This window comes from Mesoplodon bidens (assembly GCF_964165515.1).
Source record: "Mesoplodon bidens genome assembly, chromosome: 5".
In the NCBI taxonomy this organism is placed as follows: Eukaryota; Metazoa; Chordata; class Mammalia; order Artiodactyla; family Ziphiidae; genus Mesoplodon; species Mesoplodon bidens.
In genome coordinates this window covers 112,368,737-112,512,915 of record NC_138161.1, presented here as the reverse complement: position 1 = coordinate 112,512,915, position 144,179 = coordinate 112,368,737, and the positions used below count along the sequence as shown (strand labels likewise).

The 144,179-nt window shown below is 39.7% G+C and overlaps 2 protein-coding genes across 5 annotated transcripts in view; both read right to left on the bottom strand.

Moving 5' to 3' along the window:
• OSBPL11 (oxysterol binding protein like 11) overlaps nt 1–4,178 on the bottom strand; it is a 100,871-nt gene extending 96,693 nt beyond the window's left edge. Inside the window, exon 1 of the mRNA XM_081236089.1 lies at nt 3,277–4,178. Within this exon, the coding sequence (XP_081092215.1) occupies nt 3,277–3,467 (191 nt within the window). The 5' untranslated portion in view covers nt 3,468–4,178. The remainder of the gene's footprint in view (nt 1–3,276) is intronic.
• Nucleotides 4,179–64,319: 60,141 nt separating this feature from the next.
• LMLN (leishmanolysin like peptidase) lies at nt 64,320–143,617 on the bottom strand (the record flags this gene model as incomplete). Of its 4 annotated transcripts, XM_081236094.1 has the most annotated exons (19): nt 64,320–68,723; nt 73,037–73,247; nt 79,229–79,359; nt 81,807–81,966; nt 83,901–84,033; nt 93,858–93,968; nt 100,255–100,331; nt 103,299–103,406; nt 104,648–104,765; nt 108,795–108,889; nt 112,453–112,558; nt 116,889–117,067; nt 119,764–119,887; nt 120,384–120,466; nt 121,352–121,382; nt 122,015–122,112; nt 129,316–129,384; nt 129,488–129,532; nt 143,399–143,474. In XM_081236094.1, 17 exons carry the CDS (start codon nt 129,361–129,363, stop codon nt 68,623–68,625), a joined length of 1,914 nt encoding a protein of 637 aa, XP_081092220.1. In that variant the 3' UTR covers nt 64,320–68,622. The 4 variants fall into 4 exon arrangements, with proteins under 4 accessions (XP_081092220.1, XP_081092217.1, XP_081092219.1 ...); XM_081236091.1 differs by lacking the exons at nt 129,316–129,384; nt 129,488–129,532 and having other exon boundaries at nt 143,399–143,617; XM_081236093.1 differs by lacking the exons at nt 129,488–129,532; nt 143,399–143,474 and having other exon boundaries at nt 129,316–129,434.
• Nucleotides 143,618–144,179: the final 562 nt, after the last annotated feature.

Here is a 144,179-nt window from a genome sequence, read left to right as displayed (position 1 = left end):
GAAAAGAGCCAACAAAAGAAATGAAAAAGGAACAATTACATGACAGTTAGAGCAATAAAGGAGAAACCAAAAGAAAGTAATGTCAAAAAAGTCATGAAAAGAATAATAACGGATACAGAGATATCAACTGGAATAGGAATCTAAAAACATTCATCATTTTTTACTCATATCCTTGGTAAGGACAGAGCCAACTGTCATGGGTTGAGCAGTAAATGAGGGTTAAGGAAATGGAGGCAGTTTGAATGTAAACTGTTTTTAAGGGGAAAGGATTTAGGTTAGTTTTCATTATTGTTGCTGTTTTTAAAGTCTAGAGCTTTGGGCCTCACAGGAAGAAGCCAGGGAAGAAGGAGCAATGCAGGACAATGGATAAAATTGTTTGATCAGTGTCGTAGAGGACAAGGGGACAAATTCGATTGAGAGGTAGGCTGAAGGATTAGCTTCGAACAAGCCTCATTTAAGTAAAGAGATATGTCAGTATGTAAATGCAGTAATGTGTTATCTATCTGCATCCTTGGGGAAGATTTCCACATAACTGAATTTTCCAGATACTTAAGTATTTTTAAAAAGTTTTAGCTACTTTCCTTGAAATTGTTCACCACTGTATCTTACAGCTCTTTGCTTAAACAGACTGTGCTTTTCTGGATGACTTAAGGTCATTGTAACTATGACTGCATTACTAGGAAGTAATACAGCTTAGTCTGCATGTTAACTTTTCAAATCTTTGACTGTCCTATGCTGTCAGTTGCCATTTCCTGTTACACTTCCCCTGATAACTTTTTTCATTTGTGCTTCCAACAGATTCTAGTTTGAAAATTATATAACCAGTAAATAATACCCTAAGTAAGGGATAATAGGGTCCTGAATCAAAGTATAGGAGTAAAGTATATGGCTTTATGACAGTGTTAAGAAACCTGTTTCACTTTTTAATTCAATTAAGACTGGGTTTCAAAGAGTTGAGGATGTCAGAAGACTCACCTCTGGCTACATGAAATATTATTTTATCTTGCTTCCTTAAGTCATATCAAAATAACCCTGCCAAGTTATTGATAATTTTATATGGTTAGTCTTAAACCACAAAGAAAAAGCATCATGCATTCCAAAAGTGAACCTAGACATCTCACAGTAACAAATATACTTTCCTGTCATATAATCACTTATCAATAAAAAGTTATAATCTTCTACACTTTGTTTCTGTGTGTTAATACAGTCCTGCATATTTCACATGTATGGATATTATTCATGATAAATGTATATCCTTCATGAAATCTTGACTTTAATCCCTTTCAAATTTCACAACTACAAACAGCACAAAAGCTAAAAAGAACCGAGAGCTAAGCACACAGGCAGTCAGTTAACCAAAATTTAAGAATTCATTCCTATAGTTCCAATACCATGAGATATTCCAATTTCATTCATTCTTAAGATTCTGAATAATCCAGCAATTCCAGTTCCAGGTATTTATCTGAAGGAAAGGAAAACACTAACTCAAAAAGATATCTGGACCCCCATGTTCATTGCAGTGTTATTTACAATAGCCAAAACATGGAAGCAACCTAAGTGTCCATCAGATGGACAATGATGATTGGACAAAGAAAATGTGGTATATATACACAATGGAATATTATCCAGCCATAAAAAAGAAGGAAATCTAGCCATGTGCACCAACATGGATGAACTTTGAGGGCATTATGCTAAGTGAAATAAGTCACAGAGAAAAGACAACTACTGTGTTATCTCTCTTATATATGGGATATAAAAAACAAAACTCATAAATGTAGAGAACAGATTGAGGGTAGCCAGAGGGAGGGGTGGGTGAAATGGGTGAAGGTGATGAAAAGGTACAAACTTCCAGTTATAAAATAAATAAGTCCTGGAAATGTAATGTACAGCATGGTGACTATAGATACCATATAGATACCGTATACTGTATCAAACATTTGAAAGTTGTTGGGACTTCCTAGTGGTCCAGTGGTAAAGAATCCACCTTACAATGCAGGGGACGCGGGTTCAACTCCTGGTCAGGGAACTAAGATCCCACATGCCGTGGGGCAACTAAGCCCACGTGCCACAACTACTGAGCTGGTGTGCCTCAACTAGAGAGCCTGAGTGCTGCAAACTACAGAGCCCACGCACTCTGGAACCTACGCACCACAACTACAGAGCCCATGTGCACCCTGGAGCCTGCGCGTCACAACTAGAGAAGAGGAAGCCCCACACACCACAACTAGAGAGAAGCCTGTGTGCTGCAATGAAGAGCCCGCACGCCTCAACGAAGGTCCCGCGCGCTGCAACTAAGACCCGACGCAGACAAAAATAAATAAAATAATAAATAAATAATAAATAAATATTTTTTAAAAATGAGAAAGTTGCTAAGAGAATTCTCATTTAAAAAAATTAACTCTGTGTGGTGACATATGTTAACTAGATCTATTGGGGTGATCATTCCACAATACAAACAAATATCAAATCTTTATGTTGTACACCTGAACCTAATATAATGTTACCTGTCAAATATTTCTCAATTTGGAAAAAAAGATTCTGGATGGTTATACCCACCTATCCTTTACATATCAAAAACAAAAAATAAAACTATCATTGCTTCTCCAGTACTCACTTCCTGTTCCTTCAGTTTTTCATTCATATCGATGAAAATTAATAAATGTAGAATCTCTCAAAGACAGAGAGAGGTGTGAGTGGCCTGATCGAGTCAAACTGAAACACCTCACTAGTTTAGAGTTTCGGAGGCACTAGCAGTTGTACTTTTGCCTCTGTATTCAGGTTATTTATGTACATCTCTCCTTCTAAATCGCAAACACCATGAGGGCAAGAATCTTTTCTGATTGAATGATTCCATCCATCACTGGATAAACATGTTTTGAGCACCTAGCATTTGCTAGCCTCTGGAGAGAGCTGAGTTCAACAGTCCCTACCCTCAACAAGCAAGCAAGGGAGGCAGACTTATTGTAAACAAATTACAATATAGGAAAAACAAAAGTGAGTATAGAATCAAATCAGAGAAAAAATTAGCTCTAGAGTCGTAGAGGAAGTTCAGGGATACATTTATGTGTTCTCCAAAAGGCCTTCAATAAATACCTGTTGAATGAATGGACAAATGAATGAATTAAATCTTGCTAATAAAGATGAGACCCCAGGTCCAAATGAAATGTTTTAGTTACTTCTGAAGTTAATGAAAAAACATCATCCTTCAGCACCTGCAGGAATGCAGACTCCAGCACACCCCGACCTCAGGCTATCACCGTGGAGAAAGGGCCGTACCTGTACTGCCAGCCTTTGGCACTGCCGCCTCGGCTGCTGCCGCTGCTGCTGCTTCCACCCCCACAGCTGCTGTTAATGCTGTTCTTGTTCGGGGTCACCGCGGTGGCCAGGCCCTCCAGCCTTCCTTCGCTCTCGGAGACTTTCATTGTTGACACTGGTTCACCCCCCTGCATCTTAACTCCAAAGTCCATTTGCCCTTCTTGGGCGGGAGAGAACTATGTAATTTTGTAAATGATAAGATTTAAGACCTGATCTGAAGGTGATCCCAGTTGCTAAATCAGACGACGGCTGCAGTAGTAATCATCAAATGGTCCAGGGGAGGAATACAAGCATTCCCCCTGAAGGAAAACTTTTAAGAGGAGAGGGGTAGCGATGAGGACAGATGTCCTTTCAATATATATCTCCTTCCGGGCAAAAGTAAGGAGAAAAAAAATCACCCTGCCAGAGGATTTGGTGGCATGCTCAAAGGGGAAGCAGGAGCAGCGTGGGGAGGTCGCGGACACTAGCCAGGAGTGCTGGGCGAAGGACGGACCACGGATGGGAACCCGCGGCCTGACCTCTGCGCTGACGGACTGACCTGCCGCGCTCCCTCTGCTCCTCCGGCCGGTCCTCAGCGGGAGGGTCCGGTCCAGCCCGCTCGGCGGTTCCCGCCGCAGCCCTCGAGAAAGAGCTGGAGCCGCCCGCGGGCAGCCCGGGAGGAGGGTCGGAGAAGGAGGCCGCCGAGGGCGGGACCCCGGCTCCCAGGGTCGCCTCGCCTCCAGGTAGAGGCGAGCCGCTCGGGGCGACTTCCTCCAACGCCCCCGGCCCTGGGCCCTCGACTGGGTTCCCAGGGGCGGGACAAGTCCCTGGCCCTCTCTCCAGCCCAAATGTGAAAGCCACAGCTGCGGCCGCCACCCCACCCACAGCCCCCGGGCTGGTCACCCGCCCGCCTGCACTCTCCCCCCCACTTCCCTTCCGGAGTAGCGTGAGCTCACTTCCCCCAGAGCAGAAGCTCCTGGCGCCATCTTGGAGCAGGGCACGGGGCCCTGAAGGGGGCGGAGCCTCGGCGATGGTTGTGCTGGGGCGGCGGACTCCGAAGAAAGGGAGGCGGTGGGCAGCAGACGGAGGAGGCGGTGGGACAACCAAGGAGGGGGAAACAAAGGAGTTAGTGCCCTACTGGAGGGTGACTTCCGGCCTTCCTAACCCGGGCCAGGCCTTCCATTTGAGGGCCCATTTCAGTCATTGTAGCAAAAAAGCTTAGAAAAATAATATCATTTCTATAAGGAATTACAAAACCATTTCTTCATTTTAGTTATTTTGAAAAAAAAAAGCATGATATTGGCGTAAGGCAAATCAGTGTTATAAATGAAAAAGAAACTGTCCTGGAAATTAGAGCTCTCGGTATCAAAGTATCAAAGTATTCCTTCTGACCTCAGACAACTCGTTCACCCTCCTTAGACCTAGATTTTTGCATTTGTAAAATAAGAGTGTTTAGGTGATTTCTAAAGTCCCTTCTAATTGTAAACAATAGTTTCTAACAATTGAATGAATGTACACCATATGCGAAACGCTATGGCAGAGGCAAAGAAGTATTACTCAAAGAAAGTAAATAACATAATAAAGTAGATACAGATATACAGGTAATTAAGGCCATGAGGAAAATAAAAGATGATACAGAAAATAAGCTAGATGGAATAGAGAACTTACTTTAGAAAGAACAGTTAAGGAAAGTCATCTGTGAGGAGATGGCATTTAAAGTGAGAGAATAAAGAAACGTGAGGAAGCTAAGGGAATAGCAAGCTTTACTTATTTGGGGAGATGAGAGACCTGGGACCTGGAGCATGGTGAATAAGAGGGTGGTGTGAAATGAAAGTGAAGAGATAGGCAGAGAAATTTGGATTTTATTGTAAGTGCAATGGAAAATCATTGAAAATTTTAATAAAGGAGGATTGTGATCTGACCTATGTTTTTAAAAGATCTCTCTATTCTTTCCAGCAGATGGTGCTGGGACACTGGCTGTTCACATACAGAGAATAAAATTGGACCCCTACCTCACACCATACACAAAAGTTAACTCCAAGTGTATGAAAGACATAAATGTAAGAGCTAAAACAATAAAACCCTTAAAAGAAAAACATAGGCGTAAATGTCCACAACCTGGGGTCAGGCAAAGCCTTTTGGATACAACATCAAAGCATAAGTGACAAAAGGAAAAATAGATTGGGTCTCATGAAAATTAAAAACATTTGTTCTGTAAACCATACCATAAAGGAAGCAAAAAGGCAATCCATAAAATGGGAGAAAAATATTTGCAAAGCATATATTTGACAAGGGACTTATATCCAGAATATGTAAAGAGCTCTTACAACTCATTAATAAAAAGATAAATAACCAAATTTTAAAATGGACAATGGAACTGAATAAATATTTCTCCAAAGAAGATATAGCAAAGGTCAATAACTACATTAAGAAGTTCTCAACATAGTTACTAACCAAGGAAACAGAGGTCAAAACCACAATGAGGGCTTCCCTGGTGGCGCAGTGGTTGAGAATCTGCCTGCCAATGCAGGGGACACGGGTTCGAGCCCTGGTCTGGGAAGATCCCACATGCCGCGGAGCAACTAGCCCCGTGAGCCACAATTACTGAGCCTGCGCGTCTGGAGCCTGTGCTCCACAACAAGAGAGGCCGCGATAGTGAGAGGCCCGTGCACCGCGATGAGGAGTGGCCCCCACTTGCCACAACTAGAGAAAGCCCTCGCACAGAAACGAAGACCCAACACAGTCAAAAATAAATAAATAAATAAATAAATATTTAAAAAACAAAACAAAACAAAAAAAAAACCACAGTGAAAGAGCGCTTCACACCCACTAGGATGGCTACAATCACAAAGGTAGAGAAGGGAATTCCCTGGCAGTCCCATGGTTAGGACTCCGCGCTTTCACTGCCAAGGGTGTGGGTTCAATCCCTGGTCGGGGAATTAAGATCTTGTAAGCCATGTGGTGTGGCAATATATATATATATATATATATATATATATATATATATATATATATATATATATAAAATATGTGTGTGTGTATATATATTTCTTTTACATATATAAATATATAATATATATATATATATATATATATATATATATATATATATATATAATAAAAGGTAGAGAACAACCAAACCAATGTTCATGAGGGATGTGGAGAAATTGGAACCCTCATACACTGCTAGTGGAAATGTAAAATGTGGTTATATCCACACAATGGAATATTAGTTGGCTATAAAAAGAATGGAGTGCTAATATATGCTACAACAAAAATTGACTTCAAAAGCATTATGCTAAGTGAGAGAAGCAAGAAAGCAAAAGCCACATATTGTATGATTCCATTTATATGAAATGTCCAGAATAGGCATATCTATAGAGGCAGAAGGTAGATTAGTGGTTGCCAGGCCTGGGAGGAAGGAGGAATGGGGAGTGACTGCTAATGGGTATGAGGTTTTTGAGGGGTAATAAAAATGTTTTAAAATTAGATTAGTGGTGATGGTTGCACAATCTTGTGAATATACTAAGACCCATTTAACTGTACACTTTATTTTTTTTAATATTTATTTATTTATTTGGCTGCACTGGGTCTTAGTTGTGGCATGCGGGATCTTTAGTTGCAGCATGCGGACTCTTAGTTGCAGCATGTGGGATCTAGTTCCCTGACCAGGGATTGAACCCGGGCCCCCTGCATTGGGAGTCTTAGCCACTGGACCACCAGGGAAGTCCCTAGCTGTACACTTTAAACGGGTGAATTCATGGTAGGTGAATTAAATCAAAATAAAGGTATGTTTTAAAAAACAAACTCTCTACCTGCCACATAAAGAATTAATTTTAGTGGGAGAAAAAGAGGAAGTAGGGAGACTAGTCAGGAGGCTATTACAAGAAATGAAGTGAGAAGCGATGCTAGTGATAAGACTAGGGTGATGGCAGTCAGGATAGAAAAAAGTAAGTCCATCTAAACTGTATGGAGGTAAGAGTGGCTATGGTGCTGTAAATAGATTGGATTTGCAACAGTGCAGTAATATTCTTACAGGCCTTTCCAATTCTGGTCTTTTCTACACTTTTCACAGATCACAGCTCTGATCATGCCCCTTTGAAACTCAGAATCTTCCAAAGACTTTTCATTATTTATGGAATAAATTCCAAACTCCTCTATCCAAGAAAAAAATAGCATGAAGGTTGTTGTAATAGCTATAGGATTTAAAGTTATCCTTTTATAGTCCAATACTGACTGAGATAAAGATCTCTAAATAACCAATGAGTTCAGCCAGCTATAGAAGTAAGCCACACTTGTACTTCCCTGGTGGCACAGTGGTTAAGAATCCACCTGCCAACGAAGGGGACACGGGTTCAATCCCTGGTCCGGGAAGAAACCACATGCTGCGGAGCAACTAAGCCCGTGCACCACAGCTACTAAGCCTGCGCCCTAGAGCTCGCGTGCCGCAACTACTGAGCCTGCGTGCTGCAACTACTGAGGCCCGTGTGCCACAACTACTGAAGCCCACGTGCCTAGAGCCAGTGCTCTGCAACAAGAGAAGCTACCGCAATGAGAAGCCTGTGCACCGCAACAAAGAGGAGTCCCCCCTCGCCGCAACTAGAGAAAGCCCACGTGCAGCAACAAAGACCCAATGCAGCCAAAATTAAAAAAAATAAAAAAGAATTAACTAATTCCACTACTGATGAAATAAACAAATCCTGAAAGAATTAATAAAAAAAAAAAAAGTAAGCCACCCTCGACCAAGATCATCCAGGCTCCAATTAAGGAAAAGAAGCCTTGTGAGTGTACACCTTCACTGGAGAAATGGCAGGTGTGAAGGATGAACATGCCAACCCAAGGGTAAGAGACAACATAGAGTCTGGAAAAGGCCTCAGCTTTAGAGACCCAGAAACTATTTTGTCATTGCTCCCGGTGGTGATGAGACTTGGGGACTAGCCCATGCTAACCAAATGCACAACAGACTGATGTGTAGCAACTGCAAAGATAAGTGTTAGTTAATAATGAAAAATACAGTACAGAGTACTCAAGTTTGGTGTCAGCACTTTCCATGCAAGAAACTCAACAGGATAAGCTAAATTATTACCAGAAGTTTACATGACGGTCATGCAATCAGAGCCAGGAGTGTTGATTGATAGATTTTTTGTTTTGTTTTGTTTTGGGTTTTTTTGCGGTACGCAGGCCTCTCACTGTTGTGGCCTCTCCCGTTGCGGAGCACAGGCTCCGGACGCGCAGGCTCAGCGGCCATGGCTCACGGGCCCAGCCGCTCCGTGGCATGTGGGATCTTCCCAGACCAGGGCACGAACCCGTGTCCCCTGCATCGGCAGGCAGACTCTCAACCACTGCGCCACCAGGGAAGCCCCCGTTTAAAAAAATTTTTTTTTAAGTAAAAACTTTTTGTTGTTGTACAGTGGGGTCTGAGTCTGACTTTCATTCAATGTCTAAGGAGAAAAGAGGGCATACAATTTGAACAAGGGAAATAAGGAAAGGCACATTTTTTTAATGCCTTCAAAGAAGGATATGTTCATCTTTTTGAAGAGTTTAAGGTGCATTCCCCAGTCTTCCAGCTGGATGCTGCATCAATGCATCCTTCCACATGGAAAGAAGCTGCATAGCATAGTGGTCAAGAACATGGGCTTATGTGTCCATGCACATGGATACTGATTGCATGCATGTGACCTTAGGCAAGTTACCTAAACTCTTTGTACTTGTTTCCTTGCCTGAAAATGGGAGTAATAACATTTCTGCTATGGATTGAATTGTGTCTCCCGAAAATTCATCTAATCTCTAATCAATGTGATGCTATTCAGAGATGGGACCTTAGGAGATAATTAGGTTTTGATGGGATCATGAGCTTGGGGCCCCCATGATGAGATTAGTACCCTTGTAAGAAGAGACACCACAGTGCTCTCTCTCTCTCTCTGACACATGGCCCCCTGCCATGTGAGGACATAGGGAGAAAGAGCCATCTGCAAGCCTAGAAGACAGTTCTCACCAGAAACTGGTGAGTTTGATCTTGGACTTCTAGCTTTCAGAACTGAGAAAATCAATGTCTGTTGTTTAAGCCATCCAGTCTATGGTATTTTGTTATGACAGCTGAAGGTAAGACAACCTCCCTTTTGAGTGATTATCAGCATTAAATGAAATGGCACATGTAAAGCCTTACACATGACATGCTACGTGCTTAGCAAGTGTTAGCCATGGTTACTAGAAGAATAGGGTTTACCAAGTAAAATGAATGGTTGTGTTTGGTGAAAGCACCTTTCCCCTGGACATCTCTGAAGACATCCGACATATTTCTATGGTAGAATACCAACTTTGCCTCCCACATGAAATGGAGTTTTCCAGAGGTAACAAAAGAGATCTGTCAGGGTCAGGATGCGTAAATGAAGAGTCCTAAGAACATTGCCTGGAATCACCAGCCTGTGGGTGTCTGGGTGAAAACGCAGGTGCACGGGGTGATCCCTGCTTCAGTGTCACCCCCTCACAGAGGCCTTCCCTGACCACTCACTCTGTACAGAGTAGCAGCCCTCCCCATTTCTCCTCCCTTTTACCCTGCTTTAGTTTTCTTAAAAGCACCTGACATTATATGCTTTGTTGTGTATTTTTTGTCTGCTCACTAGAATGTAAGCTGCACAAGGAAAGAGTCAATTCTTTTTTTTTTTTTTTTTTTTGAAAGTGTCGATTCTTTTTTCCCCACCTCTGTCTCCCCAGTACTCAAACATTACCTGGTACATGTGTTGAATGAATGAATGAATTTATGATAGTGGTTAAGGACACAAAATTTGGCATCAGTCTTCAAATCTTGGCTCTGTCACTTAGGACATGTGATCTTGGGCAAGTTACTTACCTTGGTGAACCTGAGTTTTCTCATCTGTAAAATGGAAATACGATGAAATAAGAAAATACATAGAAAGTGCTTAGCACAGTGCCTGGCATCTAGTTAGCACTGAACCAATGCTGGCCGCATTTTCTCTTTCTCACCCTGATGGGAAGAGGAGGGAAGAGTAATTTATTTCCCTGAAGCACAGGAGACCTGCTTTCTCTATGAGCCTGCAGCTGTGGCAGCTGGAATGAAGAGGTGGACAGGCTGCAGAGAAACTGGAGACAGGAGGGGAGTGGGGAGTAGTACTTAATCCCATGAGAGCTGCTGTGAGAATAAGGCTGTGGACCCGCAATTTCTATTTTTTTAAAAATGAAGGAAGGAAAAGAGAAAAACAGAAATTCTGAGAAGACAAAATGTTCACGTTCACAGCAGATGTTACTACTACTGTGGTGAAACAGAATTTCAATGAACCAGGAGCCCCATCCTCCCTGCTTCCAGCTTAGACTGAAATCCTTAGCCATTTCCCAGTCCAATGGGGTGATTCAGCTGAAGGGCTCTAAGCTAGCGAGTGTTTCACTGTAAACACTCCCCTCCCAAGCTCAAGGCTCCTTGTGGGAGTAAAAGAAGCAGACACTCTCAGGGCTTTTGTTTGAGAGGAGGAAGGAACCTTGACGAAGAGAGACTGGAGCTGTGCTCAGAGTTTGATAAAATGATTTTTTTCCTCCCTTTCTTTGCCTCCCCCAGCACCTCTCCCCTGAATCCCTCTTGAACCTGTAAGTATTTTGCTTAAATAAACAGTAGACAGTGACATTAGCTCTTCAAACTGTTATAAAATGAGAACACGTGTTCCTTCAATGTGATGTGCTCAGCCTGTCTGTTTTTAGACTCATTTGGCTAGTGCAGGTAGTGTTTTGCTGACACAAGCCCATAAAAATGCAAAGTCAATGGGAGCCACATGACCTTTCCATCATCAACTGGTGAATACCCTCGGAAAGGAGAGAAAGAAAAGCCAGCTAATGCTTTATCATGAAACCACATGGGTGTGAATTCTGGGGGTCAGCATGCGAATTTACTGTTCCCATCAAGAAAGTCAGTTGAAAAGAGAACATTGATTTACTTGACAGGATATGTGCCAACGTCTCTTTTGAAAACACTGCACCGCAAACCAAAACAACAACAACAACAAAAAAGTAAATACTAGGGTAGCATTTTTCAATATGTGCTCCACACAATATTGCAGGATATTAATAGGTGTTACTTGATTTAAATTTTTTCTTGCTGTGATTAGATACATTTGAAAAACATTGATCTTTTTTTTTTTTTACATCGGTTCCTTTATTGCAGGACTTCTTGGAGGATTTAATATGCTGATGTACATCATGTATCTTTCTAAGAGAGATAGGAGGTGCAATATTTCCCAAAATTATTTGACCACAGAACTCCTTTTACATAGAACATCTCCCAGGAAGAGTATCCACAAAGTTTATAGGTTGGGATATCCCTAGAAAGCAAGTAGAATCTTATGAGGAAAGCCATCCAGATTAAATTTACCTTATTCTGCAAGTTTTAGCATCATTTCTCTCCACAACCTCCCCTGATTCTGCATGGCTTAGAATTCTTAGCATGAGAATAGTTCCCCTGGGTGGTGATTTTAGGATCAAGGTCTCAGATGTGGCCATAAAGCCCCTGGCAGGGAAGGAGTTGCAACTTCAACACCCTAAGCATTGAAAAGATGGTGTTTCTCATATATAATTCCGAATAAAAATAATACCAACCTGTGAAACAAATGAAAAAGAGCCCAACAAAGTTTGGATTTCCCCTATCAAACTCTGGAAATACTTGGAAGGGGGGGGCTTTACAGTGTGCCAAGCAGCTACCTAGTCTGCTCATTGGGTGGCTCAGCACTGCCCTGGAGAGACGCCCTCCCACCTGGGAGAAGGGAGATCCTAAGGACCCTCTTACTGGTCTACCCTTGTACAAATGGACTTAATTCAATCTCTTTCCCATCTGTGAAAGGAGACTCAGGAAGGTGAAGTGGTAGAAAGCTTGCAACAGGAAGGGAGCTAGAGATATCAGCCCACTGACAGGCCTGGGGCAACAGGGAATTGGTCCTAGTTTAGCTAAGTGGATAGTGGATTGCGTATTTGATGGTTTTGGCTTGGGCCCTCATTTTTTGTCTTTTTAAAATTTTTTCCAGTCTTTTTTAGTCTTTTGGTCTGAATAACTATCATGGATTCTACACTTAAGGTCTCTGTGGGGCTATGTTCACATTTACATGAAGTCTTTAATGTAAATCTTTGATAAGCAAGAACAGGCATAATCTCTTTCATATAAGAACTCCTCCATTCCCACCCCCCCCCAGACTGTGAGCACCTCAAGGGCAGATTGCTAGATCCTGAGCACTTATGGTATATTAACGAATATATGTGGAATCCAGAAAAATGGTACAGATGAACTGGTTTGCAAAGGCAGAAATAGAGACACAGATGTAGGGAACAAACGTATGTATGCCAAGGGGGGAAAGCGGGGGTGTGGGATGGTGGTGGGATGAATTGGGAGATTGGGATTGACATATATACACTAATATGTATAAAATAGATAACTAATAAGAACCTGCTGTATTAAAAAAAATAAAATTCAAAAAAAAAAATAGCGATGGTTTCTCCTTTTCCTCATCTTTTATTTTTCTGGCCTCTCACTGTTGTGACCTCTCCCATTGCGGAGCACAGGCTCCGGACGCGCAGGCTCAGTGGCCATGGCTCACGGGCCCAGCTGCTCCGCGGCATGTGGGATCCTCCCGGACCGGAGCACGAACCTGTGTCCCCTGCATCGGCAGGTGGACTCTCAAACTGTGCCACCAGGGAAGCCCCCTCATCTTCTTGACCTAAAATGAGGTCTGCCTAGAGAAAAGGAGATTAAATGGTCTCAGATTTTCAAAGCCAATGAATATTGTTTCTTATTTCTTCTCTGAAAGCCTTCCTTATAGTCATTAATTGAACAAATATTCATTGCACATGAATTATATGCCAGGTACTCTGCTAATTGCAAAGGTAACAACCATAAATAAGACATAGCTTCTGCCCCCAAAGTCTATGTATAGAGCTGGGAAGGCAGATCTTAAACAAGAAATTTAAAATAAGTGAGAAGTGTCAAGATAGATGTATCGGGACTTCCCTGGTGGCACAGTGGTTAAGAATCCGCCTGCCAATGCAGGGGACACAGGTTCAAGCCCTGGTCCGGGAAGATCCCACATGCTGTGGAGCAACTAAGCCTGTGCACCACAAATACTAAGCCTGTGCTCTAGAGCCTGCGAGCCACAACTACTGAGCCTGCGTGCCACAACTACTGAAGCCTGTGTGCCTAGAGCCCGTGCTCCACAACAAAAGAAACCACTGCAATGAGAAGCCCACGCACTGCAACGAAGAGTAGTCCCCACTCACCGTAACTAGAGAAATCCCGTGTGCAGCAATGAAGACCCACAGCAGCCAAAAAATAAACTAAAAAAAAAAAAAAAAAAACCTCACTTACTTAACAACAACAACAAAAAAAGATAGATGTATCAATAGTATGGAGCCTGAGAAGAAATAGATTGGTGGGTGGGTGTTGTTTTTTTTTTTTTAACCTAATGTAGCAATCAGAGAAGTGCTTCTTTTTTTTTTTTAATACATATATTTATTTATTTATTTTTGGCTGTGTTGGGTCTTCGTTGCTGCGTGCAGGCTTTCTCTACCTGTGGCGATCAGGGGCTACTCTTTGTTGCAGTGCGTGGGCTTCTCATTGTGGTGGCTTCTCCTGTTGCAGAGCATGGGCTCTAGGTGCATGGGCTTCAGTAGTTGTGGCACATGGGATTAGTTGCTCTGTGGCCTGTGGGATCTTCCCAGACCAGGGCTTGAACCTGTGTCCCCTGCACTGGTAGGTGGATTCTTAACCACTGTGCCACCAGGGAAGTCCCAGAGAAGGCTTTCTTGAGAAAAGTGATATGTAAGCTTATAAGTGGAAGGATGAATTGAAGACAGAGTGAAGCAATATTCCAGGTAGAGGGAAGAACACGTTCAAAGATGAGAGGGAAGAGATATAAGAGGAACTTAAAGGCCAGGATGGCCAGGTATCAACAGGAATATAGCAGAAGATGAGTCTAGGGAGGTAGTGAAGGATCAGATGCTAGGCCAAGGAGAAATTTGGACTTTTTCTAAAACACAAGAGGAGCCATTGAATGATTCCAAGCAAAAGAATTAATTACATGATGAGATTTAGATTGTTTAATATAGAATAACATTCTTTCTAGACCTATCTTCTACTTGGACCTAAGTACACCCTTGCCCTGAATTAGGTTCTTAGGAAGGCTTCTGTTCCCATTCATTGCTGAATTTTAAGTAGAAAAATGACACCTGGCTCCACTGCCAGGTCTTGCAAGCCATAAGATACAAAAAGAAACTTCCAGCAAGGACGTCTTCTTCCCCAGATGACTGTGAGAGAGGTAAGTGATGGATCTTTACCACCTGTTTGCATTTCTCTATTTTTCTGACTCTCATTTGGCCAGAAAAAAGACATGAGAATTCTCTCCTAATTGTTCCTTTCTTTTCCTCCTACCATCATTATAGATTTTCAAGTGGTATTGGGCAACCATACAACCTCGTGAAAAGTTGCTCAACAGCATCAAGGGACATTCTGCTCCCTCTTTCCATCTTTCAAAACAACTCTGGCTTTGTTATAAGCCGTACTTTTTATGGCAATTATAGTTGTTCATGACACTTTCACCTGCAACAAAACCTATTTTAGCTCTTCTGAACCATTCCAAATGTTTTAGAATTTAACTGATCAGATCTTAAACCAAGTTCTCATCTGTTCTCAGAACAGAACAGGTTGAAGGCATTTCACACAGACCGCAGCCCAGTAGTATCAATTCATCTCAAAGAAGCATAGCAGAGAGACAGTGTCCTCAGCCATGCAAGATGTCTGATTCAGTGTGCTTTCAATCCTGGAGAGCTTGTGGCAACAATTTCCTTGTTGTTCTTGGCAATTTAAGTTACCCTTTGTGAAATCAGTAGTGTTGGTAGGCCACACTGCTAATTATTTGGAGTGCCTGGTCAGGCTTCCAGAGGCCAAGATCAGCTAGTGCTCTAATCTGTCTCCAGTCCTCCCTAAGCCTGAGCTCTTCAGGCTTCTATGATCCTTTCTCACTGCACCGTGTTATTTCATGCTCAGCTTTTTTCTTTTCCTTTTTTCTGTTTTTTTTTTTTTTGTGTGTGTGTGTGTGGTACGCGGGCCTCTCACTGTTGTGGCCTCTCCCGTTGCAGAGCACAGGCTCTGGACCCGCAGGCTCAGTGGCCATGGCTCACAGGCCCAGCCGCTCCGCGGCATGTGGGATCTTCCCGGACCGGGACACGAACTCGTGTCCGCTGCATTGGCAGGCGGACTCTCAACTACTGCGCCACCACGGAAGCCCTCATGCTCAGCTTTTAATCAAGATCCAAAGAGCCAAACATGATATAGGCTTTGCTAGTTGAACAAAAGGCAAAGAAAATATCGCACTTGGAATTGTATGTATCTGGCTATTGAGGGCAAATTCTGTGATGACTGTCTACAGGGTAGAGAGTAACAGATTTTTTTTTTTTGGCCTTTTTGGTTAACAAGAGTCACAGACACAGATGCTGAACAGGGTCAGATAAATGAATGCAGTAGGCCAGGTGGAGACTGCAGTAAGTGGAGAGTGTGTGCCCCACCTAAGGAGAGGAGCACTACTTCATTCCAACAGACTGTTGCCAGAAAGTCCCAGGGAAGCAAAATCTTCTGATTTTCTCAGAGAAGCCAGAAATATGAGCTTTCATGTGAAAGCCCCTCAAGTTTTACATGTTCACCACTATTTCAAAAAATTGTTTAATATGTAGGAATCAAAACAAAAAGTGTTTGTGACCAGATTCGACCCATAGGCCACCAATTTGGCTTCATGTCCTTTGCAGATTCATCAGGTTGTCACCTGTATTCATTCAAGTCATGGGCAAAATTTTGACCAGGACAAAGCCTGGTAGAGTCTTCCCTCTGGATTCACATGTATCCAATCAATCAGAACCGTTTGGTGTGGTGGAGTGTCTCCATTCTCACCCAGCTTATATTTCTCCACCTAATTTGAAAGGCTGTTATAAGAGATTTGGCTGAAATACTGTGGCTACAGCATTTCTCTATCCTATGTTCTAGCAGCCTTAATCTTAAAGAATTACCCAAATTAAAAAAGAAAAAAAGGGCTTCCCTGGTGGCGCAGTGGTTGAGAGTCCACCTGCCGATGCAGGGGACACGGGTTCGTGCCCCGGTCCGGGAAGATCCCACATGCCGTGGAGCGGCCGGGCCCGTGAGCCATGGCCGCTGAGCCTGCGTGTCTGGAGCCTTTGCTCCACAACGGGAGAGACCACAACAGTGAGAGGGCTGCGTACCGCAAAAAAAAAAAAAAAAAAAAAAGAATTACCCAACAAGTTAGTGGCTGAGCTGAAACAGTGTGGTCTCTGCTATCCCAAATCTCCCAATCTATTTGGAGACATGAGGACAGACACCTGAAACACAGTCAAGAGGACTGGGCTCTTCTCTTCTCCATCAGTAGAGAGAAAATGGGCTACGACAAGGGAGGGCCTTAGAGGGACCCATCCATGATCCAAACTTAGTAACAGAGCTGCATGTAGGTAAAAACCTCTTTGACTGAATCTACTTTGACAATGCCACGCCCTTTCCTGTGATTTTTCCCTTCTGCAAATTGGAGGACATGAAATTTTCTTTACGTAGGGGCTGTTAGTCATTTGAAACAGTTTTCCTCAGCGTCTGTGGAATCTCCTTCTTGAAAGGTCGTTATAGTTGGCACAGACTGGCTGTAAGGAAGATCTGGCAGGAGATCTGGGCCAGATGGTAATTAGAGTCCTTATAGCCATAGTTCTTTAGCAATGAGGACCGAGCAGGAAGGCATGTGTGTCAAGCATCCGTGATGAGGACGATTTCATACTTGGGTGTTGCTTGGCCCCGGGTCAGAGAGGTCCTATAGCCACATCTCCCCACCTTATGCCTGTTTCGTGCTTTCACATCACTGGTGTGGAGCCTAAGAAGGGAGGAAAGGGACTCCCCTGGCAGTCCGGTGGCTGGGACTTCACCTTCCAGTGTCGGGGGGTGAGGGTTGGATGCCTGGTTGGGGAGCTGGGAGCCTCAGGGTCAAGGAACCAAGGCATAGAACAGGAGCAATATTGTGACACATTCAATAAAGACTTTGAAGATGGTCCACCACAAAAACATCTCTAAAAAAAAAAAGGGGGCTTCCCTGGTGGCGCAGTGGTTGAGAGTCCGCCTGCCGATGCAGGGGACGCGGGTTCGTGCCCCGGTCCGGGAGGATCCCGCGTGCCGCGGAGCGGCTGGGCCCGTGAGCCATGGCCGCTGAGCCTGCGCGTCCGGAGCCTGTGCTCCGCAACGGAAGAGGCCACAACAGTGAGAGGCCCACGTGCCGTAAAAAAAAAAAAAAAAAAAAAAAAAGGGCAGAAAAGAGAATTCAAAAATGGATCCACCACTACAGTTTTAAGATACTTCTTAGGAATCCTTTGTTCTCTCGAGTGAAAGAATTTTTTTACTATATGACTAAAGAACTAACCAGTATTAAATCTGCACATACTCAGAGCTTCAGACAGTTTAGCCTAGAGCAGTGCTCAAAAGCTTCTCTGCCCATCTTGAGTTCCAGCCTCCTGTGATGCCGTAACTCTAATATGACAACTGACCTCCTGTCCTCAACCTTGTTTCTAAAATCTGAACAAAGAGCCCTGAGCTCGGCTTTAGGTGGGAGACATGGGGTGTCTCCCTGACTGTGAAAGTATGGGAGACCCTGAGATGAGTCTACAGGGAAGATACTGGGAAATCTTGACCCCTGAAGGGCTTTCAGCAAAGAATTAACACCAATCTGTTAGGTAGAGAAACTGAGGAAGATGTGACCCCAAACAAACCTGACCCAGACCTTGGAAGGGTTTCAGTTGTTTCGAGTGTTAACAAGAAGCCACTAGGAAGAGAGTTGCCACAGAGAGGGAAAAGTGGAGAGTACTTGTTTTAAGCCTCAAATGTCCAAATGACCTTCCAGGACCCAGTGGGACACTACCTCCTGGGTGCTGCGTGGTCCATCAGCTTCATGTGTGAGCTCTGAAAAGGCTCTTCCATTCAGCCCAATTTCTCCCCTTTGTCACCAGCTTCTTCTTTAGGTCCAGGCTCAGAGGAAAAATAAATCACATTTTCATCCTATTCACCTTTGCTTCCCAAGCATGTCCACGAGAGCTGTCTTAGTCTGTCTGGACTGCTATAACAAAAATACCATAGACTGGGTGGCTTAAACAACAAACATTTATTTCTCACAGTTCTAGAGGCTAGAAGTCCAAGATTCAGTGTCTGGTGAGAGCTCTCTTCCTGGTTCATAGACACCAGCTTCTTCCTTGCTGTGCCCTCACACGGTGGAAAGGGCAAGAGAGCTCTGCAGTCCCTTTTATAAGGACACTAATCCCATTCATGAGGGCTCCATCCTCAAGACCTAATCACCTCCCCAAAGCCCAGCCTCCTAATATCATCACATTGGGGGTCAGGATTTAAACATATGAATTTGAGGAAGACACAAACATTCAGACCAGAAGCAGAGCTGTGAGAGTTCTTCCCTACATCAAACTGGATTCTGATGGACTGAGTATTGTTCTCCATAATCCTGGTCTCAGTCCTGAAGTAATCTTAAAGAGTTACCTTACCATCTTATACATCCCTTAACTCCTGGAAAAATCAATTTAGCCATGACAAGATGATGGTTATCTAGCTTTTTAAAGACAGTGTTTTTCATAAGCAATTTATTGAACAACTATCTGTACAAGCATGTTCAGAGTTTATAATAAGAAAATTAGTAACAGCCTAACTATCCATTAGTAGGATAATGTGTTGTTCCTGGAAGAGCTTCTGTAACATTTAAATTTTTGAGAATGAAAATGCTTTCATATTACTTGTGTCAAGTCATTGCTGTAGCCTTCTAAGTGGTCCCCTACCTTTGTTCTCACCCTTTGTAATTGTTCTCACTGCTTCTTCGGTGATCTATTAAAATGCAAATGTGACTGTGGCACTCCCTGACACTCTTTGTCTACCCATCACGTTCTGAGCTCCTCAGTGTAAGAGCCCTCATGATCTGTCCCTGCTCTCCTCTGCAGCCTCGGCTCCTGTGCCTGTGCTCTGCTTTTCCTACCACACGTGACTTGTCGCCATCCCTGAACCCATCAGTTTCTTTCACAGCTACATGGCTTTGCACTTACTCTTGCTCTTTTTTCAAAAATAAATTTATTTATCTTATTATTTTTTTTTTTTGGCTGCATTGGGTCTTCGTTGCTGCGCATGGGCTTTCTCTAGTTGCCGCGAGCGGGTGCCACTCTTCGTTGCGGTGCGTGTGCTTCTCATCGCGGTGGCTTCTCTTGTTGCGGGAGCACGGGCTCTAGGCGCGCAGACTTCAGTAGTGGTGGTGCACGGGCTTAGTTGCTCCGTGGCATGTGGGATCTTCCCGGACCAGGGGTCTAACCCATGTCCCCTGCCTTGGCAGGCAGATTCTCAACCACTGTGCCACCAGGGAAGTCCCTCTGCTCTCTGCTTTTAGTACCTTCCTCCTCCTTCTCCAAAATCAAATCCTAACATAACGTCCTGCTCTACTCTCAGAAAAAGAAGCCCACCTGGTCCAACAGCCACTATGGGCTCTTAGCTCGCTCTGCACAAAGTGTCTGTGTTCACGATTCGCCTGCCCCTCTAGAGTGCGCGCTCTTGGGAGCTGAGAGGTGTGTTCATCTCATATTCCCCACTGAAGCACAGGCCCTGTTGGACGCTAAATATTGAATGAATGAATACATTAATGAATGAACAAGTGTATGATTCTTCTAGTGCTTATATCTATTAATTCCTGGTGTTTGTTTTAGGCTATACCCAATTATTTAAATCATGTTCACATATATAAAAGTATTGGGCTGGGGAAAGAGAGGTCCCATGCAAAGTGTTCATTCTCAGCCTCAAACCCTCTGACAGATGGCCCTGCTCACAATAAGAAAGCTCATCTGTGATCCTTAGCTACCCAAAATCTTCTGTGACACTTGGAACACATCTGGGGACTTAGCTGGGATACACTATGTCTTTGGGAGGATCAGAATCATCTTAGGATTTGAGCCAAACTTAGCCTACACCACTCGTTTTGTTTTTTGTGTCAGGACAGCACAGGTATGAGGGTTCTTTTTTTTTTTTTGGCCACGCCTTGAGGCTTGCAGGATCTTAGTTCCCAGACTAGGATTGAACCTGTACCCTCAGCAGTGAAAGTGCGGAGTCCTAACCATTGGACCTCCAGGGAATTCCCTAGGGGTCTTTATTGTCTAAACCTGTTGCCAAAACAATTTTGAAGTCTGAAAGTATTCCAAACATGGTTAAAATGAATTCCCCAAGATGGCTTATTTGCATATGTGTGTGAATTTGCCTTAGGAATAATTGCTGACACTGTGGAAAGCACTGACTTCTCAAAATGCCCCATGCTTGTAGTACAGCACTTATAGTGCACTTAACGATTGGTCCTCTACAGCCTCACTGGAAAGGAAGTTCCACAAGGCAAGTAGGTTCATTTTTTCCATAATTATTGATACACAGAAAAGAATATATATAACATACATGTAAGTTATGCAGCATAGCACTATTTCTTATCTTTCTATCCCTACTGCCTAGAAAAATGCTTGGTACAATAAATGTATGTTGAATAAACAAATGATTCTTCTATGAATAAGTGAACCAGATAGAACAGCATCTCCCAGATTAAATACCCATCAGTTGTCAGATAGCTAAAGGCATTATTCCAAGGTGGACTGAACTCCCTACCATATGTATGAGAACCAAATTTTACTTTCCAGACTGATCCTCTTCCTGTCTACCGTTTGCAAGTTCGGTAGTGTGAGATCTCTATCATAGGGCTACACGTGGAGACAACATGGTGTGATTGAAAGACCACTGACTAAAGGCAGACAATTCTTTAGCCAGAGCTCTACCATTTTATAGTTGCATGACCTTGGGCAAACTATACACCATCCCTAGGAATCAGTTCTCTAACCTATTAAAAGTGGGTTATTAATACTTACCTGCTGGAGTTTCAGGGAGTGTAAATGAATTAACATCTGATGTTAATTACCTTCTCACATTATTTCAGGTAAAGAAACCTGTCTAAATATTTCTAGACAGAAATCATTGATCTCTGCTATAGATGGCATACTGGAAAGTAGCTTAAAAGCTGTATTTACAGAGTTGCCATCAACCTGGGGGTTTCTGCTTCCCTCTTAAATTCATGGGCCATATAAGACTTCCTCCCTATTACCTTGCAGTTGCATCTTTCCTTGGTGGCTTTATATTGCTTTTTGTCCTTCGTGGTAGCTAAATCCTACACATGGCATCCATGGAGTTTTTGTCTTTCACATATTCCTGAGGAGTCACTTTGGTTTTTCCCCTTGATTTAACCTTAGAGACAAATCAATAGGTAACTATGGTTCTCTCCTGAACAGTAAAAGAAAATGGAAAAAAAAAAGAGAGCGAGAGAGAAAGAAAGGGAATTTTCTGTGCGGTAATTCTCACAGTTTATGGTAATGCCATGGCTTTGTACTTTTTTCTGATGGACACACAATAGTTCAAGCAGTTCGATTTAGTTCTGCATAAGCAGTCCCCTCTTCTGGAATAGGTAATGTATTGTGAAGTGTAATTACAAAGCCAGTCATTTGAAACTCACAATGCCAGTGCCCACAGGAATGAGGTTACCCTGGGTCACTGGGTTCTCAAGGCAGTCCACAAAAGTCTATCTAACCCTGAATGTTGCTGACCTGGCACACAAGATGCAGCTCCTCCCAATAACTCTGTACATCCTTGGCTCTGCAAGAGGAGAGAGGGCACTCCGTGTTCCAGCCCCGGGTGCCAGGGACACAGCTCTCCCCTACTCCCTACTTGGCTGGGCCCTCAGCTAGGGGTTGGGCTGTGCCAGGGAGGGGGCTGGGGAGAAGGGCAGAAAATCCTGGGCACCAGCGCCAGAAATTTGACTCTCTTAGAACCTCATTCTAGTCCTTCAATAATAGTAATAATAATGATATTTGTATGGTGCTTTATGATTTACAAATGACATATTTTCATCCTTATATCTCACTGGTCTCATTTGGTTCTTACAAGTCTGTTGAATTTTTAATTGTTATAATTTCATTTAACAAGGAAGAAAACTGAGGTTCAGAAGTGAAAGATTTTTTCTAAGGTCAGTGGGGAAGGGTGTGAAAAAAAGATCAATTGCCATCCAAGCATGGGTGCTTTTGACTAGGTCTTCCTCCATGCCCACATGTTTGTATTTCATTTATTTACAAAACACTTCATGTTTACTAGGTGCCAGACACTGTTCTAGAGTTCTACAAATATCAGCCCACTTAATATGGCTCAGTCCTGAGTTAAGTTTTGCCTTATTTTCTTTTTTACTTTTAAACTTGTGCCTTGATCACCGTGGATTTGTCTTAGAAATGGGTGGTGACTTTAACAATGTTCCCCAGAGGCACATGTTTTAGTCAGATGGGCTTGAACTACTGTGTCAAGTGATCTCTGACTCTCATATTTCTGTTATCAGTTGAGTTGTTTTCAAGAGTCAGACTCTGCCACATAGTTTAAATATGACGTGAGCCTTTATATTCGCAAATCCAGCAGGCCTCTCCACCATAGCCTTTTTTATTTGAAGACAAAAGAAACTGTCTCCAACCAGAGCTAATGTCTCAGCCAATGGAATATTGCCCTTAATAAACCCTCTACTGAATATTTCATCCGAGTCTGGCAGTTCTGTGCTTCTTGGCACCTAGAGAGTATTTGACCAGCCTAAGAGGAGAGTAGCCCAGCAGCTACCAGAAAAGGATCTGAAATAGACCTCTGGCTTTAAATTCTGGCTCTCCTTCTTTCTATTTTTGATCTTTGGCAAGTTATTTACCCTATCTGTGCCCCAGTTTTCTCATCTTTAAAATGGGGACAGTAATAGTGCCAACCTGACAGTGTTGTTGTGAAGCCTGTCCCATTCTACAGATGATAAAATTGAAGCTCAAGGAACGGTAAGGAATTTTCCCAAGACCACACAATTAGTATGTGCTGGAGCTGGGGTTTGAATTTAGAGTTGCCTGTTTCCAAAGCACATACTTTACCAGCTGTAGGATAGATTCAACTCCTGGCCAGGTGGTCAATCAGATGTGCTATGTTGAGAACAATTCTGAGACTGCATTGGAGCTGAATGGGCATGAGTGTAGGCACAGGAGGGGAGATGGCATACGTCATTCCCACTCGGCACATCCACTGATAGACCTGGACATCATTTAGGAAGGGGGACCCAGCCTGGGAGCTCCTTTAGGGCAGGTGCCACATCTTATTGGTATCTGTCTCCCAGCTCTTAGCACAGTGCCTGGCCCAAAGTAGGCAGTAAATATGCATTGAACTAGATTGAATCAAGCTGTCCAAAGACTTGCACCCTGAGGATAGGTCCTCTGCATTCTGGATTTGGGCAGCTTCCTTCTGTTTGCCTTAAAAAAGGCAAACTTCTAGTCCTAAATGAGACTTGGGGAGGCTCATACGTCCATATGTTAAGACCTTCTATAGCTTCCACCCTTATTTCAAGGGCAAATTTAAGTGTAAAAATGATACAAACAAGATATGTTGATTTTATTTTACTTCAGTCACTACAATGAAACAACAGCCACTTTATCTTCCTCTCCACTACGCCTACTCACTCTTCCTCCACTCCCAATTACAAAGGCAAATGGATGTTATCTTAAGTGTGGGAAGTAAGAAGGACTGATGGGTTAGAGTTTAGAAGTAACGTCCTATCTTTGGAACATAGTCAGCCTGGGACCATTGATTCTGTTTCATTTTTCCTTCCTGATTTAAAGAGTAGTGGAAGTCTGGAATGTTTATTGTTTCATGAGAGTCTGGGTAAAAGGAGTATTTGACTTGGTTACATATGCAAACCCTGCTCATCTACTTAGGTGTGACCCAGGCAGAGTGCACTCTGGAAAACTTGCCCTTCAGAGTGTTGTTCTTTGAAACCCAATCTAGTGTGTATCCCTAGAAGGAGGCATGTGGTTACCATCTTCTTCCTTTAAACTAAAATGGTATTTAGATCCTGCAGCATGAGGAGACTGGCTTAATGAAAGCAAGAAGCTAGAACAGATGACTTCCTCAATCATCTTTTAGCTTAAAAAATATTATTGGTCACTTCCTCTTAGCCAGGTGCCATGCTAAATGCTTTTATGTACATTATCTCACTTAATTCTCATAACAGCTTTAGGGGGGAGGTATCATTACCTTACTGTACAGATAAAATCTTAGACTCCAGAAGGTTAAGTGATTTGCTAAGACTGCATACTTCCCTAGTGGTTAAACCTCATTTATTCAGTAAATGTTTGTTGAGCCCCTGCTTGTTGCCAGGCACTGGAATAAACTCTAGGAATACTGAAATGAATAAGAAGTAGCCCTGCACTCAAGAGCTCCCAGTCCAAAGACAAAGATGGATCTCCAAATGGATTATATAATCAAATGTAGTAAAGGAGTGATAACTGTATGGAAAGGGCATCACGGGAGCACAGATAGAGGAACTCAACCAGCCTGGTAGTCAGGAGGGTCTTAGATGATGAAAGAGTAAGCACTGAACTGGTGAAGGAGGGTTAAAAAGGGACAGACTGCATCCCAGGCATTGGGAGCGGGCAGCACAAGCAAAAGCATGGAGATGAGAAACAGCATTAAGTGTGAGATCCACAAATGTGGGGATTGCTGGACTAGTGTAGGTGGAGATGGGGCTGGCATGGTAAGCAGGGGCCAGGTCAAGGCTGTCCTTGTAGTTTTGCTTTTCCAATGACCTAAGTTTCCCCTTGAAACTTATGCTCTGTGAAGAAGCCTGTCCCCTGCTGAGAATCCAGAAATGGCCCCAGGAACCTCCCTGGTGGTCCAGTGGTTAAAACTCCACACTTCCACTGCAGGGGGCACGGGTTCGATCCCTGGTTGGGGAACTAAGATCCTGCATGCCGTGCGGTGCAGCCAAAATAAATAAATAAATAAATAAATAAATTAAATTAAATTAAATTAAATTAAATTAAAATGGCCCCAAACAGTTACTCTTAGGTGAAAGTTTAAATCAGATAGTCTACTGGGAGGGAGGGTGTTGCTGCAACCCAGAGAATCATTTCTCCTCTAAGAGGCTCCTGGGCCATCTCTTAGCAGGTCAAGTATCTAGCCAGATAAGCAATTGAAGAGCTAGGGACAGAGATTAGAGTCACTGTGTAACAGTGGGTGACTCCTCTGAAGCCCACACCCTCAGTGAGTGTTGTGATGCAGCAGTTAACTTCGACCTCTCCCCTACCACCCTGGCTTTCTCTCTGTCTCCATCCTCCTACAAACTATCTATACACCTCTGGCCTTTTCCTGTGTTTGTCTTTGCTGTTCCTTCTTTGAGCTTGCATGGGATGCTTGTCATCACTGACATGAACTGAATGTATAAGGCTTGGCCTCCACAACAGCATTTCCTAACTGAACTGTAGTACAGTTAAATCAGCAGCATGAATCCACTGGGACCCAAGATTAAGAGGATGAGATGAAAGCTTCTAAGTGGGAAACACAACAGCTAGATCAGGGTTTCCCAAAGTGTGGTCTGTGGACCACCGGCATCAGAAGTGTTTCTGTTGAGTGGAGATTAAAGGGTCCCAACCCAGGCCTATTGATTCCAAATACCTTGGAATATAGCCAAGAATTCTGTATTTTTAACAAGCCCACTGGAATATCCTTTATATATATGTGTGTGTGTGTGTGTGTGTGTGTATGTATATATATGTGTGTGTGTGTGTGTGTGTGTGTATATATATATATATATATATATATATATATATGTATATATATATATATATAAAATGATTGCCTAGAACAGGAATCACAAAATGGCAGCCATAGATCAAACTCACTTGTAGATCTATCTTGTTTGGCCCTTACCGTGTTTTAAAAATCAGAACATTTTACTCAAAAACCTAGATTTCTGGCTTCTCTCTATAGAGGCAACCTGGAGCCTATATTCACACAATGATCGTCTGAAGCTAGCTACGGAAGGACCATCCTATTTCACTCAGCATACTGTCAGTCCCCAGAGCCACCAGGGCCTCCCATGGTCTAATATCCTCACCTTTGACTTGGGCTCCTCCAGGACAGGTACCAGGTCTTTGTCATCCATGAATCCTCAGTCTCTAAAACCAAATTTACAGAAGAGAGTGAATAAATGATGTTGACTAAATCAATGGGCACAAGCTTGATGATAAACTCCTCTTGGTTTGGATAACTTAACTGCAAGTTAAAAAAAAAAGCCCTGGTCTTGGGTACAGGATACACAGGTTCTCATCCTGGTTCCACTGCTGATATCTTTGGCTATATCACCTCACTTCTCAGAGTCTAAGTTATCTTAATCATAAAAAGACCTATAAGGATAGATTTGACTCTAAATTCTTCAGTCTCGAACAGTGTAGTGTCTCTAAGTTGTGGGTAGCTTCCATTTTAAAACTGTATGTGGGGCTTCCCTGGTGGCGCAGTGGTTGAGAGTCCGCCTGCTGATGCAGGGGACACGGGTTCGTGCCCCGGTCTGGGGGGATCCCACATGCCACGGAGCGGCTGGGCCCGTGAGCCATGGCCCCTGAGCCTGTGCGTCCGGAGCCTGTGCTCCGCAATGGGAGAGGCCACAACAGTGAGAGGCCCGCGTACCGCAAAAAAAAAAAAACTGTATGTGGTAGAAGAGGATATTGTGAAACTCAGCCCCAGCCAGCGTCTCTCGCTGAAGCTCCACACTCACAATGCCATCTGCTCACAAGGCAGTTTGGAATCTTAATCTGACCTGAGGAGGTAGCTGACTCTCCGCATAGTCACAGAATGGTTGGTATTTATGGAGAGAGACTGGGCTAACGCCTTCAGTTATGCACAGATGAAGTCCAAACACCTCAGCACAGTGCAGAAGGCTCTTCATACTCAGCTCCCTGCCAGATATCCCTGTGATGCCCCTCCTTTCACCAGCAATACTCAGCTACCTAGCTGCCCCCAAACCCATATTGTTTCTCCCCTCTCTGCCTTTGTACATAGTCTTTTCCTCACCCCATTCAGCCATCTAGTGAATTCTACTTGGCCTTTAACACCCGGTGGAAAGACCCCTCTGGGAAGTTTTCTAGCCACTGCCCCTGAACCCCTTCTCCAGGCTTAACTTTTCACTCCCTCTCCTCAGTACCTTTAACTTTGCCTGGTACATGTCCCTGTCATTACATCATCACAGTTCTCCTTTATGTGCTGGCTCCCCTACTAGACTGTGATCTCCTTGAGGGCAAGGATGTAGGACACGTCTCAGAAGCACAACCAATGCATGTTGAATGGAGGCTCACCAGCCCTAAATCCCATATGCTGGAAGGACTGCACCTTGGTGACCATTAGCCCTGGTCTTGCCCACATTCCCCCTCCCCCAACACATACACTTATGCATTTTCAGATGCACAGCTCATGGCTGAGCTTTAGAATGACAGGTGATGTTTGCCACGGGTTGATTATCCTGTGTTTCAGCATCAGTGCTGCATAATGTTAATTGTAAGGATTATGTGTGAATAATTACTTTCTGTAGTACTTAGCAATAACGGCATGGCATAGGTAGCATTTCCTAAATTGTTATGAGGAATCCTCTAATCCTCTTTTGGAGAATGTAAATAGACACTGTATTAAAACAGTAATCCAGTCAAAAAAGTTTGGGAAAGTCTGAAGACTTTATTAGCATATTAAAGGCTCAGATGTCTGGCCTGTCTGTTTCACCCAGTGTTTCCAAAGCTCAGTGTTGAGGAATGAATACTGAATTAGAAGTCAGAAGACTTGAGTTCTCATTTCCCCTCTGCCAATAATGCAAACATGTGACCTTGAACCAGACACTTCCCCTTCTGGAGCCTCAAATTCCTCATTTGTAAATTGAATGGACTGAAAAATAAATCTAAAATGACATGTCTGGATTAGATTATTTCTAGCAGCCCTTCTAATCCCCATTTTCTATCCTGCTCAGAAGGGATGAACAACTCTGGTTTTGATACCTTTGCTGGGCTAAAAGGCTGACACAATGAGTACTTAGCTACATGCTTTCAGTTCTGCTCTGCCCCACCCTCCGGAACAGCTGGGCAAGAGCTAGGATGTTCCTTTCATGCAGCTGTTTCCTGTGGAAGGCCAGATCTGATGGGAAATTATCTGGCAATTCTGAGCTGGCTGTGCCAACTCTGGGATGACCTCTTTATTTATTTTTTTTCTGGGACAATCTTTAACATTGTAAGAATCAGCCATCCACTTTTCTTCTCCTTTGCAAGGAATTCCCCATTGCAGGAATCATTGCCCCGAATATCCAAAAAACAATAAATTTGATAGTAAAGTGAAACTCTGGGTTAAGGAGGAGCTGGTGGGTCGGAGAGATTTGATAGCAATCATCAACCAGGACCCTAAAAACCCTAAGTACCTGCCAGGAGACCAGATCCCTGAGAATGTAGTGAGGAGAGTAAGGCCCAAAGTTCTCCTGGTCTTGAGAGAAAATATAGCCAAACTGGTTCCGTTTAAAAGTACATCTGGCTGGGCTTCCCTGGTGGTGCAGTAGTTAAGAATCCACCTGTCAATGCAGGGGACATGGGTTCAAGCCCTGGTCTGGGAAGATCCCACATGCCGCGGAGCAACTAAGCCTGTGTACCACAACTACTGAGCCTGTGCTCTAGAGCCCACGAGCCACAACTACTGAGCCCATGTGCAACAACTACTGAAGCCCACGTGCCTAGAGCCCGTGCTCCGCAACAAAGAGTAGCCCCCACTCGCCACAACTAGAGAAAGCCCACATGCAGCAGCGAAGACCCAACGCGGCTAAAAATAAATTAATTAAATAAATTTAAAAATAAATAAATAAAAGTACATCTGGCTGAAGTCAGATTTTGGAATCACGGAGTTCGTGTGGACAGGGGTCATTGGTATTTCCTGCTGATGGAGGCCCTATTAGCGTGACGTCATGTTCAGAACAGAAAGCCCGCACTTGCTGCTCTGAAGGGTAGCCCCCAAATGGCCATTGTTTAAGACTCACATTACACATAAGCAGAATGGTGGTTCCCTCTGGATATCATCTCAGCAAAGTCAGAAATACCATTACTCAGAATAATCTGTAGCCAGGATTTTCTTCTTTCGTAAGGTACCACCACTCCAAGATTGTTCCTTCTTTCCTTTCCTCTGTCCTAAAAAATTACAGAGCATTCATCCTAGAGTCAAATGACAAAACTAAAACAATTTAGTGTGATGCCCTTTATTCAAGGAAAAGCAGTCCATGGACTGGGGAAGTACAGGGCCTCACCAGCAGTGGACTGCTCTTCCCAGGGATTTTGGGCAAGAGCAAGTTTTGCATTAGAAGTGGCAACACGAAACAGGGCATGACTGGCTAGGAGGCCCTATTTTCTAGGGTCAGGTAACCCAGCTAAAGCTGAGCCGGAGGACTGAGATTAGTGTTAGGCTTCCTTGACAGTGAGGCATTTCCCGTAAGTGCTGCTGACTTAGGTTTAGGGGAGGTTTAGGGGTGTGTGTGTGTGTGTGTGTGTGTGTGTGTGTGTGTGGCACTGGGCTGCCTCCATTTTGTGGGTCCCGATAGAGGAATTAACTTTATGGCTGTATTTCAGATCTTGCACTGGGCATCATGGTATGTCACGGAGCCCGAGTGGGTGTATGTAGTACAACTCTTATAGGGATTGGGTCCAAAAGTTAATGTCTAAGGCAAAAATCAAGTATTATCAGAAATACCCTGGAAAATATTTAAAATCATCCCCAAGGGTGGTGAAATGGTCACACTATGAGAAGCACCAGGACAGCTGGGGGACCTGAGTTTAACTGAGGGATTCTGTCATTCATCCTACACTTCTCCAGGCCATTGACTCAGTAGTGTGTGGAATGGTACTAGTTAAATTACAATGTCTCTCTCAGAGTTTTATTTGTTTTGTTCCCTTTTGGCTGAAATTGAACTTGTGTAAGCTACATATGTGTATGACACTCATTTGGTGAAATACATAGAAAAATACCTACACTCATCCTGCTAAGTAAGGTTACTCCCCAGGAGAGGGCTGGGATTGGGGATGCTAAACAGAAAGAGGGTCAAAGAGGACCCCAGGCTTCTCTATAATGTTTTTATTTTTATTTAACACAGAAAATGTATTCATATTTTTCTTAGGTAACATGAAAAGATCCCTGACTACAAGTTGCTCACTATCAGAGGGAGACAGGCATGAAAATAAACAATAAGATAGATAGTTATAAGTGCTGTAATAGCATTTATGGGAGGCCATAGGGGAGGGGAGCAATTAATTTTTCCCTGCTACTTAATCTCATCCCTGTCCTTTTATTCTGTGTTCAAGGAAATACAGTTGAAGCCCTGCTTATCTTGCTTCAAGGTGACCTAGATAAGGCTTGGACAGTTTGGCTTGCCTTGCTGGGTCTCTCCCCTGCCCCAGGGAAGGGCAGCTCTTATAGTATGTAGGGCTAGGAGAAGCATATAGACATTAAGAGAAGGCATCTGCTTGAGTTTTCTAATCTGCCACGTTTTTTTCTGCCATCACAGGGATCTTGCTAAGGGTGAGAGGGGACCTTGGACATTGGACCTCAGTGTGTTGGCCCACTGGTGGACTCACTCTTGGCAGTGACTTCTCCTCCTCTTTGTCCTTTGTGAGGTAGAACGGACAAGAATTATTATTTCCTTGTTATGGACTTGGAATCAAAGGCACAGGAATCAGAAGCAGAGATGAGAACCCCACACTGGGTTGCTCCCCAGCCCAAGGCCTTGTCCATCTAACCCTTCACGCTCTCACTGACCACTTCAGAAGGCAGTTATAATAAGCTCTGAAAGTAGAACCCTTGTGAAAATTAATAAAGGGGAACCTCACTAAAATGGAGTTGGGAAGCCAGAAAGGGGAGCTCTCATGCATGTTCCATTTGACATCAACAGAGATTCTAACAGGAAGAGACATACCTTTCATCTCGGGCAGGAAGTTACACTACTTTAGTACCACCATTAGGAGGAAGATTTTCTCCTTGCATGGCAACAGGTCAGCCAATGAAAAGCCACTATACTTAGAACACCAAGTTTCTTCCAATGGACTTTTTGTTTTTAATAGTCCCTCTCAACTTCCCTTCTCCTCTATAAAAGAGTTTCCTCTCCTTTGCTTTACGGGACTTACATGTGGTTCACCATAGTTGTATGTCCCAAACTGCAATTCTTTGCTGTTCCTGAATAAACTTGTTTTGCTGGTAAAATAACCAGCAGTTTTATTGTTTTAGGTTAACACCTAGAATCCATAGCAACAGAACCATAGGAAGTCCACTGGATAAATGTTCAGAGTATTTTCCTGATACAGGCTATAGCGTGAGCTCTGTTCCAGACCTAGTGGGAAAACTCTACAACTCTTTTCCGGGGAATGAGGTCCTTCTCAACTGAAGGTTGTGCTTAGTATACTAAAAATTGCAGACCTGCCACAACTAGGACCTGATGCAACCAAATAAATAAATAAATATATATATATTAAAAAAATTTTTTTGCAGGCCCTAGACTGAGATGGAATTCATCACATTTTATCTGTGAGATCCTGAACAGATTACTTGACCACCCTGAACCTCAGCTCTTTACCTGTCATATGGGAAAAACACCACCCTCCTCACTGGATAACTGTGAGGAATGAATAGAAGTCAGATGCCTGGCCCAAGGCAGGCATTCAGCATATTCCCACTCAATCTTTGGATCTTTCCTACAGGGGGTATTGGCTGCACAAACACATGGTAGGACTTGCCTGGTTTGGTGAGTTAGCTTAGTGTGAACAATCAAACCTACAAGGTATTCGAAACATTAATGTCTGCACCCATGGAGAGGATCTTCATTCAAAAGTGCCTCTTTTCATACTAACTTGGGCCTGGAAGAATAGAGAAAGAAAGAAAGAAGGAAAGAAGGAAGGGAGGAAGGGAAAGAAAGAAAGAAGGAAACTTTGAGTGCATCATTTTTATTGCTTCTTTTTTTTCCACACACAGAGAAATTGAGATCAGTTGGCCGGGGCTGTGGACATCCTGAACTCATCTTATCTTTTTATACATTTCAAGAAGCGATATAATGCTTTTATCAGTGTTCGATGTTGGTAATGACTGCATTGTGTGGTTTTCCAAAGACTTTCTCTTGGATGAAGGCATTTGATGATGGAGAACATTGGCCATTAAAGTTCTTAGGCCTCTGTCTCAGCAATAAAATGAGATGAGGATGTATGGCAGCATTTATATTACATGGTTTCCTCTAGGGTTAATTCTTGAGCTTGCTGTCCCCAAAGATCTTTACTTTTAAATTAGCTGAAACACTTTGGTTGCCATAACAGAATTCATTTAAAGTTGGCTGAAGGGAAAAGTGAGAAATGTATACTAAAAATGATTAAAGAAGACAATTTAGGTGATACAAACAAACCTTATTTAACACTTCATGAAGCAGGCAGCCTCCATTCCCAAGGGTCCAGAGAACTGCAAAACGGGGCAGAAGACAGAGAACTTTCATAGGATAAAGAATAAAGAACAAAGAAGAGAAAAATAGAAAATATTTGATGAACTGGGGCCACACAGTCAACCTTGTTTGGGGTGAGAAGGAAGAAGAAAATAAGTATAGAGCCCAGAGCTGGATTGGCATTTGGGGGTTGGCTGACTGGATATGCTGCATTTCTGATCACATGGAGCACTTACAGGGCCATGAAAGTTATCTACATTTCCATTTGCTGACATGGTACCCTGGGAAGGAGTGGCCTGGAAATTTTATTTCAATATGTATTTGTATATGCTATATACATGTTCATGTACATGGATATGCATATTTATGTATATGTATATTCTATGTATGTACACTATGTATAATGTATAAGGATATGTATAGTCCTTTCTTATGGAATCTGAAGACAGAAATACAGTAAAGCTGTAGAAGAGGAAACTGCGGAGGCATTGGGCCATCTTGCATGTCTGTTGAGCTCTTCTCTCCTCCCCTCCCTCTCCCCTGGTGTTATATAGCTGTTACCACTCTCCTGAGAGAGTGATTGATGGATATGGTTCCAATTAGCTCTGAGTCAGGGCTGATTAGATCACAAATTCTAATTCCGGGCTTGGGTAAGGTGTCCATCTTGGCCAATGAGCTACTACAGGCAGAGAAAATGAGATATCCAGTGCAGAACTGGCTGCTGGAGCCTGTCCTTTATGAGAAGGAAGACACACTCATTACAATTTATGACCAACGACTGGAGATCGATCTGGACTGTGTATCAACATAGCATAAAGAAAGCAAACATGACCAAATATGAACAAATATAACCAAAATGACCTGAATCATGACTGAGAAAGATAAACAAAACAAGGGCCTGTCTTGTGGGTGGGTTTAGATGGAGAAAAGGAAGCAGGGCTTGATGGCAGTAAAAAAAAAATGGGATGAAGAGAATCCTTGTGTATGATACCTGGAGGCGGAGCAGTAGGATAGTGTCACTAAGAGAGAGGAAAAGGGAGCAAGAAGGGCAGCTGGGGCCACTGCCTTGCTCCCTAGAAGAGAATCTCCCCTAATTACTCCCACGTAAGCATTTTGTAATCCCTTCCCCTTCCAAAATCCTAATTCTAAATAAGGTCCATGTCTTTGATTTCCCATCTTCTTCCCTAATTAAAGGAAAGCATTTAAAAGAAAATAAACAGTGATGGCAAAAATAATAGCTTCCGCTTACTAAGAGCCTACTAAATGCCCACTGTTTTACATACCTTATCTCTACTTCTTACAACAACTTTGTGAGGCAGACATTGCTATCCCCATTTTATAGACATGGAAAATGAGTCTCAGTGTGATAAAGGAACTTTCCCCCAAGTCACACAGCTACTAGACACTGACATGAGTCAGACCCAGGTGTGCTGATTGCTGCCCACCACACCTCAGTGCCCTGTATGGGGGGATGAGGAACTGTGTCAGCTTCCTACTGCTGCTATAACAAATGATCAAAAACTTAGTGCCTAGAAAAAGGCAAATCTATTATCTTACAGTTCTAGAAGTCAGAAGTCCTAAAGTCAAGGGGTTGGCAGGACTGCATTCCTTCCAGAGGCTCTGGGGAGAATGTGCTTCCTTGCCTTTTCCAGCTTTGATAAGCTACCTTGCATTCCTTGGCTCATGGCCTCTTCTTCCATCTTCAAAGCCAGCAGCATTGTGTCTTCGAATCTCTAACTCTGCTTCCATCTTCTCTCACTCTGATCCTCCTGCCTCCCTCTTCTAAGGACACTTATAATTACACTGGGCCCACCAAGATAATTCAGAATAATCTCTCCACCTCAAAATCCTTAACTTAATCGCATCTGCAAAGTCCCTTTTGCCATGTAAGGTGACATATTTCACAGGTTCCAGGATTAGGATGTGGACATCTTTGGGGACCATTATCCTGCCTCGCACATGACCCACATCTGTGTCATTGACCACTGTACCCCCAGTACCTAGCACAGTGCTTGTTGCTTATAAAGTGCTCAAGAAATATTTGTTAAAGTGATGAATGAGGAACAGTAAACTAGACTAACTTCAAATCTTATCCTCTGTTTCTGTCTGTTTTTATTTTTTACTTATTTTTATTTATTTATTTTTTTGCCATGCCACGCTGCTTGCAGGATCTTAGTTCCCCGACCAGGGATTGAACCCAGGCCCCTGGCAGTGTAAGCAGAGTCCTAATCACTGGACCGCCAGAGAATTCCCTGTTTGTTTTTATTTTAATTTTAGTTTTTGGTTCATCTATCTTATGATATGATAGGACCAGAGGGACAAACTCTATGGCTGAGCGATCAGTTCCTCCAGTGAGCCCCGAATTTAAAAATGGATAAACCTTGATACCAGAGTCTATCTTCTTAGGTTGAGAGTAACTCTAGGTTGTAAATAAACTCTTCAAAGTGCAGGCTGACTGCCTGTGACCTACAGCGGTGAGGCCTTCAAAACCCTTAAGTTCAAAATAAACCACAAACAGACAACCCAATTTTAAAATGATCAAAGGACTTGAATAGACATTTCTCCAAAGAAGATAGACAAATGACCAATAAACATATGAAAAGATGCTCAACATCATTAGCCATCAAGAAATACAAATCAAAATGTCAGTGAGATATCACTTTACACCCATTAGAAGAGCTACAATAAAATTAAAAAAAATAAATGTCAGGGAAGATGTGGAGAAAGTGGAAACCTCATGTATTGCTGGGAATGTAAAATGGTACAGCTGCTGTGGAAAACAGTTTGGCGATTCCTTGAAAAGTTAAACATAGAAATATCATATGGCCCAGTAATTCCATTCCTAAGTATAAACCCAAAAGAATTGAAATCAGGGACTCAGTGCCAATGTTCATAGCAGCATTATTCACAATAGTCAAAATGTAGAAACAATCCAAATGTTCATTAACAAATGAATGGATTAACAAAATGTAATATATAAATTTAATGTGATATACAATTAAATATCTTACAGCCATAAAAACGAATGAACTTCTGACACATGCCACAGTATTGGTGAACCTTGAAAACATTATACTAAGTAAAATAAGCCAGACACAAAAGAACATACATTGTATGATTTCACTTATATGAAATAACTAGAATAGGCAAATTCATAGAGACAGAAAGTAGATTAGAAGTTACCAGGGGCTGGGGGAGTAGGGAAAGGGAATTACTGTTTAGTGGGTACAGAATTTCTTTTTGGGGAGATGAAAAATTTTGGAAACAGATAGTGGTGATGGTTGCACAACATTGTGAATACACTTAATGCCACTGAACTGTACACATAAAAATATTTAAAATGACAAAACTGAGGATATACATATTTTACCATAATTAAAAAAAAAATAGTAAAAAGGGCTTCCCAGGTGGCGCAGTGGTTGAGAGTCTGCCTGCCAATGCAGGGGACGCGGGTTCGTGCCGCAGTTCAGGAAGATCCCACATGCCACGGAGTGGCTAGGCCCATGAGCCATGGCCACTGAGCCTGAGCATCCGGAGCCTGTGCTCCGCAACGGGAGAGGCCACAACAGTGAGAGGCCCGCGTACCGCAAAAAAAAAAAAAAAAAAACAGTAAAAAGTAAATACATGTTGCAGCTCTATTCACAATAGCCTGGAGATGGAAACAACCTAAGTGTCCCTCATCAGATGAATGGATAAAGAAGATGTGGCACATATATACAATGGAATATTACTCAGCCATAAAAAGAAACGAAACTGAGCTGTTTGTAATGAGGTGGATAGACCTAGAGTCTGTCATACAGAGTGAAGTAACTCAGAAAGAGAAAGACAAATACCGTATGCTAATACATATATATGAAATTTAAGAAAAAAAAAATGTCATGAAGAACCTAGGGGTAAAACAGGAATAAAGACACAGACCTACTTGAGAATGGACTTGAGGATATGGGGAGGGGGAGGGGTAAGCTGTGACAAAGCAAAAGAGAGGCATGGACATATATACAGTACCAAACGTAAGGTAGATAGATAGTGGGAAGCAGCCGCATAGCACAGGGAGATCAGCTCGGTGCTTTGTGACCACCTGGAGGGGTGGGATAGGGAGGGTGGGAGGGAGGGAAACACAAGAGGGAAGGGATGTGGGAACAGATGTATATGTATGACTGATTCACTTTGTTATAAAGCAGAAACTAATAAAAAAAATTAAAAAAAAAAGTAAATACATGAAGAAACCATGAACATTTTCTGCCAGGGAAAGAAGAGCTTTCAGTGAAACAACACTGCCACAGTGTAAAAAGCATCAGTCCTCAGACTTAGAAAACAAAATTATGGTTACCAAAGGGGAAAGGTGACGGGGGGAGGGATAAATTAGGAGGTTGTCATTAACATATACACACTACTGTATATAAAATAGATAATCAACAAGGACCTACTGTATAGCACAGGGAACTCTACTCAATACTCTGTAATAACCTATACGGGAAAAGAATCTGAAAAAGAATAGATATATTTATATGTATAACTGAATCACTTTGCTGTACACCTGAAACTAACACAACATTGTAAATCAACTATACTCCTATATAAAATAAAAATTAAAAAAAAGTATAAGGGGACCTCCCTAGTGGCGCAGTGGTTAAGAATCCGCCTGCCAATGCAGGGGACACAGGTTCGATCCCTGGTCTGGGAAGATCCCACATGCCGCGGGACAACTAAGCCCGTGCACCTCAACTACTGAGCCTGCACTCTAGAGCCCACGTGCCACAACTATTGAAGCCCACGTGCCTATAGCCCATGCTCCACAACAAGAGAAGCCACCTCAATGAGAAGCACGTGCACTGCAACGAAGAGTAGTCCCCACTCACCGCAACTAGAGAAAGCCTGCGGGCCACAACGAAGACCTAACGCAGCAAGGAAGACCTAATGCATCCAAAAATAAATAAATTAAATTAACTAATTAAAAAGAAAAAAGCATAAGTCCTATGAATCCCAAGATTCATAAAGGACAAATGTTTAATTACCGGGGCTTGGGGGAGACAAATACTCTGAGGCCTTTGTAGTATAACATAGGCAGCAGCTAAACTAGTTTTATCAAATCTTATCAGCCTTAGGGAAAGACCTGGGACTGATATATATGAAGTTGTTTAACAATATGCTGATTTTAGGGTTTAACGAAACAAAGCAGGAAAGACAAGAATTGGCAGGTGTTGTATCTTCCATCTGCCTGGGATTTAAGACAGTGGGAACAGAGTGTACTTGTGATGATAGGACATATTAGAAAGTACAAAGGGGGAATTTTGATGAGGATGTGGCAAAAAGAATCACAAAGGTCTTTAAGGCAAACAATAGAACAAATTATATACAGAAAATTTTAATATGTAATCATAAAAGAGTTCAAAGCCATGGAACCACCAGATATATTTGGTCTATGCAGTGTTTAAATTAGTTGCTAATGGGAATTCCCTGGAGGTCCAGTGGTTAGGACTCAGTGCTTTCACTGCCATGGCCCGAGTTCAATCCTTGGTCAGGGAACTAAGGTCCTGCAAGCCACGCGGTGTGGCCAAAAAAAAAAAACAAAAAAGTTGCTAATATTTAAAAATAAAAAGATTTTATATCAAATTATGTTTTATAGCTTCTCTTGAAAAATTGGAAGATGTGTCAAAACTGGGTCCACAGCCTTTCCTGGAAATAGGACTGGTGCTGAGAGGCAGCTGTGCCCTTAGAAGGGTGAGGTGGTCTCCAGTTTGTCCCCGGAGCTTCAGTCATACCATGGGCATTGGAATACCACCCTGCCTCCAGGACCAGTCCTTTCTGAAATATCTGGTTCTTTAAAATGGAAACTGTGTTTTTGCTTTTATTTCTTTTGCCTTAGGAGATAGAGCCAAAAAAATATATATTGCTATGACTTATGTCAAAAAAGTGTTCTGCCTACGTTTTCTTCAAGGAGTTTTATGGTTTCAGGTCTTACACTTAGGTCTTTAATCCATTTTGAGTTTATTTTTGTATATGGTGTGAGGAAGTGTTCTGATTTCTTTATTTTTTTCCCTAGTTACTCTTTTTTATTTTATTTTATTTTTATTTTTGCGGTACGCAGACCTCCCACTGTCGTGGCCTCCCCCGCCGCGGAGCACAGGCTCCGGACGCGCAGGCTCAGCGGCCATGGCTCATGGGCCCAGCCGCTCCGTGCCACGTGGGATCTTCCCAGACCGGGGCACAAACCCGCGTCTCCAGCATCGGCAGGCGGACTCTCAACCACTGCACCACCAGGGAAGCCCCCTAGTTACTCTTTTTTTAAATTTTATTTATTTTTTATACAGCAGGTTCTTATTAGTTATCCATTTTACACACATCAGTGTATACATGTCAATCCCAATCTCCCAATTCATCCCACCACCACCACCCCTCCCGCCACTATCCCCCTTTGGTGTCCATACGTTTGTTCTCTACATCTGTGTCTCTATTTCTGCTCTGCAAACCGGTTCATCTGTACCATTTTTCTAGGTTCCACATATATGCGTTAATATACGATATGTTTTTCTCTTTCTGACTTACTTCACTCTGTATGACAGTCTCTAGATCCATCTATGTCTCTACAAATGACCCAATTTCATTCCTTTTTATGGCTGAGTAATATTCCATTGTATATATGTGCCACATCTTCTTTATCCGTTCGTCTGTCGATAGGCATTTAGGTTGCTTCCATGACCTGGCTATTGTAAATAGTGCTGCAATGAACATTGGGGTGCATGTCTCTTTTGAATTATGGTTTTCTCTGGGTATATGCCCAGTAGTGGGATTGCTGGGTCATATGGTAATTCTGTTTTTAGTGTTTTTTTTGGCTGCGTTGGGTCTTTGTTGCTGTGCATGGGCTTTCTCTAGTTGCGGCAAGCGGGGGCTACTCTTCGTTGCGGTACGTGGGCTTCTCGTTGTGGTGGTTTCTCTTGTTGTGGAGCACAGGCTCTAGGCGTGTGGGCTTCAGTAGTTGTGGCTTAGGGCTCTAGAGCACAGGCTTAGTAGTTGTGGCGCATGGGCTTAGTTGCTCCACGGCATGTGGGATCTGACCAGGGCTTGAACCCTTGTCCCCTGCGTTGGCAAGCGGATTCTTAACCACTGCACCACCAGGGAAGTCCCTATTTTTAGTTTTTTAAGCAACCACCATACTGTCTTCCATAGTGGCTGTATCAATTTACATTCCCACCAACAGTGCAAGAGAGTTTTCCCTTTTCTCCACACCCTCTTCAGTATTTGTTGTTTGCAGATTTTCTGATGATGCCCATTCTAACTGGTGATGTTGAACAGCTTTTCATGTGCTGCTTGGCCATCTGTATGTCTTCTTTGGAGAAATGTCTATTTAGGTCTTCTGCCCATTTTTGGATTGGGTTGTTTGTTTTTTTAATATTGAGCTGCTTGAGCTGTTTATATATTTTGGAGATTAATCCTTTGTCCATTGATTCATTTGCAAATATTTTCTCCCATTCTGAGGGTTGTCTTTTCGTCTTGTTTGTAGTTTCCTTTGTTTTACAAAAGCTTTTAAGTTTCATTAGGTCCCATTTGTTTATTTTTGTTTTTAGTTCCATTACTCTAGGAAGTGGACCAAAAAAGATCTTGCTGTGATTTATGTCAGAGTGTTTTCCTACGTTTTCCTCTAACAGTTTTATAGTGTCTGGTCTTACATTTAGGTCTCTAATCCATTTTGAGTTTATTTTTGTATATGGTGTGAGGGAATGTACTAATTTCATTCTTTTACATGTAGCTGACCAGTTTTCCCATCACCATTTATTGAAGGGACTGTCTTTTCTCCATTGTATATCCTTGCCTCCTTTGTCATAGATTAATTGACCATAGGTGCATGGGTTTTTTTATGTTCCATTGATCTACATGTGTGTTTTTGTGCCAGTACCATGTTGTTGTTGTTGTTGTTTTTTAATATTTATTTATCTTTGGCTGCATTGGGTCTTTGTTGCTGTGCTCGGGCTTTCTCTAGTTGCGGCGAGGGGGGCGGGCTACATGCCAGAAATGTTGGTGAGGATGTGGAGGAAAGGGAACATTTGTAAACTGTTGGGGGGAATATAAATCGGTGCAGCCACTATGGAAAATAGTATGGAGTTTCCTCAAAAAACTAGAAATAGAACTACCTTATTACCCAGCAATTCCACTCCTGAGTATATATCTGAAAAAAATGAAAACACTAATTCAAAAAGATATAACCACCTCAATGTTCATAGCAGCATTATTTACAACAGTCAAGATATGGAAGCAACCTAAGTGATGCCCATTAATACAGGAGGAGGGAATGAAAGTACACTGTGGCATGCACTGACTAACCAAAACATTCATAGGCAAAAGAGAGAAAGCTTGCCCTGAGTGGAAGATGTGTGAAGAAAGAAAAAATTCAGGGCTTCCCTGGTGGCGCAGTGGTTGAGAGTCCGCCTGCCAATGCAGGGGACACGGGTTTGTGCCCCGGTCCGGGAAGATCCCACATGCCGCGGAGTGGCTGGGCCCATGAGCCATGGCCGCTGGGCCTGCGCGTCCAGAGCCTGTGCTCCGCAACGGGAGAGGCCACAACAGTGAGAGGCCTGCGTACCGCAAAAAAAAAAAAAAAAAAAAAAAATCAGAAGCACTAGGCTTTATGATGGATGCCACTGATTTGTGGGCAGAAGCAAGCAGAGATGAGAAAATTGGGCAGCAATCATGATAGAAACATGTCTGCAAAGAGGTGAACTTTTTGTCTGTGAGACAGGGGGATTCAGAGATGTGTGACACTCTTACCCAGAGATGAAGTACTTGGAGAAGCAGACTAAAAAGAAAAGGGAAAAACTGAAACTCTGAGCTGGACCTAGAACTCACTGCTGACTAAAGAACTGTAGCGAATAATAAGATTCAGTTTTTCCAAGAGGAATTTTGTTTATGTGGGAGAAAAAATATAAATAAGTAAAATGATTCCATAAGCTTGTATGTTGTATAAAACATCTCTGGGGATCTCTGGTAATGGAGATATCTAAATGTTTCTCTTGGATTATTTAGCAGTGAGCTGCCAGGAGGCAAGGGGCTGAATGGAATGAGCTTGGAATGGGTTCTGTGATTAAGAACCCTCATAGAGAAGCTGAGGCAGAGGCTCAGTCAATTGAGCACAGTGTACCTGTGACCTGGCAAGTGAGGAGCTAGGTTCCCAATCCCTAGCCCAACTTCACAGTACCAAGGAAATACTTCCAGCCAGGTTTCATATTGGTGGGGAGGGGGGGATGGGAAGGGTAACCTGGCAGAAGTCACAGGTAGAGCCTGCTTTTTCTGATTCCAGGAAGCAGGTCCAAATGTGTATAAGAACATAGCCGACAGCTATATGTCTGTGTGAATTACATCTGGGCTGTATGCACAGAGCTGAATGATGACTCATGTGAGGCCTGGAGCCTTTGGTAGTCAAGATTTGCTCTTGCTTTGCTAAACTGAGTGGTAACTGTGATTGCACACAATTTTGGTGAGGTGTGTTTTGGGGACTAGGGAGAGAACGCTGCTTTGCAAACCCTAAGTCAACATCAACCCTTCTCCAAAGACCGTTAAGTAAATCCCCAAGCCAGTTTCTATGTACTGGGTGAGTACCTGTTTTTTGAGCTTCTCAGTGAGATCAGAGGGGAAAATTCCAATGAGAAATCAAAAGACTCTCAGTTAGGTAAAAGCATCCTTGGGCAGCTAGGGTGAAACTCTTCATGTCCTCATGCTGGTGCCTTGCCCCTATTCCTAGCTGGTTTATCAAGTCTTATGCTACTGCTTCAGGCCTCAAAACCCAGCCTCCCATGGTTAAGAGAAGATTAAGGAGCTGCCCTGGGGATTAAGGTCTTGGGCACCAGGCTCAGACACAAACAGAATCCTAGGTTCACAGTGGAGTCTTTCCTAGCACCCAGGATGCTCTCAAAAGACTGGACTAGTGGGGTAGATCAAGGTATTGGTCTAGAAGGTATTGGTCGTTAAGAACAGGCATCATAAAGCAAGAGCATCTTGCTCATTTTTTTCCCCCCAAAAGTTCAAGAAATATTTATTGAGTATCTGTTATTGGCTGGAAATGTTTTCGGCTCTGGAAGACATCAATGAGAATAAAAGAAATCTGTGCCTCAGAGAGCTTACATTCTAATAGGAAGGGGTGAGTCCCATGACATTTTTCACAATGTTTTTGTCTCTGCCTGTCCTGCTACAGAGGTAGAGTGGGAAAAAACATTTGAGACTTGTCATATACTCATTTTGAGCTACCTTGCAGAGCAGGTATATGATGGGGAAGGGCTACTGTGGGTTTGAGATTATCCACAATTGTCTAGCATCCTTTTTTTTTTTTTTTTTTTTTTACTGCTTGCTGTTCTCATTGACTGAATAGTATTGTATCACCAAGACTATAACACACGTTTCACTTTGACTGAGCTTAGGGTTTGAGGCATAATATGGCCAACCTTTTACAAGCCTATAGGCCAACTATCACTCCCATACTTTTTCAGATCACCCTCCTTGCATTTGCAAAGCTGAACCAAGAAATCAGCTCCACAGGGGGCCTTCCTTTCCACACCCACAAGACTCACCCTTGTAATGTTAATAGTTGCCAGAGCCCACCCTGAGAGTCTGCTGCTCATTCCAGAGTGAAGACACAGAACTTAAGGAGCAGAGTTTAGTTAATTTCTAAACTTTCTTGAATAATTATTTATTAAGCACTCACTCTGTGCCAAATGCTCTCTAGGTACTAGGGGTGTGAGAGTGAGCTTAAATGGGTAAAGGGTCTGTCGTCATAGAGCTGATAATGCTATTGAGGGTGGAGAGAGGGAGAAAAAAATTAACAATGTTCGTCAATGTCTTCTACACATAGCACTTTTCAAATTCTAATGTGCATTCCCTAAAGGGAAGTTTCTCAGCAAATGGGAATGAGAAGGCATTAACCAATATAAAAATGAAAAGAACACGAGACAACTTTTACTTAATTAAATATGGATAAATGACAGTCTGTTGCTATTTTAAAACCTTGAGGGAATTAGATAATGATGAGAAATAATTTTGTGATTGGATTAAAGGGTATTTTTAGTAATAATATTTAGTGTTATGGGTAGAGCTCTTATAAGATTGGCAAGAGCATAAATAGTAAAACTTTTCTGGAGTGTAGTATGTATCAAAAGCCTTTAAAATAGTGCTTTTACCTCAGTTATTAAAAATTTATCTTAATAAACTAATTTTTGATGTGCATCCTTTTCCCTTCACTTTTAAAAAGATTAAGGCTTTTTATTTTGAGGTAATTGTAGATCCACATGCAGTTATAAGGAATAATTTGTACCCTTTACCCACTTTCCCCCAATGGTAACATCTTGTAAAACTATGGTACAACATTACGACTAGGATATTGATGTCAATACAATCCCCAGATCTTGTTGACGCATTCCCAGTTTTACTTGTACTCATTTGTGTGTGTGTGTGTGTGTGTGTGTGTAACTAGTTCTATGCAGTTTTATCACATATGTAGGTTCGTGTATCCACCACCACAGTCAAGATACAGAACAATTCCATCACCACAAAAATACACCATTTTGTCCTTTTATAACCACACCTACCTCCTAATAGTTATAATGATATAGCTAAAAGGATGTTTCTTGTCGTAATCTTTTTAATAGTTAAAAATTGAAATTATCTCAATATTCTCTAATAGAATATTGATTACATTAATTAATATATATCCATAAAATAAAATAAATATGATGCAGCCTTTAAATAAGTTGTATAGAAGATTATCCTTGTGACTAGGAAGATGTTTATAATATATTAAGTGAAAATAACCTTTTAAGTGTATTTTTATTTTCTTCTTTTTAGTATTCATATTTTTGGAAAGTTCTATAATCACTACGTATTACTTTAAAAGTTTTTTATTGTGGTAAAATATACATAAAATTTACCATTTTTTAAAAAAAAGAATGTTTCTTAAACTTGAGGTTTTATTTTAGCTGACATATTACTCGTTTCAAATATCCCTTCAGCAAAGTTAGAAATTCCAGTCTTTTCATGGTCTACAATTCGTTTATCATAGTTTCTTCCTTCCTTCCTTCCTTCCTCCCTTCCTCTCTCCCTTTCTTTCTTCGGGCCACGTGGCATGCAGGATCTTAGTTCCCTGCCCAGGGGTTGAACCTGTGCCCCCTGCAGTGGAAGCCCGGAGTCCTAACCACTAGACCGCCAGGGAATTCCCAAAATTTACCATTTTTAAGTGTTCAGTTCATTCATATGAAGTACGTTCACATTGTTATGTGCAGCCATTACCACCATCCATCTCCAGGACTTTTTCATCATCACAAAATGAAACTCTGTATCAATTAAACAGTAACCACCCATTCCCTCCTCCCCCTAGACCTTGATAACCACTGTTTTACTATCTGTCTCTAAGAATTTGACTACTACTCTAGGTACCTCGTACAAGTGGAATCATACAATATTGTTCTTTTATGACTGGCTTATTTCACTTAGCATAATGTCCTCATGGTTAAGCCATCCAAGTTGGAGTATGTGTTTGTTGCCATTTTGATTAGTAATCCACAGGCTACCACTAAGCACAAAGTCACTTAAAACAAGCCTCACATTTGTGAGATGTTTGCACATTTGTAACCATGAATTGCAAAGCCAAAGGTGAGCCTGGAGTACCAACACTGCATCATCTTTTGGGCTGAGTTTGGTGGGGGTGACATGGCAGAAGGCAGGTTAGTTTAGGCTAGGGAAATGACATATGTGAGAACAGAAAAGTGGAAACCCACACAACTTATGTGGTGACAAGAAGCCAAATCACCTCGCTATCCTCAGGCACCTGAGCACAACATTAATGAGGAAAACATAGATGATGCTATGATTTGAATGTTTGTGTCCCTCCCCAGATTCATTTGTTGACATCCTAATGCCCAGTGTGATGGTATGAGGAGGTCGAGTCTTTGGGAGGTAGTTAAGTCTTGAGGGTGGAGCCCTCATGAATGGGATTAGTGCCTTGTAAAAGAGGCTCCATAGAGCTCCCCAGCCCCTTCCACTAGGTGAGGACACTAGAGAAAGCACCAGCTATGAACTAGGAAGAAGTCCTCACCCACCCAAGCTGGCACCCTTATCTCAGGCTTCCAGCCTCCAGAATCATGAGAAATAAATTTCTGTTGTTTATAAGCCACCCAGCCTGTGATATTTTGTTATAGTAGCATGAACCGACTAAGACATGTTAAGGGCAAAGACTGAGAGGCAAAAAGTACATATAATTAACTTCAACATAAGAAGTGCAAATTCAAGCCTGAGGGAACTGAGGCTGAGATGGGACATGTTCAAACTGATGTGTAGAGGAAGAGGTACTGCTGCTTTGTGTAGCTGGATGGCAGGAGGCCAGGACAGGGGAGGCACAATCCTTCAGGTTGGCTTCAGACATGTTTGAACTTGCCTGTGAAACTCCTTGATGCACCTGCCAATCAGGATTTGCTGTGTAAGCTGTGTGCCTGCTTGAGAGGACACTGAATGCAACAAAAAGAAACTGTCCAGAAAACGGACCTGTCAGTGGAGGTTAAGATGAAGCATGGTTCTGGGGGCTGACCTGGAGGCAGGGTAGAGAGAGCTTTTTCTCAGGTTGTTTGTCTGGAGTCCAGGGGCTCCTGGGTTTCACTCTGGCCTGAATCAAAAGATAAAGTCTGGAGAACTCAGGAGAACCTTGCTTCCTGGTGGCCAGCTGCTGGGGGTGGGAGCAAAGGCAAGCCCAGGGCAGATGCTACAACTGTCCCAGCCTACCTGGTGAGTTACGTTGTGAGCACTGACTTGCGTCAGGAGGCTGGGTAGGAGCTTACCTGCCTCATCTTGTTTTGGAGTCTTGATACTTTCTTCACTGTTGTGCAGAACCACACGGTAAGGGAGTTGAAGGAGCTGAAAGCAGATGTCAGGAGAAAAGGGCTGGTGTTCAAGAGATCCATGTGGGGACAATTGAAAGCCAACAAAAATGGGGACAATGCGAAGCTCTTCTTTTGTTTCATCCTATCAAGCACAAGGATATAATCCTGGATCAGGGGAATAGCTATAGAAATGGATAGGAAAAGAGAGAGCCAGGACATGAGGTGAAGGAGAAAAAAAGTCACAAGATTAACAAAACATCTCAGAGGGTGAAGAACTTTGGAAGCCACTGAAGGTCAACTTCCCAGCTAAAGAAAATGATTGTTAACATTTTTGAGGGCTTCCTTCATGCTAGGCTTTTTTGGTCGCACTGCACACAGTGTGTGAGATCTTAGTTCCCCGACCAGGGATTGAACCCGTGCTCCCTTCAGTGGAAGCACAGAGCCCTAACCACTGGACCACCAGGGAATTCCCCATGCTAGGCTGTTCTAACCGATTTAAACTTAAGTTCTTTAATCCCCTTCAGAGGCCCATGGACATTATGGCCTTTTTAGAGATGAGGCAAAAGAGGCTAAGCAGCCTGCTTGAGGCAGGTAGTGAGTGGTGGGATCTGGATCAGAACCCAGGCACACTGCTCCAACACCTGCAGGTCAGCCATCCATTCTACTTTCTCTTTGGTCTGAGCACGTCCAGAGCCCAAGATCCCTGTGTACTTCTCATGTCCCTCCATTTGTGGACCACAGTGAACACATTCAGACTCTGGAGGATGGAGCAAAATATTTCTTTTCTGTTTCTATGCAGTTTCCTTTTGGATGGGTAGGCACCTCTTCTTGTCCTCTGAACTTTTTCTACCCTTCTCCCCATGCCCACCCTCAGGAGCCTGTCCCGCTTCATCCTACCACCACATCTTCTGTAGTCAGGCCAGTGGGGCCTATCAGCCAAGTCCCTTTGCTCTGGTCCTTGTACTCTTAAGAGCAGAAGGGCCATTTAAAAGAGAAGTCTCTAGGTCTTCCCTGGTGGCGCAGTGGTTGAAAGTCCACCTGCCGATGCAGGGGACACGGGTTTGTGTCCCGGTCTGGGAAGATCCCACATGCCGCGGAGTGGCTGGGCCCGTGAGCCATGGCCGCTGAGCCTGCGCGTCTGGAGCCTTTGCTCCGCAACGGGAGAGGTCACAACAGTGAGAGGCCCGCGTACTGCAAAAAATAAATAAATAAATAAAAATAAAGAGAAGTCTCTGTCTTGCTAACATTGACTGCCTTGGTTAGAAGGCAGATAAATAAAGACCCAAACAATAGTCTGAAACTGGGGCTCTCCAAGCTGAAAATGAACGTGCTAGATAAACCAAAGTATACCATTTTATTATTCAAGGCAATATTATGAGTTGAAGTGTCTGGTTGGCTCAGAGGGGGATTATAATCTCTTCTTTGCCATTAGCAGCCTTTAGGTTTCATGCCACAGATGCTGGGAAGCCAGGTTTCAAACAGGCCCCAAATGGGTAGCATATGATTCCAGTGTGTCTAAAATCATTCAGCAGAGGTGCTGGTATGCACATACTTGAAACTTAGCAAGCTCTTTCCTAAAGATTCTTACAGCAGAAGGTGACTATGTCTTTTTTGCTTAAATCTTCCTCCTCCCCGCAGAGAATGGAAGGAGCAAGCAGATGAAACAGAGACAGAGAACCCCAAATAGCCATAACCCACCTCAGTGGCAGAGACTCAAGTCCTCAAAATTTCCTTGTGTTGAGCAGAAATTCACTTCCTATGGATCAGGTCTGTACTTTGAAGCCCACAGAGAAAGAACTTTTTCTTCCCAATGACAACCCTTAGGCTTCTGTTCCAACGGAGGAAACTCCCTATTTCCTTGATATACATATGTTCATTCTAGTATGCCAGTTTCCAGGCCCCCATCATCATGATCATTTTGTTCTGATTTACTCAAGTTTGCCAATGTACTTTTTTTTTCACAGTATGATTTTTTTTAATGAGGTATAATTGACATATAACATTATATTAGTTTCAGATGATAAAATAATGATTTGATATTTGTATATATTGTGAAATGATCACCACAATAAGTCTAGTTAACATCTGTCATCATACATAGTTACAAAAACATTTTTTTTCTTGTGATGAGAACTTTTAAGATCTACTCTCTTGGCAACTATCAAACAATTTGCTGATATACTTTTTAAAATATGGCACTAGGAGTGGAAATATTTTTTCTTGGGAAAGAGTAGTTATGCTGCACACATAATGTCTGACAAGGTAGAAGGAGAGAGAGATGGAGGTAACTTTAAAGAAGTAAGCTCAAGGACCAGAAAGATGGTAATGAAGATGGCACTGATGGTATTCGGTATTGAAAAACTGGGAATAATTGTTCAAGTGTAAGATGATTCGGAGTTGGTTATGCTTCCTGGTGGGAAACAGGAAATACAGATCTAGAGGAAGAATAAGAGATTAGGATTGAAGGTATAGATTAAAAGGTCTTTAGCCTAGACATAGGCAATAGTAGCTAGTCCATTGAGAAAGGCGGAGAACTCCCATTTGGGGATGAAGGCAGAGATGAAGGCGGAGACTCGCATTTGTCTAGGATGATCAGGCTGTGCCAGATGTTCTCCTAGTATTAGCATTATCTATCTTTACAGTTTTGTAAGGTGGGAATTACTGCCTTCATGAGGAGAGTAAAAGGTGAAGTAACTTGCCCAAGGCCACCCAATTACTAAGTGAAAGGGCTGGGAATCCAACTCAGGTGACTTCTCAGGGAGTGTGATGAGTGCCTCAGGAACTTTTCCCCAAACAAGTGGTGTCAAGGATCAATCACTGAGCACTAGTGCATGAAGGTTTCTCAGGTGGTCTGTAGACTGAGTACAGATTTAGTGCTTATGAAATAACAAAGTCCACAGTTTATGGGGAGGCTGGGTAGCACAGAACTTAATGGTTAGGAACACAGGCTTTAGAGAGATCTGGCTTCAGTCAAGCTCCGCTCCTTGCTTGATGTATGTTCATGGGGAAATGTCTCCAACCTTAGTTTCTTCACCTATGAGATGGTATTAGTAATACCAATTTTATAGCATTGTTATAAGGACTAAATGAGATCATGTTTGTAATGGATGTATTCACATATCCATGTAAGTAAAATGTGTATAAGGAGTATTTATAGTGGCATCTAAAAAATAAAACAAACACATGAATAGAACAAAACAGAAACAGACTCACAGATATAGATAATAAACTAGTGGTTACCAGATGGTGGGGGCAAAATGGGGGAGGGGATTTAGAGCTACAAACTACTAGGTATAAAATAAATAAGATACAAGGATGTATTGTACAACAGAGGGAATATAGCCAATATTGTATAATGACTTTAAATGGAGTATAATCTATAAAAATATCGAATCACTATGTCGCACACCTGAAACTAATATAATATTGTAAATCAACTGTACTTTAATAAAAAAGAGTATGAGAAGTGCTAAAATAGCAAGCATTCAACAAAATGTAGCTATTTCTTTTCTTTTTTTTTGGTCTTGTACTTTATTATATGTCTTTTCATGATTTTTTATATTTTATTTTTTATTGAGGTAACATTGGTTTATAACATTACATATTTCATGTATACAACACTGCATTTCTACTTCTGTATTCACTACAGCATGCTCACCACCAAAACTTCAGTTTGCTTCCATCACCATACAGTTGATCCCCTTTATTCATTTTGCCTTCCCCCTGGCCTCTTCCTCTCTGGTAACCACTACTCTGTTCTCTATATTCTGTGTGTTTGTTTGGTTTGGTTTGTTCATTTATTTTTATTTTTATTTTTTAAATATTCCATTTATGAATGAAATCATATGATATTTGTCTTTCTGTACATGACTTATTTCACTTAGCATAATGCTCTCAAGTTCCCCCCATGTTGTCACAAATGGCAAGATTTCACCTTTCTTATGCCTGGGTAATATTCCATTTGATATACATCTATATATCACATATTCTTTATCCATTCATCCATTGATGGGCACTTAGGTTGTTTCCATATCTTGGTTATTGTAAATAATGCTGCAATGAACATAAGGGTGCATATATCTTTTCAAATTAGCGTTTTCATATTCTTTGGATAAATACCCAGAAGTGCGATAGCTAGATCATATGGTAGTCCTAGTCTTCATTTTTTGAGGAGCTTCCATCCTGTACTCCACAGTAGCTGTGCCAATTTATATTCCCACCAACAGTATATGTCACCAATGTCCTTGGGATATTGATAGGGATTACAATGAATCTGTAGATTGCTTTAGGTAATATGGACATTTTAACAATGTTAATTCTTTCAATCCATGAGCACGAAATATTTTTCCATTTATATGTAAGTTGCCTTTTCTCCACATCCTCACCAACACTTGTTATTTCTTGCCTTTTTGATAATAACCATTCTGACAGGTGTGAGATATCTCATTGTGGTTTTGATTTGCATTTACCTAATGATTAGCGATGTTAAACATCTTTTCATGTGCGTGTTGGCTATCTGTATGTGTTCTTTGGAAAAATGTCTATTCTGCCCCTCTGCCAGTGCGTGTGAAACAGGGAGCACCTTTCTATTTGATTCTAACAATTCAACAGGTTAGAAATCAGAGGCCTTTCTTTTCTTTTCCAGTAGGTGGCGCCATAGCACAAGTTTTTGGTTTCTCTTGTCTGAGCTGCCTCAGATAAGAGACAGAACTTTTCCCCCTCCACTGCCTCCATCAGAGGTGTGGCCCCATGTGGTCCTTATCACTGCTTTTGCCTCCAGGGTTGTTGGTGCCTTTGCTGCTGCCAGTGTCACTAGTGTCACCACCTGAAGCACCAGGATGGTGGGTGCTTCCTCTGCATTTGGGATCTTATGAGTTGCAGGCTCTGTGGCTCTCAGCGGAGGGGGAGGCTTCCTCTGCATTTGGGATCTTATGAGTTGCAGGCTCTGTGGCTCTCAGTGGAGGGGGAGGGTGGGGAGGGGAGCCAAGGTCATTAAGGCACCTCTGCTGTGTCTGGTGTTAGGTTCCTGGGCTCTGCCACTGCCGCTGGGGTGTAGGGTGCTGGAGTCATGGGTGCTTCCACAGCTGGAGGGACACGGTCCGAGGCCCCACTGTCACTGCTGCCCAGTTACCTGTGGCCATGAGTGCCACTGTGGCCAAGAGGCTGGAGTGGTGTGCACTGCCTCTCCTGCTGCTACTGGGTTCTCTGGGGCTTTGGGCTCAACTGCCACAGGCAGAGGGCCGGGACTGTAGGCACTGCCTCTGCTGTTCCCCCAGTTCTACCTCCTCTATGTGTTCCAGTCCACCCACCCTTAGTTGTACAGATGTGTGGAATTCTCTGGCATCCTGGTATGTTGAACAGAGGCACCTTGTTGAGTTGTGGATGTTTTACTGGTTGTAGATTGAAGGGGAAAGACAAAGACAGTATCTTCTTCTACCATGTTGCTCTCCCAAAGGGTAGCTATTTCTTCCTGGGCAAATTTTCATCTGTCCCTGGCACTTAATATCAAGCCTCTTTCTAAATTGGAGAATGGGCGTGGTGGATTGTAATGTGTCACCTTGGCTAGGTTAAGCTACTTTTCCCAAAATTCCCTTCCCTGTGTATTTCCAGTTAGGATTGTTCACAGAGACATTCTTGCGGGACATTGAGGGCAGAAGTAAAGCAACAGCCATTTTGCAGTTCACACACATTGTTATTTATTTGCTGGCTCACCTTGCCGGTGTGAGGCATCAGCCAGGTCTACAACTGCCCTATCTTCCTTTGTATCCTCCTACAGAATCTCTGGCTTTTGGACCAGGTGTGTGTGTTTAGTTCTGTGATGAAGGGTCCCAGCTTCTCCAGGACATCTGTACCATCAAGGTCAGAGGCAACAAGGACTGACATGGTTTTATTGTGGGCTCCATCCTGTGTTTGCTCTCTTCCACTTTACATCCAGGTTCTCTTTCCAACTGCCTGTCTACTGACTATATATATCTCCTAGTTAGGGTTGATAGATTTAGCAAATAAAAACACAAGTTGCTCAGTGAAATGTGAATTTCATATAGACAACAAATAATTTCTTAGTATATCATTATTTGAAATTAAAATTTGTGTGTCCTGTTTTTGGTTTTTCTTTGCTAATTCTGGCAACACTAAGGGTGGGAGAGAAAGTGACTAGAGAAAGATAAGATTGCTGTGCAGAACCCACTTGAGTGTACATACATTCAACTGAGTGCTTTACCCTAGCAGGGCTCATCTGCCCAGGTATAAGTTAAGGCCAAGGCTGATAACTGAGTTCATCCAAAGTTGGAATTTTACCAAGTGGATCTTGGTAAGACACACAAGAGAGTATAGGGCAGTAGTTTGCAAATTTGAGTTTCCAAGAGCACCACTTAGAGGACTTGTTAGAACACAGATTACAGGGCCCTACCCCTAGAGTTTTTTTTTTTTTTTTTTTGCGTTACACGGGCCTCTCACTGTTGTGGCCTCTCCCATTGCGGAGCACAGGCTCCGGACGTGCAGGCCCAGCGGCCATGGCTCACGGGCCCAGCTGCTCCGCGGCATGTGGGATCTTCCCGGACTGGGGCCCGAACCCATGTCCCCTGCATCGGCAGGCAGACTCCCAACCACTGCGCCACCAGGGAAGCCCTTTTTTTTTTTTTTTTTAATTTATTAATTTACTTATTTTTGGCTGCACTGGGTCTTTTTTGCTGCTCACAGGCTTTCTTTAGTTGCGCTGAGCGGGGGCTACGCTTCGTGGCGGTGCACGGGCTTCTCACTGTGGTGGCTTCTCTTGTTGCAGAGCACAGGCTCTAGGCACGCAGGCTTCAGTAGTTGTGGCTCGTGGGCTCTAGAGTGCAGGCTCAGTAGTTGGGGCGCACAGGCTTAGTTGCACTGCGGCATGTGGGATCTTCCCGGACCAGGGCTCAAACCCGTGTCCCCTACATTGGTAGGCGGATTCTTAACCACTGCGCCACCAGGGAAGCCCCACCCCTAGAGTTTTTGATTCAGGAGATCTAGAATGGGGCCCAAGAATCTGCATTTCTATGGGAATTCCCTGGTGGTCCAGTGGTTAGGATTCCAGGCTTTCACTGCCCGGGGGCCAGGTTTGATCCCTAGTCGGCGAACTATGATCCCCAAGCTGTGAGGCGTGGCCAGAAAAAAAAAAAAGATTTGTATTTCTGATGAATGCAGCTGGTCCAGGGGACCACACTTTGACATCCACTGCAGTAGACTGAAATGGGAGACCATGAGATCTAATGTAGATAAGGGGAGGGAGTAAGGATGGAGGAGGCTGAGGGGGCACAGAGGGTATAAGAAAGAAAGTTTGTATTCCTTGTCTTCACAGTGAGCAGAAGACTGTGATGGCTCCCTCCAAACGGTTAGCTGTTCTACTTCCTTCTAGCTTTTCTTTCCTCTAATTTTGGACTATGTACTGTTCCTGTCTTTCCTCTAATGCTGGCATCTGCCTCCTTTTAACCAGGGAATTTTTGAAAACTCTGGTGTCCAGTCTGATCTATGGGAAGCTGGGCATGAAAACAAATGCACCGATGGAGGCAACACTGCCACAGAGGTGCAGAAGTGAAGTTGGAAAAAGCCTGTGACTGGTAAAAACTGTTCCAGGGAAAGCATCCAAATTAACTAGTTTTTCTTCCCTCTGAGAAGGTTAGGAATTGGGAAAATCCAAAGAAGGAAAGCTGGGTGAAATGAGGAAAGTAGCTAAGATTTTGCTTCCAGGTGAAGCTCTTCAGGAGCCAAAATATTCCCCACAGGAATCTTCACTACCAAGTCCTTTCTAAATCCTTAGCTATGTCATGGAATAACACATTTTAACCAACTCTTCAAGGAATATGGCCTTAGATGAAAAGGATCTAGATTTTACTAAGTATATACATATATGTCACATGCTGGATTTACAATTTCCAAAATTTACAAATAGCTCATACAACACAAAAACAACAACAAAATAACCCAATCAAAAAATGGGCAGAAGACCCAACTAGACAGTTCTCCAAAGAAGACATACAGATGGCCAAAAGGCACATGAAAAGATGCTCAATACTGCTAATTATTAGAGAAATGCAAATCAAAACTACAATGAGATATTCACAGAAAGATAGACAAAATGAAAAGGCAGAAGACTTTATACGAGATGAAGGAACAAGATAAAAACCCAGAAAAACAACTAAATGAAGTGGAGATAGGCAACCTTCCAGAAAAAGAATTCAGAATAATGATAGTGAAGATGATCCAGGACCTCAGAAAAAGAATGGAAGCAGGGCTTCCCTGGTGGCACAGTGGTTGAGGGTCCGTCTGCTGATGCAGGGGACACGGGTTCGTGCCCCGGTCCGGTAAGATCCCACATGCTGCGGAGCAGCTAGGCCCGTGAGCCATGGCCGCTGAGCCTGCGCTCCGCAACGGGAGAGGCCACAACAGTGAGAGGCCTGCGTACTGCAAAAATAAATAAATAAATAAAAAATAAAAAAGAATGGAAGCAAAGATCGAGAAAATGCAAGAAATGTTTAACAAAGATCTAGAAGAATTAAAGAACAAACAGAGATGAACAATACAATAACTAAAATGAAAAATACACTAGAAGGAATCAATAGCAGAATAACTGAGGCAGAAGAACAGATAAGTGACCTGGAAGACAGAATGGTGGAATTCACAGCCACAGAACAGAATAAAGAAAAAAGAATGAAAAGAAATGAAGACAGCCTAACAGACTTCTGGGACAACATTAAACACAACAACATTCGCATTATAGGGGTCCCAGAAGGAGAAGAGAGAGAGAAAGGACTCGAGAAAATATTTGAAGAGATTATAGTCAAAAACTTCCCTAACATGGGTAAGGAAATAGCCACCCAAGTCCAGGAAGTGCAGAGAGTCCCAGGCAGGAGAAACATGCTGAGACACAAAGTAATCAAATTGACAAAAATTAAAGACAAAGAAAAATTATTGAAAGCAGCAAGGGAAAAATGACAAATAACATACAAGAGAACTCCCATAAGGTTAACGGCTGATTTCTCAGCAGAAACTCTACAAGCCAGAAGGGAGTGGCACAATGTATTTAAAGTGATGAAAGGGAAGAACTTACAACCAAGATTACTCTACCCGGCAAGGATCTCATTTGGATTCGACAGAAATCAAAAGCTTTACAGACAAGCAAAAGCTAAGAGAATTCAGCACCACCAAACCAGCTCTACAACAAATGATAAAGGAACTTCTCTAAGTGGGAAACACAAGAGAAGAAAAGGTCCTACCAAAAACAAACCTATAACAATGAAGAAGATGGTAATAGGAACATAAATATCGATAATTACCTTACACATGAATGGATTAAATGCTCCAACCAAAAGACACAGGCTCGCTGAATGGATACAGAAACAAGACCCATATATATGCTGTCTACAAGAGACCCACTTCAGACCAAGGGACACATATAGACTGAAAGCAAGGGGATGGAAAAAGATATTCCATGCAAATGGAAATCAAAAGAAAGCTGGGGTAGCAATACTCATATCAGATAAAATAGACTTTAAAATAAAGAATGTTACAAGAGACAAGGAAGGACACTACATATTGATCAAGGGATCAATCCAAGAAGAAGATACAACAATTATAAATATATATGTGCCCAACACAGGAGCACCTCAATACATAAGGCAACTGCTAACAGCTATAAAAGAGGAAATAGACAGTAACAGAATAATACTGGGGGACTTTAACACCTCACTTACACCAATGGACAGATCATCCACACAGAAAATTAATAAGGAAACACAAGCTGTAAATGACACAATAGACCAGATAGATTTAATTGATATTTATAGGACATTCTATCCAAAAACAGCTTTGTTCTCAAGTGCAGATGGAACATTCTCCAGGATAGATCACACCGTGGGTCACAAATCAAGCCTTAGTAAATTTAAGAAAACTGAAATCATATCAAGTATCTTTTCCGACAACAACACTATGAGATTAGAAATCAATTACAGGGAAAAAACCATAAAAAACACAAACAAATGGAGGCTAAACAATACGTTACTAAATGACCAAGAGATCACTAAAGAAATCAAAGAGGAAATCAAAAAATACCTAGAGACAAATTACAACGAAAACACAATGATCCAAAACCTATGGGATGCAGCAAAAGCAGTTCTAAAAGGGAAGTTTATAGCAATACAAGCCTATCTCAAGAAACAAGAAAAATCTCAAATAAATAATCTAACCTTACACCTAAAGGAACTAGAGGAAGAAGAACAAACAAAACCCAAAGTTAGCAGAAGGAAAGAAATCATAAAGATCAGAGCAGAAGTAAATGAAATAGAAACAAAGAAAACAATAGCAAAGATCAATAAAACAAAAAGGTAGTTCTTTGAGAAGATAAACAAAATTGATAAACCTCTAGCCAGACTCATCAAGAAAAAGAGGGAGAGGACTCAAATCAATAAAATTAGAAATGAAAAAGGAGAAGTTACAATAGACATCACAGAAATACAAACCATCATAAGAGACTACTACAAGCAACTCTGCCAATAAAATGGACAACCTGGAAGAAATGGACAAATTCTTAGAGAGGTATAACCTCCCAGGACTGAACCAGGAAGAAACAGAAAATATGAACAGACCAATCACAAGTAATGAAATTGAGACTGTGATTAAAAATCTTCCAACAAACAAAAGTCCAGGACCAGATGGCTTCACAGGTGAATTCTACGAAACATTTAGAGAAGAGCTAATACCCATCCTTCTCAAACTCTTCCAAAAAATTGCAGAGGGAGGAACGCTCCCAAACTCATTCTATGAGGCCATCATCACCCTGATACCAAAACCAGACAAAGATACTACAAAAAAAGAAAATTACAGACCAATATCACTGATGAATATAGATGCAAAGATCCTCAACAAAATACTAGCAAACAGAATCCAACAACACATTAAAAGGATCATACACCATGACCAAGTGGGATTTATCCCAGGGATGCAAGGAATCTTCGATATACATAAATCAATCAATGTGATACACCATTTTAACAAACTGAAGAATAAAAACCATATGATCATCTCAATAGATGCAGAAAAAGCTTTTGACAAAATTCAACACCCATTTATGATAAACACTCTCCAGAAAGTGGGCATAGAGGGAACCTACCTCAACATAATAAAGGCCACATACGACAAACCCACAGCAAACATCATTCTCAATGGTGAAAAACTGAAAGTATTTCCTCTAAGAGCAGGAACAAGACAAGGATGTCCCCTCTCACTGCGATTCTTCAACACAGTTTTGGAAGTCCCAGCCATGGCAAACAGAGAATAAAAAGAAATAAGAGGGATACAAACTGGAAAAGAAGTAAAACTGTCACTGTTTGTAGGTGACATGATACTATACATAGAGAATCCTAAAGATGCCACCAGAAAACTACTAGAGCTAATCAATGAATTTGGTAGAGTAGAAGGATACAAGATTAATGCACAGAAATCTCTTGCATTCCTATACACTAAAAATGAAAGATCAGAAAGAGAAATTAAACAATCCCAATCACCATTGCAACTGAAAGAATAAAATACCTAGGAATAAACCTACCTAAGGAGACAAAAGACCTGTATTCAGAAAACTATAAGATACTGATGAAATAAATTAAAGATGACACAAACAGATGGACAGTTATACCATGCTCTTGGATTGAAGAATCAATATTGTGAAAATGACTCTAGTACCCAAAGCAATCTACAGATTCAATGCAATCCCTATCAAATTACGAGTAGCATATTTTACAGAACTAGAACAAAAAATCATAAAATTTGTATGGAGACACAAAAGAGCCTGAATAGCCAAAGCAGTTTTCAGGGAAAAAAACAGAGCTGGAGGAATCAGACTCCCCGACTTCAGACTATACTACAAAGCTACAGTAATCAAGACAATATGGTGCTGGCACAAAAACAGAAATATAGATCAATGGAACAGGATAGAAAGCTCAGAGAGAAACCCACACACCTATGGTCAACTAATCTATGACAAAGGAGGCAAAGATAATACAATGGAGGAAAGACAGTCTCTTCAATAAATGGTGATGGGAAAACTGGACAGCTATATGTAAAAGAATGAAATGAGAACACTCCCTAACACCATACACAAAAATAAACCCAAAATGGATTCGAGACCTAAATGTAAGACCAGACACTATAAAACTCTTAAAGGAAAACATAGGAGGAACACTCTTTAACATAAATCACAGCAAGATCTTTTTTGACCCACCTCCTAGAGTAATGGAAATAAAAACAAAAATAAACAAATGGGACCTAATGAAACTTAAAAGCTTTTGCAAAGTGAAGGAAACTACAAAGAAGACGAAAAGACAACCCTCAGAATGGGAGAAAATATTTGCAAACGAATCAATGGACAAAGGATTAACCTCCAAAATATATAAACAGCCCATGCAGCTCAATATTAAAAAAACAAACAACCCAATCCCAAAATGGGCAGAAGATCTGAATAGACATTTCTCCAAAGAAGACATACAGATGGCCAAGCAGCACACGAAAATCTGCTCAACATCACTAATCATTAGAGAAATGCAAATCAAAACTACAATGAGGTATCATCTTACACCAGTTAGGATGGGCATCATCAGAAGATCTACAAACAACAAATGCTCGAGAGGGTGTGGAGAAAAGGGAACCCTCTTGCACTGTTGGTGGGAATGTAAATTGATACAGCCACTATGGAGAACAGTATGGAGGTTCCTTAAAAAACTAAAAATAGAATTACCATATGACCTAGCAGTCCCACCACTGGGCATATACCCTGAGAAAACCATAATTCAAAAAGACACATGCACCCCAGTGTTCATTGCAGCACTATTTACAATAGCCAGGTCATGGAAGCAACCTAAATGCCCATCAACAGACGAACGGATAAAGAAGATGTGGCACATATATACAATGGAATATTACTCAGCCATAAAAAGGAACGAAATTGGGTCATTTGTAGAGACGTGGATGGATCTAGAGACTGTCATACAGAGTGAAGTAAGTCAGAAAGAGAAAAACAAATATCATATATTAACGCATATATGTGGAACCTAGAAAAATGGTACAGATGAACCGGTTTGCAGAGCAGAAATAGAGACACAGATATACAGAAAAAACGTATGGACACCAAGGGGGGAAAGTGGCGGGTGGGGAGGTGGTGGTGGGATGAATTGGGAGATTGGGATTGACATGTATACACAATATGTATAAAATGGACAACTAATAAGAAACTGCTGTATAAAAAATAAAATTAGAAAAAAATTTTTTAAAGAATGTCTCTATGTGTATAACTGAGTCACTTTGCTGTACAGCAGAGACTGGCACAACACTGTAAATCAGCTACACTTCAATAAAAAAGGTAATAATAAAATGTGGAAACAGAATGCAGTGCTAAAACTGGCCTGAACTCTTACAAAAAGGCTGAGCATGGGGCAGAAAATACTCTTCTATATTAAAAGAGACTAAAAAGACCTAGCAACCAAACATGTGAACCTTGCGTCTGAACTGAAATAAAAATGCTGTAAAGACGTTCTTGAGACTAGTAGGGATGACGCGACTGAATGGCTGTTTATTTCCTTGGATGTGATGTGGTGCTCTAATGGTGTAGAGTGGAGCCTCTCAGCCTCAACATTTTGGGAGACAGATAATTCTCTCTTCTGGGACTTTAGCAGCATTTCTGGCCCCTGCCCACTAGGTGTCAGGAGCACCGCACCTGTTCACGTGCAACAAGCTGAAAAGTCTGAGATGGTTTAGAATTAGGAATGAAGGGTTGCATCACATCATGAATTTACTAAAGAAACACCTTCAAATGGTTAAATGGTGAATTTTATGTTAGGTGTATTTTTTCTCAATAAAAAAAGTAATTTAAGAAAAAAGAAAACTACAATGAGATACCATTTCACACTGGTCAGAATGGCCATCATTAAAAAGTCTACAAATAACAAATGCTGGAGAGGGTTTGGAGAAAAGGGAATGCTCCTACACTGTTGGTGGGAATGTAAATTGGTGCAGCCACTATGGAAAACAATATGGAGGTTCCTCAGGAAACTAAAAATAGAGTTGCCACGTTATTCTGCAATCCCACTCCTGGGCATACACCCGGAAAAAACTATAATTTGAAAAGATATATGCACCCCAATGTTCATTGCAGCACTGTTTACAGTAGCCAAGACAAGGAAGCAACCTAAATGTCCATCGATGGAGGAATGGATAAATAAGATGCGGTATATATATACAATGAAATATTACTCAACCCTAAAAAAAGAAAAAAATAATGCCATTTGCAGCAACATGGATGGGCCTAGAGATTATCATACTAAGTGAAGTAAGTCAGACAGAAAGACAAATGTATCACTTATTTGTGGAATCTAATAAAAAATGATACAAATGAACTTATTTACAAAACAGAAACAGACTCACAGCTCTCGAAATCAAACTTATGGTTACCAAAGGGGAAACATGGGGGAAAGTGATAAATTAGGAAATTGGGATTAACATATACACACTACTATATATAAAATAGATAACTAACAAGGACCTACTGTATGGCACAGGGAACTCTACTCAATATTCTGTAATAACCTATATGGGAAAAGAATCTGAAAAAGAATGGATGGATATATATGACTGATTCACTTTGCTGTACACCTGAAACTAATACAACATTGTAAATCAACTATAACCCAATAAAAATAAAAAAAAAAGGATTAGAGAAAAAGTGATAGTAATTGAGGAGAAGCTTATATATAACTGACATTCCTAAAGAGTAAAACTGAAAACAGTAAATTAAGGTAAAATTGAAAAAAAATTATTTGAAATTTTTAGATTTGGATCTATGGATTGAAAAGGTACACACTGCCTTCCAGGGAAAACAGACCCAGAACAGTCATCACCAAAACATATCTGTTTACAGAAGCTTAAACCTTTAATACATTCATCCCTCAGTATCTGCAGGAGGATTGGTTCCAGGATCCCCTGCAGATACCACAATCTGTGGAGGCTCAAGTCCTTTATATAAAATGGCAGAATACAGTAGGCCGTCTGCATCTGCAGTTCCGTATACACGATTCAACCAACTGGGGATAGAATTTATGCATATATGGAGGGAGGGCCAGGGCCAACTGTGCTCTTCAGATCTCAGACCCTATTCACCTGAGACAATGGTGACTTCCCTTTCAGGACTGGGAACTCAGCGACAGCCACCAAACCTAACAAACGTGCTCCCGCTTCACTCTATGTCCTACTCACAGTGGAAGGTGCGGTGCTTTCCTCGTGTTCTGCTCCCACCTTCTAATCTCTCAGAGCCTGACTTGATTGGGCATCTGTCTTTTATCTTAAGCCTTTGCTCTCTCCACTCTTTCTTATCAGCATGCTATATGTATTATCCCATCAATTTCAAGTCTAAACTTTACCGTAAATAATTGCTTAATTGTCCCCCTCCTTCACTGACTCCAGGACAAAGACAGTATCTGTCTGTTCCTATGGCCCAGCAGAGTGCCTGCCACAGTTGGTGCTAAATACACGTTGAATATAGTAAGTACGCAACAAATACTTCTTCAATGTTCAGTCACTAGATTCAGTATCTCCACTGTGCTAAGTGTCAGAAGGCACTCTCAAGTGCACTTACACCCTGGAGGCAAGTACAAAAGGCAGGCCCTCCCCATCCAGCACTACAAGGTCTGGTCACTGTGCATGCACACTCTTGCTCCCATGGCCCTTTCTGTTTCCCTCGTCTCTGACTCATTTCTTAGTACCCAATTCTTAGGCCTTCATTCTCCCTTGTATTTAGACTTACCTTCACTATCTGTTTCTTCCTCTGGGCACTAATAAGTTCTAGATCTATGCCTTTGGCTTACTTTTAGCAGCTGAATGCCACACCCGGACCGGTGCCTGCCCTCCCTGGAGCTGACCTGCTGCGGTTCCTCAGCTCAATAGACTCCAGTCTGCTCATTTTCACCACCATGCTCCTGGGCCACAGTGCATGGCAGCCACACCAGGCATTGTCATTCCCGACCTGGAATTGAATGGTGGTATGAAAATTATAAAACAGCAGGAGCGAACTGTAGGGGGAGGGGAGTTTCTGCCAAATTAATAAATTAGTGAGAACTGCTGGCTCCCTCCCTCCAAATCAATCCTTGAGAAATGATGGAGGGGTAAGACCCCCTCACCACCACCCCCAGTTAATAATACCACCAAATAGATATGCATATATACTTCAGAAAACTAGGCTGCTTTGAAATGGTAACGGGGAGACAGGAGGAGGAATGGTCAGAGCCTGAGGTGGAGAGCAGCTGTGAGAGGACAAGTTAGAAAAAAAAAAGGAGGAAAAATCCCCATCTGTGGAGATCCAGCATGGGGCACACTGCTGGTGCTGGGGTTCTGGGGCAAAATCCCAGAGTGGCAAAGCCACAGACTCACCTCAGTCAGGCTGAGGACTGATTTGCCTCAGATATTTCCCTTCTTCACTTTTATCTTCATCACCTTGATGCTTATCCTTAAAGATTATTTAACACCTATATAGAACTTACGGGCTCCCTCTTTACTCCTCTGTCAAACCTATTGTAAGAAATGCAGATTTTACACATTTTATTTACTTAGTAACAAGCATAAAGCTTTACAACTAACCAAATCATTTTAGAACAGTGGCATAACCTGTTTTATCTGACCTCTGTTAAGATTCAAGGCTCTGGGGCTGGTCTGGCAAGCTGTGCTGAGGCACACGACATTTGCTCTATTCTCTGTAGCTACCTCACTTCTATTAAATTTTCAGACCCTCAACCAAATATATCAAAGCCTTCACTATATAAACACTAATAAGCACCCATGTGTGTAAGCACATGTGAAATCTCTTTCAGTCAACCTGTAGCCTTCTTAAAATGTCATCAGGAGACCTAATGGGGTAGGGTGAGGGGTGAGCCAGGAGATGTTCAGATATTGTGATTTGAATATTTTCAAATGAGACAATGTCAGAAAGTTGAGTTACTGTTTCTGTTGAAATTGAAAAAATTGTTAGTGGCACTGAGTGTTAAAATGGCATCGAATCTAAGATATACTAAGGTCTATAGGCAGAAAAAACCATTTCTATACATATAAAGTGAGAATGGGGACTTCCCTGGTGGCATAGTGGTTAAGAGTCCACCTGCCAATGCAGCGGACACGGGTTCGAGCCCTGGTCTGGGAAGATCCCACATGCCACGGAGCAACTAAGCCCATGCACCACAATTACTGAGCCTTCGCTCTAGAACTCGCGAGCCACAACTACTGAGCCCGCGTGCCACAACTACTGAAGCCCACGCGCCTATAGCCCATGCTCCGCAACGAGAAGCCACCGCAATGAGAAGCCCACACACCACAACAAAGAGTAGCCCCCGCTCACTGCAACTAGAGGAAGACCATGCACAGCAACGAAAACCCAACACAGCCTAAAATAAATAAATAAATAAATAAATAAATTTATTAAAAGAAAAAAAAAAAGAGAATGGTATTGGTCATCTACCAGAACATCAGATGGTGTATTTGGACTTCTATCTCCAAATATGTCCAGTTTATTTCAAACATTAAGGAACAAACTTCTGGCGGAACACTAACAAGCTGATTTAAATAAACTGCTCCATTTCAACGTATCTACCAGAGAGTTGTTGACAAAAGACTCATTTATGTATTGACGCCTATTAAATAAGATATATTCCATGAACATACCAAAAGGTAGTATAAACAGGTAATGTATGAGACATAGATGCTTTGTCTTCAGTATACCGTACAAATAATATTGAATTTATTCAACTACTTGAAGTAATTTATTGTACATAGTTTTAGCTACTTAGATGAAATATTTAAAATGTTAAAAAATTTAAATATTATCATTAGAATTTCCCACAAAGATCTCAGCTCAGCAAGTAGGTCACAGAGGCTGTGCTCAGTTCATTTCACAGTGCTTGGCTCCAGGCACCGGGCAGGATGGCTCTGAGTGCACATGGTGAAGGCACGCCCTGGGTACGTTCTCTCAAACTACAGTCAGTTTATGAGGAAGAATCACGCTCCACACTCCACAGCCACAATTTACTTGCCGCTACCAAATAGAGTGTGGTACTTGAATGTGCACAGCCGTCCTGCCGTGAGACTCCTGGCCCACAGCACACAACAAATGGGACAGGAATAATCTTCAGCCAGAGATGGCTGCCCTGAATTGTTTTAGTCGGCTGTCTTTCCTGCTTAACTATTTGAGGAGGGTTATTCCCTGTAGCTTTACGTAAGACCTGTCCCTATTCTTTAAGTAGGACAATTTTACTCCAGTTAAAGTAAAAATTGAATTATGCTTCATAATAAACACCTCATTGTCCCCATATAAGTGCATGGCTGTGTTTGTATTCCTCATCCAGGTTTAAAAAAATTGATGGATTTAATTAAGTAAAGACAAGATGCAGATTAGTTTCCATTTTTATTAAAGCTGTGTTTTTTCTAAGTAATATATTACACTTAAAGTTAAATACCATAAATAAAGATTAGTTCTTAAATCTATTTTATTTACTAAAAATGTAAACAAAAAGAAAATAATTCACCACTCCCTCCCCAACCCTGACTAAATGTATCAAAAAAAAAAAAAAAAAGGTCATCCCTTCAGGTAAGTTATTTCTTCAGAACGAGTAGCACAGACTTTATTAAAATATGTTAGTCCTCTTGGGCTGCAGGGACATGGCACGGATGACTGGTGCCAACTGTGAAACAGGTCTGTGGGGCTGTGACTTAAGTCCACCTCCTCCTGCCAGGACTACACAAATGCCCTCAGAAACGGGCTCTTCTCTCTCCATTCAGTGTCCAAGGACAAGGACAGCGCTAAGGCACTGAGCACAGGACACTGCGATGAGCATGGTGTGTAAGCTGGCATACTCCAGGAGGCGGGTCAGAGCCAGCAGTGACCTAGCAATTCTGCATGAATTAGTCATGCAGAATATTAGAATATTCTGAATATTCATGAATATTAGTCACAGAATATTAGAGCTGGAAAGATTCTGAGAAAGCATCTAGTCATTTTCAGATGGTCTCAATCAGTGAGTCTTCTAATATTGAAGAGAATATTGATAAAATTGTATGGAATACTCTGGTATACTTATTTATGTATCTTCCTAAAACTATTTAAACTTCATTAATGTTTCACTTTCAAATATTGATAAACTCTAAACTCTAAACCAACATATTAGGCTGAAACTAATCTTAAGCATAATTTATAACATTTTTAGAATGCCTAGTTGATCCTAACAAAAATAAGTATCCTTAAGAAATAAGTAAGGGAAAAGGATGTTTTTCAGGAGAATACAGAGGGATCTACATTAAGACTACCTAACTGCTTTCCAGTTTCTTTAAAGCTATCAGCTCAAGTCTAGCGACATGGCTTTTGCTTCCTTCCTGTAAATTCTGTTCTTGAAAACCTGAGAGACAAATTCACTTAATTTTGACATTGGGACCTTAATACTATCAGAATGAACCTAAGTCTGAACTGAAAACTGAGGTAGTCAGTTTTTATAAGCACTTGACCCTTTTGAGTCAGAAAGGGACTTCAGTCTACTATCCTCAAATCAGCTATCCCCATTCCCCTTCCCTGCCCCACCTCACTCCCACCATGGCTGCAGTCTGCATGGTCTCTTTCTCAGTGAACTGGTTTTGTGAACATAAAGGGCATTACCTGCCACAGGATACTGAAATTTAGGTCATCTCAAATTCTTCAGTTCAAACCTTAATTCTAGCCTGCTAATACTGCACTGAAATTTCAGATTTTAAAAATCCTTCTTTTTAGAATATTATTTTAGAATTTTATCATATTATAAAGGACTAAACCATGCCTCTTAAAACTTCTTACAGGTTCAGTGGCCTTCTAAATCTTCACTGAGTATACTATGCAGAATCAGTGATAAGCAACCACTTTCAAGACTTGTTGAAGAGGAAGGAAGACACCAGCACTGTTAGTTACCCTCAAAAACTCAAGATTTCTTAACACCATACTTTACCAGGTTCTACATTTGTGCAGAGAAAACACTGGGCTACCAGATTCCAAGCTTAACAAATATATAGAAAAAACGTCATCAATAATATTTTCTTCAGAAAGTCATTAGTGCAAATATAATTATATCAATAAAAAATAAAGCAAAAATATATTTCAAGTATAAAAAGCACCATGCTCAGAAACAATACTACCTAAATGGCATTACTGCACAACAGTCAAAATATAATTGAACCTATCACTGTGAGTCTCAAATATATTATGAATCCATATTATTTTTGGTGAAATTCTTTATACAACTTTGCAGGATGATTCATAATCACATTGGGTATATAAGTTTAGATTTTTATAACTTTCTTTAAAAATATACTCTACATTTTTCTCTGACTTTTCATGATTTAAAGTATGCAGAACGTAGGCAGAAACACCATTGGTATTAGATTTTCTTCAGCTGAGGCTGGCTATGCTAGAGACCCCTAGCTTTTCACAATGACAAATACCTCCAATTTAAGATTGTAGGCAAATAAGTATTTTAAATGTATGTATTTTTTAAAAAAAGGTGACTTTCCTCTATGCTGGAGTTGCTGTTTGGCTCCAGTGCCAAACAATAAGTTGGAATTACTCCTTAGTAATTATGCTGTTTGTTCACTTAGCACAATTTCTTAAACTGAGTGCTCAATAACTGTATGCTGAATTAAAGGGCCAACCAGTGAATGAATGAATGAATGAATGCATGTCCAAGGGCTATGTTTCTAATGCCACAGGACTTCATTAGCTTTAGAGAGAAAAACTGGGCATCATTCATCATTAAAGATTTTCAAATTGGGTTTACTAATTTGGGTTGGTCAGCTCTAGTACAAGAGCAGAATTGCTTCTGGGGACCAGAATCTATGGGTGACAGAAAGAGTGTCAAATACAAGAGGTAAAGGACATTACCTCCTTTTAAAGCAAAGGCAACCTTCTGACTTCTGTGGACTAAGCCATACCCTGTGTGGTAAAGTGGACCCTATTGGATAGGCCCTACACCAAACCTACACTTTGCTATAAACAATTCAGACCATCTTGTTTTGACTTATATCTTTTCTTCTTACACATAAAATAATTTTCAGATAGTCAAATTCTTCTGTAACAACTCCTCAACCCACTTGAAAATAACTGCATACCTGTCTATACCAGAATTTCTTTTTATCTTCATTGGTCAAAAAGGAAAGTTCTATTTTTGTTGGATTGCAGTTGTCATAACTATTATCTGAAAAACATACAATTAGGTTTTCTTTTATTTGCATTTCTTCAATGTTTTCACAGGGCAGAGTATTTTTCTCTCTCTGCTTCCCAGTTTTTCAAGTCATTATTAAACTAATGGAGAATACAACTGGAAGCTACTCTCTGAAGATCAATGAGTACAGATACAGCTACCAACACCTAATGGTTCAGCAGGAAACTGCCACACAGCTGGTTTGAAAAGTCTAGCATGGTTAAATCATAAGATTTAGCAAAACATAATTTAAAAAAAAACAATGAGAACAATGATTTAGGTGTACCATATACAGTCATTAAATTCAAAATAGGTATAATAGTGATGTAGAAATCCCAATTCAAGTTATTTTCTGTAAGTCAAAGGACAATTTATACTTTTGAGGACAGGGTCCACAACTTATAACCTTGCAATGATTAGCTGTTCTTTAAATTATTGCAGCAGTGATGAATTTTTCCCATTGTTTTAGGTTAATGAAAATGCTGAGGTATGTAATAACTGAAATTTTCACCTATTATCCCATTTTCAAAGGAAAACTTCAAGAAGAGTATTTATCCTGAAAAATAAAGAGACTTGGTGATTTGGAATTCCTCCTCCTTCTGCAAACTTTGAGGCTGTTGGGTTGCTGATGAGGAATGACTGCTGTGAAGCTCTGCTTCAAGATCTGATTGTGGTCAACACTTCCAAGCCAAAGTCAGGAATGCCACTTCTGCCATCTGCATAGGCTGGCACTCGCCCAGATTTTGTGCTTTGTTCAGAGGAACATGACACAAAGGAATGTCTTCAGAATTCACTTTTCCATTCCTAATGCCATACGCACAGAAGAAATCCAGCCAGCAGAGGAAATAGATTGCCTAGCAGAAGCCAAAGGGTAACCACCAGGCTAGAGGAACAGGAACAGAGATCTAGGGTTGAAAACAAAAAATTGACTTTCCATAGACATTTTTGGAAAAAATTATACCAACTAAAATGTTGACAGAGGAGTAGTAGAGGTAATTATTAAAAGGTGAAGAAGGACTACCTTGAAGAGTAGAATCAAGAGTGACTTCCTGAAATCCATATATGCAAAGTCTTTTTTTATATTTATAGAAAAAGAAGAAAATATTTATGTAGGAGAAAAGAAGATGTATCTACCATATCAAGGTTCAAAATCAGCACCCAAGAAAAGACAGGGTAGTATCCTGGCAAAGCTAAAGATGCTACACAGGAAAGTAAATGAAATTCTTGGCTATTCTGACATGGGATGCTGGACTCTCTTCTTCTATTCTACCTTGTCCCTTCTAAGTAGGGTGACCGTATAATTTATCATCGCATATCAGGACATTTTGAGATAAGCGTTGAAATAAATTTCTAGTCTCAAGATGGAGCCTCACCTGCCCATGGTGCCACATCAGCAAATTAAAACTTAGATAACTTTCATGTTTGTGTAAATGCTCCACTTGACCAGAACCACAGAATATCCAGTCAGCCAATCTCCAACCGCCAAGCCAATGTGGGCTCTATAGTTATTTCTTTGTTCCTTGATCTTTCTAAATAAGGTTAGATACTTAATCCCGGCCCATCAACCTAAGCTGAGTACTTCTTCCTTGTTTCCTGCTTGTAGCCCTTTTCCCTTATTTTACAGTTCTCTGGATTCCTGAGAGTAGAGACTGCCTGTGTGAAATAAAATTTGCTTTGATCAACTAAATTGTTCTCTTTGATAATTTTAACACAAGGGAATTATTAGTAATCCCAGGACAATAGGCACGTGGACTGTCCCAGGCAAAACAGGACATACGTTCCCCAATCTCTAAATATCTACCCATCTATCCATATCACCCCAGGCTTGATTTGGAAACAGCAGAAGATTCTATGAGTTTTGGGCAGTAGGAGTATATTTTAATTTATCTAAGAGTTGTTCTAACAGCTAAAACTATTTCCCCTAAACAATTCTCAGAATGGAGTACATTTTTTAGCAGTCAAGAGACCAGGTCAATCTGACTTTATTTCAGGATGAGTTGTCCTTTCTACTATTTTGACCAACAGAGAACCAACCAAGCTTCAAGTCTGACTTGCTTAAAAGGTAAGAAAAAAAGGACTGGTTTTTCAGCTATAGAATTAATAAAATGATAATGTTAAGGCACTGGAGCTTGTTCTTCTGAGAACTATACAGTGTGGAATAAGTATTTTAAAAAATTATTTCACTGTATGTAATACAAGTAAACCACGGAGAACTTATATTCTTCCCCAATGGAACCAGCTGGCAATCGTTAAATGTTAGAAAAATCAATCCTTCTCAAAGTATGGTACCTGGGTCAACAACATCAGCATCACCTGGGAACTTCTCAGGCTCCAACCCAGATCTTCTGAATCAGAAACTCTGGGGGTGAGTCGTAGCAATCTGTGTTTTAACATGATTCTGATGCATGCTAAAGTTTGAGAACTTCTGACCTAGAGCTGCAATGTCCAATATGGCGGCCATTAGCTATATGTGCTATTTAAATTTAAATTAACCAAAATGAGATGAAATATTTAGCTCCTCCGTCACACTAGCCACATTTCACATGTTTAATAGTCACATGTGGCTAATGACTATTGTATGGGACAGTACAAATTATAGAACATTTCCATTGCCCCAGAAAGGTCTAGTGGATAAGTTCTGGCCTACAACATCAGCTAGAGTGGTCTTGCTTGGAATAAGGAATAGACCCTGGAGTCACTAATAACACAGGCATATCCCTTTATCTCCCGATTCTCAATTTGGCACAAAGGAAACAGGAGGAGAACTGAACTAACTGTTGTTTATCTACTGTTGGTACTAACATTTAACAAGCTATTAAAATATTAATGGCTGCTCTGGAACACTTATTGTCTTTCAAAAACACTGCACTTTCTGTGATAGTACTCTTTAAAAAGGAAAGATATAAAGAGCGTGTTTCAAAATGAATCAGAGACGATCAGATCTGGGTTTTGATCTGAACCTCATCAGCTGTGACAGTGAATATATCACTTAATCTCTTTATACCTTAGTTTTCTCATGTGTAAAATGATAATTCCTACCTCATTAGGTTTTGTGATGATTAAATATAATGATATAGACATAAAGCACTCAGCAAAGTGTCTAGCATTTAATAAATACAAACAAAAAAACCTCCACACTCTGAAGAGATCAGAAAATTTAGAAAAAAATCTTTCATATTCACTAATGGAAACTATGCCTAAAAGGTATCTATTCCTTTTTTTTTTTCTAAAAGGCATCTATTCTTGTAATATTTTGTACATTTTTCAAAACTGTGGTAGTGATTCGGAGGTTACAATCCTTTTTTGAGCATGCTTCCTCATAGAACTGGTTAACAGGGGAAGAAATCACAACATAGTACCACAGTATCAGAAGGGTGACTACAAACAGGGAGCTGGATAAGAAGTCAAGTCTAGGGCGCAGGTTGGTGGAGGACGTGGGGTCATTTGCAATCTCTACTCCCCACCTCCTTTCAACAGATTCACTTGTCTTTGCCATGCTCCAAGGACAGGAACTAATTACTTCACAGCTCCTTGAACTAGTCTGGCTTTCTCCTCATTTCTACACATTTTTTTACTGTACTCCTAAGATTCTTACTCCTGAACCAGCTGGAGTAACTCTCTCTTTAACTCAACTCTAACTGCTAATGGCTCAATCAATGCTCATCTCTTGGACATTGAAATGATGATATTTCTTATAGTTAACTCTCAGATTAGGCCTGAGGATGGGAACTCCATCAGAACCACCTATTTGTAGACTAGCAGCCCTTGAATTCTAGCCAAAGCAATTTAACAATAACAACAAAATCAAGTCATCCTATCACTTCATATGAAAGTTAACTAAGAAGATTTAACACTACATTTATTATATACCATATCAAAAGGACCTAAGATCTTTTAATTCATTGTGAATTACTATTATAACTATTACAGAAAACTCAGCTGGCTCACAGGAGTTAAGTGAAAAGAGTTAACACAGCAGGCCTGAGATGGCCATCATTTGAAAGTCCTGTTTGCAAGGACGGCCTTTAGCTGGTGTCTGGGAAGTGGTTTCTTCCAGACTTCACCCACTGTCCCCTTTCCCTTTGCTAATTCTGCTTTGTATCTTTTTGCTTTAACAAGCTTAGCCATAAGTACAACTAGAGACTGAGGCCTTTGAGTACTAGAGAGTCATGAAATCTGGGGGTGGTCTTAGGCACCCCTAACACAAGTATTAATCTCCCCAAATCCACCCTCTACTTATAGCCCATGTCTTGATAAAGGCCCCAGAATGTGGGAAAGAAAGGGAATTAAATTTTAGAGGTGAAGAAACTTTGAGCTATAAAGTGAACGTAGCCCTCTGTTTTCAACCAGACCATGGAGCAAGCAAAGGGCTATACAGTTCCATTTAAAAAATACCTCCAGTTGAGAAAATGAAACATGGCCTATTCCAAAATATAAAACTGTCATAAAATCTCATAGGTCATTTAATTAAAATATCATAGACCATAGGTCAAAGCTTTATTGAGAGTTCATGAGTTCTGCTTTTAAAACTCTTAGAAATGGGTCATCAGCCTCAGTTTGCACATCTTCATCAACAGGGAATGCACCCTTCTCAAGAGAGTCCCTTCTATTTCTCTCCTGGTTCTAAAGGATTCTACTGGAATCTGTCTCCCTACAACTTTAATTCATTGTTCTCAGTCCTACTCTCTGGAGTCTCACAGAATGAGTAATATATCTCTCAGTGAAAACCACTGTCTTTGCCAGCTTGTCTTTCTATCTCACTGTGTATATTTGCATCTCCCTGCACCTTTCTCTTCTTTGTGGGCATGTCAATCCCTTCTTTGAGCATCTCTTCCAGTGACTTTCCCACTCCTTCACCTCACCTAGTTATAATATAACTAAAATATATTTAATTGCTTTTTGTATTCATGAACAGAATTTTTACTCTTACTTTCAAAATGAATGGCTGAAACATTAACTTTTTGTAACCTTCAATGAATGTTTTTGTGCAAGTCAGAGGTTCTTCACATATAGAAAGTTTCCTCACCCTCACTCTTACTGAAGAGAGGTGTCACGTCTACCTACCTTCAATTTCTAACCATGGAGGGAAGGCGATCTTCCCATATAACTGCAATTAGAAGAGAAGACGCACAACCTGTTTTAGAGCTTCCTTGCAGGGAATTTTCAACATCTTGTAAGAAAAGTCCTTCTCTGTACTCCAACCACAGAGACTACTCACCTAGGGGTAGAGCTCGGGTCAAGTTAGTAGTTGGAGGATCTGTTTCTGGGGGACAGAGCTCACAGAAGTCCCAACATGATGGGCAGAGCAAGTTTCCATCGTGAATCCAGCCGTTCATCTGAATACTGACGGGGAGGACCTGCCCAGCCCGACTACACAAATATGAAGTATCCTGAACCCAAACCTTCAGACCTTGTGGAGAACAAGAAACCTTCAAAAAGTGAAAAGAAGAAAAAAATCAGATCAGTAAGATTCTAGTATGTGAGCCTTCTCCCTCAACTGTAGGAAAATATGGCAGAATTTACTAAAAATGCTGGCTATAAAAGACAATTTGGAATGTGGGCATATTTTAATCTCATATAAAGCAGGTTAAGTTATTCATGTTCTAAAAGAATTTCACTCTGTGGTAGTAGTTCTTAGACTTTTTGTCTAGAACCTTTTAAAAAATCTAATGAAAGCTATGGACACTTCCTGGAAAAAACAAAGTAACATACAGCTTTACATACAATTTGGATTCACAGACCCCTGAAGCCAAGCTATCAATAATAACATTTCTGTAGATTCTAGGATCCTCCTATAATTCAGGTTAAATGTCTGTCAAAGAGCCATGAATCATGTCACTTTTTCTACAACTTGCTAAATTTCGTAACTCAAATATTTTTAGTTGTTTTAAATTATAAAAATAGGGCTTCCCTGGTGGCGCAGTGGTTAAGAATCCGCCTGCCGATGCAGGGGACACAGGTTCGAGTTGTGGTCCGGGAAGATCCCACATGCCGCAGACCAACTAAACCTGCGTGCCACAACTACTGAGCCTGCGCTCTAGAGCCCACGAGCCACAACTACTGAAGCCCGTGTGCCTAGAGTCCGTGCTCTGCAAGAAGAGAAGCCACCACAATGAGAAGTCCGCGCACCACAACGAAGAGCAGCCCCCGCTCTCTGCAACTAGAAAAAGCCCACGCGCAGCAACAAAGACCCAACGCAGCCAAAAATAAATAAAATAAATTATAAAAACAATATATGCTCATTGTAAAAAAAAAAAAAAGCACACTGTATAGAAATGACATAGTAAAAGTTTGTTATTCATTATCCCTATCCCAGATCTTCTGCTCAGAGATGAAAATGGTCACAGTGATTTTATACAACTGGTGACATCTTTAAAAGCAGGATTCATATCTCAAATACAAGGGGTAACTAATGAAATCAATTTTAAAAAACAAACATATTAAAGCTAACTTTAAAAAAGTTTATAATGACTGTGTCGTCTTCAAAGTTGTTTTCTTTTTTTAAAATAAATTTTATTTATTTATTTATTTATTTATTCATTCATTCATTCATTCTGGCTGCGTTGGGTCCTCACTGCTGCACACAGGCTTTCTCTAGTTGCTGAGAATGGGGGCCACTCCTCATTGCAGTGCACAGGCTTCTCATTGTAGTAGCCGCTCCCATTGTGGAACACAGGCTCCAGGTGTGCAGGCCTCAGTAGCTGTGGCATGCGGGCTCAGCAGTTGTGGCTCGTGGGCTCCAGAGTGCAGGCTCAGCAGCTTAGCCACAGAGTGCACAGGCTTAGCCACACCGTGGCATGTGGGATCCTCCCAGACCAGGGCTTGAACTCTCATCCCTTGCATTGGCAGGTGGACTCCCAACCACTGTGCCACCAGGGAAGCCCTCAAAGTTGTTTTCTAAAAAGACTTTACATTATGCTACTTCACCTTAAATATTTCTGGATCTTCTCTCCTGGAACTATCTTCAAAGAAAGTGCATGGTTCTGAGTATGTTTGATGGTGGCAAATTTTTACTTTGCAAGTAGATGCAATTTTTGGAAATACCCAAAACTTGCCCAGATCCAAGTCTGGTAAAGGCAGTTGACTAAACTAGTTAAGACTAGGTCAACATAGGTATGATGTAAAATACTGAAATTGACTTCTTAGATGGCTATTAAACTATCTCTAAAAGCAATTTTAAAAGGAGTTCCAAAAGTGTTTTTCAACAATGGAGTCATTTTAAAAACAACTCTTTTCATCAATTAAGTTTAAATATAACATTCATTTGGAAATTTAAGTTATAATAAGCTATCAAGAAAATAAACGACAAAGTGTAAACTCTTCTAAAGTCTGTCATTCAATGACCCACACCCAGTAAGCATCACCACAGCTGCAATGCAATGTAATCATTCTTTTAAGTGAGAATTGACTGGGTATTGTGCTTGGTGCTGAAAAGGATACCAAAGAAGTCCATGACACAGTGCCTGACCTCTAGCAGCTTTAACTGAGGAGAGAAGGGTAGGATATACAAATTTCCCCCCAAAATTAACAGTGTCAGACTGTTTTATGATAAAGAGGCAATAAATGATAGGAAAAAGAACAAAGATTAGAAAGTTTCATGGAAGAAAGCATTTATATTCTAAAGATGTGCACAGGGTTTGCATCACAGTGAGGGAGACATGTTGTGAGCTGGTGGGCTGTGTCAGAGTCCAAGTGGGTGAGGAGGGTAACTGCGTAGGGGTGAATGAAGATGGAAAGGATGTGGACAGATCAAATAACAAGCATATTAAGGACAAAGAGAACCAGATTTCTCACTGCTCGAAAGAAGAGTTACAAATATGGGAAGGGAGAAAACTAAAATGAATTATTTGGTGTTAAACTGGAATCAAAGATACTGGTACAAACTCGTGGTTATATATATGCACATGTACAAGTATATATAAAATTACATACACACATATATTTCCTAGCTCTGTCCACCAAAAGGCCTGGGGAGCAGCTGTATCCCAACAGCAATGAACAATACATCTAGCACCCAGACTTTATTTTGTTATCTTTATTTTTTTAATAAATTTATTTATTTATTTTTGGCTGCGCTGGGTCTTTGTTGCTGTGCACAGGCTGTCTCTAGATGCGGCAGGTGGGGGTTACTCTTTGTTGTGGTGCTTGGGCTGCTCGTTGAGGTGGGTTCCCTTGTTGCAGAGCACGGAATCTAGGTGCATGGGCTTCAGAAGTTGTGGCATGCAGGCTCAGTAGTTGTGGCTCGCAGGCTCTAGAGCGCAGGCTCAGTGGTTGTGGCACATGGGCTCAGCTGCTCTGCAGCATGTGGGGTCTTCCCGGACCATGGCTCAAACCCGTCCCCTGCATTGGCAGGCGGATTCTTAACCACTGTGCCACCAGGGAAGTCCCTAGCCCCCAGACTTTAGTCTCTAAATACCTCACTGCACTAAAAGAAACAAGAGCTCCTTGGAGAAATGATTAATTCCAGGGCTGGGGCAAAGAAAGTGAAGATGAGCCTAGAATATCTTGTGCTAGAAAGCAAGGAAATTGTTAAAAAGATAGGACAGCCAAAAGGACACAGGAACCAGCCTGAAGGGCTCCCTCCCTTTGGCTAAATCTGGGGCAACTTAAATAGCCAAATAAATAATGATAGTAATGGTAATACCCGCTGAATAAAATGCAATCTGTGAGTCAATACAGATTTAAATGCATGAATTAATAAAATGAAGGTATGATAAGAAATAAGTTATTGATATAGTACTTTCCCCCCCAAATACTTACTAATTAAAAAGGGAATTAATTAAAAGAGAAAAATGGTAACTTGAAAGTGGAGAAGCCTGGTAGATACCAGCAAGTTAACATGACCAGCAAAGGGACAAATCAAGAGTGCACCACCAGGGACTTCCCTGGTGGTCCAGGGGTTAAGAATTGTCTTGCAATGCAGGGGATGCTGGTTTGATCCCAAGCTGGGGAACTGGGATCCCACATGCCACAGGGCAACTAAGCCCGTGCACCACAACTAGAGAGCCCACGTGCCGCAACTAATGAGCCCACACACCACAACTAAAGAGAAGCCTGCGCACTGCAATGAAAGGTCCTGCATGCCACAACTAAGACCTGATGCAGCCAAAATAAATAAATAAATAAATATATTTTTAAAAAAGTGTATCACCAAAAAAAACACAAGCATCACTTCTGTGATATTACTGCCCAAAACATATTACATGAATTTAATCATGAGGGAACATCAGACAAACCCAAATGGAGACACATCATAGGTAAGAACTGGCTTGTAATCTTTAAGTGTCAAGGTTATGAAAGTCAAGAAAAGACTGAGGAACTGTTCCAGATTGAAGGAGACCAGAGATATGACAACTACTCAATATGTGATATCAGTGCAGATCCTATTACTACAAGGACATTATTGGGACAATTGGCAAAACTTGAACGGGATCCAAGAATTAGATGTATCAGTGTTATTTCCTGATTTTTTGGGTAGTACTGTGGTCATATAGGAGGATGTCCTTGTTTATAAGGAATACACATTAAAGTATTTTGGGGTGAAGGGGCAGACTGTCAGCAATTTGCACTTAAATGACCCATATTTTTGTACCATTCTTGCAACTTCTCTGTCAAAATAAGTAAAACAAAGAACAACAGAAAACAAAACAGCTAATCCAAATGCTAATTGTTTGGAAATCATGCACATTTTCCCATATAAATGGTTGTGAGTGTTAAATTAGCAAAATTAACTGACAACACTAGGTACTACAGGGAAGCCAAGTACATTCGGTCTTTGTTGATGGTATTACAAATCTACGTAATCCCTTTGTGGTGGTGGTGGTGGTGGTGGTGTAGAGAAGACATTAAAATAGGCTGAAAAGGTTATCCTCCTATTATAGTTCACACTGTTCCAGCTTTATCCCCTTTATCCTAATAGTCTCACTTATGTGAATTTATTTCAAAAAATTGATTTTAAAAAGGTAAAGCATGTAAATATACTTACAAAAGCATTTTTATATAGTGAAAAGTGAAAATTAATTCAATATCTCACAGGAAAATGACTTCCCTAATTATGATACTTTAAAATGATGCAATGCTCTACAGCTATGAAGAACAGTAAGTATTATTATTGGGAGAACTTGGAAAAGGTATCTTGGTCTGTATAAAAAGACTAAGTAAAGTCACTAAAACAAAATTATGTATTCTGATTACAACTAGATCAAAACTATGTATTTAAGCAATACATAATCTTTAATAGAATGAATTCATCAGAAAATGGTTGCTGGATTATAGTTGTCAGATTATAGGATTATACCTGGAAAGTGTTTATTTTTAATTGTCTTTTATAAGGTTTCAAAGGTAATTTTACATGAATTGTATGGTGTGTGAATTATACCTCAATAAAGCAGTTACCAAAAAAAAGAGTTAATTTTAAAGAAACTTTAAAAATAATAAGTTAAATTGTCAGGTACATTAGTCCATTTAGCTCTTGTAGGTGAAATGGCACAACAAATTCTTATGTTTCAGTTTTTAGGATCACACTCTCCTCCCTGATGTCCGTTAGTAGGGTATGGAATATTCATTAGGTTTGATGCTCCTAAGTTACAGAATGCCTGTATCTTAGTAAGTTCTATGGTGATGCAGTCATTTAATATCAGACATCCAAATAATAAATTAAGAAAATAGTAGTTTGCTCTCTTTGGATTTCTAATTTCAAAGGAAAAAAATCTACTATTAATCAGTAGTTGATTTATTAATTCTTAAATACATGCTTTCTTCAGATTTTACAAAATAAATTATAGTTTTTTTCCATTACAAAGTAGTTTTAAAGAACAAAATTACAGAACTTCCCTGGTGGCGCAGTGGTTAAGAATCCACCTGCAATGCAGGGGACACGGGTTTGATCCCTGGTCTGGGAAGATCCCACGTGCCACGGAGCAACTAAGCCTGTGCACCACAACTACTGAGCCTGCGCTCTAGAACTCGTGAGCCACAACTACTGAGCCTGTGTGTCACAACTACTGAAGCCCACTTTGCAACAAGGAGAAGCCACTGCAATAAGAAGCCCATGCGCAGCAGCGAAGACCCAATGCAACCAAAAATAAATAAATAAATAAATGTAAAAAAAAGAACAAAATTACATGTTTCCTAATATTTCCTTAGGATCTATGCCCAGAAGCAAAATTATTATAAAACTTGCTGATATATAGCAACTATATATAATTTTTAAACAGAGAAAGGCAATTTCTCAAAGAAATGACAATATTTCGACAAAACACAAATATACAAACTAATATTTACAATAAATAAGTTAAAGTATTAATCAGTAGAAATAAAAGATATAAAGTGTATTTGAAAATATAAAAACCATATAATGAGATGCAATTATGTAATATTTGGTACAGTTGTTAACAATCATATGGTTTACCTGATAGCATCCACTCCCCCAGTCCGGGTAACTCAGCTTCCTTTCACACTTTTCCATGACAAATGCTGATTTCTGAATTAGACAAACTGAATGAGGTCCATACTTTTCAGCACCATAGTTTTTAGAAAGGTCTGAAGCAAACCAGAAAAGTTTTCTTTATTAAAAATTGACTTTGGGCTCAAAGAATAAGAAATTAAAGTATTCCAATCTTATAATTAAAAGTTGCTTTAAAAATCAAACGTTTCATGGAAATTTTCAATTAAAAAAAATCAAGAGAGAGGGTTCCAAACTCAAACTGGATTCTCAATAAAGCAATTAGTAGGAGAATTATTATATCAGAAACAAGAGATATAATTGGGCCTAAAGCAACTAAGTTAAATATATAGAGGAAATGGCACTAAGAATCACCTTCAATGGTGTCCTAAATAGGAGTCACTTCCCAAGTGACCCAGATAGGATGAGGCCAAGTGATTTATATAATGAAGATTTTTTTGGAGAGCTGCAATTTTTGCAAGACCATTCTTGTATTTTCAACTTATGCCATCTCCTGTAAGTCAATAAATGACAGGTTGAGCTAGTCTTAGACTAAGCACAAATCTGCAGAGGTATGGGGCAGACTAAATGACCCCTAACTAGCTAATGGACAAAGGAATGAAGTCCTTAAAGCCTAGGAATTTAAAAAAAAAAAAAAAGCCTAGGAATAATTTTCTCTCTTTACACTTAATACAAGTTTCACCTTTTGAAAGCAGAGTTCAATTAGCTCATTTTGAAATATTATAAAGGTAAAAATTTTATGTCAGTTTAAAAAAAATCTTAATTGTATAAGCTAAGAAAAAAATGTAAAACAATAAAACAGAACTTTATATTTCTTTATTTATGAATATTTCAAAGTCTTCAAAACACACAGTCAGGGCTTCCCTGGTGGCGCAGTGGTTGAGAGTCTGCCTGCTAATGCAGGGGACACGGGTTCGAGCCCTGGTCTGGGAGGATCCCACATGCCACGGAGCAACTAGGCTCGTGAGCCACAGCTACTGAGCCTGCGCGTCTGGAGCCTGTGCTCCGCAACAAGAGAGGCCGCGATAGTGAAAGGCCCGCGCACCGCGATGAAGAGTGGCCCCCGCTTGCCACAACTAGAGAAAGCCCTCGCACAGAAACGAAGACCCAACACAGCAAAAATAAATAAATAAATTACTAAAAAAAATAAAGAGCCCTTTAAAAAAAAAAAAAAAAAAAAACACACAGTGATCATTGTCAAAAAAAAGAAAAGAGGGGTCAGGCCAACCCTCAGGCCAACTCCTGAGAAATACCTGTTTTTATGAAGAAATTTTTCTTGGAACACAGCTATACTCATTCACCTACATATTATCTGTAACTGCTTTCACACTTAACAGCAGAGCTGAAAAGTTGCAACAGAGACTGCATGACCCATAAAGCCTAAAATATTTACTATCTTGCTTTTTATAATAAATATTTGCCAACTCCAGCTCTAAAACATTAAAATGTGATACTCTATCTTTGGCAAACCCGTAACTGACAAATATGTGCATTTCTTTTGCTGTAACATGCAACTGTTGCGTAGTTATGTCATTAGACATTTATTAAGTAGGTTAGTGATGGGAAAAATGACTGTACAAATCCAGTTACATCTGCCAGGTTTAAGAATAAAAGGAAAAAAATTATGGAAATTTTAATTTTAAATGATTTAGTCTGAAATAAAGTATGGAATGGGGGTGGGGAGGAAAGGACCAGGTTGAAAATTTTGATGACCACAGGCAGAAAAACTACTTATTGCTCTTGATTAACAAATCAGATGTGAGAACATTTTGTTTACAAAGGTGGTTAGTATGAGCTATAACTACTATTGCTGAATATCCAATTGCCATACTGTTTATTTCCTTGATGACCTGTTCATTTAAATATACTAAATGGGAATAAATAAGATGGCAATACATCTTACTAGCCATGGGACAATAGTATTATTCTGATATCTGGAGAGTGACACGTTATATCTAAATTACATAAAATACACATTCATCAGGAGAGGAAAGAATAGGATACCTAATACGATTTAATAAAAAGAGTTCTGCATTGGAGGATCTTGCACTGACATCAATTAAACATATTACTTAGTAGCTCTTCCCTCATCTGTGAAATTCGATAATATCTTCTCTATGTCTCTTGTCAGGTTTTTAGAAGAACAAAATGAAATGATAAAAGTGAAATTGTTTTGCAAATGAAAAGTGTCATGCAAATATAAGGTATTACTAAACGGTAGTGTGTGTACACACATGTGCAAGTGTATCTAATAGCTAACAATCCTTTCTATGTGTCATAATTCTACGCACTTACTGTATTAATTCATTTAATTCTCACAACTCTATGAGACAGGTATTATCTCTTTTGTACAGAGGAGAAAACTGAGGCGCAGAGAAGTTACTTTGAACAGGTGGATAGCAGTGGAACCACAACATAAACTCAGACAATCTGGCTCCAGGGTCTGTATCCTTAACCACTATTTTGTATTGCTGATATATACTTTTAATATGTATATAACATTTAATTTCACTAAACTACTAACCTGGTTGATTCTCCAATACTCTACAATCTGAGCTGCGCTGATATTCACCACTTAAATGCCAACTGAATTCCTGACTGAAAGGGCAGTAGTCAGCAATTTCTACTGAACCACCATAATAAGGCAGATCTTCTGCAGGTACTCCACTGAGTTCATCAAAGTACTACAAAGAGAAAAATATTAGGAAGGCAGGAGAGTAAGAAACATTCTATATAATCAAAACAAAGCCCACAGGCAATTTATGGCAACCAATTAATGCTGTATAACACAAAGAAGATATTAAACTATTTTTTTCATACATAGTACAACACAAAGATAGTTAATATACTACTTGAGGGGTATTTTGCTGTAGTTTTAGAAATAAGCAAGGTAAGTAAATTAGCCTGTTTTTTATTAGATGACAAATTTAACTAATGTTTTTTTTTTTTTTTAATGTGGTACGCGGGCCTCTCACTCTTGTGGCCTCTCCCATTGCAGAGCACAGGCTCCGGACGCACAGGCTCAGCGTCCATGGCTCACGGGCCCAGCCGCTCCGCGGCATGTGGGATCTTCCCGGACCGGGGCACGAACCCGCATCCCCTGCATCGGCAGGCGGACTCTCAACCACTGCGCCACCAGGGAAGCCCTTGACTAATGTTTTAAAAGGATGAATAGGAAGAGTTTTAAGAGCTGACAAAACACAAAACAAATGCATAGAATTAAGATGTTTTAAATTTAATGTACTTCAAGTGTTTTTAGGAGAATTAATTTATATGTTGTTTTGACAAACTTGAAAAAAACCATAAGAAAATGAATGAGATCATATATATAAAATACTGTGAACACCAAAGCAACAAGGTACCAGATAAATTTTAAAGATTTCACATTTTAAATTATATTACTAAGAGTAGAAATATATAGTCGCCATCTTCTGGTGTCTAAAGCACTCAGTGTGGTCATAAACATATGTAGGAAGCTCAAAATTTAGCAGAAATCACTTTAAATTCACTTCTGAGGTATCATTTCTGACTAATGGGTCCTTTTTCAATGGCAGGCAGAGCTGAGGCTTTTTTTAGAAATAGCCACTTCAACAAAAAACTTAAAGGTCAAATCAGAGATTCAGACTGGACACATGGGACCATTTCCTTCACCTTTCAGATCTCACTAGGCAAACTTTTCTAAAGCAGAACTTCCAAGTCTTCTAATTAACTGGACTACAGTACCTTAGTTACTCTATTTTATTTCCTTTAAAAATTTTTTTTTATTTTATAATGGGTGTAGTTGATTAACAATGTTGTGTTAAGTTTCAGGTGTACAGCAAAGTGATTCAGTTATACATGTATCTATTGTTTTTCAAATTCTTTTTCCATTTAGGTCATTACAGAGTATTCAGCAGAGTTCCCTGTGATACAGTAGGTCTTTATTGGTTATCTATTTTAAATATATCAGTGTGTACATGTCAATCCCAAACTCCCAATCTATCCCTCCCCCTCCCCTTTCCCCCCTGGTAACCATAAGTTCGTTCTCTAAGTCTGTGAGTCTGTTTCTGTTTTGTAAATAAGTTTAGTTGTATCATTTTTTAAAGATTCCACATATAAGTGATATATTTGTCTTCTTCGGTTAGTTTCTTTCTTTAAAGAACCTTGTTTTTGATATAAATTAAAGACGAAGACTTTGGAAATAATTAGAAAGAAAATACAAACAATTTATAAAAAATAGATCAAAATAGGGACTTCCCCAGTGGTCTAGTGGTTAAGACTCCACGCTCCCAATGCAGGGGGCCGGAGTTCGAACCCTGGTTAGGGAACTAGATCCCACATGCCACAACTCAGACCCGGCGCAGCCAAATAAATAAATATATATTTTAAAATAGATCAAAATAAATATTCTAAATGTCTCTTACCATTACTACAAGACATTGCTAGATATTAATTAATTGCTATCAATTAACACATTGGTTATAAAGAAATGGAAGAATTCTTCAGTTTTTTCTAACTTACAGAAAACAAATGGGGGCTTATAAATTGAAAAACTTAAGAGAATTCACTCTTCTAATTCAAAATGGAGACTTCTTTTTAAAAGGTTGATTCCTGAAACCATACCCCAAACAAGTGTTACCTGGTACTCCTGAGGTAAAGGTTTCGGAAACTTCTGCAAATTACACACTGCAACTGCTCTCTGGTCCTGTCTGCAAGTTAACTGCAATGGATTACTTCTGAGCGTGTTACAGTAAGGGCTCAGCATTTGTCTCCTGTACACAAAGATAAAACACCATGGTATCAAACTCTGAAGAAGATATTATAAGTCTATTCTAGAGTTTGTCTTTTCCATTACAATTTCAATATGTTTTAATACCTTAAAACAAATTGCTAAACCAGTTGTAAGTTATAAGCTTACTTTTCAAAGCATAAAGGAAATGCTTAATGTAGGTGTGAGGATTAATGCTAGATATACGACTATTTCACTGTTATTAAATAAGGTCCTATTTATCTCTTTCTCCACTTTTGTCATAAAATGGAGTCCCAAGGTCCCTAACCAGTCTCCCTTCTTCTCTCTACCTTTCAGAGTCTTCTTACGTTTGTTTTATTTATAATGTCTAGGGGTTTTAGTTGTACTTAGAAGGAGGAATAGGAAAGAGTACATCTACAGCTTCCCAGAAATGGAAGTGGGACTTGTATTTTTATATTATTTTTAAAGAAAGGTTTCCTGGGGGAGTTCCCTGGTGGCCTAGTGGTTAGGATTCTGGGTTTTCACTGCCATGGTCCGGGTTCAATCCCTGGTCGGGAAACTGAGATCCTGCAAGCTGCACATGGCACCGTAAAAAAAAAAAAAATTCCCCAGGTGATTGTGATGCATTCAGACTAAGGAACTATGTCGGAGAATAATATGATGTTGTATCCTGCAGGCTTGCAAGCCTGCTAGATGCCCAGCCTCCAGACTGAAGAAAGAGCACAGAGACAGTGACAAAGACATCAATGGTTTATTCTTACACATCTGAAACAAAAGTGTCCTGGAGTGACACTCCACCATGTATGGCAGACTGCAGGCGGGACATGGCAGCAATCTTCCCTACTCAGGGGAGAAAGGGGCTACCATTTATGGGGGAACTGATGTCAGGTAGGCTCATCAGTTACCAGGGAAGCCAGCAGCTGGGGTGGGGGCAAGCACGTAGGCAGTTACTGATTAAGCCCTATAATTCAGAGAATTGGATAGTCATGTGAATGAAGCAGGGACTGGTCGAGCAAATGAACAGAGAACAAGAGGACAGCCATCTTGAATGGCCTGACCATACACCTTTTATTTGGCATTTTATGATTAATAGAACTTTCAAATAGTATATAAACTCATTATTTCTAAAAGGAACCCTCCAAAGTAGAACTAGTATCTTCATTTTACTGATAAGTAAAAAGTATGAGACAATTAGCTTGCCCAAGATCATAAAGCTGATGAAGGACAGAGCTGAGACTTCAATCTCTCTCTCCAAGGCCAGTGCCTTGATCATCACGGAAGTACCTGGTGATGTGTACTTGTGTTAAAGATGTTATTCTTATCTTTTGTCATCTGGGCTAGGCCTCAAAGCAGTTTAAATCACTCATAGTTTCTATTAAGGAGTCTGATGTCTGAGTTATAAGCCTGCTGTGAGAAAAGTTGCTTATAAGCAGTAGCAGGAAGCACTGCAGTTACTTTTGGGACAGCTAGTTAACTCCAGTACTACAACCTGATCTGCCAGTGTACTTGTTCCCAAATTTTGCTGCACATTAGAATCATCTAGAGAGATTTTTAAAGTCTCCATGCCCACCTTGCACCCCATACCAATTGAATCAGAATGTCTGAAGGCAGGAATCAGGCATTAGTATGACTCGTAAAAGGACAAAATGATAATTTGAAATTCATCAAAATTAAAAAACTTTTGCTCCACAAAAACCGTATTAAGAGAACAAAAAGTCATATTGGCATAAGACACTAAGAGACATGTCACCAAAGAGGATATGTAGATAGCAAATAAGTACATGAAAAGATGTTCAACATCATTAGCCATTAGGGGAATGCAAATTAAAACCACAATGATATATCACACTACCTTTCAGAATAGCTAAAATAAAAAACGGTGATGGGGGCAGAGTCAAGATGGCGTACTAGGAGGATGCGGAATTTGCGTCTCCTCACAACTAGGGCACCTACCAGGCTCCCGTGGGGCATCATGGAGACCTAAGGGGGTGGGAGGAAACCCCAGTGACTGGGTAGGATGTGGGGCGTGGGGGGAATGACGGGGGAGGAGAAGTGGAGGCAGGATGGGACTGGCACCCCTGAGGGGCGCCTGGGGAAGGGGAAGGGATCCCACGCCCCAAGGGGGAAACTGGGGAACCACTGGGAGGGCAGAGGATCAAAAGGGAGCGTGGCCAGGTTTCCCCTGTCCACCTAGACTCCCAGGAACCTGTTGAGAACCCAGGCCTGATTCTCTGCCCACCTAGGCCCCCTCCAGACACGCAGGTCCTGGGGGAGTGGGAGGGAGGGAAGGGGGAGCAAAAGTAAAGGCTGGACCTACGGGACCGGCACCCCTGAGGGGTGGATGGGGGAGGGGAAGGAGTTCCTACACCCAGCGGGACCCACCCACAGTTAGGGGTCCAGCCCGACGGTGGACAGCCTGGGGGAGACAGTAGGGGAGGGGTGCAAAGGAACAGAAGGGAATGCGGCCAGTGCTTTCCCTGTCCACTTAGGCACCGGGAAGCCTGCTGGGCTCCCAGGCCTAAACCTCTGCCCTTGGAGCCTCCCTCCTGCCACACAGAGCCCAAGCCCCGCCCCTACACCCCCACCCAGGGCCCCACCTCTACACTCGGAGACCCCCTCTGAGACCCCCTCCAACGGCGCTGGGCCTAAACCCCACCCACACACCCTCACGCAGGGCCCTACGCCCAAACTCCGGAACCCCATATTCCAGAGGTCCTCCTTTCGACGAGCTGCCTCTCCCCTTCTGGGCAGGTCCTAAGCAGAGGCCCCGTGCCATGCTCAAATTTCACCCCCCACCCGCCTAGGTCCTGCCCCACCCTAAACCCCGCCTCTGCCTAAGTTCCAACTCCACCCCCCCAGCCTAAACTGTGCCCCCATAGCCCAGGCTTTTGATTTTTGTTTTTCTTCCTCTTTTAGATTGGGGTTCTGTTTTACCTTGTTGATTCACTGTTGTTGATTCTTTTATATTTTTCCTAATAAAGCTTTTATTTTTCTAATTTTATTTTATTCTTTATACTTTGTTAGTGATCTTTCCTTTTGGTTTGTTGCCCCCCTCCCTTTTTCTTCTTTTTTTTGCTGTGGTTTTATCTTACCTTGTTGCAGTTGTTTCAATTATAGTTTTATTTTTCCTGATGTATTTTTATCTTTCTAATTTTATTTTGTTTTTTATTCTTTGATATTGTACTGATCCTTTTTTTCTTTCTTTCTTCCCTTTTTTGTTTTTGTTTTTAACTGTGCCATGAAGCTTGCGGGATCTTGGTTCCCAGGCCAGAGGTCGGGACCGAGCTCCTGTGGTGGGAGCTCTGAGTCCAAACTGCTGGACTAACAGAGAACTTCAGACCCCAGGGAATACCAGTCGGAGTGAGGTCTCCAGAAGGTCCTCATCTCAGCACCAAGACCCAGCTCTGTCTAACTGCCTGAAAACTCCAGTGCTGAATGTCTCAGGCCAAACAACCAGTAAGATAGGAATACAGCACCACCCATCAAAAAAAAAAAGAAAGGACAAAAAAATATGTTACAGACGAAGGAGCAAGGTGAAAACCTACAAGACCAAATAAACGAAGAAGAAATAGGAAACCTACCTGAAAAAGAATTCAGAGTAATGACAGTAAAGATAATCCAAAATCTCGGAAACAGAATGGAGAAAATACAAGAAACATTTACCAAGGATCTAGAAGAACTAAAGAGCAAGCAAACAGTGATGAACAACACAATTACCAAAACTACAAATACTCTAGAAGGAATCAGTAACAGAATAACTGAGGCAGAACGGATAAGTGAGCTGGAAGATAAAATGGTGGAAATAACTGCCAGGGAGCAGAATAAAGAAAAAAGAATGAAAAGAGTTGAGGACAGTCTCAGAGACCTCTGGGACAACATTAAACACACCAACATTTGAATTATAGGGGTCCCAGAAGAAGAAGAGAAAAAGAAACGGTCTGAGAAAATATTTGAAGAGATTATAGGCAAAAACTTCCCTAACACGGGAAAGGAAATAGTCAATCAAGTCAAGTCCAGGAAGCACAGAGATTCCCATACACGATAAATCCAAGGAGAAACATCCAAGACACATATTAATCAAACTATCAAAAATTAAATACAAAGAAAAAATATTAAAAGCAGCAAGGGAAAAGCAACAAATAACATACAAGGGAATCCCCCTAAGGTTAACAGCTGCTCTTTTAGCAGAAACTCTGCAAACCAGAAGGGAGTGGCAGGACATATTTAAAGTGATGAAAGGGAAAAACCTACAACCAAGATTACTCTACCCAGCAAGGACCTCATTCAGATTTGATGGAGAAATTAAAACCTTTACAGACAAGCAAAAGCTGACAGAGTTCAGCACCACCAAACCAGCTTTACAACAAATGCTAAAGGAACTTCTGTAGGCAGGAAACACAAGAGAAGGAAAAGGCCTACAATAACAAACCCAAAACAGTTAAGAAAATGGGAATAGGAACATACATATCGATAATTACCTTAAATGTAAATGGATTAAATGCTCCAATGAAAGACACAGACTGGCTGAATGGATACAAAAACAAGACCCATATATATGCTGTCTACAAGAGACCCACTTCAGACCTAGGGACACATACAGACTGAAAGTGAGGGGATGGAAAAAGATATTCCATGCAAATGAAAATCAAAAGAAAGCTGGAGTAGCAATTCTCATATCAGACAAGATAAACCTTAAAATAAAGACTATTACAAGAGACAAAGAAGGACACTACATAGTGATCAAGGGATCAATCCAAGAAGAAGCTATAACAATTGTAGATATTTATGCACCCAACATAGGAGCACCTCAATACATAAGGCAAATACTAACAGCCATAAAAGGGGAAATCGACAGTAACACAATCATATAGTAGGGTACTTTAACACCCCACTTTCACCAATGGACAGATCATGCAAAATGAAAATAAATAAGGAAACACAAGCGTTAAATGACACATTAAACAAGATGGACTTAATTGATATTTATAGGACATTCCATCCAAAAACAACAGAATACACTTTCTTCTCAAGTGCTCATGGAACATTCTCCAGGACAGATCATATCTTGGGTCACAAATCAAGCCTTGGTAAATTTAAAAAAATTGAAATCATATCAAGTATCTTTTCTGACCACAACATTATGAGACTAGATATCAATTACAGGAAAAAATCTGTAAAAAATATAAACACATGGAGGCTAAACAATACACTACTAAATAACCAAGAGATCACTGGAGAAATCAAAGAGGAAATCAAAAAATACCTAGAAACAAATGACAATGAAAACACGACAACCCAAAACCTATGGGATGCAGCAAAAGAAGTTCTAAGAGGGAAGTTTATAGCAATACAATCCTACCTCAAGAAACAAGAAACATCTCAAATAAACAACCTAACCTTACACCTAAAGCAATTAGAGAAAGAAGAAAAAAAAAAAACCCTAAAGTTAGCAGAAGGAAAGAAATCATAAAGATCAGATCAGAAATAAATGAAAAAGAAATGAAGAAAACGATAGCAAAGATCAACAAAACTAAAAGCTGGTTCTTTGAGAAGATAAACAAAATTGATAAACCATTAGCCAGACTCATCAAGAAAAAAAGGGGGAAGACTCAAATCAATAGAATTAGAAATGAAAAGGAAGTAACAACTGACACTGCAGAAATACAAAGGATCACGAGAGATTATTAAAAGCAACCATATGCCAATAAAATGGACAACCTGGAAGAAATGGACAAATTGTTAGAAAGGTATAACCTTCCAAGACTGAACCAGGAAGAAATAGAAAATATAAAGAGGCCAATCACAAGCACTGAAATTGAGACTGTGATAAAAATCTTCCAACAAACAAAAGTCCAGGAACAGATGGCTTCACAGGCGAATTCTATCAAATTTTCAGAGAAGAGCTAACACCTATCCTTCTCCAACTCTTCCAAAATATAGCAGAGGGAGGAACACTACCAAACTCATTCTATGAGGCCACCATCACCCTGATACCAAAACCAGCAAAGATGTCACAAAAAAAGAAAACTACAGGCCAATATCTCTGATGAACATCGATGGAAAAATCCTCAACAAAATACTAGCAAACAGAATCCAACAGTACATTAATAGGATCATACACCATGATCAAGTGGGGTTTATACCAGCAATGCAAGGACTCTTCAAGATATGCAAATCAATCAGTGTGATATACCATATTAACAAAGTGAAGGATAAAAACCATATAATCATCTCAATGGATGCAGAAAAAGCTTTTGACAAAATTCAACACCCGTTTATGATAAAAACTCTCCAGAAAGTAGGCATAGAGGGAACCTACTTCAACATAATAAAGGCCATATATGACAAACCCACAGCCAACATCATTGTCAATGGTGAAAAACTGAAACCATTTCCTCTAAGATCAGGAAAAAGACAAGGTTGCCCACTCTCACCACTATTATTCAACATAGTTTGGGAAGTTTTAGCCACAGCAATCAGAGAAGAAAAAGAAATAAAAGGAATCCAAATTGGAAAAGAAGTAAAACTGTCAGTGTTTGCAGATGACAGGATACTAAACATAGAGAATCCTAAAGATGCTACCAGAAAACTACTAGAGCTAATCAATGAATTTGGTAGAGTAGAAGGATACAAAATTAATGCACAGAAATCTCTTGCATTCCTATACACTATGATGAAAAATCTGAAAGAGAAATTAAGGAAACACTCCCATTTACCATTGCAACAAAAAGAATAAAATACCTAGGAATAAACTTATTGAAGGAGACAAAAGACCTGTATGCAGAAAACTATAAGACACTGATGAAAGAAATTAAAGATGATACAAACAGATGGAGAGATATACTATGTTCTTGAATTGGAAGAATCAACATTGTGAAAATGACTCTATTATCCAAAGCAATCTACAGATTCAATGCAATCCCTATCAAACTACCACTGGCATTTTTCACAGAACTAGAATAAAAAATTGCACAATTTGTATGGAAACACAAAAGACCCTGAATAGCCAAAACAATCTTGAGAAAGAAAAACAGAGCTGGAGGAATCAGGCTCCCTGACTTCAGACTATACTACAAAGTTATAGTAATCAAGACAATATGGTACTGGCACAAAAACAGAAATATAGATCAGTGGAACGAGATAGAAAGCACAGAGATAAACCCACGCACATATGGTCACCTTATTTTTGATAAAGGAGGTAAGAATATACAATGGAGAAAAGACAGTCTCTTTAATAAGTGGTGCTGGGAAAACTGGACAGCTACATGTAAAAGAATGAATTTAGTACACTTCCTAACACCATACATAAAAATAAACTCAAAATGGATTAAAGACCTAAATGTAAGGCCAGACACTGTAAAACTCTTAGAGGAAAACATAGGCAGAACACTCTATGACATAAATCACAGCAAGATCCTTTTTGACCCACCTCCTAGAGAAATGGAAATAAAAACCAAAATAAACAAATGGGACCTAATGAAACTTCAAAGCTTTTTGCACAGCAAAGGAAACCATAAACAAGATGAAAAGACAACTCTCAGAGTGGGAGAAAATATTTGCAAATGAATCAACTGACAAAGGATTAGTCTCCAAAATATATAAACAGCTCATGCAGCTCAATATCCAAGAGCAAACAACCCAATCCAAAAATGGGCAGAAGACCTAAATAGACATTTCTCCAAAGAAGATATATAGATTGCCAACAAACAAGTGAAAAGCTGCTCAACAGCACTAATTATTAGAGAAATGCAAATCAAAACTACAGTGAGGTATCACCTCACACCAGTCAGAATGGCCATCATCAAAAAAGCTACAAACAATAAATGCTGGAGAAGGTGTGGAGAAAAGGGACCCCTCTTGCACTGTTGGTGGGAATGTAAATTGATACAGTCACTATGGAGAACAATATGGAGGTCCTTAAAAAACTAAAAATAGAACTACCAAATGACCTAGAAATCCCACTACTGGGCATATACCCTGAGAAAAGCATAATTCAAAAAGAATCATGTACCACAATGTTCATTGCAACTCTATTTACAATAGCCAGGACATAGAAGCAACCTAAGTGTCCATCAACAGGTGAATGGATAAAGAAGATGTGGCACATATATATAATGGAATATTACTCAAGCCATAAAAAGAAATGAAATTGAGTTATTTGTAGTGAGGTGGATGGACCTAGAGTCTGTCATACAGAGTGAATCAGAAAGAGAAAAACTAATACCGTATGCTAACACATATATATGGAATCTAAAAAAAAAAAATGGTGCTGAAGAACCTAGGGGCAGGACAGGAATAAAGACACAGACGTAGAGAATGGACTTGAAGACATGGAGAGGGGGAAGGGTAAGCTGGGAAGAAGAGAGAGAGCGGCACTGACATATATACACTATCAACTGTAAAATAGATAGCTAGTGGGAAGCAGCTGATGGCACAGGGAGGTCAGCTTGGTGCTTTGCGACCACCTAGAGGGGTGGGATAAGGAGTGTGGGAGGGAGACGCAAGAGGAAAGGGATATGCGGATATACGTATGCATATAGCTGATTCACTTTGTTATACAGCAGAAACTAACACAACACTGTAAAGCAATTATACTCCAATAAAGATGTTAAAAAAAAAAGTGACAATACCAAATGCTGGTGAGGATGTGGAGAAACTGTTATTCCTCATACATTGCTGGTTGGAATATAAAATGGTATAGCCATTCTGGAAAAGAGTTTGGCAGTTTCTTACAACACTAAACTTGCAACTACTATATTACACAGTGATTGCACTCCTAGGCACTTATTCTAGAAAAATGAAGATTTATGTTCACACGAAATCCTGTACACAAAAGTTTATATCAGCTTTATTCATAATAGCCAAAAACTAGAAACAACCCAGATGTCAACATGTGAATGGTTAAACAAACTGTGGTACATCCATATTATGGAATATTATTCAGCCATAAAAATGAGCAAAGTTTTGATATACACAACAACTGGGTGAATCCTCAGAAAATTATGCTGAGTGAAAAAAGCCAATCCTAAAAGGGTATATACCCTTTTATGAGTCCATTTATATAACATACTTGAAATGACAAAATTACAGAAATGGAGAACAGATCAGTAGTTTCCAGGGGTGGGAGGGACGTGGGTATGGTTACAAAAGGGCAATAGGAGGGATCCCTGTGGTGATCCAAATATTTTGTATCTGACCGTATCAATGTCAATATCCTGGGTGTGATATGGTACTACAGTTTTGCAAGATGTTACCAATCAAGGAAATTGGATAAAGTACACATGAGATCTCTATTTTTTTCTACAACTGTATATGAATCTACAATTACCTCAAAAAGTTTAAAAATATATACATTTGTAAATATATGAGTGCATGTGTGTGTGCATGTTTCCCCCAAAATTGGAGACTGTATTTTTTAAAAAGCTTGCTAGGTAATTATGAGATGGATCCAGATTAGAGAACCACTATTCAAATGTTGCTTTATGTTTTTGATACTGAATCAATAGTTGCACCTATGTTTATGAGTGCATTCTCTGAAGAAAACAAATAAGAATGCTAGAGTATGCAAAATTTTGCAATATATATATTTACGAATTACAAGGTAAACAGAAATGTTTTATGGCTCTGGTGCTCACACTGTAGATTCTTTTGGTATATGCTTTAAAACAATACTGTGGCTACTTATTATGATATTATCATAAAGAACTGTAGATGGTTTTCTACACATTTTGAAATTGAACTGTTTAGACCACATTTTGAAAATAAGGACACTTTAGGATCTGGATAGAGAACAAAATCAGGAATAAACTGTGTCATCAAAGACATTAGGAGGAAATGCATCCTTACTTTTGTCTCTGCTGATCAATCCAGAATTTACAGCTCCTCCTGACAAAGTCACAGCCCATTCCTCGGCCCCAGTCTAACTTCTCAGCCATGCTATAATTAGCTTTATACCAGCTGTGGAAATAATTCAAACAAAGCACTTTATATTACTGTCATTTAAAAAACAACTCCAGCATACCAATTACAAATCTCAACAATGAGCAAACTAGAACCTCAAAAAGGACTTTGGTGGCCATCCCCACAGATGAGCATTTACAAACAAAGTCCTTGCTGCACAGGATCACTGCAGCAGGGACTGTGAAATTTTAGTCTTGAGAAAAACATGAGTACTCGAGGGTGCTTTTACATTTGAAAAAAACCAAACCAAACCAAACCGTGTTCCCATTGTAATTTTCAAAGATGATATAAGTCACAGAGGAGAAAATGATTAAGGTGTGAAACAAGGGGAATAAAAGGCAAAGAAACAAAGAGAATGAGAGAAAAAGAGAAGGGAGTAAACTGAAGAAAGTAGAGTTACTAGTTGTCTAGCCTTTACCTAATCTGATCCAGTTGGCCCTAGTTTCTTGCTTCCCTGGCCTTGAATTTGTGATATTCTATCAATATGGCTCCTGCTTGTGACTAAACATTACACCATTATAATAAGACAAATGAATACTATGGCCAATACATTAAAAATGTTCCAATTTCAGAGAAAAACCACAGTGATTTATCGATACTTTCCTGGCAAAATTAATCAAAGGCAATGAACCAACTTTTGTTAGTTTTTCTTCTTTATTTTAATTACAAGCTTAGTTTACAAGTTATAAAGCTATACAAAATAGCTTCTTTCATGCTTGTATTATATCTTCTCCCCTTAGAATTACCAAAACAGTAATAAAAACACAGGCTCAGAAGTTGAGGGAATGATAAGAATCATCCCGTCCACTCTAGCACTTCCCACAAAATCTAACAACAGCAGAAATATGTAACATAGCATCTTTCAAAACCTTCTCCCCTTTCAAAGAACAGAACACTGAGAGAAACTGAAGAAATAAAGCCTGGCACTCCAATACTAAAATGCCTGAAACCTCTGCAGCTACAGTGTAAGTCACCTTAATTAGCTAACTTGGTATCACAGCAGGTCAAGCTGCCCGAATAGTAACAGGTGCCCTCAATCTTGCACACTAGCAAGTATTTTAGCAGTGCCTAGGTAAGGAAGTCCTTCTCCCAAAGGATAAAATATAACGTAATTAGATTCCCTTAGGAATTACCATATCTAGTATAGGTTGATGAGTGCAAAGCATAGTATCAACACTGTCATTCAATCATCTGCTAGGTACTCCCGCTACATTTCTTGAAACCTCCTTCATATGTTTTCTTTGCAGTTCTTCCTGTACTATTAGTCAACAGTTATTAAGCACTTCTTATGTGCTAGGCACTTTGCTAAGTGTAGCTAAGGCTACAGCAGTGAATAAACACTTTCTGCCCTTGTGAACAAGATAATCTAGTGGGGAAGGCAGATACCAAAAAGAAAATTCCAAGTGTGATAAGTAAGACAGGGGTTAAGTACAAGGTGATAATAGGAGCACATTGATAGGGAAACCTAAGCTAGTCTGGGGAATTAGGAAAGGTTTTTCTGAGGAAGCAATTTTAAGCTAAACCTAGAAGGGTGAGCACAAGTTAGCTGAGGGAGCAATTAGAAACAAGATTTCTCGGTGGCATTAGTGGGTTGTGAAATCAATTTAGTGGATTTTTTTTTTTTTTTTGCGGTACGCGGGCCTCTCACTGCCGTGGCCCCCCCCATTGCGGAGCACAGGCTCCGGACGCGCAGGCCCAGCGGCCATGGCTCACGGGCCCAGTCGCTCCGCGGCATGTGGGATCCTCCCAGACCGGGGCACGAACCCGTGTCCCCTGCATCGGCAGGCGGACTCTCAACCACTGCGCCACCAGGGAAGCCCAATTTAGTGGATCTTAATCAACGTTTCTTTCTCTCTGTCTTTTAAAATCAATAGAATACATCTGTAAAAAAATTACATATTAAAATAAAAGATAAAAAAATAAAATCAATAGAAAAAGAGGACTACATTGTAGATAGTAAGGGTAAATATTGTTTCGTGAAACTCTGAATGATTCATTTTTTGGTTGTTGTTGTTTTTAATTAATTAATTTTGGGCTGCATTGGGTCTTTGTTGCTACACGCAGGCTTTCCCTAGTTGTGGTGAGTGGGGGCTACTCTTCATCGTGGTGTGAGGACTTCTCACGGCAGTGGCTTCTCTTGTGGAGCACAGGCTCTAGGCGCGTGGGCTTCAGTAGTTGTGGCCTGCGGGCTTCAGTAGTTGTGGTGTGCGGGCTTCAGTAGTTGTGGCCTGTGGGCTCAGTAGCTGTGGTTCACAGGCTCTAGAGCGCTAGTTGTGGCGCACAGGCTTAGTTGCTCTGTGGCATGTGGGATCTTCCTGGACCAGGGATTGAACCCATGTCCCTGCATTAGCAGGCAGATTCTCAACCACTGCGCCACCAGGGAAGTCCCGAATGATTCAGTTTTAAATGTAATAGCTAATCCTTAATTGGCCCTTATAATGTGCCAAGTACTCTGTTAAGGGGTTTACATATATCAACTCATTCAAGGCTCATAAAACTCTATGAGGTAGATATCACTTTTTATCCCTATTTTACAGAGGAAAGAACTGAGGCAAGGATACAACTAGTAAATGGCAGAGCTGGGATTTGAATCTAGGGTTCTGGCTTCAATGTTTGTGAGCTTTTAAAAAAATGGAAATATAATTCACATATCATAAAATTTACCCTCGTAATATGTACAATTCAATGTTTTTAGTATATTCACAAGGTTGTGCAACCATTACCACGATCTAATTTCAGAACATTTTCATCACCCCCCAAAAAACTATGTACCCATTAGCAGTCACTCCTCAGTCCCTGGCAACCACTAGTCTATTGCCTGTCTTTGTAGGTTAGCGTATTGTGGACCTTTCATAGAAATGGAGTGTGGTCCTTTGCGTCTGGCTTCTTTCACTTGGCATAATATTTTCAAGGTTCATACATGTCGTAGCATGTATTAGTACTTCATTCCTTTTTTTAAACATTTTTAGAGCAGTTTTAGGTACACAGCAAAACTGAGTGGCTAGTACAGAGTTCCCATACACCCCCTGCCCTGCAACACACATACCCTCCCCCGACTATCAATATACTGCAACAGAGTGCTACATTTGTTACAATCAATAAACCTACATTGATACGTCATCACCTAAAATCCATAGTTTATATTAGGGTTTACTCTTGGTGTTGTACATTCAATGAGTTTGGACAAATATATAATGACATGTAGCCATTATTATTCTGTACAGTATCATACAGAATAATTTCATTGCCCTTAAAACCCTCTGTGCTCTGCTTGTTCATCCCTCCTTTCCCTTAACCCCTGGCAACCACTGATCTTTTTACTCTCTCCATAGTTTTGCCTTTTCCAGGATGTCATATAGTTGGAATCATACAGTATGTAGCCTTTTCAGATTGGCTTCTTTCACTTAGCAATATGCATTTAGGGTTCCTTCATGTCCTTTTATGGCTTGACAGTTCATTTCTTTTTAGCTCTGAATAATATTCCATTGTCTGGATGTACCACAATTTATTTATCCATTCACATATTGTAGGACAATTTGGTTGCTTCCACGTTTTGGCAATTATGAATAAAGCTTCTATAAACCTCTGTATAGAGGTTTTTTTGTAGGCATAAGTTTTTAATCCATTTGATTAAATACCATGGAGCATAACTGCTGGGTTGCTATGGTATGAGTATGTCTGGTTTTGTAAATCAATGCCAAACTATTTTCCAAAGTGGCTGTATCATTTTACATTCCCATCAGCAGTGTATGAGGGTTCCAATTTTCCCACATCAATATTTGCCATTGTCTTTTTTTTTTTTCTTTTTTTGGCCTTGCTGCATGGCTTGTAGGATCTTAGTTCCCTCACCAGGGACTGAACCCGCACCCTCGGCAGTGAAAGCACAGAGTCCTAACCACTGAATTCCCTGCCATTGTCTTTTTTATTATAGCCATCCTAGTGGGTGTGAAGTAGCACTGTGGTTTTCATTTGCATTTCCCCAATGATGCTGAGAATCATTTCATGTGCTTATTAATCATTTGTATATCTTTAGAGAAATACCTATTGAAATCCTTCACCAATTTTTAAATTGAGTTGTCTTTTTATTTCGAGTTGTAAGAGTTCTTTATATATTCTGGGTACTAGATCCTTATCAGATAGATAATTTGCAAATATTTTCTCCTTTTGTAAGTGCTTTCCACTTTCTTGATAGTGTCCTTTGAAGTACAAGTATTTAATTTTGATGAAGTCCAATTTATCTATTTTTTCTTTGGTTGCTTGTACTTTTGGTGTCATATCTAAGAAATCACTGCCTAATCTAGTATCATGAAGATTTACACCAATATTTCCTTCTATGGGTTGTATAGTTTTAGCCTTATATTTAGGTCTTCAATCCATTTTGAGTTAATTTTTGTATATCATGTGTGGTAGGGGTTCATTCTTTTGTATATGGATATCCAGTTGTCCCAACACCATTTGTTGAAAAAACTGTTCTTTCCCCATTAAATGGTTTTGGCACCCTCGTCAACATCTTTACTCTCAACCATTATATATGTATATGTGTACTTTGGTCATGATGTATTTCTCACTGTGTGAGACACCATGCCTAAAAAACTTCTAAACGACATTTTGCAGAATGTGTGAAGGGCTTTGGGCAGTATAAAGGACCACTTGAGATGCAGGGAGACATTAAAAAAAGGCTACTATAGTAATCCAAGGAAAAGATAATGGTGGCCTTGATAAATGTGACCCAAAAAGTAGACAGACTCCTGGGATACTGAAGAGCTAAAAATTAAGCAAGGTTTATGATTGATTAGATGTGAGAGGTAGGGAGAGGGAGTTGTCAAGGATGATTCCCAGGTTTCTGGATGGAAACATGATAATGTCTTTTACTGGCAGAAGGAATTTAGCTAATCTACACTGAAGTCTTATGGATTTATGAAAATTAATTTCCACATCTACAATTTAAAAATACTGCCAGATACTTAGAAACATCTGGCTCATTTTTCTCTTGCATCAGAAAAAGGAAGAAATGCTTTAAAATTCACCAGTGCCATGGTTTCACTAGTGACTCACACACTCCACAGTGCTTCTATATCCTACTGGTATCTTAAAGAAACTAGCATTATTTACAGAAGGGCTATAAGTAGGTTGTTAAACAGAGCAGCAGGACCACTTTTGTTGGCCATTGCATGTTAAAGATAAATGGGAAAGAGCTATAATGGCACTAAAAGGAATCCAGCATTTTTTTTTTCTTTTCAAAAATATGAATTTCCCTACTTGGTCCACTGAAAATGACGAGAAGCAATGACAACCCAGTAGAAATGAACACAGTCCCTAGATTGTGGTTTCTAAAAGCTATTCTCCATCAAAAGGAACATTCCAGTGCTCCTCGGAAGACTGGCTGATGCCAGATCTAGGATGATATAGGGTATGTGCAGATCACCCTGGTACATCCTGCCATACCAAAAAGCAAGGAAGCTATCAAAAACTGAGATGTCAAAAAAAAAAAAAAAAAACCCAGGAGCCCACAGCGAAAAAGACTCCCACCGGAGTCATTTAAAAACAGTATTCTAGGGGCTTCCCTGGTGGCGCAGTGGTTGAGAATCTGCCTGCTAATGCAGGGGACACGGGTTCGAGCCCTGGTCTGGGAGGATCCCACATGCCACGGAGCAACTAGGCCCATGAGCCACAACTACTGAGCCTGCGCATCTGGAGTCTGTGCTCCGCAACAAGAGAGGCCGTCATAGTGAGAGGCCTGCGCACAGCGATGAAGAGTGGCCCCCGCTTGCCACAACTAGAGAAAGCCCTCACACAGAAACAAAGACGCAACACAGCAAAAATAAATTAATTAATAAACTCCTACCCCCGACATCTTAAAAAAACAAACAAACAAACAAAAAAAACAGTATTCTATTGCTTTACAAGAACGTTCTACTGCCTTAAAAACCAGGAATCTATACATAAACCAATTTCACTTACAATTTAAAAAAATTGTTTATGTAAGCTTTTCCTTCATATCTGCATGGCCTCTACTTATTAAAAAATAAATCTCATAATGCCAGGGATTTATTTCTATTCATTACTATACACCTCAGGGTCTCAAACATTTACTGAATGAATGAATGGAGCTGGTACAGATAACGGATAGCTAACTGCACAAAATTTTAAAAACAGGTATATTTTACTTCAGTGTAAAATGTCAGTACTTTCTTAAGCTAATATTCATTTCATCTTAATAGTAATCTTAATATTCATTTCATTTTAATAAACAATTCATATAAAATTCTCACAGCTGTCTTACCCAGTGTCCTCCATTAACGCCAGAGTGATTCGAGAGAAGACTCGGTTCTGGGTGTGAGAACCAGTCATTGCTTCATTCTGAAAATCACCAACAGATTTTAATTAGAAGACTGGACTCCTTGCAAGTCCCAATAATTTCCGTGAGTGCTTTGATGTATATTTAAAATGGTGCAAGTGTGAGAGGCTGACAAAATATTGACTTAAAATAGTGGAATACGTAAGCCTTCTTTAAGATGACAAGACTGAAGCTTAAAGCAAAATCTACTTTCTGCCTCAAATGTCTATAGTGTATACAATTTCCCTGTAATGATAGATAACTAGCATTTAGAACTCTGTGATGAAAATGAAGATAAATATATGGAAAAAGAAATACTGTAAAAACATTACACTATTCAGGCAAAGTAAAGGGGGTGGTTGAGACAGATGCCCAGATAATGGAGTGAGGAATGGAATACTTGCCTGAATTACAAAGAAAATGCTTTTATAACCAACTTTCTATACTTTGCGATCACAGGAATACATATTAATATGTAAAACAAGTATCACAGAATCATAGGATCAAAGGAGTTGCCTGAGGGACCCAAAATATCAAGGTCTACTAACTACCCAATGTCTTAATTCATATAATAAAATTCCTACCAGGAGGTCACCTAATGGTAAGGACTTCACTGTCTCTTAAGGAAGCATATTCTATCTTTGGGAAGCTCTGATTCTTCTTTTTTTTGGGGTGGGGGGGGCACCTGCACGGCTTGCAGGATCTAAGTTCCCAGACCAGGGATCAAACCTATGCCCTCAGCAGCGAAAGCATGGAGTCCTAACCACTGGACTCCAGGGAATTCCCGTATTCTGCTAACCTTTATGTTGAACACTGGATAGCCATCTCAAGTACTTAAATATCACGTTTTTAAAAAATAGTTCAAGGACACAAAGTTGATTTCAGAGGAAAGGTAGCAGTTAATGAAACTAATAAAGTGACTACTATCAAGTCTTCTATTGAAAACTAAGTAAATTTTCAGTTCTGGCCGATCTACAGCTTTCTAAAGGGAATCACTTGAGAAAACTGCTGAAGGAAAATAAACTTATTCCCATGTGAGAAATAAGTGTACATGTCTTCCATAAGTTTCTATCACTGTTACTTTGTGGTCACCTAGATAAGAACAGTCAGCACAAGCATTAAGTTCACTCTTTTCATAATTTTGCTAACTTGGATCATGGTGTATGTAACCTGCAACTATTTAATTATTTAAACAGACGTCTAAAAAAAAATACACACACACACATACACATACACACACACTCACACACATATACACCCTTTGACCCAGAAATTCCATTTCCAGGGATTTATCCTTCCTTTTTCTATATAAACAAATCTGATCTTGCATTAACTTTCTAGTTCTGCTCCCCTGGAAACCTAATAAGGGTGGAATGTCAACTGTGTTACTAGGCAACAGGACTTAAGGAAAAAACACTACCTGTTATGCCTCTGGACGTGGGATTACTATAAATGAACATGAATACCTGTTGGTAAACCACAGTTTTGGACTTCTCTGTGCGCAGTGACTCTTATGGGTATGCCCCTTACAGGCATCTGGAAGTTATGGCTAAGAAACTGTTAAAAAAAGATGTTGGTTCTTATTTGGGACATGGTACTTCTAAGCCAGGCTGGTTCTTGCACCCCTCTATTATGGTCTTGTGCTTATGGTATTTGAGCTGGCGGGAGAGGGAGAGAGGCATGGATGACAGCCGTTAGACTGCTGTGTAGAGCACCAGGGAAATGCCTGGCTCTGCCATGCTGGTATGCTGTACTCTCTTTCTTGTATCCTTCTAATGTTTTTTTGAATGTGACCTGTTTAGGTCTTATAGGTTTGACTGGCTGTTTAGTTGAACCTAAGAACACCTACTGGAATGCCACTCCTGTAAGGCACTGAAGATATAAATAAATTGCTCATTATAACAGTTTTAAGACAAAAAATTTAAAACATAATTATTCGTTAAAAAGGATTGTTTTTACATTCGTATAATACTATGTAGCTGTTTAAAAATAAGTAGAGCCATGTATACAGTCTATTCTACTAATGCATGTATTTTTGTAATGTAAATGAGCTCATGTGAGGCTAGTAAATAAGGGAATGACATCAGTATAAGACGGAATCATGTTGGTTCCTAATGATTCCTCTCTGGATTTTAATGTTTTGTGCAATGGAGCAATAGCAGCTAAATTAATCACTTTGCTGTACACCTGAAACTAATACAACATTGTTAATCAACTATGTTCCAATATAAAATAAAAATTAAAAAACAAACAAAAAATCAAAATACACTAAGACAGCAGAACACAGCAACAGAGGAATGCTGTGCTGTGTATGATGGTCATTCACTCCATTTTCTTCCAACTGGCTCAGTATGGCCAGAGGCTTTGTCTGCGAAGTGTTTGTTGCATTGTTCTCTTACCTTTGTACATTTTACTCTTGTCCCCAATATTCAGATTTATAGTCTCCCATCTACCTACCACTGCCTTTTGCTATTGTTTAAGGTAAAGAAATACTAGAGTAAATACAGGAGTTTATTTATTAGAAATATGATGTCTTTTCAGACTGAGCTAGTACTTTTATTATGACTTATTGCTTTTGTTAATAACCTGGTATTTGTGTTTCTTACAAGCCTCGTTATTTTTAGTGTTCGATTTTGAAGAAAGAGGTTCCTTAGGAAAGCATACATTGTATGATAGCAGAAGCACTTATACTGCCTTGGAAAGATGTCTAAGATATATTGTTAAATGAAAAATGTTGCATAAATGTATGAACCTATTTAAAAAAAACTGTGTGTCAGTGTGTCTGTCTATCTGTCTATCAAACATTTCTGGAAGGATATTTAAAAAACTTAAATAGTGATTACATCTGGAAAGTGGATCTGGAAAGCTAAAGGGGAAAGGGACTTTTAAAATTTTTTTACTTTATAACCTATGATATGTTTGAATAAGTTGAGTACGAATTCTTTTATTAAAGAAAAAATATGTCTAGTAAAATTCTAAAATAAACTGACCTCTAATAATCGCTTTTCCCAATGGTTGAGCTCAGTGCCCATACCACCTTGATTTTCAAGTTCCATTCCCTCCAGAATTGGACAGTTAAAATGTTTTCGTGCTTCATCCTAAGAATCAGAAAAAAATAAGTAAATAAACCCTACAACAGTATAACATAATGGCAAACTCCTTACCATACTGGATATAATAAAGCAGTCATTAAAGAATTACTTCGGTGAGAAGGTCTTTTAAAAATATAGTTTTTAATATAATTAAATCTTTTGATACTGTCACACTTTTCTTTGCTATTGAACTACTATTTCTCTTAATATTTTTCCCTCTATTTGAAGAGTTTGGCTTTAAGTCATATATTTCAAAAAAGTTATAGACTGGTATGATTGCCATTTGCAACTGTTGTGTCAACAATGATTTTAATGCAGGTATAAACTGCTCTTATTATGGATATAATTTTTGTAAGAAAAATAAGTTGTTCATTAGAAAACAATTTTGTTCATTTGGTTTCATCTGTCCTTCAGTTAGAGATTTCCAGGGATGGGAAATATCCCAAGAGCAGTGCAAAAGTTCAGAGGTCAGAAGGAGCTGTGTGTAGTCAAGGAAGGGGGAGAAGGGAGAACAGGTTTCTGTCATTAAATAAGAGGGTGTGATGATTAATTTTATGTGTCAACTTGGCTGGGCCACAGATAGCTGATCAAACATTATTTTGAATGTTTCTGTGAAGGTGTTTTTGGATGAGATTAACATTTAAATTAGTGGGCTTTAAGTAAAGCCAATCACTCTCTGTAACATAAATGGGCCAGTCAGTTGAAGGCCTTCATAGAACAAAGGCTGACTTTACCCCTGAGCAAGAAGAAATTTTGCCAGCTGCTTCTGGACTCAAACTGCTTCTGGACTCAAACGACAACTCTTCCCTGAGTCTTCAGGTTGCCAGCCTACCTCATCAGATTTTGGACCAGCCAATTACTTAAAATAAATCTCTTTATCTCTTTCTCTCTCAACACATCCTGTTGGTTCTGTTTTTCTGGAGAACCCTGACTAAAACAGACGCCAAATGAAACGACCAGCAATTATGCATATAGTACCAGGGACCCTAAGAGGTATCACAACAGAGCACTGGTATCACAACTTAAAGCAGTGGGTAGAATGCAGCCATAAGAGTCATGGCCAAATTTCTGTTTCCTCAGATTGTGCTTGGCCTGTAGCTTTACTGTACAGCCTTTATATTATGTTTCCTACTACAGGCTTTGAAATTTCATCATTAGATCTTAAACAATAATGATTAGTAAAGAAGGGACCATAATGAACGAAAAGAGCAGATGGCTCATGAGACACGAAGTTCAGTGATACTCACAACAACACGAGGTGTTACTAGAAGATACACAGTGTGAGGAACTCTCTTATTATCTCGAATATCCCACAATCTCTCCACTTTTCGAACTACTTTATCACTCCACTGATATAATCCAAGACTGCAATTAAAGAATAAAAAGACAGTCCTTTTTGCAAATTCACCACCACTTTAAGTGTAAAAGTGTTTATGAATATCAATATGAAATTAAAATATTTGAGCTTACTATAAACCAAGTGCAAGCAAAGACTTGATAGCATTTTCTAATTTAATCTTTTCAATAACTTTATGAGATTATCATCACTATTTTGCAGGTAAAGAGACAGAAGCTTAGAGAGATGAAGTAACTTGCTCAAATTCAAATAGCTAATTTTTTGGCTAAGATGACAATGAATTACTTCCTCTTAACAAATTTACTGGATAAAACAAAAGCACGTCTAGAGACATATCCTAGTACTGTACATAACAAAACTTAACAAAAGGTGACATTTTAATTTAGTGGGAAAGCATAATTTACTTAATAACTGTGCTGTAAAATTGGTTATCCTACTAGGAAAAACAAAGTTAAATCCCTATTTTACCCCATATACAGAAATAAAATTCCTGACAAATGTCAGTAAAAATGGCAGAGTAAGGACCTCTGAACTTCATGAAAGCAATGGGGAAAGTATCAAAATTGGCCAAATGAACTTTTTCAGAACTCTGGAAATTAACCAAAGGCTTGTAGTAATCCAGGAAACACTTCTTTAAGAAAAATGGATGAATCTCAGTAAGAACAGTGAGCTTTGTGGCGTTTTCCCATGCCCTCTCTCCAGCTGTGTGGCAGCTTTGAAAACCAACAGGCCACAGTCATGGTGAAAACCAGCAATCTGGCAGCCAGAGGGAACAGAAGGGGGTTGACTGGCAGAATGCATTAAAAAAAAAACACGATCCAACTATGTCTACAAGAGACACAGTTCAGAGTCAAGGATACAAATAGGTTGAACGTAAAAGGATTAAAAGCATGTACCATGAAAATAGGACTCAAAAAAGAGCTGGAACAGTTATACTAACATCAGACAAAATAGACTTTAAGACAAAAATTGTTACTAGAGACATTTTATAATGAAGAAAGGGTCAATCCACCAAGAAGACATAACAATTATAAACATGTATGTGCCTTACAAAAGAACCCCCAAATACATGAAGCAAAAATAAATTCTAAATGGATTAAAGCTATGAACATAAAAAATTCAAATAATAATTTACCAGAAGAAATTTAGAAGAATATTTGTATAATCTTTGTAGGGCAGAAGAAATTTTCTTAAGCAATAAAAAAGATTAATAATATAAAATTTAAAAACTTTTCTGTATGGGAAAAAATATGACAAATAAAAAGATAACTAAATGGGAGAAAACAATCTCATTTTGGGGAATCTATCTTGCACAAATAAAAGCACTACTACAAAAGTGTTATATTTATTATAGAAAATTATAATGGACATCAATTTTTTTTTCCCCTATAACCTGTATCATTTTTTTCTGGCTTTTTCCTAGATTACTTCTACCACTGACCCTATGAATCTCTCATTCTCACCAATAAGACAGAATATAAAGAGGCTATTTTTTCCCACCATTATTTTATGAAGATTTTACACTTTTATTCAAAGAATTATATGGTGAACACCTGTATACCCAGTAACCATTACTTAGATTCTACAATTAACACTTTTATTTGTTGTATCATATATCTATTCATCTACCCATGCCTTAGAAAGATTATTAATTCCTTTCCTTTTTCCATGGCAAAGCAATGTTTAAACATAAATAGTGAACAAAGCCAACAAGAAAATAATCAGTTTTTACCTCATTAATAACTCCAATATCCTCTTCATCATTCACATTTCAAGATAAATGGTTTCTCCAAATAAATAGGTTAGGGCCAAATCCAACTCTTTCTATGTCTAACACCTGAATTTCTTATTACTCTATTATGTCCATTTATACTGTAAGATTTCCTGCTTTTGAGGAATATCCCGAATGTAAGAAAGCACTGCAAATTATCAGCTTAACAATGGTTCTTGTGTGTAGGAATCTCTCTCCTCCTTACCTATATCACTATGTAGATGTTGCCTATCTCACTATTTATGTGTTTCCCATAAAGACCACAATTCTTAGGAAAGACCAGACTTCTCCCATACCACCAAACGAACACAATCTAGGAAGTAAAACATGTATTTCTACATTAGAATTGTTTCTTCACATGTACTCTAAAAAAATACTATGATGAATAAAGTACTATCTGTTTTAATATTTATTTACTTTTGGCTACCTAAATGGAGATCTTCATGTGAGAATTAATTTTGTATTCTACATCCATATACCACTACTCTGATAAAGATATGGAAGAGTGTCAGCACCCTGAGAAGGTTTCCTTATGCCCCTTCTCAATCTGTTCAACTGCAACTTGTATAGCATTTAATAGCCTGCGGCTTCAAGTAAACTACTAATCTGTCTTTTATCGTTGACTGTTTTTAAACTCCATACAACTGAACTATGACTTTTTTTTTTTTTTGGCTGCGTTGGGTCTTTGTTGCTGTGCACGGGCTTTCTCCAGCTGCGGCGAGTGGGGGCTACTCATCATTGCGGTGCGCAGGCTTCTCACTGCGGTGGCTCCTCTTGCTGTGCAGCACGGGCTCTAGTTGCGCAGGCTTCAGTAGTTGTGGCACACGGGCTCAGTAGTTGTGGCTCACGGGCTTTAGAGCACAGGCTCAGTAGTTGTGGCACACTGGCTTAGTTGCTCTGCAGCATGAGGGCTCTTCCCAGACCAGGGATCGAACCCGTGTCCCCTGCACTGGCAGGTGGATTCTTAACCACTGCGCCACCAGGGAAGTCCCTGGACTATGACTTCTTTTACTGAACCTTGTAACTGTGATATTCATACACTTTACTGCATGCAGCAGTAATGTGTTCTTTTTAGTGCCTTGTAGTTTTTGGTTATAGGAATATATCACAATTTATTTATCCATTCTTCTATTGATGGGCCTTTGGGTGGTTTCGATTTTTTGTTTATTAATAACAAAACTGCCATGAACATTCATTTACATGTCTTTTTGTGGAAATGTGCTCTTAATTTAGAGATTTATTTTTTATATAAATGCATGCAAATGGTTATAGTTCTGTGACTGATATTCTATATAAAATTCTTGATAATTTTTTTTTAGTAATTCTTGATATTATTTCTTTTAGGCCCTGAACCTCTAGGTCACTGTTAATATGATGTGATAAATAAAATACCAGTTAACATGTAAATATTGCCATGTACAGGCAATAATTATTAAAAAACCAAACTATAGGGCTTCCCTGGTGGCGCAGTGGTTGAGAGTCCACTTGCCGATGCAGGGGACGTGGGTTCGTGCCCAGGTCCGGGAGGATCCCACATGCCGCGGAGCGGCTGGGCCCGTGAGCCATGGCCGCTGAGTCTGCACGTCTGGAGCCTGTGCTCCGCAACGGAGAGGCCACAACAGCGAGAGGCCCGCGTACAGCAAAAAAAAAAAAAAAAAAAAAACACCAAACTATAACCAACCCATATTTTCCCATGGCCTGACTCTCCTATAAAGTAATACAAGCTACAGAGTGGTGGAAAAGAGCTCTGCTTGGCAAAGAGTCCTGGCTCTTTGGATAAGTCACTTAAGTTTTCTCCATCTCAATGTTTCATCTGTAAAATGAAAAGGTGAAGCTAAATGAACTCTTGTTTTTTAATTGGAGTATAATTGTTTTGTAATGTTGTGTTAGTTTCTGCTGTACAATAAAGTGAATCAGTTATGTGTATACATATATCCCATCCCTCTTGGACCTCCCTCCCACCCTGCACCCCCATCCCATCCATCTAGGTCATCACAGAGCACTGAGCTGAGCTCCCTGTGCTATACCGCAGGTTCCCACTAGCTAGCTATTTTACACATGGTAGTGTATACATGTCAGTCCTAATCTCCCAATTCATCCACCCCTTATATCTTATCTTGTTTTAATAAGATAGGACATACAATCTTCTTAGGCTAGCCATAAAGCCACTATTATTTATGGAACTTAATATGCTATGATTCTCAGATTCTAGTCTTAGTACTCTCCTAAAAGAGAAGAACAAGAACAACAAAAAAAAAACAAATACCTATAGTTAAAAGGTGGGAGACCATCTGCAAATCTTGAAGTTAGAGGATTTCCATCTTTATCATGGTAGAATGCAAATAGCCCAGCAGAGAAACCCTGTAAGAAAAAGTTCAAAATGTCTTACAGTGAAAAATATCAAATCTGATTATAGATATTACAACATGCCACTATCAAAAGAGAACACTGATACAACCACATAAAAGCGTCAGGCCAATACTTCTACAGGAACTTGCCATATACTGGAATTGGACTGAAATTAAGTGTTTCATATTATGAATTTTAAATTTCAATTACTTGAGATAATTCTAAGTGAAGAAACCAAAAGTAATAGTAACAAAGATATTCTTTGGTTGGTATAGACAATGCATTTATTTGTTTAAAGACGTGTTTATCATAGTTGGTCTTCTTCACATGAACTTACTAACAAACTCTACAATTGCAACCAGGGAACGTTACTATTAACAACAATTAACAATACAGTTTAGAGCAGGGGGGTATGCTCGTAAGATCACTCATAAAAATTCAGTCTTTGATACCAAAGTCCATATTTAATATATAACTATATCTAAAATAAAAAAGACTATAAACGTGTGTTTATGTGGGGGGGTGTATACTTCAGAAAAAAGACTGGAAACATATATCGAAATGTTAGCTGTGGTTCTTTTGGTGGTAGAGTAATGTGTAAAATCATCTGTATTTCTAAAAGTTTTTTACAATGTGAATTTGTGTGTTTATAATCACATTTTTAGACAGTATTTTTAAGAAGTCTTCAATTTTAATAAGATAGTAGCTACTTCACATAAAGGTATTCAAATTCCCATTCTCTACCCCCTCTCCCAAATAAGATGAGAAAATGGGCAAAAAAAAAAAAAATACTGACATTTGATATCTCCTATTTCATTAGTGAGATTTCTTTTCTTACTTTCTTTCCTAACCTAATAACTAAAACAAAGTGCTTTTGTAACTACTAATTTAAGTATGTTTGTTTTGTTTTGTTTGCGGTACACGGGCCTCTCACCGTTGTGGCCTCTCCCGTTGTGGAGCACAGGCTCCGGACGCGCAGGCTCAGCGACCATGGCTCACGGGCCCAGCCGCTCCGCGGCATGTGGGATCTTCCCGCACTGGGGCACGAACCCATGTCCCCTGCATCGGCAGGCGGACTCTCAACCACTGCGCCACCAGGGAAGCCCTTAAGTATGTTTTATACATTGAGACTATGCTATAGTTTATATCCAAATAACTAACAATCACAAATGATCACTTAATTAATCAATTTCTTTGGCAAATGTCTTTGCTTACATAACCGTGGCCTGTGTCATTCAAGGCTTGCCAAAATGATTAATGGAATCCACAGTATTCTTTTATTCCTACATTTCTTCTTTTTTAATCTCTGAAGATGCAAAGAACATTTAATGGAGTCAGGTAAGAAAATCTAAACAGTTTTTAATATACAATTCACTGAGGTTACATAAAGCTTAAAATAGTACGCTGTGCCTCATCTTTCATAATATTCTAAATACACATTTTTTTCCACAATATCAATTTGAAAATTTTTCTAAGCACTCACATTTCAGAAGGCTTACCTGGTATTGAAAGAACCAGAAATGACTGTATTTGATAGCTAGAGCATATATAACTTTATAGGGAATAAGTGTATTTGTTAAACATTTAATTCTTAGCATCCTCCAGGATGGTTTTTGAGACAAACTAATATTTTAAATTTCCTAGGTTTTTACAATTTTTTAAATAATTCAAATACACAAAAAAGTTTAAAAATCTAATAGAAACTTATGTATACTCTTTAAGAGGATTTAAGATATTAGTTTTGCCACATTTTCTTCAGACTTTTTTTTTTAAGAAATAAAACACTGCAGAATAAATATCATTGAAGGCCCATTACCTTCACCCTTTCTCTTCCCACTTTTCCCAGAGGTAATCACTACCTTAAAGTCAATGTACATAGTAACTCTCACACATGTTTTTATATTCAATGATGTCTGGCTTTAATTTGAGATTCCCTGATTGCTAAAGTAAATCTGAATATGTTCTCATATACTTCTTGGCCAATTGGACCTTTTCTTTTGTGACCTGCCTGTTCATAACCTAATTTACCTCATGTCTGGGACCTCTGCATTCATGTTCACTTATATACTAGACTTAAAACCTGCTGTTTTTTTCTGGTTCTCTCAACATCAATTATCTATTGTTTTTGGAGCTTAAAGCTTAAAATGTTACTTAGAATGATGCTCGTCTTTCATCACAATAGCAGGTTTGACTTACTTTTTTAATAAAAGGAAAAGAGATGATTCATTTTAGAATCTCCTTACTTGAAGAACAGAAGTGCTATCTGGATACACTAGAGTTTCACTGAATTATCCAAGGTATTTGCTGATTTAAAGACTGAGGTCATACATAATAGCTCACAAAATAAGACTAATAAATGATAGCCACTAATTTTATTATACCTTACTATGTAGAGCATGGTGCTAAGCCATTTATGTTTCGTCTTATTTAATCTTCAAGAAAAAAATCCATTGTAGTATGTACTACTATATTCATTTTATAGATGAAACAGAGGCTTACAAAAGGCTAAATAATTTGTAATAGATCCCAAAGATTTTTAGCAGTAAAGCTAAGGAGATTCACACCTAGATCTGTGTGATCCATTCTCTCCCTCTCTCTTTTTTTAAATAATGTACTCTATAGTGGGTGCTACCATTTTTTTTTAATTTTTGTTTTTTATAAATTTATTTATTTATTTTTGGCTGCATTGGGTCTTCGTTGCTACATGGGGGCTTTCTCTAGTTGCAGTGAGCGGGGGCTACTCTTCTTTGGGGTGTGCAGGCTTCTCATTGCAGTGGCTTATCTTGCTGCAGAGCACCTGCTCTAGGCATGTGGGCTTCAGTAGTTGTGGCATGTGGGCTCAGTAGTTGTGGCTCGCGAGCTCTAGGGCACAGGCTCAGTAGTTGTGGTGCACAGGCTTAGTTGCTCCGTGGCATGTGGGATCTTCCCAGACCAGGGATTGAACCTGTGTCCCCTGCATTAGCAGGCAGATTCTCAACCACTGTACCACCAGGGAAGTCCCATTCTCTCTCTTAATCACTGCATTTTACTCCCATCTATTTTCTAAACACATGAATGACATCAGAAGGACATTCCCTAGGTTTTAGGCAACTTTATTTAATTCCCCAGACATACTGTAAAAGTTTACTACTTTGGACCAATTGGGGAAAAGCAAAGTTCTGAATCAGTTAGTATACATAAAATTCAGAAAGTCTAAATAGACCAAGAACACTTTTAGAAATGAGATCTCTGTAAGAGATAAGAAAGATCTATAATTAGCATATCAGCTATCATTTTAGATGAAAGTGAATTTTTTTTAATTACTAAGTTTTTTCTTAAGAAGCTTAATCATTTTTTCAAAACTCCTATTTGCCCAATGGATTTACTTGTTTCATTATTTTAGGTAGTATAACTCAACCGAGCTGCTTTCCTAATCATTAAAAATTGTCTACTGGCAGAGGCCTAATCAACTAGGTTTTACTGAACACGATCTAAGAAGCCACAAAATCTTAAACTTTAACATATACATCAAAATGAGAGTATAATCAAAAAATCAAGGCATGAAGGAGAGAACAATAGTTAACAGAAAAATTTACCAGGGCATGAATAATCTCATGTTTCACTGTAGACAGCATCCCAAAAAACTCCTGAGGCTGGGTAGAGATCATATTTGGACACAGGTTAGCATATCCTGCAATTGGCCTGTTAAAACAGACATTAAAATTTTAATTATATTCCAGGACAATATGTATTATACTTATTAATACATATTGTATTAACCTATCTTTTTCTATCTATCTTATTAACCTATCTTTTTATCTATCTTATTAACCTATATTTTTCTATCAAAAACTGATCAAGGTCAGAAAAATCTCTGTGAAATATCAAATGTCATTTTATAACATAACATCTAACTTTCACTATCCTTTACTTTCAAGACATATACCTGTGTTTTCCTATGACATGGCTAATCAACACCTGTTCCCTCAAGAGGATAGAGTCAGTTAATTATACTTCAGTGTGAATTTGTAAAGTATGTCAATATGTACCAAAAAAGGGAATGAACTAAAAAATTTAAATTATAACACTATTTTACTTGCAAAATTCATTTCTGACTTCAGCATTTCACTATATATATAGGCACAGGGACAGACAAGTAGGTAGAGAGGAAAAGTAGGTACAAAATAGGACAATAAGCAAATCATTCAGGTTGCTGCAAGTTGCTGAACCTTCTGATTCCCATTTCACTATCCCCTTTCTCCTGTCCCAATAATGCCTTCATTAACATAAAATTTTTTTTAAAAATTTATTTATTTAAGTAATTTATTTTTGGCTGTGTTGGGTCTTTGTTGCTGCGCATGGGCTTTCTTCTAGTGTGGTGAGCGGGGGTCACTCTTCGCTGCGGTGCGTGGGCTTCTCACTGCAGTGTCTTCTCATTGCAGAGCACGGGCTCTAGGTGCGCGGGCTTCAGTAGTTGTGGCACACCGGCTCTAGAGCACAGGCTCAGTAGTTGTGGCGCACGGGTTTAGTCGCTCTGTGGCATGTGGGATCTTCCCAGACCAGGGCTCGAACCCATGTCCCCTGCATTGGCAGGCGGATTCTTAACCACTGCCACCAGGGAAGCCCAACATAAAGTTTTTTATCTTCTTATTATCTTCTTTCATATAGTATTCTATACCTTCCAGAATCTACAGAATTCTATATCTCTTTCTGAGCCTAGAACTTGAGAGTCCAAGAGCTCATGAGGACCCACAGTAATTCAATCAGTTTCACCATGCACCCACCTGCCTTTCAAAAGCTGTGACAAACAGTAAGGAACCCCAAGGTATTTCTCCCAACACTACCTCAACATTTTACCATAGAAATACCACAGGCCTCCCCAAATGGTGATGACCTATTTACAGAGTAACATTTGCCTTATTTAGTTAAAAAAAAATACAGTGCACTTTCTTCATACTTGAAAACAACAGACTTACACTTAGAAAAGTATGAGTTGGGGCCTCCCTGGTGGCGCAGTGGTTGAGAGTCCGCCTGCCGATGCAGGGGATACGGGTTCGTGCCCCGGTCTGGGAGGATCCCATATGCCGCGGAGCGGCTGGGCCCGTGAGCCATGGCCTCTGGGCCTGCGCGTCCGGAGCCTGTGCTCCGCAACGGGAGAGGCCACAACAGTGAGAGGCCCGCATACCGCAAAAAGAAAAAAAAAAAAAAAAAAAAAAAAAAAAAAGTATGAGTATAATTCACTCACCAAAATATTGTCATGGTGACCTCTAAGATATAAAATAAACGTCACTATCAGGCTTAAACCCTGTCAGGGACTTCCTACTGCATTTAGAATGAAACAGCCCTGTCTACTTCTCCCTCCAATGCATCCCCTAAAGTTCTCATCCTCAAACACAGTTTCCACTGGAGTGGTTTCTAACAGCAACAGGTAGACACAGCATTTTCCTAACATAAGCTCTTTCTCTAGCTCTTTATTTGGCTGAAGCCTATCGATTTTCAGGTTATATCTAAAGTTTCACTTTTTCAAAGAGGCCTTTTTTGCTCAGTTGATCTAAATTATGTTTCCCCCTTTTGTTCTCTTTTATGTTGCAACACCCTGTCTTTTTCTACAAAGTATTTATCATATTTGAAGTCACATGTCTATTTGTATAAGTATTTAACAAATATCTGACTCCCTCTGTAATTTGTAAGTTCCATGAGACAGGTACAAGTGTCTATTTTGTTCACCTAGTCTTCTGGCAACATATTAAGCGCTCAGATATTTATGGAATGAATTAACGCAATATAGCAGTTTTGAAGGAAAGTTTCACTTCTATCAAAAAGATTCAAAAAGAACAACTTAAGATATTGCTCTTCTAACATCAACATTCTCCTAATAAGAAACAAATATTTTCCCCAGGTATGAGAATACATACATGAGTAGCTTCAGATTCACTGACACGAGGAACATTTATTCTTTCAGCTAGTCATTCATACCTAAAGTGAACCAAATGTTCAAGTGTCTTAAAGAAACATAATAGCAGTGAAATGAAAGTGAGATGCATCTCTGGGCTATGGGATTCTCATCTATGTAATAACTCCCATGTTGGATTCTCTCCCCAAAAGACAATTAGATACTTTAAGTACTTTCAGTATTATCAGACGCTGAAAGGAGCTGAACTAATCTAGACCCATTTCAACATGGGATTTTATATCCCTCTCCCTACTTCCCCAGGGAAGCCATTCTGTTCCTAATACATAAGGTTCACTTTAACATGTCTTTTGTTTAAAAAAGTAATAAAAGCTCATTGGAAAAAGCTATATATCTAAACATATAGAAATGTATGAAGAAAAAAGTAAAAATTCCCTATTTTACAAACTACCACCACTAAATTCCACTATCACAGGTAACTGCTATCAACAATTGGGGTGCTTTATTTTTTAGAGTGACCAGCCATCCTGGTTTGCCTAGGCCAAGGATTTCCCGGGATATGGGACTTTCAGGGCTAAACCAAGGGTACTCCCAAGAAAACTGGGATAGCTGGTAATCCTAATTATTTTTGACTTTTACCTTAGCACATTCAAGTCCATACACAGATTTTTAAAACAAGTATGAAATCGTATTATGTACACTGTTTTGCAATGTTCTTCTGACACTCAACAGTATATTAAAAATGGGATTGTGTGTGTGCACCATCCATATGGTTTAGGTCAAATTAAGATAAAGAGCCATGATTTTGCAGCACTGCTATTATGAAGGTATATTTCTCAAAGGCATCTACTTTAAGAAGTATCTCATTTTATCAAGTAACTTGTCATTCATTTAGCACTTCAAATACCATATTTCCTTGATATTGAGACACCAGTAATTATAAAATATCATAAATTTAATGACCGCTTCTCAGGAAAAAAGGAACAATCTATTAAATACATATATTCTTTTTACTAAACAATAGTACATATACATCTGCAAAACCATATAGCACTTCCTTCGTCAGTAATATATTAAATATTTGACTCGATGCATTCTCAACATTCAGAAGCTAAAGATTTTTGAGTTTATTTCATGGATCAACAATTACATAGTAACATGCTAACAGACTGCTTTCATAATCCATGATGCTGATTTTGACCTCCTTACCACCTTCAGTATTGACAGTATAACTCTGAAGCATATATTAGTGTTTCCTTTGTATTGGCTACTTGGTCCTACTAATAATTTCATTTTTTCCTTAAATTAATTAGATATCAATAGAAGTGAAACAGCTCTTTAAAGTCAGCTAGTATTTTGATAGGTAGATGAATGTTCAGGAACTCAGCAACGGTCCTTACATTCACTGGACCACTGAATGTGGTCACACTAACTCTCCTAGATTTGAGAACGTCACATACAAACTATACTGAGACATACCAGTTTCTACTGCCTTTAACTGATTTGTCTGGTGTGTAACAGGCAATCTTCTGTATGCATAACAAGTTTATTTAAAGGCTGCTTCACTGAGAAAAATTTTTTGAAATATTTTTTAAATAAAAAAGAGGACTCTTTTTTTTTTTTTTTTTTTTTTGGCCAAGCAGCATGTGGGATCTTAGTCCAACCGGGGACTGAACTGGCTCCTCCTGCAGTGGAAGTGCGGAGACTTAACCACTGGACTGCCAGGGAAGTTCCGGGACTCTAAATTTTTTAGAGACAATTAAGCTAAGTGAAGGACATAATTATATGACAATTAGATGAACAGTTATTTTGAACATCTTACAGTTTAGCACAGAAGTGTAAAATTAAAGTTCAAATTGTTTCCTTAGAGAGGTGTCATCACTTTCAAAGAAAATTCTATTGACAGCAGACTTTCTTTGGAATTGGTACTTATATTAACATATGCATAGCAGTTGTATAACCTGGTTCCCCCACCACACCCCAATCCAGGCAGTATGCCATTTCTTACTACTGGAGGTAATCTGGCAAATGCAAACTTCTTTTACTCTCAACACTTAGAATATGGTTTAAGAGTTCTTATTTTAGATCTTATTGGGAAATAAGTCTCAGGGGAAAGTTTACCTGTCCATTTTTGCTTCCTGCTGACAATAGGCTGCATAAGAGATGATGTTTTCATGGCTGCACCTCTCAGTGGCCAGAGCACCAACATAAAGAACAAAGTCTGCATCCTGGACTCCCTCTTGGTCTGGCACACCCACTGCTCCACAGGGCCACTTACCCCCACAGCAGACTCTGCATTGCTATGCTCATGGGGGACAACAACGGAAAAACAGACCAGAGATGAGGTTAGCTATCAAGACTTTTAATTTATAATGAATCCAGACTCTAAATATGTATGATTTAATTTTTATTTATTATCCTTCAGCTTTTATCAAAATCCATACCTCTCTACTCAATTCCTAACTCTAATTTTAAATTTATTTTGTTAAAATTTCTACTTTATATACTATAATCATAAATGTATAATATTAATTAAAACAAACAATTGCTATTTATAAAGGGCATCCAACCAGGGTACAAAAAAGACAGCAATAGAAAAGGTTTTATTAAACACTGAAACTAGGTGAAAATTACAAGGGACCTTCTTGGACACATTTTTTTTAGCAATTTCCCGTGAATCTATAGTTACTTCAAAACTAATTAATAAAAAACTTTATTTACTGGAAGTATTTTCCTATTATAAGTAATTCATGTATCTTGTTAAAAATTCAGATAATACAAAAGTATATAAGGTAAAAAGTTAAAGTCATCTTGTAATATTACCTTTGTTTCTAGTTTTCTAAGCAAACTTTGCCCTTTTAACATACGTTTTTTAGAGAACTTCTTCTATCAAAGTTCCTAAACAATCATAATCTCCAAATTATAAATAGGAAAATCAGTAAATGGTGTTTTTTTAAGGCATAAATGATGCTTGTAGAGAGAGAAAAGACAGAAATTCTCATTTCATTACATTGTTTACTCTTGCTTCTCTAATACACGTATTTATAATTTTAAAATTCAATTACTTTAATCTATTAATAGTTGATATTAAGAAAAGCTGTGATTTAATAGCATTCTTTCACATGATCTCTCATTTATTTAAAAAAAAAAAATCAGGACCCCCAAGAAGATAAGTAGAAAGCAGAATTTGAAAAAGCCAAAAGAATTAAAAACAAAAATACCTTAGAAAAAAAGCAAAGAAATGTGCCTTAAAATGACTAGGAAATATCTCTAAATGTCTTAGGAAAAGAGATAAATATGTAATTAACAGGTTGTTTTAATTTTTAAACATGTTTCCCAAACCCTCTATGCTTTCAAGAAATTTGATAAAAGAAATGGAAGCTGAGTAAGTTAGCTGTATTAGTGCCAATATACAGGGTTCTAAAAGCCTTTAGTGAGCTTCAAATACTCTGAGAAAAAAATTATAAAGTAAACTTCAAGTATATGCTTAATTTTGCTTACAAAGTCAATGTTTAATAATGTGTTCATTTTCTAAAAGTAATGAGAGAACACAGCTCAATAGAGAAAAGCAGCTAAAGCAATAATCATATTTTCCAAAATATAGGTATAAATAAATTGGCTTTCTGGTTTACGCATTTAAACTTTTTATATTTTTTCTGATACAAGTAATGGATGCTTAATATGAAAAATCAGAACATTACAAAAATGTATAGGTTACCAAATAAAAGCCCCTCATAATCCAACTCAATGAAAACCATTAAAATTTTAATGTCTCCAGATTTTTTAATATATGTATACCTCCAGATTACTTCATAATTTTTATATGTGTGTATACACTTCTTATTTTTATTTTTTATGCTTTTATTTCAGCTTTATTGAAAGCTGAATAACTGATGATAATTTTTAATTTTTAAATGAAATAGACTAACTACCCATACTGATTTACAACTTTTTTTTTTCCATTTAAAAGCTTAACTATCTTTCCAAATCAGTATATAAAGATCTATTTTGTTCTTTTTTTGTTTTTAATATTGTTCATTTATTTTGTCTGCACCGGATCTTAGTTGTGGCATGCAGACTCTTAGTTGAGGCATGCATATGGGATCTAGTTCCCCAACCAGGGATTGAACCTGGGCCCCCTGCATTGGGAGCACAGAGTCTTACCCGCTGGTCCACCAGGGGAGTCCTTCTGCTTCATTCTTTAACAGCTGTGTAGTGCTCCATTATTTGGTTATGCCATAACTTAACTAATATTAATATAGGCATATTTATAGTTTTGCAAAGAATATCCTTGAACATATATTACATAGTTATAAGTATTTTTATGGAATACATTTCCAGGTTGGGTTAAAGCATACACATTATTTTTATTTGAAGAGATAATGTTAAATTGCCCTTTAAAAATTCTGAGGTAGGGCTTCCCTGGTGGCGCAGTGGTTGAGAGTCTGCCTGCCAACGCAGGGGACACGGGTTCCAGCCCTGGTCTGGGAAGATCCCACATGCCACGGAGCAACTAAGCCCGTGCGCCACAGCTACTGAAGCCCATGTGCCTAGAGCCCGTGCTCCGCAACAAGAGAAACCACTGCAATGAGAAGCCGGCGCACTGCAACAAAGAGTAGCCCCTGCTTGCTGCAGCAAGAGAAAGCCCACGCACAGCAATGAAGACCCAGCACAGCCAAAAATAAATAAAATAAATAAATTTAAAAATTCTGAGGTATATAGCTGCTAAAAGATGTTTTGGAGGGCAAAGATAAAGTCCTAAGCAGAAATGATTCAGCAGCCCCAGAGATAAATTGAAAAAAGAAAAAAATAATTAAATTCACTTGAAAACCAATGAAACAATAAAATCAGCACACCTAACTGTGATTACTTTTGGTAGAGAATGAAGCTTTTGAACTTAAGTCTGTAAAATCTTCTTAGTGACAATCACAGATTGAAAATCTGTCATAAGTTTATCCTAAATAATAAGAACATTGCTAAGAGCAGGGTGAAATACCTGGAGGTGCTCCTCAGGCACTATAATGGGGCCACATTTGGTATGCTCTGCACATTCCTCAGTACAGCATCTATGGTGATCATTTTCCTTCCGTAGGTATTGGTATTGGTTTGTTGCACACTGTCTTCAGTTCATTTGTACATCAAAGTTTAATTACAAAAAAAAAAATAAAGATGAGTTCACAGCAGTTAAAACATTGTAAAAAACTAGTAGCTGCTATATTTAGTTCATTTATAATAGTTACTATTTTAGTTAGAAAAGTAGTCTAAGAAAGAATTTTGGTTCCATGGCAAATCCTTCTGATCTGGGTTTTCAAACACTCAAATACTTCAAAAGCCAATACTGCACACATGAAGGAGGAAGAAAGGGGATATGGGAAAAAGGGTACAACTATACACAAGGAAAAGATCCAGTGGGTCACCTCATAATGGAAAATCGGGGAAAGAATGATTACCCAACAGATGCTCTTTTATTCTTTTTAAATATCTTACAGTTTGGTCTCCAGGAACCAGCATAATAAAATACTCCAGTATAAATCTCACAATTTGCCATATTGACAGAATGGGGAGGGCAGAGTACTAAACAACTGAAGAAAATGACCTGTGTGTAATGTGACATACCTACTAAGTAATATGGTGCCCGCAGGTCTACGAACCTGAAAAGTCTTCTCTAAATAAGAAACAGCTTGTGGAAAAAGTTTGGTCTAAATAAAAATTGGAAAAAAAAACAGTCAGAATTACAGCTAAAAGATAAACTATATTTAAAACCAGTAAGCATAGGATATTAATGACTAAGGGGAAAGAAGGAAAAAGCCTTATAATTCTGGAATATAGGTACTAGCCAAAGGTTATGTGACTAGGGCTGGGGAAAGATTGAGTCTAGGAGCAAAGGAATTTCCTCATTTACTAGTTTAGTTTGGAGGAAAGAACACCAGAAAGTTCCTTCCCTACCTCATTTAAATAGAATATTATAAAACATAAATCACAACTATTAATCTTACTTTAAATTTGAGACTGATTTAGATTATTCCAACAGGAAGGTAGTTTATGTTAAGAAAATCTTATATTTAGAAGACCTACTTTAGCCTCACCCATTTCTGTGGCCCATAATGAATTGGCTTAATGTGTGTGTGTGCCTCTGTAACAGTTAAAAAACTTATGAGGCTAGCACCTCTATAAATGACCTTGGCATTTCATACTATCAGGCCAATTAATCTTCAGGAGAATGAGCATTTCCACCAAGAGAATAGTGTTCTCAATGTTTTTAAAACATCATCTTTTTCATCCTATCTGAAGCATGCTCTCTGCTCCCCTAAAACTTAAGAGGACAAGTAAAAAATAAGAGAATGATTTAATATCAAATTATAAAATGAGAAGACTAACTTAATATCAAATATGAACAAAGTTTTGGTGAGTGCATCACAAAAACACCTTGGTGATAATGAGAAATACATTCACTACCAACACCTTTTATTCAGTCATTCACAAAATAGTCATGTGTATGTTTTTCATTACTGAAGTAAAATTTACATACAATAAAATGCACCATTTTAAGTGTCCAATTCAAGCTATGAGTATTTATTACATACCTTTACAAGGTGTCTTTTCTCAGGGAGCAACCTGAAAATAATGACATAAAACATAAAGATTGCCATGCTGAGGGCAAACCACTATCTCATTTTTGTTCAGAATACAACTGGCAGGAGTCCCAAGGAATGCTTTGTGGAAGCATGCCATATCAGTCCCTCTAAATCTCAATGAGCATTTAAGAGTTGATCACATACTGTCTCATTCATTTGGGAAGTTAAAGATAGGGAAAGACATCAGCTACTCCCAATAGCTCTTCATAAGCTACTACAGATTCATAATTTATCTCTTTTCTGGACACCCTCTTACTCTAAATTAAAAATTAGGCTATATCATCTCTCTGGTTAATAATTTTGTAAATGTTCTTATTATTGTATATATTAGTATTTTGTCTTATTGTTCCTCCAAGTACTTAAGTGCCTTCCAGGTCTGTTATTGACCACATAAGTAGATATACACTGGTGTGTTTAAATTATTCATGATGTATAGATTTAAATCATATCCCATGGCCTTCATCTTTCTAAACTAAAAAGCATATTTAGCTTAATTCCATTTTGAGGGTACATTAGCATCTAGTTCCATTTATGGAACTCCAGGTAACAGATGAAAATATTTTCAATAGTTTGATTCTTAATAAAAAAGGTGACAAATAATGGTGTACTTACTCTTCAATACTTTTATCGTAGACAGTCTTGATTCTTAAATGTTCATTAACATCTCTCTTTACAACATGATTTGCCTTAAGATGGACCTTATTTATGACCTGAAAAAAAGGAACAGATTTGAAAAAAATGTATAGATTAGCTAACTGAGGTCCCAACTTAAAATTAGTAAACTAAATTTCAAGTGTAATACCCAGAAAAAATATAAGAACTAAATAAACTGAGAGACAGTTCATGCTCATGGATAGGAAGACTCAATATTATCAAGATGTCAGTTCTTCCCAACTTCATCTATAGATTCAATGGAATCCCAATCAAAATCCCAGCAAGTTATGTTGTACATATCAACAAACTAATTCCAAAGTTTATATAGATGGCAAAAGACCAAGAATAGCCAACAAAGTGTTGAAGAAAAAAACAAAGTTGGAGGACTGATACTACCTGACTTCAAGATTTACTATAAAGTTACATTATCAAGACAGTGTGGTACTGGCAAAAGAAGAAACAAATAGACCAATGGAACAGAATAGAGAGCCCAGAAATAGGCCCACATAAGTACATTCAACTGATCTTTGACAAAGGAAAAAAGGAAAAAGGCAATACAATGGAACAAAGATGGTCTTTTCAACAAATGGTGCTGGAACAACTGGATATTCACATGGGAAAAAAAAATGAATCTGGAGACAGACCTTACATCTTTCATAAAAATTAACTCAAAATGGATTATAGACCTAAAATGTAAAACACAAAACTATGTAAAACTCTTAGAAGATACCATAGGAGAAAAACCAGATGTCCTTGGATATAGTGATGACTTTTTAGATATTAACACTAAAGGTATGATCCATGAATGAAATAACTGATAATTTCAACTTTATTAAAATTAAAAACTTCTGCTCAATGAAGGTTAACATCAAGAGAATAAGAAGACAAGCCACAGACTGGGAGAAAATATTTGCAAAAGACAAATCTGATAAAGGACTATTATACAAAATATACAAAGAACTCTTAAAACTCAACAGTAAGGGGGCTTCCCTGGTGGCGCAGTGGTTGAGAGTCCGCCTGCCGATGCAGGGGACACGGGTTCGTGCCCCGGTCCGGGAGGATCCCACATGCCTAGGAGCGACTAGGCCCGTGAGCCATGGCCGCTGGGCCTGCGCGTCCAGAGCCTGTGCTCCGCAACGGGAGAGGCCACAACAGTGAGAGGCCCGCATACCGCAAACAAAACAAAACAAAAACAAACAAACAAACAAAAAAAACTCAACAGTAAGAAAATGAGAGACTTCCCTGGCGGTCCAATGGTTAAGACTCTGCGCTTCCAATGCAGAGAGCCCAGGTTCGATCCCTTTTTGGGGAACTAAGATCCCACATGCCATGCCCAGCGCGGCCGAAAGAAAGAAAAAGAAAATAAACAATCCAAGTAATACATGGGCCAAAAACCTTAATAGATACCTCACCAAAGAAGGTATATAGGTGGCAAATAAACATACGAAGAGACGTTTCACATTATATGCCATCAGGGAAATGCAAATTAAAACAACAAAATATCACTATACACCTACTAGAATGGCCAAAATCTGGAACACATACTATACCAAATGCTGCCAAGGATGTGGAGCAACAGAACTCTCATTCATTGCTGGTGGGAATGCAAAATGTACAGCTACTTTGGAAGACAGTTTGGCAGTTTCTTACAAAACTAAACATTCTTTTACCATAACCACTCAGCAATCATGCTCTTTGGTACTTACACAAATGAGTTAAAAACTTATATCCAAACAAAAACCTGTTCATGGATGTTTATAGCAGCTTTATTCATAATTGCTACAACTTAGAAGCAGCCAAGATGTTCTTCAAGAGGTGAGTGGATAAATAAACAGTGGTACATCCAGACAATGGAATATTATTCAGAGCTAAAAAGATGAACTATTAAGCCAGGAAAAGACATGGAGGAACCTTAAATGCATATCAGTAAGTGAAATAAGTCAATCTGAAAAGGTTACATACTATATGATTCCAACTATATGACATTCTGGAAAAGGCAAAACGATGGACACAGTAAAAAGATCAGTGTTTGCCAGGGATGGAGGGGTGAGGGATTAATAGACAGAGCACAGAGGATTTTGAGGGCAGTGGAACTACCCTGTATGATACCGTAATGATGGCTACATGTCGTTATACATTTTTCCAAACCCGTAGAATGTACAACATGAAGAGTAAATCCTAATGTAAACTATGGACTTTGGGTGACTATGATATGTCAATATAGTTTCATCAATTATAACAAAAGTACCACTCTGGTTGGGGATGTTGATAATAGGGGAGCCTATGCATGTGAGGAGGAACAGAGTATTTGGGAAATCTCTGTACCTTCTTCACAATTTTGCAGTGAATCTAAAACTGCTTTTAAAAAATAGTCTTTAAGGGCTTCCCTGGTGGTGCAGTGGTTAAGAATCTGCCTGCCAATGCAGGGGACACAGGTTCGAGCCCTGGTCCAGGAAGATCCCACATGCTGCAGAGCAACTAAGCCCATGTGCCACAACTACTGAGCCTACACTCTAGAGCCCGCAAGCCACAACTACTGAACCCACATGCCACAACTACTGAAGCCCATGTGCCTAGAGCCCATGCTCCACGACAAGAGAAGCCACCGCAATGAGAAGCCTGCACACCTCAACGAAGAGTAGCCCCCACTCGCCACAACTACAGAAAGCCCGTGTACAGCAACAAAGACCCAACACAGCCAAAACAAACAAACAAACAAATAAATAAATAATAGTCTTTAATTTAAAAAAATGAAGATGAGAAGACAATGGAACAAATAGTTAAAGTGCTAAAAGAAATATGTTCAATACCGAAGTGTATCTCCAATGAAACTACCCTTCAAAAATGAAGAGGAAATAAAGATATTTCAGATAAACAAAAATTGAGAGAATTCATCACCAGCAAACGTCCACTATAGGAAACACTAAAGGAAGTTCTTCATGGTAATGGAAATGACACTAGAGGGTAACTTGGATCTTGTCTTAGTTCAGGCTTCTGTAACAGAATACCATAAACTGGGTGGCTAACAAACAACAGAAATTTACTTCTCACAGTTCTGGAGGCTGACAAGTCCAAGATCAAGGCGCCAGAAGACTGGGTGCCTGGTGAAGGCCCACTTCTTGTTTCTTAAGGCCATAGTCTGGTTGTATCCTCTGGCAGAAGGGGCAAGTAGCTCTTTCATAAGGGAATTAATCTCATTCATAAGGGCTCTGCCCTCATGACCTAATCATCTACCAAAAACCCCATCTCCTAACCATTATATTGAGAGTTAGCCTTTCAACATATGAATTTTGGGGGAACACAAACATTCAGTATATACAAGATCTGTAGGAAGGAATGTGGACAAGTGGAAATGTTAGATAAGTAAATACAAAAGTCCATTGTGCAGAAAACAGTTAACATAGCAGGCCTAAGACTACTATCTTTAGAAAGACCTGCTTGCAAGTTTGACCTTTCACTGGTCCTGGAATTTGAATGGTACAGTCCCTACACTGACATAAAACTTCCCTAAGCAATAAGGCAGTCTCATTGTGCCCAAACTGTTAACAGAAATAATACAGTTTATGCTGAACATCTGTTTACTTCTCAGAGTCAGGAATGTCAGTGACTGAAATTGTGCCTACATGACCAATCTCCAATAAAAACACTGGACTCCTAGACTCAGACGAGCTTCCCTGTAGACAACAATTTGTGCTTGTTCTTACAAGTTACTGCTAAACGGATTAAGCATGTCCTATGTGACTCCACTAGGCGAGGACTCTTGGAAATGTCAACAAAAATTCAACTAACAATCAAGTTAAGAAGAGAAAAGCGTATTTAATTTGGGCCAAACTGAGGATTATAACCTGGGAGATAGACTGTAAGAAGTTCTGAGAACTGTTATGCCCGTTAGAAGTCAAAGGCACAGTCATATACATTCTCAAGACAACGAATCATACATCAAAATGACATACTGATATTTTACATAAAGTTCACCAAAGATATATAGTCCAGGTAAGCACGTACAAAGGCAAAGAGAACAGTAAGTCACTACGGCCCCCTACAGAGTTGGGAAAGAATGGTATTCTTTTAAGAAATTACATTGCTAGTGCCAGAAGAAAGGGAAAAAAATTGATCTTTACGATCTAGCAGGCATTCCCATCTTTGAGGAGGTCTGGTTAATGTGTAATTCAGATGCACACAAGGAGGGAGGGAGGAGGCCCAAACGGACACAGAGACAGAACTTTATGTTTAAATTTTCTTGTCCTGCCTTAAAATACACATTTTATTTCATCAGAAGCTTGGTTCTGGTTTCCTTCAGTTTTTGCTCCGGGAGCCTTTTCTTTTTACTGATTGCGCTTGATATGTATCCTTTCACTGTGATAAATCTTAGCTGTGAGTACAACTATATGCTGAGTCCTATGAGTCCTTCCAGCAAATCATCAAACCTGGGGTGGTTTGGAGACCTTCAACACAATTATACACGTATTTCTTTTCTTCTTTTCATTTCTTTAGAGACATTAACTGTTTAAAACTAAAATTATAAAATTGCAGTTGTGAGATTTATAATATATGTAGAGTTATTATATATTATGGTAATAGCAAAAGGACAAGGAAATAGTGACACTATACTGTTGAAAAGTTCCCATATTTAACATGACTATAAACTTTAAGTAGATGTCGTAAATTCAAGATACATATTATAATCAATAGAGCAAACATTCAAAAATAGATTGCATTTTACTGTTGGTTAATTACACCTCAATTTAAAAAGTAAAGCAAAGAGATATAGCTAAAAAGTAAACAAAGGAATTAAAATACTAAAAAACAGAAGGCACAGTCAAGTGAAACAAAGAGAAAAAAATAGCTAAACTGCCAATCCAAACCCAACCATGTCAAAAATCACATTAAATGTAAAAGGACTGAACATTCTTGTTAGAAAGCAGAGACTGTCAGACTAGACAGAGCAAGATGCAACTATTTGCTATCTATAAGAAGCCCACTTTAGCTATAAAGACACAGAGAAATTGAGAGTATAAGGATGGAAAAACACACATCATGCAAACACGAATCAAAAGAAAGCCAGAGTGGCTATATTAGTATTAGACAAAGTATATTTCAAAACAAGGAGTATTAATTACCAGGAATAAAGAGAGGGGCAGTATGTAACGCTAAATGGGTCAATTCACCAAAAAAATAACAATGTAAAATGTGTAAACACCTAACAGCAGAGCTGCAAAATACGTGAAGCAAAAATGAAAACTGAAAGGAGAAATAAACAAATCCACAATTATAGCTGGTGACTTCAAAATTCCTATCTCAGTAATCAACTCAACACAAGTAGACAGAAAATCAGTAAGGACATAGGAGACCTGAGCAGCACTATAACTAACTTGACCTAAATGATATTTATAGAACCACCTGCCCCAACATCAGCAGAATGTACATTCTTCTCAAGTACACACAGAACGTTAACCTGGTTAGATTTTTGGCTATAAAACTTTTACTATAAAACAATCCTTAAGAAATACAAAAAACTGAAATCATACAAAGGATGTTTGCTATCCATAACTAAATTAAACTAAAATGCAATTAGGGAAAGATAACTGGGAAATCTCCAAATATTAGAAAATCAAACTTTTTTTTTTTTTTGTGCCGCACCACAAGGACTTCAGGACCTTAGTTCCCGGACAAGGGATTCACTGTGCCCCCTGTAGTGAAAGCTCAGAGCCATAACCGCCAGAGAATTCCCGAACAACAAACTTTTAAATTATCCTTAGGTTGAAGATGAAGTCACAAAGGAGATCAGAAAATATTTTTAATTGAATGATAATAAGATTACAAGCAATTAATATTTTTAAAATAAATTTATTTATTTTATTTATTTATTTTTGGCTGTGTTGGGTCTTTGTTGCTGCGTGCGGGCTTCCTCTAGTTGCAGCGAGCAGGGGCTACTCTTCTTTGTGGTGTAGGCTTCTCACTGCTGTGGCTTCTCTCATTGTGGAGCATGGGCTCTAGGTGCGTGGGCTTCAGTAGTTGCAGCACATGGGCTCAGTAGTTGTGGCTCATGGGCTCTAGAGCACAGGCTCAGTAGTTGTGGCGCATGGGCTTAGTTGCTCCGCAGCATGTGGGATCTTCCCAGACCAGGGATCGAACCCATGTCCCCTGCATTGGCAGGCAGATTCTCAACCACTGGGCCACCAGAGAAGCCCAGCAATTAGTATTTGTGTGATGTAATTAGTGTTTAGAAATTTATAACTTTAAATACTTATATTAGAAAAAATAATCTCAAATTAATGACCTTCCATCTTAAGAAACTAGAAAATGAAGGGCAAATTAAACTCAAAGAAAGCAGAAGAAAGTAAATAATAAAGAACAGAAATCAATTAAAAGGAAAACAGAAAAATGATAGAGAAAAATCAATGAAACCAAGTGGCAGTTCTTTGAGAAGATCAATACAATTGACATATCTCTAAGCAGACTAAGAGAGCAGATACCAATTACCAATATCAAGAATGAAACAGGGCATATCACTATAGACTTTACAGACTGTGATACTGTAATTTATAATAAAAAAATATATATTTGGTCTTTGTCCCATTTTTGGAATTTTCTAAGACCTCTGGAATTTCCTAAATGATAAAAGTGATCAGGTGTCTTTTGTCATGTTAATGAGGTAACTTTTGGAAGCACCTAAGGGTGGAGACTGGTTACCAGTGGAGCCAAGTATGTGAATAGAAGATTGGAACTTTCAGTCCTTTCCACCCCCTCTAACCTCTGAGGAGAGGAGAGGGGCTGGAGATCAAGTTCAACCACCAATGCCCAATGAATTAATCAATTATATCTATGTAATGCCTACCTAAAACCCAAAAGGATGGGGTTTGGAGAGCTTCCAGGGTGGTGAACACATGGAGATTCTGGGACAGTGACATGTTCAGAAAGCACAGAAGCTCTGTGCCCTTTCTCCATACGTTGCCCTATACATCTCTTCCACCTGACTGTTCTTGAGCTACATCCTCTTATAATAAACCAGTAATCTAGTAAGTAAAAACTTTCTCTGAGCTCTGTGAGCCTCTTTAGCAAATTAATCAAAACCAAAGAGGGGGTTGTTGGAACTTCTGATAGCTGGTTGGTCAGAAGCACAGGTAACCACCTGGACTTACACTGGATCAAATGGGGGAGAAGGGGCAATGCTGTAGGTCTGAACTCTTAACCTGTGGAATCTGATGCTATCTCTGGGTAGACAGTGTCAGAATTGAGTTGAATTGTGGGACACTCACCTGGTGTTGGAGAGTGGCTTGGTGATGTGTGGAAAACCCTTGATACATTAGAATTGGTAACTCAGAACCCTTTAAAGACATTTAAAGGATCAAATGGGAACATTAAGAAAACTGTATTTCCATAAATTTGACAACTTTGATGAAATGAAATTCTTTGAAAAATATGACTTACCAAAACACAATCAAGAAGAAACAGATAACCTCAATAGTCCAATGTCTATTAAAGAAAATAAGTTCATAGTTTATAACACTCCAATAAAGAAAATTCCAGGCTGAGATACCTCCATTCATGAATTCTACTAAACATTTAAGGAAGAAACAATACTGCTTGTATACAAACTCTTTCTGAAAGTAGAAGAGGAAGAAATATTTCCCAATTCATTCTATAAGGCCAGCATTACCCTAATACCAATCCCAACAAAGCTACAGAAGGAAAAAAAACCAACTACAAACCAATATCCTTAATGAATACATATGCAAAATCATCAAAAAAACACTAGCAAATGAAATCCAGCAAAATGTAAAAAGGGTAATACATCATGATCAAGTGGGGTTTTATCTCAGAGGGATGCAAGACTAGTTCATCATTCAAAAAATCAATCAATGTAACTCACAATATCAAAAGAATAAAGAAGAAAAGCTACATGATTATAACAATTGATGCAGAAAAGACATTTAATAAAATTCAACACCCATTCATGACAAAAACAGTCAGCAGACTAGAAACAAAAAGTAATTTTCTTAACCTGATAAGGCACATCTACCAAAAATCTACAAACTAATACTTTTCTTTGTATTAAAATTTTTTATAGGGACTTCCCTGGTGGCGCAGTGGTTAAGAATCCACCTGCCAATACAGGGGACATGGGTTCGATCCCTGGTCCAGGAAGATCCCACATGCTGCGGAGCAACTAAGCCCACGTGCCACAACTACTGAAGCTCACGTGCTGCAACTACTGAACCCACACGCTGCAACTACTGAAGCCCGCGTGCTCTAGGGCCCGTGTGCCACAACTACTGAAGCCCGTGCATCTAGAGCCCATGCTCCACAACAAGAGAAGTCACCTCAATGAGAAGCCCGCATACCGCAACGAAGAGTAGTCTCCGCTCACAGCAACTAGAGATAGCCCACACGCAGCAATGAAGACCCAATGCAGCAAAAAAGAAAAAAAAATTTTTAATACAATTTTGAAAGGTTACTGTCAATTTACAATTATTACAAAATATTGGCTACGGTCCCTGTGTTGTACAATACACCCTTAAGCCTATCTTATACTCAGTAGTTTGTAGTTCTCCTCTCTCACCCTACTCACTGGTAACCACTAGTTTGTTCTCTGTATCTGTGAGTCTGCTTCCTTTTTGTTATATTCACTAGTTTGTTGCATTTTTTAGATTCCACATATAAGTGATACCATACAGTATTTGCCTTTCTCTGTCTGACTTATTTCACTTAGCATAATGCCCTCCAAGTTCCTCCATGTTACTGAAAATGGCAAAATTTTGTTCTTTTTTAAAGCTGAGTAGTGTTCCATGCAACTAATACTCTTAATAGTGGAAGACTGAATGTTTTCCCCCTAAGACCAAGAACAATGGAAAGATGTCTACTCTCACCACTTGTATTCAATATTATAATGAAGGTCCTAGTCAGTTTGATAAGGCAATATTAACATTAAATATTTGTAATAAGCAAAAGAAACATATTGTAATCCCTAAAGCAAACACACACACACACACAGCACGCGCACGAACCCCACAGACAAGTGAAATGTATCGATAAAAGGATGGAAAATTCTAATCGTAAGCAAGGTGAAATGGCTATACTAATATCAGCAAAGCAGACTTCAAGACAGAGAGTATCACCAGAAATAAAGAGTAATATTTTATAATAATAAGGGGTTAATACCTCAGAAATACATAATTATAAATGTGAATGTACCTAACAATAGATTCAAAATCCATGAAGCAAAAGCTGACAGAACTAAAGGAAGAAAAAAGACATTTATAATCTTAGAATTTTTTTTTTTTTTTTTTTTTTTTTTTGCGTTATGCGGGCCTCTCACTGTTGTGGCCTCTCCTGTTGCGGAGCACAGGCTCCGGACGTGCAGGTTCAGCGGCCATGGCTCTCGGGCCTAGCCGCTCCGCGGCATGTGGGATCTTCGCAGACCAGGGCAAGAACCCGTGTCCCCTGCATCAGCAGGCAGACTCTCAACCACTGCGCCACCAGGGAAGCCCAATCTCAGAAATTTTTAAAGACTCTCTTAGACAAAACATTTTAAGAATATACAAATCTGTAGCCAATATTTTGTAATAACTGTAAATGGAATATAACCTTTAAAAATTGTATAAAAAAGAATATAGAAATCTGAAGTGTACCATCAATCGCCTCACCTTTTTGACATGTATAGAAAGCTACACTCAATACCTATAGAATATATATTCTCTACTAGTACACAGAAAAGTTTAGCAGGATAGAGCGTATGCTGAGGTATAAATAAAACAATCTCAAATTTCAAAGAACTGAAATCTTACAGAAGATACCTCTAATTAGAAATCAATACCCATAAGATATCTAGAAAAGGACCACATATTTAGAAATTATATTTTAAACATTTTTAATAATCCATGGATCAAAGAAGAAATTACCAGGGAAAATAAAAATGAATTATCACTTTGAATGAAGTGATAATTAAAATACAATGTGGGGCTTCCCTGGTGGCGCAGTGGTTGAGAGTCCGCCTGCCGATGCAGGGGACAGGGGTTCGTGCCCCGGTCCGGGAAGATCCCACATGCCGCGGAGCGGCTGGGCCCGTGAGCCATGGCCGCTGAGCCTGTGCGTCCGGAGCCTGTGCTCCGCGACGGGAGAGGCCACAACAGTGAGAGGCCCGCGTTATCGCAAAAAAAAAAAAAATACAATGTGTCAAAATCTGTGGAATATAGCTACAGTTGTACTTTGAGAGAAATACAGGTCATTAAATGTTTATGGTAGAGAAGAAAGAAAAGCCTAAACAACAATGATCTGGGACTTCCCTGGTGGCACAGTGGATAAGACTCCATGTTCCCAATGCAGGGGGCCCAGGTTTGATCCCTGGTCAGGGAACTAGATCCTACATGCATGCCGCAACTAAGAGTTCACCTGCCGTAACTAAGGAGCCTGCAAGCTGCAACTAAGAAGCCCACGTGCCGCAACTAAGGAGCCCGGGGGCCGCAACTAAGGAGCCCATGAGTCACAACTAAGGAGCCTGCCTGCCACAACAAAGATCTGGTGCAACCAAATAAATGAATAAATAAATAAACATTAAAAACAAAAAAGAAAAAAAACAAACAAAAACAAATAATGATCTAAGTTTCCACCTAACAATATGAGCAAAGTAAATCCACAGTAAGTAGAAAGGAAAAATAATAAAGAACAGGAAACAATGAAATAGAAAACAATAATTAAAGAAAATTACCAAAGCTAACAGTTGGCTATTTAAAATGATTAATAGGGACTTCCCTGGTGGTGCACAGTGGTTAAGAATCTGCCTGCCAATGCAGGGGACACAGGTTCGATCCCTGGTCCAGGAATATCCCGCATGTCACAGAGCAACTAAGCCCAAGAGCCACAACTAATGAGCCTGCGTGCCACAACTACTGAAGCCCGCGTGCCTCAAGCCCATGCTCCACAATAAGAGAAGCCACCGCAATGAGAAGCCCACGCACTACAACAAAGAGTAGCCCCCGCTCACCGCAACTACAGAAAGCCCATGTGCAGAAACAAAGACCCAATGCAGTCAAAAATAAATAAATAAATTTGTAAATAAAATAAAATGATTAATAAACTTAATAAGCCCCTAGAAAGAATGGACTAGAATAAAACATTATAAACCCAAATTACCACATTAGAAATGAAAGCATGCCTATCACTCAGATTCTACAGACAACAAAAGGATAAATTATTATGAACAATTTTATGTCAATACATTTAACAATTCAGATGAAATAAAATCCTTCAAAAACACAAGTTACCAAGACCGACACAAGATCAAATGGATACTATGAATAGACTTGTATGAGAGAAACTGGATTTATCTATCCCTACATAGTGGTTTCTTGGGGCCAGAAGTGAAAACATGGGTTTTCTGCAAATGAGCACAAGGGATCTTTCTGGGGTGATGGAAATGTTCTAAAACTGGACTGTGGTGATGGTTCTGTAGATCTGTAAATTTATAAAAATAACTTAATTGGATACTTAAGTGGGTGAATTTTACGGTATATAAATTATAGCTCAATAAAAGTATTTTAAAAATCCCAACTCTCTACAAAGAAAACACTAGATCCAGACAGTTTCAGTTATGAATTATACCAGACATTTAAGGAAGAAATTTTCTTTTAGAAAATACATAATAGAATTTCCCAACTCATTATGTAACACCAGTATAATTCTGCTATTAAAAGCTAACAAAGGGACTTCCCTGGTGGTGCAGTGGTTAAGAACCTGCCTGCCAATGCAGGGGACACGGGTTCAAGCCCTGGTCTGGGAAGATCCCACATGCCGTGGAGCAACTAAGCCCATGAGCCACAACTACTGAGCCTGCACTCTAGAGCCCACGAACCACAACTACTGAGGCCCGCACGCCTAGAGCCTGTGCTCTGCAACAGAGAAGCCACCGCAATGATAAGCCCGCGCACCACAACGAAGAGTAGCCCCCGCTCACGGCAACGAGAGGAAGCCTGTGCTCAGCAACAAAGACCCAACGTAGCCAAAGATAGATAGGTAGATAGATAGATAGATAGATAGATAAATAAATATCTAAAAAAGCTAACAAAGAAGATGGCAGAGTAGAACGACGTGCACTCCCTTCCTCTTGTGAGAGCACCGGAATCACAACTAACCACTGAACAATCATCAACAGGAAGACACCGGAACTCACCAAAAAAGACACCCCACATCCAAAGACAAAGGAGAAGCTGCAATGAGACAGCAGGAGGGGCGTAATCACAATAAAATCAAACCCCATAACTGCAGGGTGGGTGACTCACGAACTGGAGAACATTTATACCACAGAAGTCCACCCACTGGAGTGAGGGTTCTGAGCCCCATGTCAGGCTTCCCAACCTGTGGGTCTAGCAATGGGAGGAGGAATTCCTAGAGAATCAGACTTTGAAGGCTAGCGGAATTTGACTGCGGGACTTTGACAGAACTGGGGTAAACAAAGACTCCACTCTTGGAGGGCACACACAAAGTAGTGTGTGCATCAGGACCCAGGAGAAGGAGCAGTGACCCCACGGGAGACATAACGAGACCTACCAGCTAGTGTTGGAGGGTCTCCTGCAGAGGCAGGTTGTGGCTGTGGCTCACCATGGGGACAAGGACACTGGCAGCAGAAGTTCTGGGAAGTACTCCTTGGCGTGAGCCCTCCCAGAGTCCGCCATTAGCCCCACCAAAGAGCTGGGTAGGCTCCAGTGCTGGATCGCCTCAGGCCAAACAACCAACAGGGAGGGAACCCAACCCCATGCATCAGCAGACAAGTGGATTAAAGTTTTACTGAGCTCTGCCCACCAGAGCAACAACCAGCTCTGCCCACCACCAGTCCCTCCCATCAGGAAGCTTGCACAAGCCTCTTAGATAGGCTCATCCACCACAGGGAGAGACAGCAGAAGCAAGAAGAATTACAATTCTGCAACCTGTGGCAGGAAAACCACATTCACAGAAAGATATACAAAATGAAAAGGCAGAGAACTTTGTACCAGATGAAGGAACAAGATAAAACCCCAGGAAAACAACTAAATGAAGTGGAGATAGGCAACCTTTCAGAAAAAGAATTCAGAATGATAGTGAAGATGATCCAGAACCTTGGAAAAGGAATGGAGGCAAAGATCGAGAAGATGCAGGAAATGTTTAACAAAGACGTGGAAGACTTAAAGAACAAACACCTAGAAGACTTAAAGAACAAACAAACAGAGATGAACAATACAATAACTAAAATGAAAAATACACTAGAAGGAATCAATAGCAGAATAACTGAGGCAGAAGAACAGATAAGTGACCTGGAAGACAGAATGGTGGAATTCACTGCCGTAGAACAGAATAAAGAAAAAAGAATGAAAAGAAATGAAGACAGCCTAAGACATCTCTGGGACAACATTAAATGCAACAACATTCGCATTACAGGGGTCCCAGAAGGAAAAGAGAGAAAGAAAGGACCCGAGAAAATACCTGAAGAGATTATAGTCAAAATCATCCTTAACATGGCAAAGGAAATAGCCACCCAAGTCCAGGAAGCACAGAGAGTCCCAGGCAGGGTAAAGCCAAGGAGCAACACACAGAGACACACAGTAAACAAACTGACAAAAATTAAAGACAAAGAAAAATTACTGAAGGCAACAAGGGAAAAATGACAACATACAAGGGAACTCCCATAAGGTTAACAGCTGATTTCTCAGCAGAAACTCTACAAGCCAGAAGGGAGTGGCACGATATATTTAAAGTGATGAAAGGGAAGATTCTACAACCAAGATTACTCAACCCGTCAAGGATCTCATTCAGATTCGATGGAGAAATCAAAAGCTTTAGAGACAAGCAAAAACTAAGGGAGTTCAGCACCACCACACCAGCTGTACAACAAATGCTAAAGGAACTTCTCTAAGTGGGACACACAAGAGAAGAAAAGGACCTAAAAACACAAACCTAAAACAATTAAGAAAATGGTAACAGGAACATACATATCGATAATTACCTTAAACGTGAATGGATTAAATGCTCCGACTAAAAGACACAGGCTCACTGAATGGATACAAATAAGACCCATGTATATGCTGTCTACAAGAGACCCACTTCAGACCTAGGGACACATACAGACTGAAAGTGAGGGGATGGAAAAAGATATTCCATACAAATGGAAATCAAAAGAAAGCTGGGGTAGCAATACCCATATCAGATAAAATAGACTTTAAAATAAAGAATGTTACAAGAGACAAGGAAGGACACTACATAATGGTCAAGGGAACAATCCAAGAAGAAGATATAGCAATTATAAATATATATGCACCCAACGTAGGAGCACCTCAATACATAAGGCAACTGCTAACAGCTATAAAAGAGGAAATAGACAGTAACAGAATAATACTGGGGGACTTTAACACCTCACTTACACCAATGGACAGATCATCCACACAGAAAATTAATAAGGAAACACAAGCTGTAAATGACACAATAGACCAGATAGAGTTAATTGATATTTATAGGACACTGTATCCAAAAACAGCAGATTACACTTTGTTCTCAAGTGCAGATGGAACATTCTCCAGGATAGATCACACCTTGGGTCACAAATCAAGCCTCAGTAAATTTAAGAAAACTGAAATCATGTCAAGCATCTTTTCCGACCACAACGCTATGAGATTAGAAATCAATTATAGGGAAAAAAAACGTAAAAAACAGAAACACATGGAGGCTAAACAATATGTTACTAAATAACCAACAGATCACTGAAGAAATCAAAGAGGAAATAAAAAAATACTTAGAGACAAATTACAATGAAAACACAATGATCCAAAACCTATGAGATGCAGCAAAAGCAGTTCAAAGAGGGAAGTTTACAGCAATACAAGCCTACCTCAAGAAACAAGAAAACCCAAGAAAACCCAAAGTTAGTAGAAAGAAAGAAATCATAAACATCAGAGCAGAAATAAATGAAAGAGAAACAAAGAAAACAATAGCAAAGATCAATGAAACTAAAAGCTGTTTCTTTGAGAAGATAAACAAAATTGATAAACCTTTAGTCAGACTCATCAAGAAAAAGAGGAAGAGGACTCAAATCAATAAAATTAGAAATGAAAAAGGAGAAGTTACAATGGACACCGCATAAATACAAAGCATCGTAAGAGACTACTACAAGCAACTCTATGCCAATAAAATGGACAACCTGGAAGAAATGGACAAATTCTTAGAAAGGTATAACCTTCCAAGACTGAACCAGGAAGAAATAGAAAATATGAACAGACCAATCACAAGTAATGAAATTGAAACTGTGATTTAAAATCTTCCAACAAGCAAAAGTCCAGGACCAGATGGCTTCACAGGTGAATTCTATGAAACATTTAGAGAAGAGCTACCACCCATCCTTCTCAAACTCTTCCAAAAAATTGCAGAGGAAGGAACATTCCCAAACCCATTCTATGAGGCCACCATCACCCTGATACCAAAACCAGACAAAGATACTACAAAAAAAGAAAATTTACAGACCAATATCACTGATGAATATAGATGCAAAAATCCTCAATAAAATATAGCACAGAATCTAACAACACATTAAAAGGATCATACACCATGACCAAGTGGGATTTATCCCAGGGATGCAAGGATTCTTCGATATATGTAAATCAACCAATGCGATACACCATTTTAATAAACTGAAGAATAAAAACCATATAATCATCTCAATAGATGCAGAAAAAGCTTTTGACAAAATTCAACACCAATTTATGATAAAAACTCTCCAGAAAGTGGGCATAGAGGCAAACTACCTCAACATCATTAAGGCTATATATGACAAACCCACATCAAACATCATTCTCAACGGTGAAAAACTGAAAGCATTTCCTCTAATATCAGGAACATGACAAGGATGGCCACTCTTGCCACCATTATTCAACATAGTTTTGGAAGTCCTAGCCACAGCTATCAGAGAAGAAAAAGAAATAAAAGGAATACAAACTGGAAAAGAAGTAAAACTGTCACTGTTTGCAGGTGATATGATACTATACATAGAGAATCCTAAAGATACCACTAAAAACTACTAGAGGTAATCAATGAATTTGGTAAAGTTGCAGGACACAAGATTAATGCACAGAAATCTGTTGCATTCTTATACACTAACAACAGAAGATCAGAAAGAGAAATTAAAGATACAGTCCCATTCACCATTGAAACAAAAAGAATAAAATACCTAGGAATAAACCTACCTAAGAAGGTAAAAGACCTGTACTCAGAAACTGTAAGACACTGATAAAAGAAATCAACGATGACACAAACAGATGGACAGATATACCATGTTCTTGGATTGGAAGAATCAATATTGTGAAGATGATGACTATACTACTCAAAGCAATCTACAGATTCAATGCAATCCTTATCAAATTACCAGTGGCATCTTTTACAGAACTAGAACAAAAAATCATAAAATTTGTATGGAGACACAAAAGACCCTGAATAGCCAAAGCAGTCGTGAGGGAAAAAAACAGAGCTGGAGGAATCAGACTCCCTGACTTTGGGCTATACTACAAAGCTACAGTAATCAAGACAATATGGTACTGGCACAGAAACAGAAATATAGACCAATGGAACAGGATAGAAAGCCCAGAGATAAACCCACACACCAGTGGTCAACTAATCTATGACAAAGGAGGCAAGGATATACAATAAAGAAAAGACAGTCTCTTCAATAAGTGGTGCTGGGAAAACTGGACAGCTACATGTAAAAGAATGAAATTAGAACACTCCCTAACACCATACACAAAAATAAACTCAAAATGGATTAGAGACCTAAATGTAAGACCGGACACTATAAAACTCTTAGAGGAAAACATAGGAAGAACACTCCTTGACATAAATCACAGCAAGATCCTTTTGGACCCACCTCCTAGAGAAATGGAAATAAAAACAAAGATAAACAAATGGGACCTAATGAAACTTCAAAGCTTTTGCACAGCCAAGGAAACCATAAACAAGACCAAACGACAACCCTCAGAATGGGAGAAAATATTTGCAAATGAAGCAACTGACAAAGGATTAATCTCCAAAATTTATAAACAGCTCATGCAGCTCAATAGCAAAAAAACAAACAACCCAATCCAAAAATGGGCAGAAGACTTAAATAGGCATTTCTCCAAAGAAGATATACAGACTGCCAACAAACACATGAAAGAATGCTCAACATCATTAATCATTAGAGAAATGCAAATCAAAACTACAATGAGATATCATCTCACACCAGTCAGAATGGCCATCATCAAGAAATCTAGAAACAATAAATGCTGGAGAGGGTGTGGAGAAAAGGGAACACTCTTGCACTGCTGGTGGGAATGTGAATTGGAACAGCCACTATGGAGAACAGTATGGAGGTTCCTTAAAAAACTACAAATAGAACTACCATATGACCCAGCAATCCCACTACTAGGCATATACCCTGAGAAAACCATAATTCCAAAAGAGACATGTACCAAAATGTTCATTGCAGCTCTATTCACAATAGCCCGGAGCTGGAAACAACCTAAGTGTCCATCATCGGATGAATGGATAAAGAAGATGTGGCACATATATACAATGGAATATTACTCAGCCATAAAAAGAAACGAAACTGAGCTATTTGTAATGAGGTGGATAGACCTAGAGTCTGTCATACAGAGTGAAGTAAGTCAGAAAGAGAAAGACAAATACCGTATGCTAACACATATATACGGAATTAAAAAAAAAAATGTCATGAAGAACCTAGGGGTAAAACGGGAATAAAGACACAGACCTACTTGAGAATGGACTTGAGGATATGGGGAGGGAGAAGGGTAAGCTGTGACAAAGCGAAAGAGAGGCATGGACATATATACACTACCAAACGTAAGGTAGATAGATAGTAGGAAGCAGCCGCAGAGCACAGGGAGATCAGCTCGGTGCTTTGTGACCGCCTGGAGGGGTGGGATGGGGAGGGTGGGAGGGAGGGAGATGCATGAGGGAACGGATGTGGGAACAGATGTATATGTATGACTGATTCACTTTGTTATAAAGCAGAAACTAATTAAAAAAAATAAAATTAAATAAAAAAAAAAAGATCTTTTCAGATCCACCTCCTGGAGTAATGGAAATAAAAACAAAAATAAACAAATGGGACCTAATGAAACTTAAAAGCTTTTGCAAAGCGAAGGAAACAGCAAACAAGACAAAAAGACAACCCCCAGAATGGGAGAAAATATCTGCAAACAAATCAACGGACAAAGGATTAATCACCAAAATATATAAACAGGTCAAGCAGCTCAATATTAAAAAAACAAACAACCCAATTCAAAAATGAGCAGAAGACCTAAACAGACATTTCTCCAAAGAAGACATACAGATGGCCAAGAGGCACATGAAAAGCTGCTCAACATCACTAATTATTAGAGAAATGCAAACCAAAACTACAATGAGATATCACCTCACACCAGTCAGAATCGGCACCATCAGAAAATTTACAAACAACAGATGCTGGGGAGGGTGTGGAGAAAAGGAAACCCTCTTGCACTGTTGGTGGGAATGTAAATTGGTACAGCCACTATGGAGAACAGTACGGAGGTTCCTTAAAAAACTAAAAATACAATTACCATATGACCCAGCAATCCCACTACTGGGCATATACCCAGAGAAAACCATAATTCAAAAAGACACATGCACCCCAGTGTTCACTGCAGCACTATGTACAATAGCCAGGTTATGGAAGCAACCTAGATGTCCATCCACAGATGAATGAATAAAGAAGATATGGTACATATATAGAATGGAATATTACTCAGCCATAAAAAGGAACGGAATTGGGTCATTTGTTGAGATGTGGATGGATCTACAGACTGTTATACAGAGTGAAGTAAGTCAGAAAGAGAAAACAAATATCGTATATTAATGCGTATATATGGAACCTCGAAAAATGGTACAGATGAACCAGTTTGCAGGGCAGAAGTATAGACACAGATGTAGAGAACAAACGTATGGACACCAAGGGGGGAAAGTGGCAGGGAGGTGGGTGGTGGGATGAATTGGGAGGTTGGGATTGACATATATACACTATGTATAAAATAGATAACTAATAAGAACCTGCTGTATAAAAAATATATATAAAATAAAATTCAAAAAAAAAAGCTAACAAAAACTTCACTAAGAAAGGAAACTATAAACCAACATCATTCATAAACATAGATGCAAAAGTCCTTAATCTATGAGCAAGTTGAATTCAGAAGTGTATTAAAAGGATAATACATCATAACCAAGTAAGGGTCTATTCCAAAAATGCAAGGTTGATTTACCATTGGAAAATCCAATGTGATATACCATATCACACTACATATTATATAATTCCATTGATATAAGCTCAGTTCTAGAATAGGCAAAACTAATTTGATGTAAAATCTAAATCTAATACCAAAAGAAAAAGGGAACAATAGTCGCCTGGGGTGGCTGCGAGAGACTGACTGGCACAGGACAGGAGGGAACTTTCTGGAGACTTGAAAATGTTCTATATTGTGATACGGTTGTGGGTTTTACATGAATATACATGATTGCATCTGCTACATTTCAGTATATATAAACCTTACAAAAAAATTTTTTTAAGTAACAATAACAGTGGAAAGATGGGTAATGGGTAGAAGTATATGAAACAGAATAAGAGAATACTGTTAAGTGCTGAAGCTGGGTGAAGGGTCATGGGAGTTCATTATACTATTCTGTTTTGGGGTTTGTTTTAATTTACATAATAAAAACAAAAACAAAACAAAACGTAGAGTTTTTAGTTGAGAAGAAAATATATGAGTCAAAATGTTTTGTAGTTCCCCACCATTACCAATAAAAAGTTACTGTAGGGGCTTCCCTGGTGGCGCAGTGGTTGGGGGTCCGCCTGACAATGCGGGGGACGCGGGTTTGTGCCCCGGTCTGGGAGGATCCTACGTGCCGCGGAGCGGCTGGGCCCGTGGGCCATGGCCGCTTGGGCCTGCGCGTCCGGAGCCTGTGCTCCGCAACGGGAGAGGCCACAACAGTGAGAGGCCCGCGTACTGCAAAAAAAATAAAAAAATTCACTAGGTGGGTGGGGGGAACTGAGGAGATGTTTAAGGGTACAAACTTGCAACTAGTAGATAAGTCCCGGGTATCTAACGTACAACATAGTGATTATAGACAACAGTACTGTATTATAAACTTACAAGTTGCTAAGAGACTAAATAAAATAAAATAAAATAATTCAGGCAGAATGCAGTGTCATGATAAAAGCTGTAATACAGCCACAAACCCCAAACTTAGTATTCTGGCATATACGGTTATGAACAGCATGCATAGAAATTTTTGGAAATTATCACCAAAATGGACGGTCTTAGATTTCTGGGCTGAACTGAAAATTTCTGGATTAATCTTTCTTGTTAAAGTAATAAGACAAATTATAAAATCAATCACAACATGCAGCCCTGACCCAGGTACTGTGTCTTCTTTCCTCAAAGAATACTGATTATTGTAGGCTCTCCTCTGAACTAAGTACTGTGGGGAAATTAAAGTATAAGACACAAACCTTATCCCAAGGAAAATTACAATTTAACTACAAAGGCAAGACACGCCTGAAAACAAACCGTCACCACATAGCGGTGCTTGGTTAAGTGCCAGAAGAGAGTACAGATAAGACGTACTGTAAAATGGAAAGAACATTCTACTGGGGGTGGTTTCAGCAGGCTGCCTTGAGGTTAAGGAACTCAGAATGAAAGAATTTAGACAGCAATAAAAATGTAATGGGAGGGAGGCAGGCACTTCCAGGGCAGGAGAACAGGGTAAAGCAAGCAATGTGATGAAGTAACTTGAAAATCAACCTGAATTTTGTCTCCAGAGAATCCCCAGTATCCCTTCAATGCCTTTGTCTAGCTCTCCTATCAATTTCTTCTCAAACCTTTAGATCAGTGGTTCCCAAAGTGAGGTCCTTGGACAAGCAGCATGATCAACTATCTGGGAACTTCAACTGCAAATTCTGAGGCCCCATCCCAGATCTAATGAGTCAGAAGTGGGCAGAGGGAGGGAATGGAGCGGCAATCTGTGTTTGAACAAGTCCTTCAGGTGATTCTGATGGCCCGTTCAAGTTTGAAAACCATTGCTCTAGGACTACCTGATAAGCACAACCCTCCGCGCAGGAAACTGATGACGTTCTGAGCGCCTAACTGAGCCACTTTGCTGGGTGCAGGAAGGGAGTTGATACCAGGTCCCAGCCCTCTAAGAGTTCATTCTCTGGCCCAATCTCGCTTTCTCCTCCAGTACCCCTTGTTCCAATCACTATCCTCTATGCCATCGCCTCCCGTATTACTTTACCCTCGCAGGGCCCCTCCGTCGCCTTACCTCAGACTCAGAGAGGACGTGGTGCCGGCAGGTAGGAGAACTGCCCAAGGAGACAGGAATAGATGTAGCGCTTGCCCGGAGCCCGCCCAAGAGGAGTAAAACGCCTCGGACCCATAAAGAACCGCTCCAGTGCCACCGGCTCGGGCCCCGGCCTGAAGCCGAGGAGCCCGCTCTTCCAACCGTCTCGGCCGCCATCTTCAGGCCGAGCGTCGTTACCATGGAGTACGTGACGCCTCCGCTCCCAGCGCCAGCCCCGCCCCTCGCCTCTCGAGGCAGGTGGAGGAGCTTGGCGGTGGAAAGGTGCTTTTTGATTGGCTAGCGTCACCCATAAGAAGTTCACCGCGGAAGACGAGAGTTGCATCACGTCCATCGCGTCTCATTCGCGCGAAGCCGGCCAATAAATGCCTCTTGGCGGCCCACGTGAGTTAGGCTGTGGGAAGACTAGTGGGTGCTGTTGGTAATGGGATGCTGATACGTCGGTGTCCTTCCTTACTGAGGCAGTTTTTCACTTTTTAATTCAGTTATTCACCGAAAAGATATGCACTCACTAGGTGCCAGGTGCTTAGACATATAAATTATGGTTAGCTCTCTGTATAAAAAGTAAATGGCATGTAATTTTCATTTTTACTTATCCTGAGTCACCAATTCTAGACCTACTTGTTAAAAAATTTTAAGTGTAGTTGATTTACAATATCGTGCTAGACCCACTTAATTATAGTCATTTTCTGTAAAATCAAATGTGTTTTTTACCATTCAACCCCATCCCTTAACTTCTATGAAT